Source organism: Onychomys torridus, chromosome 1 (genome assembly GCF_903995425.1).
Source record: "Onychomys torridus chromosome 1, mOncTor1.1, whole genome shotgun sequence".
In the NCBI taxonomy this organism is placed as follows: Eukaryota; Metazoa; Chordata; class Mammalia; order Rodentia; family Cricetidae; genus Onychomys; species Onychomys torridus.
Window position 1 is genome coordinate 101,361,135 of NC_050443.1, and position 144,179 is coordinate 101,505,313.

Here is a 144,179-nt window from a genome sequence, read left to right on the forward strand (position 1 = left end):
TGGCAGGTTGGATAAGGCCTCCTTAAATTGCCCGAGATCCTTGGAACCTGTACACACATCACCTCCTGTGGCAAATAGGCATTTTGCCAATGAGATTAAGATAAGGGTCTCACAACAAGATTGTCAGGGGTCATTGGGGGCCTCTGATACAATCACCAGGGTCCACATAAGCCAGACAAGAAGACACAGCCAGACAGCAGGCAGTGGCAGAGATTGTGGAGAGGTAGGTTTTGAAGATGGTGGAAAGGGCCAAAAGATGAGGAACATAAGCAACTTCTAGAAGCTAAAAAGGCCAAGAGGCTGGAGAGATGACTCAGAGGCCAAGAGCACACACTGTTCTTGCAGAGGACCAAGTGCAGTTCCCAGCACCTATACTGGTCGGCTCATGACTACCTGTCACTCCAACTCCAGGGGGATTTGAAGCCCCTGTTCTCTGTGGGCACCTGCACTCACATGCACATACCCACACATGAGCACACACATACATACATCACTAAAATTAAATCTTTCTAAAATGCTAGGAGTCCCTAGAAAGACACCCCCACACCCACACCCACCTGCGGAAAAGTTGACAGGCTGAAGTTAGGAATTTCTTCTTTCTGACCTCCCAAACCATGAGTGAATCAATGGGTGGTGTTTTCAGGCTCTGTGGGTATGATAAGCCACAGTGGCAGTAATGAGATTAATGCAGTCATTATGCTGCAGATTAGGGCCCCATAATTTAGAAGAAAACTTCAGCCTAATTCTGGAGGTGCATGAGCAGGAATGGTTGTGGGGAAGCTCTGGCATGGTCCTCAGCTGAGGTCACAGCCCCCTGCTCCACTCTTAGGAACCTTGGAACCAGCATTCCCTGGACACTCAGTGGTGCTCCACTTGCAGTGGGCCTGTTATGGGAGTAGATGTGTTGAGACAGCTGGAAAAGAAAGCAAATTGTCCAATGAGAAGGCTTTTCCTTTCTGGTCACCTTTCACTCTCAGGACAGGAAGGTCCCGAGTTTGTAATGGTGTTTCTTATTTTCTTGAATATTCTTAACAGTGTATATGAAACCCTGGGGCCATAGTGGAAAGCTCAGTTTAGTGGAGCAAGTCAGTGATTTAACAAGATAAGGAATGGAATAAACATAAAAGCACATCACCACTGGTAAATGTGGGCACTGTTTTTTGTTAGTTTGTTTTTGCTTTTGTAGCCTGTGGTAGTTTGAAAGAAAATGGATCCCATTAGCTCATAGGGAGTGGCACTATTAGGAGGCGTGGCCTTGCTGGAGTAGATGTAGTTTTGTTGGAGGAAGTGTGTCACTAGGGGGTAGGCTTTGAGGTCTCAGATGCTCAAGCCACGCCCATAGTAACATTCTCTTCCTACTGCCTGAGGATCAGATGTAGAACTCTCAGCTCCTTCTCTAGCACCATGTCTGCCTGCACACTGCCATGCTTCCCTCCGTGATGATAGTGGACTAAACTTCTGCACTGTAGGCCAGCCCCAATTAAATGTTTTCCTTTCTAAGAGTTACTATGGTTATTGTGTCTCTTCACAGCAATACAACCCTAACTAAGACATAGCCTTTTTCATTTTTCAATGTTTTCTTCTAAGTACTTATTTTTTTGAGACAAGCTCTCACTATATATCTCTAGCTGGCCTAGCTTGATATGTAGACCAGGCTGCCCTTGAATTCACAGAGATTTGCCTCCCTCTGTCTCCTATGTGCTGAGATTAAAATTGTGTGCCATCATGTAAGACTGTTTCTTTCTTTCTTTCTTTCTTTTTTTTTTTTTTTGAGACAGTGTTTCTCTGTGTTGTTTTGGTGCCTGTCCTAGAACTCACTCCGTAGACAAGGCTCTGGCCTCAAACTCACAGAGATCCACCTGGCTTTGCCTCCCAAGTGCTGGGATTAAAGGTGTGTGTCACCACCGCCTGCCTGACTTTTTCATTTTTAAAGATGTTTTTAGGATTTTGTATGAGTATGTGTGAAGGTTAGAGGACAAATTAGAAGTTGGTTCTTTTAGAGTGGGTACCAGGGATCAAACGAGTCATCAGGCTTTATACAGCAGGAGCTGTGTCATCCAAGTCACCTCGCCAGCTTGCCTTTCTCATTTCACATGTGCATTTGTGCACTTGGTGAGTTGAAACTGTGTCCTTTTCTCCACTCACTGTAGGTTGGCATCAGTCAGTGATGGATGGGTGAGTCTCATCTCCAGTCTTGGTCCCGTGTCCCACCCAGATAGTACCTAGCTAAAAGTCAGGAGCCTAACATGTTCATTTTATTTCTTCTTTGCCTTTTATTTATGTTTATGGGCCGGCCATCTGTTCAAGGAAAGCAATGCTTCATCACCTTTAATGTCAGTGTTATGAAATGTCCCTCAAAATACCAATATAGAGCGCTTCCCTAGCATACTCAAGGCCCTGGGTTCCATCCTAGCACAAAAAACAAGAAACGATGTTATTTTTAAAACGGAGTTTATTTAGGGGCTGAGGAGATGGCTCAGTGGGTAAAGTACTTGCTGCACGAGCATAAAAACATGGGTTGAGATCCCTCACACCCATGAAAAGCTAGACACATTAACCCCAGCACTGTGGGGTGGGGGGTGGGGATAGAGACAAGGGATCCCCAGGTCTTGCTGGCCAGGGCAAGCCAAAATAGCACTATTTAGTGAAAGGTAGAAAATGATAGAAGATACCCAAAGTCAATCTCTGGACTCCCCCCACACCCCTCAAGTTCTCATGAACATTGAAATGTTATTTGGTCTCCGTAAACCATGGCTAGCCACAGCTCAAGAGAAGCACAACACTTCTCTCTTCCTGCCAGAATTGTAGGGAATGGTCTGAGCTCCAGTGAGACCCATGTTTGCTCATGCTTAGATCTCCCTGCCCAGGGCCCCTTCATGCAAACCACTGACTTAATATAGAAATGAAATTCATGAAGCCAGTTCTGGGACCTCAGGACAAAGCAGTCCAATTTTTATAATGTGGGGAGCTGTATCAAATCAGGAGGAGGATTTTGAGAAAGTGCAGGAATGAGAGCTGCAGAGTATATGTGCCTAAATGTCATCTCTGAAACCCGAGTGTTTTATATGAAATTCCATGGTAAGGAATTTGAATTAAGAACCTTTGGAAGAAATGAGAAGACCAGACTGATGGAGTGGCCAAGATCTAAATAAATGCTTTCAGAGCTAGTCCAGTGGTAAGGAAGCGGGATTACATTCTTCACAGGAAGATGAGAGCGTGTCTCTTAGCAGGACTTCTTCCCAAGTGAGTTGCTCCAAATGTAGGATGGACCAGTCCATATTACCTTAAGTCCCCAGCATCCCCATTCTTCTTGGTGCAAGCTTGAATTCCTTCCCATCCTTTCAAGCCCAAGACCCTAAATGTCACCCCACCTCACTTCCCACATCTCCAATGTCACTCCTCCCCTGACTGCAATACTTTCCTTTCCTGGATCTTCTTCCCTAACCTACCAGGCTTCCTCTAAAGATATGTGCCACCTTTCCCCATCAGCATTACTTCATAAAGCATGATTTAAATATCTCTTCCTCATTGCCCTGTGTAAACTTCCACTCCTATTATGACCTGGCAGTCAGTCTATCCTGTCTGTCACCTTCTTGGCCTTTGCCTGAACGTGTCATTTTTAATGCATCCCACAAGTACTCTTCAAGCACCACTTTTGCTTTGGGTATTGTTCTAATCACAATAGCATATAAAATTGATTGGCTCTTGTATCTGGGACCATTCCATCTACTGAGATCGACAATGAAACCAATGAAGAAATAACAAAATAATCCCAGTGGACAACCTGAGAGTGTGGAAGGTGATATGGCCCTACCTGTAGACTTAAGGCTGTCTGAGAAAAACATGCTTGGGATTCAGTTGTGGAGGACCCAGCTACCCCCAGCAGTGGTCACTGCAGTGAGTTATGGGAAGGATTGTTTGTGTCTGGTTCCTGTTTAATATCACTGAACTTGGAGACCACAAGACCACACAAGAAACAGCAAAGATATGCCAGTGTTATCTGAGGCTCTCCTAATGCTACACCACCAACTCTTGCTTGGCCCCTGGTGGGAAAGGCAGATGGTCAGGAAAGCTACTTTGCCTGGTCTGAAAACAAGATCTTGCTCATTTCTGAAGCAGAGAAGAGATGTCATCAGTTGCCAGTGAGAGCTGGAGGGAATGCAGCTAAGGCCCATCACCTCCAGTGTTTGGCCACCCACGGTTTCTCAACTGGGTGAATTTAGGGCATAAAGGTCTGAAACCTGAGGGTGGGTCATGGCTTCAGAGAGCAGGAGAAAGATGGAGGATGTAGAGATACATGGAGATAGGAGATTCACAGAGCAAGTGAGGGGGCCCTTGAAGATTGGGACTCGAGGAAGGGAACCCTAGAACCCATCTGGTGAAGTACTGTTAGAACTGACATCCAGGCCGTGGGAAAGTACTCCCAAATGGCAGCTTCGACGTCACTGAGGAGGTGGGCTACCTGGTGCTGTGGAATGTGGGATTCATATGAGCCAGTGGAACAAGAAGAAACACTAGCAACCACTGGAATAGTGATTTGCAGTGGGTTTCCCCTTGTCTTGTCACTTTTGTGACCTGGTTGACCACTGTGTGATGAAGACCTATGCCGACGATATGAGGCACAGCTTTACTGTCCCAGATGAGGCCCTCTCTACCTACATCCCAATCCCGGACCATTCGACAGCTGACCACAGATGTACAAGCATACCAGGAAAGAAGAGCCAAGCCATCCTAGACAAGAAGACCCACCAGTGGCCTCCCAGAATTGTGAGCCAGCTCAACGGTGGTTGCTTTAAGCCACAGTATTGGGGGAGAGTTTATTACGCTAAAGACACTCACTGACACATGCAGCTGGGAGGGAGGGTAGAAAGGGAAGTGATTGGCTGGACTTTAGTGCTTATTTGGTGCTGGCTCTGTGCTGAGTATAAAGAGACAACAAAGGACTCGGGAAGGTACCATTTTCGGGTACCATCCTTCCTGCAACAGTATGTACAAATGAACAGGCCCTGCCTGTAAGCACCTTGAGGCAAGCCTAGGAAGAAACTGAAGAAGCTGCAGTGTAAGATGCTGTGTTAGAGTTGGGGATGGGCCAGGTGAGGGTTGACAGGTGAAGGAAGTTTCTAGCAAACTTAATGTTGGAGTAGCCAGGCTAGTCATTTGTGGCTGCAGTGGTGCTTCTCTCATGCATATGTTTAATTTGGAGAGCAGCAAAGGCTTCCCAAGAGAGCCAAGGGTGCCCTGTGAAAGCATGCACACATAGGAGGGCCATTTGGCACTTGAAAGGGCAAAACTGGAGCTAGGCAATCTTCACTCTCCCTCCTCACCTCTGGTTCCAATCCCTCAGTCATAACCCCAGCTTTGTAGCAGACCACCTGCTCTGGCCTCTTCTTCCTCTCTTCCCCATACCCAGGGGTCTAGAAAGACCCTGGCGGCACACCCAACTTTCTTCTTTCCTGTGGACCCTCTCAACACTTGCTTCTAGTCCATCCCCATTCCTTAGTGTCAGGCCCCAATACCTAGAAAGACAGTCTACCTAGGACTCCCAGTGGCCACAGCTGGCAGGATCTCAGAAGCATTTTCTGACAGGCAACCCACAGCCACCCACACTCCTAAGAACCAGAAAGGGTAACAGAAACCAAAGAATGGAACACCCAGCCAGCAAACATGAGACAGGCTATCAGCACCTAGAATCACGATCATCCCAAACCCAGATGACCAGCAGAAAAACACAGTAGCAGCAAGGACAATGTGTCTCCACTGGAGCCCAGCAACCCTACTACAGTAGGCCATAAAAAAAAAAGTACAATACAGCTGAACAACAGACAAGGATTTCCAAATAGCTTTTATGAAAATGCTCAAGAGCCTTAACAAGGATATGAATAATCCCATTAATGAAATCTATGAAAATACAAACAGTGGAATGAAATGAAAAAAAAAAAATGTTTAAGACATGAAAGTGGGAATGGAATCTTGAAGTCCAAACTGAGGGAAATCTGGACATGTAAAATTTAGGAGCTCAAACAGGAACCTTAGAGGCAAGCCTTATCAATAGAAAACAAGAGATGGAAGAGAGAATCTTGGGCATTGAAGATAAGACAGAAGAAATGGATACCTTGGCCAAAGAAAATGTTAAATAAAATCAAGGCAGGTCCACTCACACCACTTGGAAGAACAGGTAAGTGATTGGTTTCCCTGCTGTACTGCCCCAACCTCCAGGCCCTGAGTCCCAGGGCACAGTCCATGCCCCCCACCTCAGCCCCTCTGGAACCCCACTGCTCTGGTGCAGGACCTCAACAGCTGGCCAGCAGGTGAGAGATCCTGGGTAGTTTGCATCACCATTCTGTCACCCACTGGATTCTGTTCCCATAAGACCCACTCCGCCACCCAAACCCACCAACCTCACCATCCTCCCCTTGGCCAACCATCCCCTGCTACATTAGCAGCCCTTATAGGCACAAGCACCACCTACACCTACAGGTGAGTGACTGGTCTCCCAGCTAAACTGCTCCAGTCTCTAGGCCTTAAACTCCAGGGCATATCCCGTGCTCCCCTCCCCCAATCTCAGCCCCAGCAAGGCAGCTGGGCCCTGCCCCCAACTTTGGTGGACCTCCACTTCTCTGGTGCAGTCCCCAGCAGCTGGCCGGCAGGTAAGAAACCTGTGGTCAGGCTGCACCACCACCCCTGCCATCCACTGGACTCTTATCCCACAAGAGCCACTCTGCCTCTCAGCCACACCTACCCCAGCATGCTCCCCAAGAACAGGCCTCTTCAGCAACATTTGCAGACCTTCCCTATAGGCACAAGCACTACTCACACCATTTGGAAGAATAGATGGGTAAATGCCAGTGTAAGAACACATTCAACAATATAAAGGGCAATATGGCACCACCAGAACCCAGTGGTCCTACAACAGCAAGACCTGAACATCCCAACCCAGATGAAGCAGAAGAAAATGACCTTAAAAATAATTTTATGAAGATGATAGAGGCCCTTAAAGAGGAGATGAAAAATCCCCTTAAAGAAATCGAGGAAAAGACAAACAAAAAATTGAAGGAAATCAATAGATCCCTTAAAGAAAGCCAAGAAAAAATAATCAAATGGGTAAAGGAAACAGCTCAAGACTTGAAAATTGAAATAGAGGCAGCTTGGTATTGGCATAAAAACAGACACATGCATCAATGAATCGAATCAAAGACCCTAACATAAATCTACATACTTATGACCACTTGATTTTTGACAAAGAAGCCAAAATTATTCAATGGAAAATAGAAAGCATCTTCAACAAATGGTGCTGGCATAACTGGATGTTGGCATTTAGAAGAATGCAAATAGATCCATATCTATCACCCTGCACAAAACTCATCTAAGTGGATCAAAGACCTCAACATAATCCAGTTACACTGAACCTGATAGAAGAGAAAGTGAGAAGTTGTCTTGAACACATTGGCACAGGAGACCACTTCCTGACTATAACACCAGTAGAACAGACACTGTTGATAAATTAATAAATGGGACCTCCTGAAACTGGGAGGCTTCTGTAAGGACACTGTCAATAAGACAAAATGATAACATACAGAATGGGAAAAGCTCTTCACTAACCCCACATCTGACAGAGAGCTGATCTCCAAAATATATAAAGAATTCAAGAAACTAGACCCAAAATACCAAATAATCCAATGGGATACAGATCTGAACAGAGAATTTTCAACAGAAGAATCTCAAATAGCCAAAATACACTTAAAAGAATGTTCAACATCCTTGGTTGTTAGGGAAATGCATATCAAAACAACTCTGAGATACCATTCAACACCTGTTAGAATCTAAGATTTAACACTAGATTTGAGTAAGATCAAAAACACTGATGACAGCTTATGTTGGAGAGGATGTGGAGTAAGGCGAACATTCCTCCACTGTTGGTGGGAGTACAAACTTGTACAGTCACTTTGGAAATCACTATGGCAGTTTCTCAGAAAAATGAGAATCAATCTATCTTAGGACCCAGCTATACCAATCTTGAGCATATACCCAAAGGATGCTCAATTACACCACAAGGATACTTGCTCAGTTATGTTCATAGCAGTATTATTTGTAATAGACAGAACCTGGAAACAACCTAGATGCCCTTCAACTGAAGAATGGATAAGGAAAATGTGGTACATTTACAAAATGGAGTACTACTCAGCTGTAAAAGAAACAACGACCTCATGAAATTTGCAGGCAAATGGATGGAACTAGAAAAAAATCATTCCAAAGAGGTAACCCAGACTCAGAAAGACAAACATGGTATGTACTCACTCAAAAGCAGGTATTAGGAGTAAAGTACAGGATAACCAACCCACAATCCATAGCCCCAGGGAGGCTAGATACCAAGGAGGGCCCGAAGAGGGGTGCATGGATTTCCCTAGGAAGGGAAATAGAAGAGATCCTGGATAAATTGGGGGCAGGGGCGGAGGAATGGGGAGATGGGAACTTGAGGGAGTGGGTTGGGCAGGCTGGGCATGGGAGGCAAGTTGTGGGAGGGACAGAGAGGGAGAGGAACAAAAGAGATATCTTTGTTGGGGGGACCATTTCAGGGTTGGGGAGAAACCTAGTGCCAGGGAAACTCCCCAGAATCCACAAGGATGACCCCAGCTAAGACTCCTAGTGATAGTTAAGTGCGCGCTCGCGCGCGTGCGCGCGCGCACACACACACACACACACACACACACACACACACACACACACACAAAATATCCATGCACAAAATATCTAGGAAATCTGGACACTATGAAAAGACCAAATAATATGAATAATAGGAGTAGAGGAAGGAGAAGAAACCCAGGCCAAAGGCACAGAAAATATTATTAACAAAATCATGGAAGAAAATTTCCCTAGCCTGAAGAAGGAAGTGCTTATCAAGGTACAAGAAGCATACAGAACACCAAATAGAATGGACTAGAAAAGGAAGTCCCCTTAGCACATAATCAAACATTAAATGTACACAAGAAAGAAAGAATATTAAAAGCTGCAAGGAATAAACACCAAGTGACATATAAAGGCAGACCTATTAGAATAACACCTGACTTCTCAGTGGAGACTCTAAAAGCCAGAAGGGCCTGGAAAGATGTTCTACAAACTCTAAGAGACCATAGATGCCAGCCCAGATGACTCTACCCAGCAAACCTTCCAATCACAATAGATGGAGAAAAAAGACATTTCATGATAAAACCAAATTTAAGCAGTATTGACCCTCAAATTCAGGCCTCCATAAGACATTAGAAGGAAAACTTCAACCTGAAGAGGCAACCACACCCAAGAAAACACAAGGAATAAATAATCCCAGAGCAGCAAATCAAAAGTGGGGGGACCCACATACAGCAATGGGAATCAACAAACACTGCTCATTGATAACTCTCAATGTCAGTAGTCTCTATTCCCAATAAAAAGACCCAGACTAGCAGACAGGATTAAAAAACAAGATCTATCCTTCTTTCCATCCAAGAAGCACACCTTAACATTAAAGATAGACATCACCTCAGGGTGAAAAGATGGAAAAAGATATTCCAAGCAAATGAACCCAAGAAACAAGCTGGTGTAGCTGTTTTAATACTGGGCAAAACCAAAACTAATTAGAAGAGACAAGGAAGGACACTACATACTCATCAAAGGAAGAATTCACCAAGAGGACATTTCAATTCTAATCATCTATACACCAAACACAAGGGCATTCAAATTCATAAAAGAAACGCTGCTAGAGCTAAAAATCACTCGTTGATGTGACCTTTTTCCATTCTGCAGGTTATCATTTGTCTCAGTGACTGCGAAACTCTTAGCACATTGCATCCACTCATTTTCTTCAACTGTGTGACATTTCTTTAGTTTTGTTGTATGTGTATGAATGTTTTGCCTGCATACATGTGAATATACCATGTTCATCCAGTGCCCACAGCAGTCAGAAGAGGGCAGCAGGTCCTCTGGAGTTGAAGTTACAGTTGTGAGCTGCCTGGTCGGTGCTGGGAACTGAATCCAGAGTCTCGGCAAGAACAGCTGGTGCTCTTAATCATTGAGTCATATCTGCAGTCTCCTGTGGTATTTCTTAATGGAGGGGCAGCAGAATGCAGCCAATTGATGAGTTCTAGAACTTCCCTTTTCTTGTTTCACACACAGCACTGCCACAGATATCTCTGAAGCTGTCATGGGGAACTGAGAACTAGGGTCACTGTAATGGGGGGTGTTCTAAAAGATGCTCCCCCAACATTCTTCTAATGAGTATGTGTTTTCCACTAAGGTGGTTTGAAAATATCACCTTGTAAAAATTACATTAAATACCAGGTTTCATAAAGTGAGCATGGTGGTGCATGCCTGCAATCCTAGTCTTGGGAAGCAGGGGCAGAAGAACAGAAGTTCAAGGTCATCTTCAGCTACAAAACAAGGCCAGTTTGGGTTACATGAGTCAAGGGAGGGAGGGATGGAGGGGCGAAGGGCGGAAGAAAGGAATGGAGGAAAGAAGGAAGGGAAAGGGAAGAGGAAGGGGAAGGAAGGAAAGAGAAGAGAGTGCCCAATTGGTTAAAAACCAAACCAAACCAAACCAAACCAAACCAAACCAAACCAAACCAAAACCTTCTCTTGGTGGCTTAGTGGTTAAGAGCACATACTGGTCTTCCAGAGGACCTGAGCTCAGTTCCCAGCACCAATATCAGGTGGCTCACAGCAGCCTGTAACTCCAGCTCCAGGGGATCCAATGCCTCTGGCCTCTCCAGGCACCTGTACTCACATGGACATACCCCCTCCTGGCCCCATACACGCATGTGATTTTTAAAGTAAGTGCTTAATCTTTTTTTTTTTTTTTTTACATTTATTTTGTGTGTGTGTCTTTGGGTTGGCATGCATGTGGAAGTCAGAGGATGACTTTTGAGAATCAGTTCTCTCTTTCCATCATGTGGGTCAAGGGATTGAACTCAGGTTGTCAGGCTTGGCAGCAATCCCCTTTACCATCTCACTGGCCCTAAAATAAATATTTTATCTATCTATCTATCTATCTATCTATCTATCTATCTATCTATCTATCTATCCATTTATTTGTTTGTTTATTTATTTATTTAAATTATATTTGTGTTTTAATTTTACACATCAGCCATGGGTTCCCCTGTCCTCCCCCCTCCCACCCCCGCCCCCACCTTCTCCCCATCCCCTCCCCTCCATTCCCATCTCCTCCAGGGCCAAGACTCCCCTGGGGATTCATTTAAACCTGGTGGATTCAGTACAGGCAGGTCCAGACCCCACCTTCCAGGCTGAGCAAAGTGTCCCTGTGTAAGCCCAAGGTTCCAAACAGCCAGCTCATGCACTAAGGAGAGGTCCCGGTCCCACAGCCTGGATGCCTCCCAAACAATTCAAGCTATTCAATTGTCTCACTTATCCAGAGGCTATCCAACTGGGGGCTCCACAGCCTTTGGTTCATAATTCATGTGTTTCCATTAGTTTGGCTATTTGTCCCTGTGTTTTTCCAATCTTGGTCTCAACAATTCACACTCTTACAGTCCCTCCTCTTTCTCAACAATTGGACTCCTGGAGCTCCACCTGGGGCCTGGCTGAGGATCTCTGCATCCACTTCTATCAGTTATTGGATGAGAGTTCCAGCACGACAGTTAGGGTGTTTGGCCATCTGATCAACAGACTAGGTCAGATCAGGCTTTCTCTCAACCATTGTAGTCTATAGTGGAGGTATCTTTGTGGATTTCTGGGGACCTCTCCAGCACTCTGCCCATTCCTGTTCTTATGTGGTAATCATTCATCATGGTCTGTTATTCCTTATTCTCCCTTTCTGTTCTTGATCCAGCTGGGATCTCCTGCTCCTCTAAGCTCTCTTTCCCTCAAACCTTGCCCTTCATTACTCCCACTGTCATTCAGGTTATTCATGTATTTTTATGTGCATTGATGTTTTGCCATGGGTGTTGGATCCCCTGGAACTGGAGTTATAGACAGTTGGGAGCTGCCATGTGAGTGCAGGACCTCTGGAAGAACAGTCAGTGCTCTTAACCGCTGAGCCATCTCTCCAGCCCATTATTTATTTATTTTTGCTTTTACATCCCAACCACAGTTTCCCCTCCCTCCCTTCTTCCCAATTCCTCCCCTGCCCAGGACGTCCCCTCTAACCATCCCCGTCCACTCCTCCTCCACTGTTTCTCTTCAGGTACAGGCAAGCCTTCTATGGATATCAGCCAGCCATGGCATATTGATTGCAGCGAGACTAGGCTCCTCCTCTTCTATTAGGGCTGGATGAGGCAGTCCTGTAGGAGGAATGGGTCCCCAAAGCAGGCAACAGAGTCAGAGGCAGCCCCTGCTCTCATTGGTAGGGGCTCACAAGAAGACCATGTTACACAACTGTCACATATATGCAGAGGGCCTAGGTCAGTCCCGTGCAGGCTCCCTGGTTGTCAGCTCAGTCTCTGTGAGCCCAGGTTAGTTGATTCTGTGGGTTTTCTTGTGGTGTCCTTGAGCCCTCTGCCTCCTATAATCCTTCCTCCCTCTCTTCTATAAGATTCTCTGAGCTTGCCTCATGTTTGGCTGTGGGTTTCTGTATCTGTTCCCATCAGTTGCTGGGTGAAGCCTCTCTGATGACAGTTGGGCCAGGCACCAATCTATGAGAATACCAGAATATCACTAGGAACCACTTCATGGATTTTTTTTTTTTTTTTTTTTTTTTTTTGCCAGTCCTGTTTGATTCTGTCCTAGGTCTCTGGGGTATCCTGCCGCTGGCCCTCAGGGGTGAGCTCCCTCTCAGGGTATGGTGTCTTCAGCTGGGCCAGTCATTAGTTGGTCATACCCACAATTTCTGTGCCATCTTTACCCCAGCACATCTTGTAGGCAGGCAGGACAAGTTGTCAGTCAGGGGGCTTTGTGGCTGGGTTGGTGTCCCAGTCCCTCCACTGGAAGTCTTGCCTGGTTACAGAAGATGGCCAGTTCAGGCTCTGTATCCCCCCTTGTTCAGAGTCTTAACTAGGGTCACCCTCATAAATTCCTGGGAGTTTCCATTGCTCTAAGTTTCTAGCTCTTCTCAGAGATGCCCCCAGATTCCAGCTGACTCTTCCACTACTCTCCCCCTCCAACCTCCCTGCACCTGATCCTTCCTGTCCCCATCCCCATTGACCCTTCCAGCCCCTCCCCCCATCCACTGCCAATGTCCATTCTATTTCACAGTGAGATGCATGCCTCCCCACTGAGCCTTCCTTGTTGCTTAGCTTCTGAGGGTCTGTGGGGTTGTAGCATGTTTCTCCTTTGCTTTATGGCTAATATCCACTTATGACTGAGTACATACAATGTTTATCTTTCTGGGTCTGGGTTACATCACACAGGGTGATCTTTTCTAGTTCCATCCATTTACCGATACATTTCCTAATGTCATTGTTTTTTTTTACTCAATGCTCCATTGTGTATATGTACCACATTTTCTTCATCCATTCTTCAGATGAGGGACATCTAAGTTGCTTCCAGTTTCTGGCTATTATTAATAAAGCTGCTATGAACACAGTTGTGCAAGTGTCCTTGTATGGTGGAGCATCCTTTGGGTGTATGCCCAAGACTGAGGTTCCATCTTATACCTGTCAGAATGGCTAAGATCAAAAACACCGCCTAAAGTAAATCTCTAAAAATACATTCTTGTGACTTGTGTTCCTGTAGCCAAGAATGAAGCTATGACGTCATGAGTGACACTGTGCAGCTTTTCAGGGTCATTAGTGGCTTACACCTCCTTTTTTGTCTCACCTGATCAAAATCTGGGTTGCCCTTGATATACGGGACTCTTCCAATTACAGAGTCAGTTAGGCCTGCGTCCATTGTGGGCAAATACTTTCCTTCTATTTTGTTTGTCTTTGTGGGCTTTCATCTTATAAGGGTATACGGTGGCGCTTGTAAGGGTTTATGGCTGGCTGAGGCTACGACAGGACCCAGTGATCCCTTTTAGAGCTTTATTAAGAGGAGAGAGAGACAGAGACAGAGAGAACGTGTGGGAGTGCACGTCTGCTTTTAGGCTGGGACGCAGTCCCCTGCTGATGACATACAGAATGCTTACACATCTGTTTTGCATTTTTAATGAAATCTAGGTTATCTTTTCAGGCTTTCAGTTTGAAGTAACTACATATGGCATGCGTTTGTAAGAAATGGTTTAGAGAGAACTTATGTAACCTTTACTAATTTCTCCCAGTGGTAACATCGTTCTGTTCCATTGTTTTGTTGAGGTAAGATCTTTCTATGTAGCCCAGGCTGGCTTCAAACTCACAATCCTCCTGCCTTGGCCTCTGGAGTGTGGGAACTGCAGAGGTATGCCATCCCATGCAGCTCTTAACCAATGTCAATAATACCTTAGGTGGTGTTGTTATTGTTGATTTTAGAACAGGTGTCACTATGTGGCCCTGGCTGGCCTAGCACTTACTATGTAAACAAGACTGATCAAACTGACATAGATCGGTCCATTCTCTACCTCCTGAGTGAGAGTCACCATGTCTTCTGGTGATACGTCAGAAACTGTAGCACAATGCTACAGTCAGGATACAGATGATTTCCATTGTTCAAGGACCCCTCGGGTCTCCTTTATGGCCCCAACCATTCCTTTCCCTTCACAGATCCTCCTTAAACTGTGGCAATCACTAATTTCTCTCGATTGCTACGGTTTTCTGTCTTCATGACTCTTCTGCACATGGCCTCTGGGGACTGGCTTTTCTTGGCATGATTCTCTGGAGAGTCATCTGAATTATTCCAGGGGTCAGTTTCCATCCTCTTGTGCATAAGGTGTGTACTGTCAGCACCTCATGTCATGATTGTTGGTGACCTTGATCACTAAGCTAGAGGTTGTGTTAGTGGGGCTTGTCTTCCATGAGGTCACCCTCCCCTGTACCGTTCTGTTTTAAACAAGATGTCACCATGCAAAGCCCACACTGACACAGAGGAGCTGTGCTCTACCTCTTCTGTCTAGGAAGACCCTTCTCGTGAAGGGTCCAGGAATATAAAAAATATAAGATTATAAGCTTAAGAGATAAAAACTGACAGTCATCAGCTCTAAAGGTTAACTGCTAACAATGGCTGTCTGCTTTATAGCCAGCTCCTCTGTCAACAGCCGGAGGTTAACCTTTAACTCCATTGTCTTTTATAGCCAACAACTGCCTGGACCAAAGTTAGCTTTTAATAGTTGTTTCTACATGACTTAGAGGATGCATCCCATGCCTGATATTTCTACATCACTCCTAGCATGTAACAGGTCCCTGATACTATAAAAAGGGGCCAGTACCCACCTCCATGGCCACAGCCTCAGAATTCTAACATTGGCTGTGGTCTCAGCCAGCTGATAAGCTTTTGTGCCCCTCGGCGTTTTATTTTTTATTTTTTTTTTATTTTTCTGGAATAAAGTTTGCTTCTGGTTTAATAGACTTTGGTGGTCTGTCATCCATTATTTCGAGAGACCGGGGACCCAACATTGGAGCTGAAACCCGGAATCTCTTGCAATACTGGTTCTGAGGGGGGCACCTCAAGTCTCTGGCAAACTTATTCTACTGGTTTTGGTTCTGGTATCTGTGTCTGGACAGACTGGAGCTCAAACCCTCCTCTGGCCGTTGGGTTGCTTATCTGCAGCCCTTCGGGACTGGTGGGGATCCTGAGGTCCCTGTGGAAGATATTCATTCTTCCTTCTGAATGTCCTGTTTATTCTGTTCATCCTGTCACCCGTTGTCAGTCTTTTTGTGATGATTGTCAATAAATTAGTGTTTACTCTGGGCCAAGGGTCCTCGAAGCCTCAGGCCCCTTTCAGGTTTTGTTTTCTCGTTTCCAAGAGTTCAGGAAAGTAAAGGTAGTTTTTGCCACCCTTCCCTGCCCTTCGCCACCTCAGGAGTCCAGGCTCTTCAAGGCAATTGAATTGGCTCCAGTCTGTGAAGCACCCTGTGTTGTGGCCATATTGCTAGACCCCTGAGCAAGACCACCACAGAGCCCATATCCGATGCAAAACACATAGGGGTTTATTGATAACAAGCAAGCCCCGGCTTAGTCAACATCCAGCACTCGACACGCCCTGAGCTCTCAGGGTGAGGGGTTTTTAAAGGGAAAAAACACAAGCAGCGTGGTACAAGTCTTTGCATCATATGACTGGGTGAGGGTGTGTTACCTTCGAATTTGCTGGTTGGGGGTTACAGTTATCATTTTTGGGCAGGCCTGGATAAGTCCCAGGCTTTGTCCTTCAGCTGCCATGGAGGCTGACTGTGGAGGCTGTCTCAGTGGCCCAGGCTCTGTCCTTGAGCTGCCCTGGAGGCTGGCTGGCCTCACACGTTCACATTGACCCATGCACGTAGCTCTAAGTTGGTGAGGGGTCCCAGACAGTGAACAACTGGCTGAATCTTGAGTGGTCAGAGTACGTGCAGAAAGAGAGCTACTGTAAGGACTAGGTCTTTGGTTCACGGCCCTCCCAAAGACTGCTTGCTCAAGTCTCAGGAAACTGAAACTGAGGCCTGATCTCTGAGAGAAGACTGAGCAGCCTGTTATGGCCTCTGCTTGGTCCTTCACCTGCAGCTGGGAAGAGGACCGCCCTTCCCCACTGCAGATACCACAGTCTCTAGAATACCAGGAGGAGCCCAGCAGGGAAAGGCAGAGCGGACTCTGAGGCCAGGCACTGCCAGCTGCTTCTCCTGGATGATGGTTTTTTAGATCCCGACAGAAATGGCACATGCTCCGGAGCTGCATAGGAAACACCAGGGTCACACAGTGAGGGAGCAGCCCCATCTGGAAAGCAGGAACGGCCTGCCGCCCCCTCCACCCCTCCCCAGTCCCCCGCCTAAAAATTCAGCTAAAAAAAGTAAAAAACATTTTGTCTGGTTTGAATGCATGAAGGTGGCCACTAAATGCTTATTTCTAACTGTGTAAGTCAACTATGTTCAATATATACTGGCTGCAGCCCTTATTTACTGCTTAAACTTAAAAGTTACCTCTGGATGCTCTGGTCATTGGGTCTGCTATAATAAAGGTAAATAATAATAATATTTTAAAATTATACTATAAGCTTTTATCTCAGGACTTATAAATAACTCATGAGATATGGTTTAAATATATAATTTGTAACAAAATTTGGCTTTAAGCTTATGACAAAGGGCTTATAATTAAATTTCCATACTTGGGTATATATATATTTCCATATATATATATATGGTTCAACTCCTGTTTAAGATATATATGGCTTAAACTTAACTCTCTCTTTCTCTCTGTCTCTCTATATCTATATATCTACATATATGAGCTGGATTTAATTATGCATATATGCTTATAATTTAGATCCAACTATTATTATTAAAAAAAAACTACTGCTTGTTTCAGATGTTTAATGTTGGTACAATTGTTAATACAAATTTTAGAATTATTCTTGTTATGGTATATGCATGTATTTCTGTCCTTGTTTAAAATACTATAGCCATACAATATATTTAGACTACTGAAGGAAACCACAAGAAAGACTTTGATAATAAAATTCCTGTTTAAAAAAATTATAAAAGGCCAGAGGGAGATATGAACTGTGTTGGTTATGGTTCCAGGAATATAAAAATATAAAATTATAAGCTTAAGAGATGAAAACTGATAGTCATCAGCTCGAAAGATTAACTGCTAACAATGGCTGTCTGCTTTACAGCCAGCTCCTCTGTCAACAGCCAGGGGTTAACTTTTTACTCCCTTGCCCCTTATAGCCAACAACTGCCTGGACCAAAGTTACCTTTTTTTTTTTTGGTTTTTCAAGACAGAGTTTCTCTGTGTAGTTTGGTTGCCTGTCCTGTCCTTGATCTTGCTCTGTGGACCAGGCTGGCCTCGAACTCACAGAGATCTGCCTGGCTCTGCCTCCTGAGTGCTGTGATTAAAGGCATGTGCCACCACCACCTGGCTCAAAGTTAACTTTTAATAGTTGTTTCTATGTGACTTACAGCATGTACCCCATGTCTGATACTATAAAAGGGGGCCAGTACCCACTTCCAGGGCCACAGCCGGTGTGGTCTCAGCCAGCTGATAAGCTTTTGTGCCTCTTGGTGTTTATTTTTTAATTTTTTTGGAATAAAGTTTACTTCTGGTTTAATAACTTTGGTGGTCTGTCCCCCTTATTTTGAGACCCTGGACCCAACACTCTCTGATTTCCCAGCCCCCATGTTGTTGCTTTTTAAAGTCTCGATTATTTTGCTGGGTGTGTGTCTAGCTCATTGTGGATTTCATTTTCATTTTCCTGAAGCCTCGTGACATTACACATCTCTAGTGCTCACTTGTCATCTTCAACAACACTGTGTGTTTTTTAAATACAGTTTGTGTTTGGTGCCTTGTTTCAGAAGGGTCTCCCCTGTTTCAGTAGTTTAAACTAATTTTTTTTTTCAAGATTCTTCTTTTTTTTTTTTTTAAGGATTTATTTATTTATTATGTATACAGTGATTGTTTAGCCTGCAGGTCAGAAGAGGGCACCAGATACCAGATCTCTCATTATGGGTGGTTGTGAGCCACCATGTGGTTGCTGGGAATTGAACTCAGGACCTCTGGAAGAGCAGTCAGTGCTCTTAACCTCTGAGCCATCTCTCCAGTCCCAGTGTAAACAAATTAATATGCACCCTGTTTTTTTTTTTTTGTTTGTTTTGTTTGTGTGTGTGTGTGTGTGTGTGTGTGTGTGTGTGTGTGTGTCTTTACGCTGGGGATTGAATCTTGGGCCTCCTGTGTGAGTATTTGTTACTTTCTGTGGCTGTGAAGAAACACCATGACCAGAGGCCACCTATAAAAGGAAGAGTTTATTTGTGCTTATAGTTCCAGGGCATGAGAGTCCATCATGGCGGAGAAGCATGCCGGACAGCTGCAGCCATGGTGACCTGAGCAGGAACTGAGAACTAACAACCTCAGTGTCGAGTAAGGAGCAGAGAGAGTGAGCAGGAAGTGGGGCAAGACTACACACATCACAGCCTGCTCCCAGTAACACACTTCCTCCAGCAAAGCACCGCTTCCCAAGGTTTGTACAATTTTCCCCAAACAGCACCTCCAAATGGGTAGCTAGAGTCCAAATGTCTGAGCCTATGGGGGACATCCTCACACCATCATATCAGTCATTGAACATATTTTTTTTAAACATTTAAAATATGTTGTACTTAGAATTATTTTCTTCTGCACATAAAAGCAAAAATTTGGCTCTTCTGTTTCCTCAGCCTGTTTCCTCCCTATTCTTTCAAGTTTACTGACTGACAGCTTCATGAACTAAATTCCTGAAAACATTTGGAGAGCCACAGGCACTTGACTGCCTCTGATGCTCTCCAGGGCCTGTGGCTAGGTAGGTTATAAACTCTAGAGGGAGCTCCTACTGCCGCTGTTTTGCTAAGTGGACATGTCCATCTGCTTCCTAAATATTTATCTTTCTAGCTGTAAATTAGTGCCGTTCTCACACGCCTTAGGAAAACTTCCTATTCAGTGGATGGTGATTAATGCAGACACTCATAAGCGGTCAAAATGCCTATCTGCCTGCCACCGTGCTTTCCACCATGATGTTCATGGTGGCCCTCTGAAACTGCCAGCAAACAAATCCCCAGTTAAATGCTTTCTTTTATAAGCTGCCTTGGTCATGGTGTCTCTGCACAGCAATAGAACACTGACTAGTCACCCGTCTTTCTCTGAGGAGCTATTGGTGGTTCATAGGTGCTGGGGATCCTTTTCTTCAGCTGATAGTTCCCATGCTCCAGTAAACAAGTCCCTACGCATATTCCTGCAAGCATCCCTAATTAAACCTAGCAAGTCACACGGATGCACATGAAGACACGAAGGCCGAAGTGGGGCTTTGGGGGAAGAAAAAGGATTCATCAGGAAGGGGTTTTAGAGTCAGTAATGGGGGTTAAATGACTGCAATTCATTATATGCATATGGCAGATGTCAAAGAGCTTTTTAAAAACAGTGTAGGTAGGTAGGTAGGTGTGGCATCTCTGTAATCCCAGCACTCAAGAGACTGAGGCCGGAGGATCACAGTGCAGGCCAATGTGGGCCACCTGGGGAAACTGTCTCAAAGCAAAGCAACAAGCAAAAGAGGAGATGCCAGGAGCTGGAATCTAAATCACAAAACCTTTGATATTAATGTAACTATTGTAATCATAACTAATACACTAAACATTATTTTGCTGTGTTTCCCTGACTCCTGCTGAGTGGTTCTTAGGGTGGGTAAGAGAGCGCTAACTCCATACACTACTGAGCATGATGTCTGTTTAGATTAGCTTCAGTAGAATGTAAAATACATATTTTTTTGTAGCATTTCAAAGATGGTGACCGTTCCCAGGCTGCCATACTGCAGACATCTCTCTGTGTAGGCAGTCCATATTGTGTATGTGTTTAATACCTAGGTGGAGTCAGATGGCACATTCTGTTTTATAAATTGACTATATTGTTCATTTCATTGCTTTTCTTTCTCCTTTCTCTCCCTGTCCCCTTAAGAGAGGCTCTTACGTAACTCAGGTCAGCTTTGAACTTACTATGCAGCTCAAGCAGGTCCTCCTGCCTCTGCTTCTCAAGTGTGGGGATTACAGATATGTTTACACATACCTGGATTTATTTGTTTGTTTTTCAAATAGAGTCTCATTATACAGCTCAGGCTGCTCTGAAATTTCAGGCTGGCTTTGGACTCATGATCCCCCTACATAAGTTCTCCTAAGTTCTTTTTACTCCAAAATTTCTAAAACACTGAGAGATCAAAAACCAAGATTAGTAGTCTTCCCTCTCTCATAAGTCCAGATCATAAACATTTTTTATTTTATGGGACAGGAGGAAGTTACATATCTTAATAAGTATTTAAAATATGAAATCCTTTCAGTTTGTAGTCTGTAAAGTAACAGCCACTATCCACAGTTGGCCCACAGGCCATAGTTTGCCAGCCTCCCCCCCACACAATCAGCTACACACCCCCTATTTAGTAAGCTATTCTGTGTCCTGTGCACAATAGTTCTAATTCATTACTGTAAAAAGTTCGGCAGTGAACATCCCTGTGAAGAAGTCAGAGACGGATCCTAGAAATAGTTATTCAGCCCAAGTGTGTGACGTTCTACTTTGATTTCTGTTTATGCATATTTATATTCTGGTCAAGTACACACCAGAAAGCCCATCTTACCACATCCTGAGTGGCACTGGATATTCATCACCTTTTAATTGCTGCGTCTAGACATCTCCCCAGTGTTTGCCTGATTGTCCTTCATTTGGTTCACAAGGCTTTTTTCCACCTGTGAGTTCACTACTGACCGATTCCTGGATTGTGTCTTGGCTTATTTTCCTCAGACTTTTTTCATAATTTATAAGCTTTTCGCACGCATCAGTTGAGGAGAGTGCACTGCACATGCTAATAGGTGGATGTGGAGGCCAGAGGTCCCACCAGGTGCTCCCCCCATCACCCTCCACCTTTCCTTTGAGACAAGCTCTCTCATGCACTTGAAGCTAACTGACTCAGTCAGACTAGCTGCTGGAAACTCCCAGGATCCTTCTGTCTTCACCTCCTCAGCATTAGGTGAGTGCTACTACACCTGGCTTTTTACATGAGCACTGGGGATCTGAAGTTGGGTCCTCAGGCTGTGGGACAAATACTTGACTATCTCCGTAGCACCCCTAAGAACTTTTTACACAGTACTGCTCAAATTCTCCCAGATGGTTTATATTTCACAAAGCTATTTCCACTAAAATTCTTGTATATCCTACTTTCACCATGACGCTGATTAGATAACTGCTGTCGTGAGGATCCACAGATGACTCATTTCATCGAGACACCGAACCTTCCTGACAACACTTTCCCCCAGTTTTTGGCCTTGTTTCTGGTGATGACTCTTCTGATTTACAAGTTTGGTTTTGTGTCTCACGAGGAACGATGGACTCCTTTACAAGGGTGCCTCACATTCAGGTCATACCTCTCCAGCATCTTTATAGGGATGCTCATCATGTTTTATTGAGTGCTGCTATGGTTCTCCTTACGTGGTGACCTTTGGCTCACTTAGTGTTTATTTTGAGGTAAAGGATAAGATTCAGTTTCAACTTTGATTTTTTTTTTTAACCAGGTGGGCTGGCTTTCCTCACACTATATAGGAACCTTTAGCCATTAACTGCAAACCCAGGAATCTCCATACAGATTCTTGAGTCTAAAAGGACTCAAAACAAACAAACAAACAAAAACAAACAAACAAAACCCACCTCATTTAGTTTTTATTCATCCTGGCTTTAAATCAAGAACACCTTGAAAAGCAATGCATGCCTTATCTTTACCCGGCAGTGTTTGTATGTCAAAGAGCTCTGTTGTTGTTGTTATTTGGGTTGGCAGGATTGTTTGTGGTTTCTCCTAAGCAGTGTAGAATTGAGAACCTTGCCCATACACACGATTGTGGGTCTTTCTTGTTCACTCTCTCTCCACTAGTGTAACTGTGCCGATGGGAGCAAATGGTTTGCAGCACAACTTCTAAACCTGAAGAGATCCAAAGGAAGCAGATTGCAAAATGGCATTTCACCAAGTTAGACACATGAAAAGGATAAGGCACTGGCTTTGGGGGTCACCTGGGTCAATTCCAGCTCTACTGTTCACAGGAGCATGGTCTAACCGCATAGTCTGTCCTTTACCTCTCTGAGCCTTGACTCTGTCCTGTATCAAACAAAAGTAATAATTATAAAACCCACTGCCCACAGAGGACTGGGTACATTAAATGAGGCTATAAGCCATTGTGTCTGGGATTATCCGTTGGCATTCATGTACCCCCACCTCCTGTGTGTGTCTCTGTGTGTGTACACATGTGTGTGCACGTGAATAAGTGTGTGTATAGAGACCAGACATCAATGTTGAGTGTGTCTTTCCTAATCTTTCTTCACCTTATTCTCTTTTAAGATTCATTTATTTTTATTTTATGTGTATGAGTTTTTTGCATCGGTGTATGCATGTGCACCATGAACATGTTGGTGCCCGCAGAGGTTCAGAGGAGGGTTTGGGGTCCCCTGGAACTGAAATTATTTATGGCTGTGATCTGTCATGTGCATGCTGGGAACCAAACCCTCTACAAGAACAAGTACTTTGAACCACTGAGCCATCTCTCTAGCTCCCCGCACCTCTCCCACCCCGCCCCCAACCTTATTTTTTGCAACAGGATCTCTCAGAGAACCTGGAACTTGCTGAGTTAAACTGGCTTGCTGGTGAGCCCCAGAGTTCTTCCTGTCTCTATCTCCCTAGCACTGAGATTAGGGGCTGTGCTCAGCTTTTCTGTGTAGGGCATGGGGGTCAAGCTCTGGCCCTCATGCTGGTACTGCAGGCTCTTCACTGACCGAGCCATTGCCTACTGAGTTGTCTTAGTTGAGCCTTCAATCCCCTTTCACGTTGACACTTCACCTCCTTTCAGCGTCTGGCTCTTACTGAACGAGCCGGCTCCAGACTGACTACACAGTCTACTCAGCCGAACCCTTGACCCTTTGCCCTGTCACTCCTAATTATTGCCTGAGTCCTGCTCCTCGTCACTTCATTTCCAGTATTGTTGGGAAAGCTTTCGCCACCCACCCCTACATCCCCGAGTTGGGCTTCTGGCTGGGACCCTGACACTCTTTCTTCCTTTCTTGGCCTGTGGTACTGAGGCTCCGGATGGACATTTGGATCACTACTGTTTCCTAATTCTACAGGGGACATTTGCATCTCTGAAAGGACCATGGAGAATGACTCCTCCTACTGTCAGCATTCCTGAAAGTGTGACAAAGAAGGATGTGTGGCCTACTGTTGACCCTGGGGTCAGTTCATTGGAGGTGCCACCAAGTCCAGGGCAGTTTCTCTGAATGTGGCTTTTGCTCTCACCTTCTAGTTATGTTGACTGTGCTGCCTATAAACTCCTGAGACAGTGTCTGTTACTCATCTCTCTCCCGGATAGATAGGTGTGCTGAGGATGACTAAACTGTAGCCCTTCCCTTTACTTATGAGCAATATTGGTGGTCCAGGAGACCAGGGATGTGCCTCCCTGCTCTGATGTGCCTGGTTAATGGCTCCTAGAAATTCTGAAATCTGAAAGGCCAATGGTAGCTTTGGAAGAATAATGGAGGTAGCAAGTAGGGTTCTCCCCTTTTCCCCTTTCGGCAAGGGAAATCCCCAACTTGAAGTGACTTAAGGAAGGGATGTGAGCAGAACAGATGGCTAGAGCCAAGGTCCATATGGGCCACCAGTCTTACTGTACACATGGCTCTGCCTTCCTCTGAACACCTCTGTCCTTCTGCTTTTCTGTCACAGAGGTGAACGTGACTTCCAGCACCTCCTGGTTGGTACCCTCTTTCTCATCAAGCCACAGAGAAAGGACACTTTCCACGACCAGAAATCCCTGAGCCCATGAGTGTGGCCTCCAAGATGGAATGTCTGGTGAGCAAGGTCCCATGCCTCAAAGGTTGGGGAAAGCATCGTTTTGGGGAGCTGAGCATTGGTGGAAATGGGCGTCAGTGCTACCCAACTCATGTTAACTGAGATTAGAGGAAGCCTGGCTTCCTCAAGCATAGTCAGGGTGCTATTATCAAAGGAGGGAAGAGTTAAGTCTTAGCAGGTACCCATTGCAGAGATGTAACAGGAGAGAGAGTATAAGAGAAAAAGAGAGACTGCTGAGGATCACAGCCATTTATATTGGAAAAGAGACTAAGACCAGTTAAGGGAAGGCATGGTGGGGCACACCTGCAACCCTGTGGAGGCTTAGGCAGGAGATTTCCAAGACATATATGACTCAATGGACTACTATTGCTCATGAGAAGGAATGCTGAGACCTGCAGCATGGATGAGCCCTGGGGACATCTATGATTCCACTTAGACGAGGCACTTAGAGCAGTTGGGTTTGCACAAACAAAAACAACTGTGGCTTATGGGGGCTCGACAAGGGGGGATGGGGATTGTTTGATGGGTATATGAAATTCGTTGTATGAGTTTGGCTTTCACAGTATGGAATGGTTTTAGAGATGGCTAGTGGTGATGGTTGTACAACAGTAAATGTATTTAATGCCATCAAACACTGCACTTCAAGAAAATGAAAATGTCAGCTGGCTGTGGTGGCCCGTACCTGTAATCACAGCACTCGGGAGGTGAGTGCAGGGGGATCAGAAATTCAAGACTAACTTTGGATATCAAGAAAGTTCAAGTCTAGCTTGGACTACATGAGGCCTCATCTCAAAAAGTACATACACAAGGGCTGGCAAGATGGCTCACTGGGTTAAGGCACTTGTGCCAAGCCTGAAAACGTGTGTCCACACAGTTAAAGGAGAGAACTGAACTGACTCCTGCAGGAGGCCCTCTGACCTCCACGTGTATGCAATGGCACACTCAAGCATGTGCACACACAGTCACACCAACAAACAATTAATTATTGAGTTAGCTAATTAATTAAACACAGAGAAGAAGAAAGATTTTTCACTCCTTTCATCTCAGAAACTGAGAGGTAGAGGCAGGAGGGTCTATGAGTTCCAGGCCAGCCTGAGTTACATAGTAAGACTCTTTCACAAACAAACAAGTTAAGATGATGTATTTTATATTATACAATGATAAAACAGATAAGACATTCTAGCTAGGTCTGGGAAGAAGAGCTACTTTTGTCCTGTGCCTTTAACAATACATTGATCTCGAACTTCCTCGTGATCTACAATCAGAAGAGGTTGATGAGCACTTGATGGATGTGACAGAGGAGCTTAGGTCTCTCGGCCCCATCACATCACAGTTTCTGAGAAAACAGTGAGATCATCATCTGCAAAAGAACAGGTCACTCCCTGGCTGCTGGGATCCGTGTGGGGACACCAGCATTGCTAACAGAGGCTCAATCATTGGCCTGTGGATATCAGAAAGAGGAGCCTTCAGCAGGCAGTAAAGTGTGTGTGTGTGTGTGTGTGTGTGTGTGTGTGTGTGTGTGTGTGTGTGTGTGTGTTCTGGGAACCCAGGTTCTTTTTTATGCTAGGCAAATGCTCTACCATCAAGCTAGATCCACGTTCTTGTGTCTTCCTTCCTCTCCCGCTCCCCACCCCAGGGTTTGTCTGTATAACAGCTCTGCAGCTCTGGCTGTCCTGGAACTCACCATGTAGACCGACCAGGCTGGCCTCAAACTCACAGAGATCCACCTGCCTCTGCCTCTGCCTCTAGAGTGCTGGGATGCTGGGATTAAAGACATGTACCACCACTGCATGGCTTCTTCTTCTTCTTCTTCTTCTTCTTCTTCTTCTTCTTCTTCTTCTTCTTCTTCTTCTTCTTCTTCTCCTCCTCCTCCTCCTCCTCCTCCTCCTCCTCCTCCTCCTCCTCCTCCTCCGACATGCTTTTTTGTCCAGGCAGTGGTGGCACACACCTTTAATCTAGGCACTCAGGAGGCAGAGGCCTGCCAATCTCTGTGAGTTTGAGGCCAGACGGATCTACAGAGCTAGTTCTAGGACAGCCAGGGCTACACAAGAAACCTGGTCTTGAAAAAACAAAACAACAAAAAAGACATGCTTTTTTGTGTGTTTATTTTATTAACTTTTTTTTGAGATATGATCACATTATGTAGTGTTGGCTGTCCTGGAGTCACAATGTAGACTGAACTGGCCTTGAACTGATGGAGATCTGCCTGCCTCAGCCCCTGGAGTTCTGGGACTAAAGGTGTATGCCACCACAGCTGGCTTATCCTCATTCTTTTAAGAGACATTTTTAGCTGTCAAAACTGGGAGATGCTGCTGACATCTTGTTAAAAACACCAGAGAGATATCTAAACATCCTACCATGGACAAGCAGGTCGCCTAGAATGAAGACTTGCCCCTTCCTAAATGTGGATAATACTCACATCCACACACCCATACACACTCACGCCCTCACCTATACCCTCCTAGGTACCTTCCTGGTCTTTGTTAATTTTCAATGAATCACAAGAAGTTTATAGCATAAAGACACACTTCTAAAATTAGCCTGTTGCACAACACCCTTTAACGCTAAGAGCCAGGCAGTCTATGTGTGTGTATTTGGTTCTGGGCTGGGGTTCTTCTCAGGTCATAGGGCAGCAGAGGGAGGAGGGAGGGGCACCCGCGAACCATTTCCTCACCAATGTGCAGATGTGGCTATGACATACACAGCAGACTTTCTGGAGGTTGTAGGGAGCCTTCGGGATAAGGACTGGAAAGCATACAAGGTTAATATGATGATACAGTTTTGTGTTTAAGTAACTGAACGAATACTTGACATTTCTGTGTTTCTGGAAAAGCACCACCATTTGAGGATGCTTCAATTGGACACAGTTGATCAGAAATTGAAATTACCATTCAATCAACCAAGACTTTCTGTCAAAAAAAAAAAAATCAGAAAAATAAAAGCAGCAACAGAAAAGAGTAATTGTTTATTCTCCTCCCTGCTTCTCTCCCCCACCCCTTTGTGTGCGTGCGTGCGTGTATGTGTGTGTGTGTGTGTGTGTGTGTGTGTGTGTGTGTGTGTTTGAGATTCACAATGAGTCAATGAGTTCACAATGGAGACGTGGCTAGCTTCAGACTTCTGATCCTCCTGCATCAGTGCTGGGATGACAGGGGCTTCTCCCAGTTCAGCTCTCCCTGCTGAAGAGTTTTGCCTTAGCCAGCTTCTGTGTGGATGAGTTAAGCTTAATTAAAGTTGTATTGTGTGGGCATGTGCTCTGCATGCATGCATGCACGTAGAGGTCAGAGGATAGCTTGTGGGGATCAGTTCTGTCAATCTACCATGTGGGTCCTAGGGCCAGGCTGTTAAGCTGGTTGGCCAATGCCTTTATCCAATGAGTCCTCCCTCCAGTCCTGCTTTTGGTTTTGTGTTTATTTTCCTACCAGAGTTTTATGTACTCGGGTGAACAATGAAGATTTTATGTAACCAAGGCTGGCATTGAACTCCTAATCTTCCTGCCTCTACCTCCCAAGTGCTGGGATTGTAACTACATGCTATATAGTACATGGCTCAATTTTATTTTATTTTTATTTTTAGAGACAAACAGGGTCTCATTATGTAGTCCTAGAAGGCCTGGAAGTTTATATATATATATATATACCAGGCTAGCCTGGAACTCAAAGAGATCTACCTACCTCTGTCTCCTAAGTGCTAAGATTAAAGGCATGTGCCACCATGCCCAGTTGAATTTTATCTTTTTATTTATTTATTTTGTTGTTGAGACAGGGTCTCATGTAGCCCAGGTTAGCCTTGAACTCACTGTGTAGCTCAGAATGACTTTGAAGTTAAGTTTCTCCTGTTTCTGCCTCCCACGTGCTGGGCTTAATAGGCAGCCACCACTTCACCCAGGTTTTACACCCAACAACGATTCTTTATTTTTGAAACAGGGTTTCTCTGTGTAGCTTTGGAGCCTGTCCTGGAACTCTCTCTGTAGATCAGGTTGGCTTCGAACTCACAAAGATCTGCCTGGCTCTGCCTCCCAAGTGCTGGGATTAAAGGCAACAATTCTTAAATTCACCAAGTAGTTCAGGGAGCTTTTTCACCTTTCAGTTTTAAAACAAGTCTAAGACTGGGGCCAGGGGGAGGGAGATGGTTCTATGGGTAAAGTGCTGGCCAGAGTGCGTATCTCGGGAACCAGCACAGGAAATAAGGAAGGGTGTGGCAACCACCTGTAATCTCAGCAGTGTGGAGACAGAGGCAGGGAATCTCCTAGGCAAGCTGGATAGATAGACTAACCAACCAGCAAGTTCTGGGTTCAGTTGAGAGATCCTAGCTTAATAAATAAAGTGAAGAGCAATGTAGGAAGACAGCCAGTAAACTTGGGGCCTTCTCTCTCTCTCTCTCTCTCTCTCTCTCTCTCTCTCTCTCTCTCTCTCTCTCTCTCTCTCTCTCTCCCTCCCTCCCTCTCTCCCTCCCTCCCTTGTGTATGCACTACTTGTACATACCAGGAGAAAGAAAAAGTCCAGAAAGCTGGTCTTGTTAGCACATGCCTATAATCCCTATACTTGGAAGGTAGAGGCAGAAGGACCAGGAGTTCAAGATCATCCTCTGCTACAAAATGAGTTTGAAGCTAGCCTGACCTACACAAGACCTTATATCAGAAAACAAAACAAACTAGAGCAGCAACAGAATCTTCTACAACATTCCTAAACAGTGTATGTTCAGCCTTTTGACTTGGCGATCCTACGTTGTCATTGACAAAATCCATACTCAGAACTACACAACCAAATTACCCCCCAAAAATTGAAAACAAAACCTCGTAATGCTGTATGCCAGTTTTCAATATTTTGTTGGGCCACATTCATAGCTCCCTGGGGTGCATGTGGTCTATGGTCCACAGGGTAGATATGCCAGGAAGGTTGTCTATGCATTGTTCATGGATTTATAGACCCTGAGTCTATTATTTTTTTAAATAAAAAGCCTTACGACTTAACATTTATTTTTCTATTTGTTATCTTTTTAATCCACTAGCTCACTAGCCAACCTTTTTTTCTATTATTGGGATAAAATTTTAAACTCTGCTTTTGAAGGAAAGTGTATTTTTTTTCTCATTATGTTAGACTGTTTTCTGCAGAGCTTGGAGATTTTAGAGAAGGAAGAGAATAAAATAAATTTAGAAGCTGGCCTAGTGTTCCATTCTTGTAGTCCTAGCGCTCAAGAGACTGAGGCAGGAGGGTCTTGATTTCAAGGCCAGCTGGGGCTGCAGAGTGAGACCCTCTCTGAGTAAAACAAAGCAAGAATGTAGAGGCAGCAAAGCCGCTTGGACATGGAGACTGCATCTGATCTTCAATGAGCTGCAGTCTTTGAACCTTGGCTCCCTGTCTGCCTACTTCACAGGACAGGCCCGAGGAGTAGGTAGGTGGTGTTTGTCAACCACTCAGTGCACGGCCTGGACCAGGACTACTGATCATTAACCGGTATTGCGATGATAACAGTTTGATGACTGCAATAATAAAAGGCATACAATAATAAAAGGCATAGCAAAGGTTTCTGCTTTTCCATTCTCTTTTTGAGAGACATGGAGAGGAAGAGGGAAGGAGAAGGGGGAGAGGGAGGGAGAGAGGGAGGAAGAGAGGGAGGGAGGGGGAGAGAGAGAGAGAGAGAGAGAGAGAGAGAGAGAGAGAGAGAGAAAGGGAGAGGAAGACAATATGGCCAAAGATGAAACTTTTGGTGATTCTCCTGCATTAGCCTTCTGAATTGAAATTACAGGCATGAACCACCACACCTGGCCTAAGATTTCTGACTTTAAAAGATGTTATTTTACAGTGCATTTTTCTATATTTACAGTGATAAAATATTGCCCTCAAAGGCTTTAAGATTGAATTCTGTATTCTCTTCTTTGAGGCTGTAAGTTCACCTCTAGATTCCCTCTTTATGTCCAGAACGACATACCCCAAATAAAAACACAATATATCTAAAATCAGATTGGGTTTATTTTTAGCTGTTGACTGAAGTAGATCACACACAGAAAACCGGCCCCGGCCAGCGTTGTCCGTTATCACAGCAAGCACACCCACAGCAGCTCCCACACCATGACACAGATTGCATGTGCTCTGGCCTGGTGACCTCCCAAAGCCCAGGGCTGCCAGCTTTGCTCACTGCTCAATGCTGCAGCATGCATACGGGATGCATTCTTTTGTGTCTGCCTTCTGTTTCTTCCTTTTGAGATTCATTAACCAATCCACAGGATCCACACCTCCCCTAACGCTTCTCTCATCAAAACATTATCTTGTGTATGTGTGGTATCTCATGTCGGTCTCAACAAAGCTATTAATATTTACTAAGTCTAGTTGAGACTTGGAGAATGAACAGGTATTTGCCAGAATCAGGAAACAATGTAGGTGGAAGAAAGAGTCTGTGTAAAGACTCAAAGGGAGAGTGGAGCTCAGGGGTGTTGAGGACACGGACAGTAGTCAGGCTTTGGGAGTAGATAGCCCATGCTCTGTCTAAACGTTTTCAGAACTGTCACACCCTAGCTGTGCCCTGTATTTTTCTACGAACATAAGAATATATGAATAACATTGTCACCACTGTTCAAGTGAATATCTTCTTACATATGGGGGCTTTTATTACATGTTTAAATGTATGTGTATATATGTGTGTTTGAATGTGTGTGTGTGTGTGTGTGTGTATATACGCGCGCGCGCGCGCGCGCGCGCGCGCACGTATGTGGGGTTGGGGGAGGGCTGCAGAAAGCTGTGTTTGCATGTGGGTGCAGGCAAATGTAGAGGCCCGAGGTTGACACTGGAAGCCTTCCTTGATCACCCTCCCTCCCAAATACTCACTGAGGCAGAGCTGAATGCAGCCGTTTGGCTGGTCAGCTTATTTCAGGGATCGCCCTCTATATTCCGAGCGCTGGATTACAGGTGGACTGCATGGCTATTCAGTGTTATGAGGGTTCTGGAGATCTGAACTGTGGTCCTCACGCTTGTATGGTGAGTGCTTAGCCACTAGCCATCACCCCAGCTCATGGGAATTTTATTTCTACAGCTTTCCAGATCTGAGACTTGTTGATCCTGTACGAGCTCGCGCGTGCGCACGCGCGCGCGCACACACACACACACACACACACACACACACACACACACACACACACAGAGTTACTAAATCTTGCAAGGCTGTGTTTCAATGACTGTCTGTGCCCATTTTTCCCGTTGTATCAGCGTTGCTTGGTGATTGCTTTGAAGTCTACCAATCAAACATTAAAAATGTTATTTATATTGCTTTATTTGATTTTTTCCCATGAAAATATTGCATTTTTGTGTTTATTGACCATTTGGTTTCTCTTTTCCTTTTATTTTCTTTCTCTTCCCTTCTGTGCTGACCATTGAACTTTGCCCAAGCCTTCAACCACTGAGCTATTACCTCAAGCCCTGACCTCTCCCTTTGTATACTTTATCTAATTTGGGTAGCAGGACACAGGAAAAAGGATGAAAAAGGAGAAATGAGAACTTGTGATCACGCACATAATGGAAGAAAAGGTGATGCTTGGGTTAGGCCTTCAGCAAGCGGCTGCCATGTTCACTGCTCTACTGTTGTTGAAAAGATACTGATGATGATGGGAAGATGGTCCATTGTCACCCTGCCTTGGTGACCTGCTGTCTGTTCAGCAGCTTTCTGGCTGTAAGGAGTTCTGAAATAGTCAGCGTGTCTAGTTATCGATGGTTATTGTGACATGGGTCCTGGGGACTCCTATGAGAAAGAGAGTCACTCAGGTTAGAACACATCCTGACATTTGAGGCTGAAAACAAGATTCATTTCCTGCAGTCATGTTGCCCCAGGCTCCAAGCCACCACACTTGCTGAACAACCACAGAGCTATTTCCACAGAGATGCATCCTGGGTTTCGGAACACAGATGTTCACTCTGCGCCTAGCCTCAAGGATTACCTGTTAGCTCTATTCATTAAACAGCTGGTTCCAAAAGTCTTGGTACTTATGTTCTGAGAGCTTACTTAGTCATTGGGGAGGGGATGCATGTATATTAAAAAAACTACATATATTGAAAATTAATACATATAAATTCTACATACAGAAAACATTTCTACTCACATTTTATTTTTATTATATAACTCTGATTAAGAAATTAATTTGAGTTCTGAAATAGCATTCTTTCCAGTGTAGGTATGTGCATGTGTGCATGCACATGGAGGCCAGAGATTGATATTGTGAATCTTCCTCCACCATGCTCCATGTTGTTAAGGCATGATGACTCTCTGGCTGACCGGTGCTCACCTGTAGGACAAGTGTAGCTAGGCAGCTTGCTCAGGGAATCCCCTGTCTCTATTTTCCAAGTGTTGGGATTACAGGCAGGTCGTTGCCATGCCCACCTGGCTTTTATGTGTCCTGGGGATCCAAACTCCAAGAAATGCTTAATCCACAGAACCATCTCCACAGTCCATAACATTCATTCTTTTTTTTTTTTTTTTTGAGGTAGGGTCTCACTATGTACCCATGGCTGTCCCAGAACTCTGTATATAGACTGGGCTGTAGATCAGGCTGGCCTTAAAGTCATAGAGATCCTCCTGCCTCTGCTTCCCAAGTGCTGAGATTAAAGGTGTGTGCCCTTACCACCCAGCTAGTTTCTCAGACTTTGTAATCAGATTGGGCACTGCTATTATCATTTTTCCTTCCATGTTGCTTTTCATGGGAAATTTTTTTAAAAATAAATTTTAATTTTATTGTTTATCCAGACATCTGTATGTATCTTATGAGTGTTTTGCAATGTATATGTGGGGTTGGATGCCAGAAGAGGGCGTGAGATACCCATCCCTCCTGCTGGATTACAGGTAGAAGTGAGATGCCTGACAATGGGTGCTGGGACTCAAACCCAGGTCCTCTGGAAGAGCAACAGCTGCTCTTAACTACTGAGCCATATCTCCAGCTCCAGCCCTTTGCACTTTTATCCTGGTGACTGCTATAAAATCAACTTCTCAAAGATGAAAGATCCATTGCAATTAAAAGGCAAGGTAGGGCAGCCAAGCTGTTGAGCTGGAGTTGTCTCGAGCTGGTCTCAAAGTGGTTTCTGAGAGACACGAAGGAGCATCATTGTGTTTTCCTCTGGAAATTTAAATGTTCGCAGCCTTTCTATGAACTTGCAAGAGCTCCCAGCCATGCCCTGGCACTCAGTCTGGTGACTGCAGGGTAATTTCCTAGGTCTGGAGTAGATAGTCTGGGGTTTGATCTGGTGTCATGGTCATGATGTCATCACAGATCTGCCCACATTCTTGCATGAGCAGAACAGTTCAAATGCCAACTGCCCTTGAACTCCATCTGGACTTGGTGGGGGGCTACAGAGACATCTTAAAGTATTAGCATCCAAATAAAAATAAAACAGAGGCCTTGGTTATATCAACCAGGGGTTGGAAAGCTATGAAGTCATTAGAAAAAATTTATTACCCTAGCCAATTGGGATCTTTGCAGTTTGAGAGAGCACACGTGCATGGGGTCATCCAGACACTTGGAAGTTCTTAGGGCGAAAACATGCTGGTTAGAGACTTGCCAACTTGTTTTGGAGCTGTGGGAGCTAACTAAGCTTGCCCTGAGTGGCAGAGGGGTGTGTTTAGAGGACTAACAGCTAGCTGGCCCAGGCAGGAGTCAGGGAGGATCTAGTTTGAGGTTTGGAGAAGTTGACATGTGTCAGGAGAGTCCATGTAGAACAGCAGGGGCAGGCATGAGAGCATAGGTCTGCTCAACTGTATGGGCCCCTGCGGTGTGAGGTGAATCAGGGCATAGGACGGAAGGCCAAGGGCTGACTTTTGAATGGGAAATGCCTCCGATGCTCTTGTGTTTGAACACTTGGTGCCTGGCATGTGGAGCTGACTTGGAAGGCTGTGGAAACTTTCGAAGGTAGCATCTTGGGACTCAAGCCTCTGGCCCCACTTCCAGCCTGCTCTCTGCTTCCTGATTACAGATGCAATGTGACTTCTCCACCATGAGAGATGGTGCTCCTTCTTAACTGTAACTAAGATAGGCCCTTCTGCCCTGAGTTGCTTCCTTGTTAGAGATACTGTCATTGGACTGACCGTGCAGGGAGCAGCACGTGCTCACACAGTACCTTTCTTTGTCTTCCTGTGCCCATAGCTGGGCTATGGTTCTCAGATTCTTCTGCAGTTAGCTGAAGCCATCTAACCAAGTTCTAGCCCATCAGATATACCTGGAAGAGAGACTTATTTCCAGGCCCAGCCCATAGCAACCTCTCACAGGACATTCTCTTTCTGCTAGAGGACATCCCAGGGCTGTAACATGGAGGACTGAAGGATGGAAATATCCTGGTATCCCAGTGACCACTTAGTGGAAAACTGGGTGGACAGTTCTGTGAGCTAAGAAACCATTATTATTGTGTTAAGGAAGTGAAGTGTTGGGGGTCATGCTTGTAACGACGTTTAACATACTCTCGTAGAAGCCATAATGGCTACTATTTATTGGGGCCTATCTCCTGTGGGAGTGGGCCCCTTCCATATGCTAGAAGAGGAAACTGGAGCCATGCTGGCAGCAGGTGAAGAACAGAATAGTCTGTTCCCCAAATGCAGACTCAAGTACCAAACTGGGCTGTACTGGCTCCCAGTGGGAAAGGAATGGATGAAAACTAGGTAGGCATGGGGACCGGATGAAGAGTTAGTGCAGCACTAGTAGCTGGGAGGCTGGGAGATGGGGAAACAGGATATTGTCCCTGCTGACTGAGGGGGTGTCTGAAGGGCTCGGTGCAGACAGGTCTAATTGTAGGTGTATAGTAAATGCTGGCTCGCTCTATCTATCTATCTATCTATCTATCTATCTATCTATCTATCTATCATCTAGCTAGCTACCCATCCATCTATGTGTACGTGTGTGTGTGTGTGTGTGTGTGTGTGTGTGTGTGTGTGTGTGTGTCACAGCTTACATGTGGACAACCTTGTGTGATATTCCTCATCTTCCACTTTGCTCTTTTCAGACAGGGTTTTTGTTTATTGGATGCTGCATGCACCAGGCTAACCAGCTCACTGGTGTCCGGGAATTCTCTTGCTCTGTCTCCAGCCCTGCCTCTGCCTCTCTGTGCTGTAGGAACTCTGGAATTACAGACTTGCTGGACTACCTCAGGCTTTATGTGAGTTCTGGGGATTCAGACTCAAGTTTCCTGCTGACACGACATGGACTTTACTCACTGAGCCATCTCCACATTCCTAGTTTGAGTTTCTAAAACAAGAAGTGGTGCTGATCTGGGAAGACACAGGAGAGAGTTGTTCTGGAAGCTCCATGGGGAGGATGTGTGGTGACTATCTTATCTTGCTGCTCACAGGGACACAGAAGGAAGGCTGAAGAAGCATCTTGTGCAGTGTGATTTTGAGGTAGGAAGAGGCAGGAAACAGGCTGGAAGATAATCAGCATGAAAGCAAAGTCCAAACCTTTGGCCATGCCAAGATGCTCAGCCGAGGCCTATGTCGGGGCTCTAGCTTTCAAGGCAGTCAACACACCGCTTAGCCTTTGCCTGGGCGTATCCACATCTGTCCTGGAGTGGATACTTGTAATCTGCATCACTGTGTTCAAACTCTTTAGTTTCTTTGTGTCTCCTTTAATCATCAAAAAATAAGGACAATGAGTAACAGGACTTATCTCAGGGCTGTTGTGAAAAGATTCAGTGTGCTTGTGGGACTGGACGTGTAGTGCGCTACCAGCAAGTGGTAGAAGAGATCATTAAACTCCTTAGTCTTTAATATTAGTCTTCTACCTCTATGTGCACAGAAACGCAGATCAGAGCTCTCAGCCCAGCAGAATCTCAAAACTCAATGATTGGAATAGTGATGGACTATTCTAGTAGCTATTGAAATATTTGTGAGACATTCAAAGAAGGAAACACATTCACCTTCTTCTTCCCCTCCCTCCCTCTTCCTCTCCCTTCTTCCCTCCCTCCCTTCTTCCCTTTCTCCCTCAGTCTCTTCTGTCCTTAGTCCATCTGCCGATTTATTGTTCTTGAAAGCTGAGAGTGTATATAGCTGAGCTTATCCTTTCTTTCCAATAGTGTGTGTGACATGAAACGAACCATTCAACTATCCTAAGTGTGCAGTTTGGTGGCATTGAGTGCCCTCCACTGTTTCATCCATCTCTGCCATTCATATCTAGAATATTTTCAACCCCCCAACAAAAACCCAGGTACCATTGAACACTAACCCACTCGACTCCAGGCTCTAGAAACCACTAGCTCTTTTAAAAAACATTTATGGATTTATTTATAGATAGATAGTGTTTGTCCAGAGGTCAGAGGACAACTTACAGGAGTTGGTTCTCTCTCTACTTTGTAGGTCCTGGAGATCAAACTCAGTTATCAAGCTTGGAGAAAAACTACTTTTATTCACTAGGCCGTCATGCTGCCTGCCCCCCCCCAACTTTTTTTTTTTTTTTTTTAAAGACAAGGTCTCATATAGCCAGGGTGGCCTCAGACTTTCTCTGTGGTCAAAAGATGACCTTGCACTCTCCTGTGCCCACCTCCCACTTGCTGGGATTACAGGTGTGTATTGCCATGTCTGGTTCTGTGTGGTGCTAAGGAGAGGGTCCAGCCCAGGGTTTCATGTATGCTAAACAAGTACTCAACCAGCTGAGCCCCATCCTGGCCCATTCTTCTTCTTCTTCTTCTTCTTCTTCTTCTTCTTCTTCTTCTTCTTCTTCTTCTTCTTCTTCTTCTTCTTCTTCTCCTTCTCCTTCTCCTTCTCCTTCTCCTTCTCCTTCTCCTTCTCCTCCTCCTTCTCCTTCTCCTTCTCCTTCTCCTTCTCCTTCTCCTTCTCCTTCTCCTTCTCCTTCTCCTTCTCCTTCTCCTTCTCCTCCTCCTCCTCCTCCTCCTCCTCCTCCTCCTCCTCCTCCTCCTCCTCCTCCTCCTCCTTCTTCTTCTTCTTTTTCCGAGACAGGGTTTCTCTGTGTAGTTTTGGTTCCTGTCCTGGAGCTCTCTCTGTAGACCAGGCTGGCCTTGAATACTGAGATCCACCTGGCTCTGCCTTCCGAGTGCTGGGATTAAAGGCGTGCACCACTGCCCGGCTGGCCCATTCTTCTTTCTGAATTTATAAATTTGACTGTCTGGGTACCTTATATAAGTGGAATTACATTGTCCTTTTGTGACATCTCCCTGTTTTTATAATCATAGGCTAGGTCCTCCTGAAAACACACTTTCTCTTCTGTGGCTGTAAGATAGCACCTATGTCATGGAATATTCAGCAGGTGGATGTGTGTGAGACAGTAGATACAAGGTTGTTAACCAGTTCCTGGCACATAGGAGTATGCAGTGTAACACCCCAGCATGTGTTCTAAAGTTGATGGACGATTACGTATGCACTGTTTTATATGGTTATTGTAGGTGTTAGCGCTCTGAGGAGAAAGGCTTCCACAATGGAAGAGTTACAGTTTTGAGAGAAAAGACTTTCCCAGCGGAAGTATTACAGCTTGGGGGAGGGGGGTATGTTTCTCCAAACTAAGAGTGTGTGTGTGTGTGTGTGTGTGTGTGTGTGTGTGTGTGTGTGTGTGGTGGGGAGGACAGTTCCCCACTGCAAGTATTACAGCTCTGCTTTGGGGGAGGGGAGGAAGGTTTCCCCATTGCAAGTATTACAGCTCTGAGGGGAAAGGTATCCTGGCAGTCAGGAGCCAAGGAATATCACAGACCTCACACAAGAGACTGAGAGAATGGCTGCCTCCACTCAAGTGAGAAGCCGTAGAGACCTGAGCAGAAGACAGGCTTCTTATAGGGTTTCTTGGGGGACAGAGCTTTCCAGGGTGGAGATTTCCAGGGTGGGGATTAGGGAGATTTCAAGTCCTGAGTTTGGACTTTTTACTCTGTAGGGTGGAGCTTGTCTGCCTGTTTCTGGAGGGGCTGGGGCTGGCCATTATGGCTGGTAGAGTTTTCTGTGGATGGAGCCTGGTGGTTGGAGGTCCTCAGGGGTGGGGCTTGGCCACTTGTGCCTTGCAGGGCTTATTGGTATGTTCTGAATTAATGGACTCTGGCATTTGGTAATGTATCTGGAGCTGCCATGAGCCCTTCTCTTATATCCACTCACTGAAACCTTATAAGGATGCCGTGACATGGGTTCAGTCACTGTCCTCTGCAGATAAAACAGTGAAGGTGAAGAGAGTTCCATTGCACTCAGTTCCATGGCTAGCTCCCAGCTTGTTCCTGCTGAGCTGGGGTTCAAATGCCGGCAGTCTGAGTTGGGATGTGTGTGCATCTCATTGGTGGTGCCCTGGCTTCAAGTGTGTGAGGGTGTAGGTCTCACCCATCAGTAGGTTTCTAAAGTCCAGTAGCTTTACCATATGCAAGAGTGCCACCTTGTCTTTACTGCCTCAGGCACCCAGCAACCATCACCTACACACGCACTTGCTGGGCCGGGTTATCAGGATGGGCGTGGAAAAGGTCCTAGGTGGGAAGAAGGCCCTTGAGGCTGGTGGGCTAGTGGTAGAGGGGCTGGCTGCTACTGAGTGTGCAGTTCTTCCCTGGGGGGGGGGGGACTCCTCATGCCTGTGCACACATGCCGGCCACCTTTGGACCCTGGAGAGATGAGGCACTATGGAGGGAGGGAGCCTGGAGTATGCTCTGCACGTGATGCAAGCAGGCCACACCTTTCCTGTTGCTGGCACCGAGCCCAGCAATCATTGATCCCACGTGGCCCTTGCTCTGTTGAGATTAGAAAAAAAATGTTTACTCTTCTGGGCCACCTCCCATCCAGGCTTTATTGCTTTCTGGACACCTTTGGTGAATGTCCCCAGTCCTTTAAAAGAGCAGTCTGTAGCGGACCAGTCTCTGTCCTGGAGATAAGTGGGCACATTCCAGAGCAGCTGTTTGTAGCTCCTGGTAGCTCTTGCTTGGACCTTCTTAACTGATGTCTGGGGAGGTGAGTTTGTTGCCTGGGCAAGGGCACCAAGGATGTGTTCAAGGCTGGGGATGGGGGCTTCTGTTTGGGGGCCGCTGCCACCCGTGTTTCCTCTCTTTTTCTCTACGGCAGGCACCGATGTGTGAGGTGGACCTCGGTGGGGGCAAGGTGCAGGAGAACAGCATGGCTGGCAGATGCCGACAGTCCTGTTACGAGCGATACATACAGCCGTGCATGGTGGAACTTTTGGGCTCTGCCCTCTTCATCTTCATCGGGTGTCTATCGGTCATCGAGAATAGTCCAAACACTGGGCTCCTGCAGCCTGCCTTGGCTCATGGGCTGGCCTTGGGGCTCATCATTGCCATCTTAGGAAACATCAGGTGAGACCAGCTCCCAGCATTTAGCCTAGTGCCAACGTGGGGAGCTCTTGGGCAGCCATTTGGGATCTTACAAATATGGGGGTGGGCTCATCTAGCTCTGCAGGATTCTGTGGGCAGGTCACTCTCCTAGCTTTTTAAATGGAAATAATAGTTACCATACTTTAGTTATTTTCCAAGCCAACACATATCTATTGCTAACTATGCCTCTGCGCTATACGGAGCACTCTGTTGATGTCTTTCTATTCTCATGGAAACTGGTGGAACAGGCCATGTTATTTCCCCTGGTTTCTGCCTTGTCCTCCCCAAAGAGAAAGTCCACATCACTGGTAAGAGGTATGTGCTAGAGGGGGCGGAGCCAGGAGTCAAGTTCAAGCTGTCTGACTGTACCGCCTCAGGAAAGGAGAGTGTGGGGTGCTCCGTCCTCTCTGCTCTTGCTGTTACACTTTGGAAATTGATTAGGAAAAGCAAAGCAGCACAGAGGATCTGGCTGGGGCTTTGTTTACCCGCTGTGGTGCAAGAAGGCTGCAGGGCTCCATCCCCACAAGAGGGGTTTTTGTGGGGCCAGAAAGATGACCCTTCTCTTGCTTGGCTTTTATCTGGGTATGGGCTCAGTGGGATGGCTTGGGAGGAGGTATGCCATTTCCTAGAAAAGCCTACTGTAATGGTGGATATCCTGCTTGGGGCATCTAACTGGGTGAACTGGGATAGGGCTGTTCTCTATTTAATCTCACTCAAAATCAGATCTGAGTGAGGACAATGACATGGTGTTCTCTAGAAAGCAAGAATGAGCACTTTACTATGTCTTTAAATGTCCAAGGGAGACTGTGAGTGGGATGAAAAGCACACGGTCTTCTATCTAGGTAGGCCTGGTGGCTTCCTGGCTGGGTGGCCACGGCAAGCCACTGAGCCTGTGTGCAATTGTGGGATGGAGAAGATGATAACAGCTTGGGTTCAGTGAAGCCAGATGCATGCTTAACTTGCACCAACATCTTGGTTTTGCAATCTGTTGTGTGCTGTGAAAATATGGCACCTGGCCACATTTCTGGTGGTCGGGAACAAGCTCTGAGGAGTCTGGGGGAATTTGTGGATGTTCTACCTATGAGTTTGTCCCCAAGGCCACCTAGAGCCTGCTTTCAGGGACTGTTCCACCCACCCCAAGCTCCGTCCGTGCCTCTCATCCCACCACAAGACTCTTCAGAGAAAATGAGGATTTGCTGCATTTTCTGCTTATGGCAGGGCCTGGGTTGACTCCAGCCTGCAGGCCCAGCTTGGGGGACAGGCTAGAGTACATATTCTCACCCAGTGGTGAGCTTTGGACCATGGCCTCAAGGCTTTCTTCTCTTCTTGGTTGTAGTGGGGGACACTTCAACCCCGCTGTGTCGCTGGCAGTCACACTGATCGGAGGCCTCAATGCCATGCTACTTCTTCCCTATTGGATCTCCCAGCTGGTCGGGGGACTGATTGGGGCTGCCTTAGCTAAGGTTGGTGATCCCTGCTGGGACTGGGCTTGTGGCTTGTCTGTGATGGGATTCCCTTCCCCTCCCCCCTCTCCTTCCATTTGATAATTTATACTTGAAATCTTTCTGTCAATCAAAAAAGCTAATTCTGGGGCTGAGGAGATGGCCCAACAGGTAAGAGCAATAGCTGCTCCTCCAGAGGACCTGGGTTTGATTCCCAACACCCACATGGCAACTCACAACCCTCTGTAACTCCAGTTCCAGGGATCCCACACCCTCTTCTGGCTGTTGTGGTTACTAGGCATGCATGTGGTACACAGACATACATGGACACAAAACACTTATACATGTAAAAATAAATTTTAAAAATACCTTTTAAAAAGCAAGTTCTTCTTAGCTGCAGGTTCCACATCCACCAGCACTGGTGATGGAGCATAAGGCCTTCAGCATGCCAGAGAAATGCCCTACCATAGAAGTTCATCCCCAGGCTGGGGCAAGGATTTTATAGCTCTACACATAATTCTGTGGCCTTCTCCTTTCTCTCTCCATTCTCCCTCCTCCTTTCCATTCTTCCCTTCTCTCCCTCTTCTGACACCCACCAGTGCCTGCTCCCCTAAGGCTGACTCAGTTTCAACCCCTCACTCAGCCTTCTTCAAGGCATGCAGGTCTCGCCATGTCTTGAGCTTGTGAGGCAAGCTAGCTTTGTCCTCTTTTCCTCAAAGAGGGTTAAGTAAGCAGCATAGACTCCAGGACATAACACCCGTTATGTCTCAAATTTCAGGTGAGCAAAGCAAGGTTCAGAGAGGTCTTATAGCTCCCGAAGTCACATGTAAAAGTGGGAGGAACTGGGATATGAATACAGATATGTCCAAGTGCAGATGGGATGGAGCACAGGCCTACATGGTAAGCCCCTGGGTCCGGCTCCTAGCTTCTCTCTGTCCTCGGCTGAGTGGGTTTTCTCCACAGGCAGTGAGTCCGGAGGAGAGGTTCTGGAATGCATCTGGGGCAGCCTTTGCAACAGTCCAGGAGCAGGGGCAGGTGTCGGTAGCCCTAGGGGCAGAGATCATTCTGACGATGCTGTTGGCATTGGCCGTGTGTATGGGCGCGGTCAATGAGAAGACGAAGGGTCCTCTGGCGCCATTCTCCATTGGCTTCTCTGTCGTTGTGGATATATTGGCAGGGTAAGTGTCCCTCAGTAGTGTGATGGCCATGTCCAGATGTGGGCCCACATCAGGGCTGAGGGCTGCAGCGTCAGTTGCCAACAGGGGCCTGGAAAGTGTGGCAAATGGAGATGGTGGACTGGTTTTGGGCAGGCAATGGGCAGTGATAGGTGATTTTTGGCTGTGTGAGAATGTGGTGACCCTTTTACTTCATTCAGGGCTAAGTCAGAGCTCTGGAGTTTTATAAAAACTCCTAATTTCTGTAGTTGAAATAAAACATTCCCTCAGGGTGTTGCCTCAGTCTTACAAAACTTACTTCTTTCTACTCACGGTCTCTTTTATTTTGAGCCTCTTGTTAGTTTTGGGGAAGGCATTAAGGAGACAAAGTTGGGTCAGGAATCATTTCTCCCACTGTACAGGCAGTCAAACTTAGGTTCAGAAAGGTAAGAAATGACTTAGGGTCATTGAGATATAGATAAAGTGACAGGCCTGGGACGGTCACCCACAAGCTGATGAGGTGTGTAAGAGGACACTTCCAAAAGTTCTGTTCCTTCCCTTTGGATACAGAACCAAACCTTTCTCAGGGTGCAGGTCTCTCGGCTACCTTGGGTGTGCTGGGAATGCAGCAGATTAGTAGTAGTGGTGCTTTTCTGCCCCCTAGTGGCAGTTTCTTTACTTACATGTGCGCTCCACCACTTGGCCTGGCTTCTGGGTACAGAACCCATTGAAGGCTGCAGGACTCAGCCCAAATGTATGGGGTCTACAGACAGAACCCAGAGCTGGAGGTGTGCCTTGGAAACAAGCTTGCTTGGGTGAGCCTGGGGTAATGCCCCCTTTGGTGTGCCTGGGAAACAGACCCCTCTGGAGGAGGAGGGCCCAGATTTGTGGCATGAGGATATCAATGGGCTAGCTCTACTATAGTGATCATTAAGACATGCACATTTTGTCATTTATTTCTGGATTCAGCCTATAGGTTGGGCACTTTTGTCTTGGTGGACATGCAGAGAGGTCAGACAAAGGTTTCAGAGTAGAACTGTCTGGGCTGGACTTTGAATGTAGGTCAACTGGACTCCAAAGTGGGTGACGTTCTTTGGACTTTGCTTTATAGACTTTGGAAGGGAACCTGTTCTATTTTTCCCCCCTGTCATGACTAAGCATCTCTTTTTACTGGCTACTGTGTGTGGGGAGTGGCCTAATGATAGCCATGTAGGAACCATCCTTTGTCTGCCTAGTACTAAGTTTCTTTTACAGTCTCTGAGAGGATGTCTGGGTGCAGTGGGCTGCAGGTCTGATTAAGGATGTGGATTTGAGGCAGGACCTTCCGAGATGCTGGTGAGCCATGTACCTGTGTGTCTGCAGGGGTGGGATCTCTGGAGCCTGCATGAACCCTGCTCGTGCTTTTGGACCTGCAGTGATGGCCGGCTACTGGGAATTCCACTGGATCTACTGGTTGGGCCCCCTCCTGGCTGGCCTCCTCGTAGGACTGCTCATTAGGTAGGAGGGTGCCAGAGGAGTCTACATCTCATAGATTGGCACTCACTTGGACATGGAGGAAAAGGGGAATCTTTAGAGGGAACTAAGCCAGCTCTGTCTAGGGCCATTGGCTCCAAGTGACAGAAATCCACTTTACAAGGGGGACTAACTGGCTCTTAGGATTGAGATGTTCCTGAGTGGCCCTGGCTCCAAGTAGTGCTCAAACATGTTTCTGGGGACTTGGGATATCTCCTAGACTTTCCCTTCTGATGGGTGGGCTTCACGTTTAGAGGCACTTTAAGTTTTTTTCACTAAAAGTTTTTGCACAATATATTTAGATCATATTCTTTTCCCCTCGAGGCACCAACTCCTCTCCCAGGTCCCTTCAACTGTGTCTGAGAGAGTTGGATCTTGGCTGGCTATGTAGCCTTCTTGTACCATTGCCTACTGCAGTTCAGGGGTCTCAGGCCATGCCCAGGGTATGGTATAAAACACCACTAATCACCCAGCTGCTGATTTCTGAATGGCCACCATAAAAATCCTTTTGCCTGAGGGGGCTGAGCTCAGGAAGCCACCTGTCTACAGAGTTCTGGGCCTGGAGATTCGTGATGGGAAGCTGGGTCTCTCTTCCAGGGTAATGGAACCTCACGGGACAATTTCTTTTTAGGCTCCTCATTGGAGATGAGAAAACCCGCCTAATTCTAAAGGCAAGGTGAAGAACCGCTGGTGGCGTCCCCACAGCCTGGTGGCCTCAGCTGCCTGTCTTGAGCTGAGGACAGGGCAGTTTGACCATTTCCTGCAGGGCTGAGCTCAGAAGAGCTATGTGGCAGCAGCTGACCTTGGCCTGGCTTCTCAGGCACACAGGATGCTGCTATGTCCTGAGCATGCTCCCAGAACCTGTTCACCTACTGCACCTGGGGAATGTGTGGCCAGCAATGCCTAAAGACGAGTGGAGACCACACAGAAAAAGAGCTTTTCTTGAGTGGGCAGGTCACAGGGGAGATGAACATGTGGAGAATATGGTTGCTAAAGCACATTTCTCATTTCCCCAGCTCCCTCCCTCCGTCCCTCCCTCCCTTCCTCCTTTCTTCTTTTTTTATATGTTGGGTTGGACCCCAAGGTCTCCTGCATACTAGGTGAGCACTCTGTACTGAGCCTCCTGCTCTCCCCACCCCTTTCCTCCTGATTCCGCAGTTACAGAAGGGGTTTCCAGAGCCCAGTGACCTCCTGGCTCCCCCAGCTGCCAATCTGGATCTGTAATAAATGGCTTAGTGTTTCCTTCCAGTTGTCTTGTTGATGTCTCTTTTATTTAGAACATGGACATGGATGGGGAGGAAATAAAAGTCTGCTGGAGCTTTACCTGCACAGAGTCTGGCTAAACTTAGTAGAGGCTGGTTTCCAGAGCTGATGTAGGTACTTATCAGAGCCTGCGTGCACAAGGCTCCGTGATGAAGGTGTTGAAGATGGCACCTTCAACAAACAGTAGCCAAACTGGATGGCCGCATGTAGAAGAACCCACGTCCCTCTGCACAAAACTCAACTCCAGATGGATCAGATACCTCAACATAAAACCAGATACTTCTGACAGGAGAGAGAGCAGGGGATAGGTTTGAACTCACTGGCACAGGAGAAGATTTTCTGAACAGGATACTGATAGCACAGGCATGAAGAACAACAATCAATAGATGGGACCCCATAAAACTGAAGAGCTTTTGTATGTCAAAGGACACCGAGATTTGGACAGAGTGGCAAGCTACAGAATGAGGAGCTTTGCCAATTACATATCTAACACAGGGTTAATATCTAAAGTATATAAAGAACTATAAAAATTGGACATCAAGGAAAAATAAAAATGGGGTATAGGACTAAGCTGAGAGTTCTCAAAAGATGAAACACAAATGGTTGAGAAACACTTTAAGAAATGGTCAATAAGCCAAGAGTGGTGGTGCATGCCTTTAATTTCAGCACTCAGGAGGCAGAGGCAGGTGGACCTCTGTGAGTTCAAGGCCAGCCTGGTATACCAAGTGAGTTCCAGGACAGCCAAGGTGACACAGAGAAACCCTGTCTCAAGAAGAAAGAGGGGCGTGGGGAGAGTTAATATCTTTAGTCATCAGAGAAATGCAGATCAAAACTACTTTGAGATTTCATTTTATACCAGTCAGAAAGGTCAAGATCAATGAAACAAATGATAGCTCATATGGAACAAATGGTAGCTCATGCTGGCAAGGATATGGAGCAGGGGGAATACTCATACATGTTGATGGGAGTGCTAACTCATACAGCCAGGATAGAAATCAGTGTGATGGTTCCTCAGAAAGCTGGGAGTAGATCTGTCTCAAGATTCAGTTAGACCACTCTTGGCCACATACCCAAAGAACCCTACTACATGTTCATTGCTGCTCTATTCATAATAGTCAGAGATTGGAAACAGCCTTGATGTCCATGAATGAATAATGAGAATTACATAATGGAATATTACTCAGCTGTTAAAAATGAAACTATGAAATTTGCAGGTAAATGAATGGAACTAGAAAAAAAATTCATCCCAAGTAAGGTAAACCAGACTCCAAAAGACAAATATTGCATGTTTTCTTTTATATGTGGATGTTAGTTTTTAAGCCTTTGATATGCATGCTACAATCCATATAACCACAGAGGTATAAAGTACAGGACTGGGGGAAGAGGAGGATCTCCCAAGGAGGGTAAATAGAATATATAGTAATGGAGAAACAGGAATGGGACTGGAGTGAGAGGGTTAAAAGGGGAGGAGATGGAAGAGAGGGGTAAAGAACGGGATATGGGGAGGGACAGCTAACACTAAGGGACATTTGAGGGGCATATGGGAACCACTATTGTAGAGGCTTCATATATTATACTATATATGTATGTATATATGTATGCATATATATGCTCATATATACATATATATGTATATATGCTCATACACACACACACACACACACACACACACACACACACACATACACACACACATATATATGAAAGAAGTCTAAATGGAGTCAACAAATAACATGGGAGACAAAGCCCCAACCAGGCATCTTTCACCATCAAGTGAAACAACAAGTTCCAGGAATGGATTACATCTAGTGGAGTCATTGACAAAGGAGGACCCATGGGTGCTCATAAACATCTCCAACTATTGCAAAGGCTATTGGCTACTTTCTGCAAACTGATGGTAAGGCCCTATTTTTGAGGATAATACTTACTGTCTTAGTTAGGGTTTCTGTTGTGTGAAGAGATACCATGACCATGGCAAATCTTATAAAGGAAACATTTAATTGGGGCTGGCTTACAGTTCAGAGGTTAGTCCATTATTGTCACCATGGGAAGCATGGCAACATGGCAGCAGACACAGTGCTAGAGAGGTAGCTGAGAGTTCTAACATCCAGGTCAGCAGGTAGCAGGACAAGAGAATGGCATTGGGCCTGGCTTGGGCTTCTGAAACCCCAAAGGTCCCTGTCACCACCACCAGTGACATACTTCCAACAAGGCTACACTTCCCAATAGTGCTACTTCCTATGAGTCTCTGGCAGCCATTTTCATTTAAACCACCACATTTACATAGCTAACTTAACATAGAGATGTCAAGCTGGTATCTAACTAGAGGCTTCACCCCCACTGGCTGGTGTTCACAGTACTAGAAGGTACCAGAAGAGAGAGGTAGCCATCAACCCAGCTATAAACCCTGTGATGTACAACAGTGGACCTGCCTGTAGGAAATGCTGGTGCATTAGTGGCACAACATTGTAGGAGTAACCAACCACTCTCTGATTGGATTTAAGGTCCGTCCATGAGATGGAACCCATGTCTGATACTGTTCAGGTGGCCAAGAATCCGAGACTGGATAGGCCATTGGCCTAGGTGAAAATCAAATGCGATTGTTTGGCTAAAGGAACATAGCAATAACATGGCTCCTAATGATGTTCTGCTGCACCCATTGATCAGTGCCCTACTCAGCTATCATCAGAGAAGATTCCTCTTGTAGCAGATGGGAACCAACAAAGAGACCCATAATTGGACAATGGGCAAAGAGTAAGAGATTTTGAAACACTGAGTCCTAAATGGGATGTCTTCATCAAATTCCTCACCTCAGGGCACAGGGATCTATGTGGAAGAAGGGTTAGAAACATTTTTAAGAGCCAATGGGGATGGAAGACTCCAAGGAAACAGTGCCCTCCAGACACAACAGGACTGATGTACACATATGAATGCACAGAGACTGTACCTAGTTTCAAGCCAGATGGGGTCCCAGTGCTGAGGTGGGGAAGTGGACATAGGCTCCTCCCATCCCTAAACAAGAAGTTATCTACAACTGATACCAGCTTGCAATGTTAAAATTAGTTTTCTCCAGTGGAATATCACTGGGTATTTTAACCATACTTCAAGGTAGGCCTCATGCCAAGCAGTAGATGGCCAACACAAAACTCAGTGGTAAATTTTGTAGACATTTTGTTTCATATTGTTTTCTTTGGGTATTTGTTTGTCTTACTGGTCTTTTGCTCACATATTATGGTTTCTGATTTAGTGTTTTTGTGTTTTTTTTTTTTTTTCCTGTGTAGGAGTTTTTTGTTTGTTCTCTAAAGAAAGAGAAAAAGAAAGGGTTTGGAGTTGGTTGGGTGTGGATGATCCAAGAGAGCTGAGGCAGAGGAAAAGCATGATTAGAATATACTGAAAATTTTTTTAATAAAAAAGAGAAAAAAATTTAAAACTCATGGGTCACTTATGAAAGAAAATAATTTTGATACCATGAAGTAGCTATAGGAAAGGCCATTTTCAAATACAATAAAAATACACCCATTTCTATAGGCTAAGCGAAGTACCCAGGGTAAAAGTGAAGAATGCTCTTTATTGGAGAAAAGGCTCTGTGACAATGATGAACACAATGTCTATGCATATGCACATAAATCTCCATATCTATCTATCTCTCTTTATATCTTTAAATCTCCAAAAATTCTGAATGGCCACCATCAGCATCTTCAGGAAAAGGGCTGGAAATTAACAGGGCTGCTGAGGCTGGCAGGGTCCTGTCTACCTGCAACCTCATACTGTGATCTTATTTGGAAATAGTCTTTTTGTAGATTCAAGCAAGGGAACTATCAAGATGAGACTAAATTGACATTAGGTACTAAATAAATCAGAGAGCTCTTGTAAGAGAAAGTGACACAGGACACATGGAATGCAGTTATTGAGTACACAGGAAAATGGGGAGACTGTTACAAGTCAGCAACATGTGGAGCCAGCAGAAGTGGGAGGAGGCAGGAAGTCTTTTCTTTGGAGCCTTTGGAGGCGACACATCCTTGCAGATACCTCAATTTTATGTCTCTTGGCTTCTAGAACTGTGGAAGAATAAACCCGTCATTTTAAGTTACAATGTTTGTGGAAATTTATTATAGTATCCCCAGGAAACAAATGCAGGCAGACACTCATATTCTCATCTTCCAGCAGCATTAAGGGACTTTGGAGCTACTCAAGGTCACGCTAGCACAAAACAGTAAGTTATAAAATCCATGTGAGCTTAGTGGTGGTGTTAGTGCAGGCCTTTAATTCCATCACTTGGGAAGCAGAGGCAGGTGGATCTCTGAGTCTGAGGCCAGCCTGGTCTACAGAGGAAGTTCCAGGACAGCCAGGGATACACAGAGAAACCCTGTCTCAGAAAAAACAAACAAACAAACAAACAAAACCCAAAAACAACCAAAAAACCCCCATGTGATAAGAATGGTAGAAACCCTTCATCTGGAATCCACTGAGCCATCTTACCGTTCTTCCTATGGTTTCTGAGTGTGTAACTGAGAACACACCCCCCCAAGGCAGCTGACCTTCTATATTGATATATTGATTCGAAGGCCAATGATCACGACTGTTACGGTGAGAAAAGCTACATGGAAACCATAGAACTTTTCCTTTCTGTCAAAGCACTGGCCAAGAGCAACACTGCCAGAGACTTGGTAGTGTACACCTGTAGTTCCAACACTGGGCTGAGGTGGGAGAACTAAGTTTCAGGCAAACCTGGGCTAGACAGACCTTAATCTGCAATACTGTAAGGATGACGGAATTTGCCACCTCCTTTTTTTTTTTTTTTTTTTTTTTTTTAACATATTTTGGGCTAAAAGCACTTGGAAAATAGCTAGTTCAAGAGGGGTTGTTCTGACAAGTCTTCCAGAAGCAGGAGGTACCTATGTGAAAGATGTTTCCCTCACCAAGAAGAAATGTTCTCATGAGAGACAGGGAATTGGGGCTGAAAGAGTTCTATACAGACCTTGTTAAAACCACGTCTCCCTTCGGTCTCCCAGCCTAGTGATGCTGCACAATCATTTCTCTGTTTCTTCAAAGCATTCAGGCTTTGCTACTTTTGGGGCCTCTATCTGGAAGACCCTCCCACACACAGATAAAGCTGTTTGCTCTTCCCTGCCACCTGCTTATGTTAATCTACTCCTCAGGCCCAGCAGGAGACACTAAGAGAATAAAGTCTTCATTTCCTACAACTTTAGGGCAACAGCTGGGATTTCCTCCAGTTAGGCTGCCATGCAAGTCTTGTCAGAAGCACATGTAGTATGTCTGTCTGTCCAACATCAATTTTACCTTGGAAGTACAGCAAACCATTGCTTGGGCTAATGGCACTGGCGGTCGGAGGACTGCTGTACAAGAACTGCTGTGGATTCACATCATGCCCCTTTCTGCTGGCTATGGAGGGCAGCTGTGAACTGGCGTGAATTCAAGTTCTTCTTACTAGTTATAAGGATTGGCCTTGGACTTCTCAAATAAAGACATCTTTCAAATTATAGCAAACCAAAGGTAGCCATTTATTGTAGACATTTCACATACAAGCTTTCAAGAAGACACCTAAGTGAACAGTAACACAAAATGAAGACAGATGTCCATTTACACTTGGCCCTAGAATGCATTCAGGTGGAGGCGGAGGCTTTGGACCACACAAATCACTTAGCTGCTCCTTCCACTGGGGTTTTCCTAACCCAGGAATCTTGTCTGTCACTGAGCACCAGAACTCAACATATATTCTTTACTCTACCTACCACTTTTGGCTCTCAGGGCGATAGGGAGAGGGCAGGGCTTTCCTGTTACTGAACACAGTGGCTTCTCCTTTTTCCTTACTAAACCAGCTGGGTTGGCATTGCTGCCATCCTCTTAACACATGAGATAAACTCAGTGAGGCCCAGAGGTGGCATACAGTGGGCAGCCAAGGTGGGAGTCTGACGTTTCTATTTTCTCATTTCTACCATGCTCCATAGCCTCAGGAACACGAGAACTCCTGCAGTTCTGGCAATAAGTTAACTACTCTGAAAGAGAGAAGTTGTGATTTCTCCAATCAAATTCAGGAAGTGGTAACGATACTAAACTTTCCTTTTGGCTTCTGGTCTAATACACATTCCTTGGTAGCAGGAGCCCTGATGTGTGAGTTTTCTTCTTTACAAAAATGTGTGTTTCTTTCCAGATGAATGAAGTAGGTTGAATATGTAACGAAATCATCAGTAAGAATTAGCAAGGTATTTATGGAAATGAATGAAAGCCTAGGCAGGAAATACAAACACAGTTTCTAAAATGTCTTCGATAGAATGCCAGGAAATAAAGAATCTGTTTATACATATACCATTGTTCAAAAATAGAACTTGAGACAATCTCCAAAGAAATTAGATGGAGTAAAATAAATAGGTATAGGTAGTTGGCTGAGGTGAACTGTCTGTTGAGCTTTTCAGCATCCAGAGAATGAAGAAGAAGCAGCAAGTTATAAAAATCACAGTGTTTCAAATATTTTAAAAAACCTGTTTTCCTCCTTGAAGTTCTTGGTATTGAGATCTCTGAATCATTACAGAGATGTGATAAGGATGTATTACTCAGAATGTGATCACTCATTCTAACTTTCACACAGCTGACAAAAGGGAAACACATAAGCACCTTGGTCTAAGATGGTAGGAAGATCTGTTTCTTAAGAACTGAGAAAAGGTCCACTAGATTAACATGCATCCTAATAGATTGTTTATGATTAGGATAGTAGATAGAGGAACCCAAATCTACCTAGCTGTATCTTAGACACAGGAGACAATCACTTTGTTGTGGTGGAGACAGGACAGGCCCTGGATCTTTCCTTATGCTGGGAAAATGTGTCAAAAAGTGGTGCTCAAACTGGTTTTCTATTTGCAATTTATAGAAGGTCTTCAGGATGTGACTGTGGTTGGTTCCTCCAGATGGGGTGACTGACCTTCCACATCACTATGGGCTTAACCAGATTATCTTTTGCTGTAACACTTCCTTGCTGGAGTACAGCCACCCTGCCCCCATTATTTTTGTATCCCTCTCTGTGGTGACAACATGGTCTTCTACATAACAGTACATAAGTATTGGTGAACAAGTCATCTACTTTCTGAATCATGCTTCCATATAAGTATCAATCCTGTGTACATGTCACTAACTGGCAATTTATACTAATGTGCATCTTTTCTAGAGCTGGAATTCCAGAACATCTACATAATTATAAGCACAAGCCCACTGGCACCACACAATCTTACTGTTCTAGGCACAGTACCAACATGAAGCTGCATGTACCATTCATTAGAAGTCTCTTAATTCAGACAATACACAGGAAATAAGCTACGGAGGTGTCGTCAATTATATTTCCAACAAACACACATCACAAACAGTTATCAGCATTTACCTGAGTCACTTGCCTTCCAACAGGCTACATCCTATGCTGGAACGATAAAGCGCTTTTCTTTCTAGTGTCTACCCTCTTTGATACTTTGCTGAATGAGTATCAAAAGATTCAAATATACTCACATAAAAATATCATCTCTTGATGTTTTCAAACGAGAGCATCGGACAGGAGAACAACCTAGTAAGAGCCCTGACTACAGTTCTCCTTCCACTATACTTGGGACTTCCTCCTCCCCAAAGCAAAGCTACACTGAATTACCTTTGTATTAAAGGTATGAATGCCATAGGCCTCATCTTCAAGTAACTGGTTTGGGAAGATCAAATTCCTGAATTTCATCTGTAATTCTATATGAGTTAACTATTTCCCCACCAGAAACTTTCTGACAATATTTACCTGGTTAATACTAAGGGGTTATCAAAGATGTTTCCCTTTAGATGAACAGGGAAATGGGAACATAAGGTGGTGCTCTAAAGTGGAAGTTTATAAGTAGTTCTACGTTCACTGAGTGCACTATAGAGCCGTGTAATTATTTAGGGCTCTACAGTCAGGTCTATGATCCTATGAACAGGACCCAGAAGCTTTGGAAGCAGAGGCTAGTATGTGTAACAGTCAACTCTGGAAACGTAGTCTTAACTGAGGTAGCTCTTTGATTGAAAGCAGGGTCCATGAAATATTTCAGGTCTCATGTCCTTCTTCCTTACAACCTTAAACTTTTAGAAATACTATTATAGTACACTGAAATGTAGAGCTAGGCAGTTTGAAACATGCCACCCTATCAGTAGGTCTTGTTACAGGTTGAGAGTCAGAGAAGTGATGGGTAGAACTAGACTTTGGAATCTGATTTTTTTCTTAATGAGACAACACTAACATGCATCCTCTCCCATCTGAGTGGGTCAAGGTAGTCTAGAGAAGTCAGACTAGAGCACCTAGAACAATTAAGAGTAAGTACAGACATGATGAACAGTAAGGGAGAGGCAGCAGCCACTGGAGTTAAGTCTTCAGGAACAGATGGGGAAATGAGGGTGAGTAAGTGCTTCTCTTGTGGAGGACAATATATTAGCAACATGACTTCAGTAGCAACACCGGGAATCAGGATCAACTTTTTGATACAGACTTCTGAAAAAAAGCTGTAAAACTTCCGCTCTCATTTTATACCCTCAAAACAAAGATGGCTCTGAGAGAGTTCAGATCAAACTCCTAAAGGTTCTACCCAGATATAAAAATCCACTGTCAAGTTGCTGCCAAGATCTCATATGAGTGATAACACTATAAACTTTTCACCATTCATATACTTGAAGAGAACACTCACCCACGTGCAAGAGTATTGCAAGCTAGCTGCTGGACAACATAGCACTAACCTCAACATTCTAATGAGGATTTTATTCTGAACTCAAAAAAAACTTACTTTACTGAGAGTCAATCCTCATAGGAGAGAGGCAGGCTGACCATGTTAGAACATGAGAACAGATGAAAAAAACAAAACCAAAAACCAAAAAAAAAAAAAACCTAGCTTTTTAATATTCTCAGGCCTGTCTTGGGAACTGCAATTTATAGCTAAGAAAAGATTGCTTCCAAGAGTGGGGTAAGATGGCTATTGGGGCATGTGGAAAAAGAAGCTCATAGTCAAAAGGTCTTCCTGAACTCATCACTCTTCCCCCTCAGTAGGCTCTCTGGGGAGTACCCAGAGGGAGAGTATGGCAGCAGCTTTTCTCTCATGTGGACTTCCCGGTGTTTGGTGAGGAAAGCGCTTTTACTGAAATGTTTGCCACACTGGGCACATGCATAGGGCTTCTCTGCAGTGTGGGTTCGCCGGTGCTCTCGAAATCGGGTGCAGTTGCTGAAGCTCTTCTGACAGTCCCCGCATTTGTAGGGATTTTCTCCAGTATGAACTCTGCGGTGGGCACTGAAATGAGAACTGTTGGTGAAGCTTTCCCCACACTCTCCACACTGATAGGGCTTCTCACCGGTGTGGGTTCTCTGATGGATGATAAGACTTGAGCTCTGACTGAAGCATTTCCCACACTCCCCGCATCTGTACGGCTTCTCTCCAGTGTGGATTCTCTGGTGGGCTCCAAAATTTGAGGAGTCATTAAAGCTTTTCCCACAGTCAAGACATTTGAAAGGCTTTTCCCCTGTGTGGATTCTTTGGTGTCTGATTAGGCTCCTGCTTCTACCAAAGCACTTCCCACAGACACCACACTTATAAGGATTCTCCTTCTGGTGAGTCATCCTGCACATAAGACGGGCACTCCTTCCAAAGTTTTCTCCATATCTGAGAAGTCTGTATGGTCTCCTCCCCACGAAAGGCCTCTGATGCACTGTAGCCTTCCCTAGATCTCTAGGTTGAGACATCAATTTTCCTTGTCTAATTCCTTGAAGATTTTCCCATTGTCTTCCTGAGATGCACTCCCTTTTATAATATTTACTGGGGTTGGTATTCTGAGAAACAAATCTTTTAGACTTTTCTATTAATGCTCCATGGGACTCTTTGTCCTTAAATATTACCTGTGTTGGGTCCTCCTTAATACTACTTCCAATTTCAAAATCTGGAAAAGGAAAAGACAGTAAACTTTCACAAAACTCCAGTATGAAAATAATTAATCATGCTTACAATGGTTATGATCCTCTATTGTTTATGGCTACACACTGTGACTTGACTGACTCACCATGCTTTAACCTCTTTCAGTTCTATAAAGAGGCCAATGACATTTGCTGTCATGGTGGTATCAGTATTGTTTTGAACTCAATTGCTGTCCAAGCTACCATTCCCCATCTATATCCTCACTAACTTAGCAACAACTGGCTTATCTCCTTGAAGTTTTAATTCATTCTACTTTTCTCCATTCACATCTATATTAAAATATTGCAAAAATTAAAATATTGAATAGTCTCTAATGGACAACTCCAAATTCCTTAAGATACTTCTAAATCCTTCAATAGCTAGTCAGGTTCTAGTCTACAGTACCATTTTCCCCATATGATCTTGTAGCTTGTTTTTCTGGTTATCTCATGGACCACATTAATACAAATATTCCTCTTTACTGCTTTCAAAGCTAGAGTTTCATTACACCCCCATTCACTATAAAGTACACCTTGGATTCCACTTCTCTGTGGAGTTTTATGGGAAGCATGACATAGTAAAAAGCCAGAAGCTTTGGAATGACATAGTTTGGTTCTAGCAATATCCTGGTCACTTGTGTTTTTGTTATTAACCTTTAATTATTGGAACTTTACACACACAGAAGAATGAACAGTGTGTGTTCCAATTTCATGTATGTATAAAGAACTCCCATGAACTATTTATTTACCTTTAACAATGATCTATTTATGGCTAATCCAGTTTCGTTTCTATTCCCATACACTCCCTGCTCTCTACCCAGATTACTTGGATGCAAATTCTCAAAGATGTATTATTGCCATACATAAATATTGCACAAGCTGAGTATCTTGGGCTAAATCTAGGTTAATTCCCAAACCCTTGCGTTTAAGCATGTGCTACATCATCTTGTTCCTACTTGTAGGTGTCAATATGACCTCCCTTCTACACATTCAAGCGAAACTGCTGGTTAGTGGCCTAGCTAGGGGATGGTGGGGAAGAGGAGGACAGTCAACAGTCAGTTCATTAACTTATATAAAAAGCCATAGTAATGTTATTTTCAATTAGTACTCCTTTTGAGATTTTATTATTGCAGTCAACATTGTTCTGGGATTTAGAGGAAGTCATAGCCGATATTAGCTGACTCAGATAGTAACTGATAATTTAATTACATTCTGGAGGTCATCTGAAAATAATATTCACAGGGACTCTTTTTACAGTTATTAAAAAGGAAGTTGGGACTGGAGACATGACTCAGCAGTTAAGGACTTGGGTTGCTTTTCCAGAGGATTAGGGTTTACAGCTCACAACTGTCTGTAACTCTAGATCCAGGGATCTGACACCATCTGCTGGCCTCTGTGGGCACCAGGCATGTACACAGTACACAGACATCTGTGAAGGCAAAACACCTCCACACAGAAAAAAAAAAAAAAATGAATAAATAACATTTAAAGAAAGAAGTTATATTGGGCTTACTCTTTTCTTTTCTTTTTTTTCCGAGATAGGGTTTTTCTGTGTAGCCCTGGCTATTCAGGAACTTGCTCTGTAGACCAGGCTGGTCTCAAACACAAGAGATATGCCTGCCTCTGCCTCCCAAGTGCTAGGATTAAATGTGTTTGCCACCACGCTTGGCTGGACTTACTCTTTATGATTTCTCATACAAATATCACTAGGCAGCATATGTATGAAGTCCTTGCTCCGTGGAATCTGGACATTAACTCCTCTTAATGGGTTTCTAGAACTAATTCAGGCAAAGCAGAAAGACTGGTTTCAGGAAATCAGTGGGAAATGTTGACATATCATATTCTGACATAGCCTGTGGCTACAGAAAGAGGGCTCCCATCCCTTCAGGAGCTTACTGCTGACTGGAGGTTTGTTTTAGGGTATAAAAGTGTTTCGTACAGTGGTGGGGGAGGGATCATGAACTATATTTAGATATGACAGAGCTTAAGAAGTGTGTAGAACACAGCAAATAGTTTCATTTCAAGTAAGCATAGAAAAAGAAAATACTAGCACATATGCCTTGAATGACAAGATGAGCTCAGATTAAAGATGGCTCAATCAAAACAAGGGTGCTCTTCCAGAGGACCAGTGTTCAATTTTCAGCACCCACATAGCAGCTAACAACTGTCTGTAACTCCAAGTTCTGACACCCTGAAACAGACATACATGTAGGCAAAACACTAACGTACATAAAATAAAAATAAATACATTCCCCCCCCCAAAAAAAAAAATTAATGAAAAGCTGGGTAGGATGGCGAATGCCTGCAATCCCAGAATTCAAGAAGTGGAGGCAGGAGGGTCAGGAGTTCCAGACTAGCCTGGGCTATAGTTGGGACCTTTCTTTCTCTCAGGATACTTCATCCACCACCCTAAAAAAATATGGCTAAAAATTTTTGGTTTTGATACTTTTATAGTCTAGGCAAGAAACAGAAAGACAGAACTAGAATAATGGCTATCTATGGAATGAAAGCAGGGACAGGCAGAAATGACAGTCTACTTAGCAAGCCATATCATCTGCCTGGACGTAAATGCTGAGTGAGGAGCCATTAAAATGATCTTTAAAGGACGGTGTGGGGTTTGGTTACATTTAATGCTTGAGTTTGCAGTTAGATGCCAGTGAGGACAGCCATGGGCAAGAGAAGCAGGCTGCTGAGCTTAGGACTAGGACAAAGCCTGTCACCTTGTCCCTGCCTATCCTTTTCCTCATACACACTACACACAACAGTGAGAGGCTTCTGATTGGAGCTTACTGACCTTCTTCCTCCTTCAAGTTTAAGGTAGAATCTCACATTCTTCTCTATAGTATTTCCAGAAACAAAACACTGTCTGACCACCCAGACAGAAGCCAAGCTAAAGTCCCAAAGTCTGAGCCAACAGAATGTGAGCAGCTTAGCACCCCCTTGTAAGGGAAGGACCACAAGAACAGGACTCATTTTACTCAGTTCTATTTCCCTGTTCCTCTAACAGCAAAGAGCATCTGGATATCTTTGGAGTGAGCAAATATACATGAGCCACGTGTACTGATTTTTCAAGAAGTCACATTTTCTCCTTACTTCGACCAAAAGCCCCAATGATCCTTACCAGTTGGGCTTTGTGGTAGGCCTGTAGGTCCTTGGAATTCTGGCTCTTCTATAATTTCCTCCTCACTCATTCTCTCACTACTAGAATCTTCTAACACTGCCTCCTGTGAGGTCTCTTCAGGTTCCCAGAGTGTAGGCTCTTGGGGTTCAACCTCAATATGTCCTCTTTCTTGCCTTGAGAGTGATGGCATTTCTTCTGAGGTGTTGGTGGAAAGGGCAGATGTACGGCAGTTAACTAGGGCATCCATCTCCTTGTAAAATGCACAGGACTCCAGTACATGGCCATTCTTCACCTTTCTGTAACTCTTCTGAAGGCTTTTGAACTTGGTTCGGCATTGTTCTGGTGTTCGGAGAAAGCCACACTCTCGAAGTTGTTCAGCCACAACTCCATACAATTTGCTCTTTCGATGACAGGCTTGAAGTGCTTCATAAAACCGAGTCTCACGAAGGATATCAAGAAAAGTCTTTGTTTCTTCATAGCCCCAATGCACACCTGCCATTCAAGGATAAAGTTTAAAGATATAAAAGGAATCTGGAGCTTCTCTATTACACAGACTGTAAAATGTGATGCTATGAAAGGCCTATTTAGGAAGAAATGATGTGAAACATCATCTTCTGGACGTGATAGATTAGTTTACTCACAGACTAAAGCAGGTATGGCTACAGAAGACCTACACAGCCAGCTGGAATTCTAGCATAGGGTGTGTGTGTGTGTGTGTGTGTGTGTGTGTGTGTGTGTGTGACCTGACAACTTCTGGAAGAAGGAGAATTATTCTGAGAGTGTTCCCATTGGTAGGTTATCCATGCTTCAGGGGATGGCCAAACACCCAGGCACATATGGGCAACACTATTGGATTCAGTGTGTTAGTAAGTACACACACACACACACACACACACACACACACACACACACACACACATGATAGATAAGAAATACATGAAGTTGGGATGTGGACTTGGGGGGAGTTGTAAGAAAACTGGTGGATATGATCATATTTCATTGTATACATGTATGAACTTCTCAAGGGCAAAGAAAATTATAATTAAAGTCCTATTCATGATAGCAACAGGAAACATGGAATATCCAGAAACAAGCTTTGTAAAAAGTAGTAAACTCTATGTTAAAAAAATCTGTAATTCTTTATTCAAAGATATTAAAATAACTAGAAAAAGTGAGATGCCATTTTTCTGGATACAAAGACTCAAGTTGCACAGGTATCAATTTTCAAATGAATAGGCAAAATTCCAAAAGAACCAGAGTTCACCTGGAAGAGTAAGTGTAGTCTCCCACACTGCCATTTCTACGGAGACTACTGAAGGACTTAGCCACCTACAAGTGTCTTTTCCAAGTAGTTCATAACAATGGATTACAAACCCCTCAAAAATAGCCTGAAATCTATTACTTCTTTGACTAGTTTTCCTTGAAAATCAGATCTATGTCCCAGTAGTTCTGAGTCTGATAACTCATCCAAACTTCTGATTTGAGAGAGAGTATAATCTGTATGGCACAGACAGCAGAATATAACTTTTCTTAGTAGTTTGTTGAATATGCTTTTTGTTTTGGAAAAAGTAGTAGCTAGCCTCAATATTTACTAGATACTCCCAGTCCCATCATTGGACTTCTACACTTGAGACCACCCCAAGAGCCGTACCCTCATGTTTTTGGATTTTCAGATTGGTAAATACCTGTATATGCATGACAACCCTCCCATTTGTCAGCAGATCTGCTTATTTTAGGCACATGTCCTAATGAACGCACTTATAGCTTTCCTAGCCTGATTTATTTTCCCATTCTATTGATGGGTTTATCATTTTTATTATAATGGACTAGGAAAGACATCAGTAACTGATGCATTTTAGCCTAATAAGAGTACCTTCACCTGTTATGTCTTGCTGAACACCAGTAATAACCCTGTGAGTTCTTAGTCATATATTCCATAGGAGAAAATTGAAGTCCAGTATTGTTACATGATACAGCTACTATGAAATAGTTATTAACTGGCTCTTTAATTCTGTGTGTCTTGGTCCCAAAATATTCAACAGTAGATTTGCATGGTGTATCTTTTTATCCCCCCCCACCCCCCCAAGATCTTGCTGTGTAGCTCAACCTGGTTACAAATTTACAATCCTCCTGTCAGGTCCTGAGTGCTGGGATTACAGGTTTGCAACACCAGGCCTAGTCTCCTTTTAACGCCTGTCTTCTATATAGGGTGCCTCTCCTATGATGAGTGGTCTTTTTTTTAATGTGTTAATTGTGGTTCTGTAAATTTGTAATTAGGGATACATTTAGATTTATTGCTACCAGAATGAGAATGGCCCCAAAGGGCTCCTACAGTGAAGGCCTAGATTCCAGTTGGTGGAACTAAGCCAGATTAGTACCAGGAACAGGGTACTGATGTGATAGGTCTGACCATGCTTGTTTTTTGTAGAAATGTGGAAGACTTTGGGCTAGGGAAGTGGCTGAATGCTGTAAGTGGGCTTTAATGGGCTGTCCTAGTAGGAACATGGAAGACAGTAGTGTGGTGAGAGCTATGTATACTGCGGAGGCTTGGCTCATGAGGTTTCAGAGGAGAACAATTGTTAGCTAGAAAACATTCTTATGATATTTTGGCAAAGAATGTGGCTGCTTTTTGCCCTTGTCCTAAGAACCTGTGTAAAGCTAACTGAAGAGGTTTGCACTATTCATTGGCAGAGATTTCAGGACAGCCTAATACTTAATGTATCATGGTTTTTTTTTTTCAAAGCAGGGTTTCTCTGTGTAGCTTTTGGAGCCTGTCCTGGAACTCACTCTGTAGCCCAGCCTGGCCTTGAACTCACAGAGATCCGCCTGCCTCTGCCTCTCGAGTGTTGGGATTAAAGGTGTGTGCCACCACCGCCAGGCCTGTGATCACTCTTATGAGGGTCCAGGATAAAAAGGAGCAAGCAGGACAAAATGAAATACAAAGTATACAATTTGAGGAGAAAAAAAGCAACAGGAAATTTCATGCTGGAGCCAAGTCTTGTGTTCAAAGAGATGAAAACTTTAGAGACAGGCCGGATGCGAAATGGAACAAAAAGTAGTGTCCTTAGGACAACACCCCACGCAGTTAAGCTTCCAATTTGTGAAAAGGAAATGTTAAGGAATTTCCTGCTTCTATAACAAAGGAAAGCTTACTTATGCAAATGTAATGGAAGGAGAGGGCTGGAGTCCACCCCACCTTGCAGCAGTACTTGGACAGAGTAGTAAGGCTGTGGACTCTTCCTCCTCAGTTAAGGAAAGCCATTAGGGACAGGCATGTGCAGGGGAGTCCTTGTATGGAGGTTCAGAAGGGGTTTTGTTGTATGGTCCAGGCCGGCCTCAAACTCTTGATGTTTCTGCTTCTCAAGTTCTGGGATTTCAGCTGTGTCACCAGACCTGGCTCTTACTATTGCTTTCATGTGACTCAGTGTTTTGTGTTCTGTTACTCTCCTTTCTTGTCTTTTAAATTGGGCAGAAATAAGTTTATATTTCATTTTCTCTACTCCTTTACACTGTTTTGTTGTTGGCTATACTGTATGGACTAATAAGGCATCCTTCATTTGTTATAATCTAATACAACTGATCATACTAATCCTCAAATAATATTAGACACACCCCTTTAGCTCGACTTACCTTCCTTCCGTAGGAAGGAATATAATAAATATGATTTATTATATGTGTATATATTAAAGTCTGCATCTGTGTGCCTGGTGCCCAGAGGCCAGAAGAGGGTGTTGGATTCACTGGAACTAGAGTTACAGATGGTTATGAGCTGCCATGTGGATGTTGGGAACTGAACACAGATCCTTTGCAAGAGCAGCCTGTGCTCTTATCCACTGAGTCATCTTTCTACTCTACCAAATATTTAAAAACCGTGCTTAGCTCTAACTTCAATAAGAGCCTGCAGGCTCCTCAGAGCTGTTACTCAGGCTGAGCTGGGAACAGCAACAAATACCCAATTGCCCTTTTAGTTGTGAGGTAACGTCACAGTGAAAAAGCAGCATGGAGTATGATAACCCTCCCCAGGATTAGTCTAATCTACTACTTTCTCCACAGGGCTACACTTCTATCTTTACACCAAGGAAAAAAAAACAGCACAATTCTTACCACTTAGGTTTTGAAACAAGACAGGGGCAGCACGGATTTCAGACTTGCGTATAAACTCAATGCCTACTTCATCACCATCGGAGTCTTCAGCAGCTTCTTCCTCCTCCTCCACTAAATTGACCTGTTCTTCAGCACCAATACCAATTCTCTTTAGTCTGGGGAGAGAGAGCATGGCCTTTGGCTTATCAGTAGATGAAGAATGGGCTGTAGGGTTTAACAAGGCATCCATGTCTTCAAAGAAGGCACAGGGTTCCAACATGTGGCCATTTCTCACTTTTCGATAACTTTTCTGAAGACTTTTGAACTTGGTCCGGCACTGCTCTGGTGTTCGGAGGAAGCCACATTCTCGCAACCACTCAGCCACAGCACCATACACCTGGCTATTTCGGGGACAAGCCTGGAGTGTTTCATAAAAGCGAGATTCCTTGAGAATTGCAAGGAAAGTCTTGGTTTCCTCATAGCTCCAGTGCACACCTGCAATTTTTTCATCTTCTAAACCCCACTGTTGCTGCTCTCGCCACACTTTCCCTGAATTCCTTGCTGGGGTCTGAACAGCACGTACTGATTTCTCTTTGATATAGTTGCTTCTCAGGACACTATTCCTCTTGTTTGAGGAATGTAGACCTACAGTCCACGGTTCTTTTCTTTGTTCCAACTGGGCTATCTTGTTAGTAGACACAGTACCTCCTACAGTAAGAGAAACATATTTCACAGTAGGCACAGATGCCATTACTTCACACCCCAGTCTCCTATTGAAACATGCTCTCCTGGACTACTTGTTTACACCACAGCCTTCCTTAGCCAGGACCATGTACACTGTAGTTATTTACATGACTTCTTAGGCACAGAAACCTAGAAATGATATCTTACTCTCATGTATATACTATTTCCATCTAGGCAATTCTTTCAGTAATGCCCTCACAGGTAAAAAAATATTTCATTCGTTTTGACTTTTTCTTTTGGATGATGCTATATCACACTGTAGACCAGGCTAGACTAGAACTCATTGATGGCTTTAAATTTGTAACAATCCTTCTGCCTCAGTCTCCCAAGTGCTAGGATGTAGTCTGAGCCACCACAGCTGGCTTAGTATTCGCTTCCTTTACTTACATGTGTGCCCCAACATCCTTTCTTGGTCTCAATGTACAAGGAAAGCATGTTCAATGAACGATGCTAGGAAAACTGAGTATCTACATGCACAATAGTAAGACCGGACTACTACCTTATACTACTTGCAAAAATAAACTTTAAATATATTAAATACCTACATTTGGGGCTGGGGAGGATGTTCAGTTGGTAAAGTATTTGCTATATAAGCATAAGGACCTCAGTTTGACCCCCAACATCCATGAAAAGGGAGGCTTGGTGACATATGCTTGTAATCCCAGCAGAAGGATTCCAGGATATAAGCTCTCAGCTACTGCTCCAGCACCATAGACACCAACCCAAAAGGTCAGCATCCATGACCATCATGGTAGGGAACATGGCAGCAGGCAAGTGAGACACCATGACTCAAAAAATATGGTGGAAAATAATTGAGGAAGACACCAGACATTGACCAGTGGCCTTTATATGCACATAAACACCCCGTTCCCTCCACCCCACATGCATGTATATATATGAGTCCTAGAAGAAAGCATAGGGTAAAAAGGTAATTGACCCCAGTCTTGGGAATTTTTTTTTTTTTTTTTTTTGCTATAACAATGAAAGCAGAGACAATAAAGGCTCCAGAACAGCAAGGAAAACAATCAACAAAGTAAAGAAATAGCCTGTAGCACAGGGGAAAATACTTACAACCATATATATTGTAAGAGGTAAAAAAAATCTAAAATGTACAAGGAATCATAATTCATAGAAAAACATATGATAAAAATGGGCAAAGAATCTGATGTTCAAATAGCCAACAGGTTCACAAAAAGGTACTCAACATCATCGATTAACAAGGAAAAGCAAATCAAAATCATAATGAGTAATTACTTCACATCTGTTAGAATAATAGGATCAAGAAGATAAAAAACAAGTATTGGTGAGGATGTATAGAAAATTAGCCCTATGCACTGATGGTGCATAGGGATGTAAACTCATTCAGCCACTATGAGAAACAGTACAGATGTGACTTGAAAAAGGAACTTGAAAAATGAGCTGGGACAACTGTCATGTGTCCCCAGCTCTCTCACTTCTGGATATATTTGTAAAGGAAACCAAATTACAGCTGAGGCACCAGCACTCTGACATTCACTAGAACATAATTTATAATACCTAAGGTATAGAAAAACCCCAAAATATTTATCAATGGATCAATAAAAAATATTTGAAAATGGCTCAGTGGTTATGAGCACTGGCTGTTTTTCCAGAGGAACTGAGTTTGATTCCTAGCACCTACATGGTGGCTCACAACTGCCCATAATAACAGTTCCAGGGTATCTGATGCCCTCTTCTGGCTCCTTGAGCACTAGGCAAACAGGTGATGCACAGGCATACATGTACGCAAAATACTCATGCACATAAAATAAAATAAAAATGAAAATAAAGGATATGTGAAAAACCTATAAAATGGAGCATAGACAAGAAAACTATAGAAAGAATGAAATCCTCCTTTCTCATCTAAATTTTTTTAGATATACTGGGCTAATAAGCCAGATAGATAGTGAAAGACAAATATCATACTATCTCAACTTTAAGTGGAATCTTAAAAAATACTCTCAATGTATAGAGGAACAGAACAGCATTTGGATTAAAGGTGTGCACCACTACTGCCAGGTGGGAGGGCAACCTTCTTAACTCCACTCTATCCTGAAGAATAACACCATCTATTCAAAGTTTAATGCACAGTTTTCTGCACAGTAGCCAATATGTATGCAATGGACTTTAGTTTTCTTCTCCACATAACACACACAAGACGTTTGCAGGATTTTCCTAGAGAAGCACATCAAATCACACCCTTCCTGAGGAGTGCTGGGGATGGAGACTTGCTCTTTACTTCTTACATGAGAGATGTAGGAAAGGAGGCATGCAGACTCAAATACTCAGAAGTTCCAGGCAGGTGAGGTGGCAGGGAGCAAGACCCATGACAGTTGAGCCTTGATTTAGTTCTGGCCAAGTACTGCCACACAGGAAGGTGGGCTGACAGTTCCTAAAGTCTCATTTCTATGTAAAATTGGAAATTCACATTTCCACACTAACTTTAAATATCATGCAGACCAAAATACCTGCAGGCCATATTTAGTCTGTAACCCATTAATCTACAGTTTACAATAAAAGATTGGGGCAGGTATCTCTGGGCCTGGAGCTTCCCATATGAAATTGTACATAAAAGAGATAGGTTGAATTTGAATTCTTGAAGTATAGTCCCTCCTCACTAATGGCATATTTCATGAGTGACTCAAGGCAGTTGGATAGGATGATTGATAATTTTTGAAGAGTGCCTTGTTAGGTTTTTTTGAGACAGGGTTTCTCTGTGTAGCTGACTGTCCTGGAACTCACTCTGTAGACTGGGCTGACCTCAAATTCACAGAGATGTGCTTGTTTCTGCCTCCTGAGTACTGGAGTTAAAGGCCTGTGCCATCATCACCTGGGAGTGTTGTGGTTTTTATACTGGTCATGTTTTTTATTTTTATCTGGAAGAGCAGCCAGTGCCTTTAACCAGTAAGCCATTTCTCTAGCCCCAAATTGAAAATTTAAATGTATGTACGGCTAGCAGTTACTCACCAGACAGTACAGGATTATAGTGTCTATAATGTATGCTTTATATCCATTGGTTATAAATTGATATCAGTGCACATTTGCACCAACAACTTGTGTGTATATATGTGTGTACGCCTGAGTGTTGTTCCTCAGGTACAGTCCAACCTTGAATATGTGTGTACAGGTGCACTTGTATGCATATATGTGTAGAGGTCAGAGGCCAATCTCGGGTAGCATTCCTTAAGCACTGTCCTTTTCTTTTCTTTTTGAGACAGGGTCTCACTGTGCAGCCCTGGCTGGCCTGGAACTTAACTCAGAAATCTGGATGCTTCTGCTTCTGGGTACTGGGTTTTAGTGACTGTGCCATATCACCTGGCTTTTTATTTTATATTTTTAGAGAAGTTCTCTCACTGACCTGTAACTCATCCAGTAGGCTAGGCTGGCTTGCCAATGAGCCCTAGGGACCCACTTGTCTCTACCCTACTCCCAGGACCAGAAGAATGTACCACTACGTCTAATTCATTCATTCGTGTTCTCTCTCTCTCTCTCTCTCTCTCTCTCTCTCTCTCTCTCGGGTATTGAGGATTGAATTCAGGTTCTTATGCAAGAACTTTACCAATTGAGCAATCTCTCCAGCCTGTTTACTTTTTTCGTATTTTGGGGGATCAAGTATACCACTGTCGGGTAGGCTACACTGACTGGTTAGGCTACACACCTGGATCTGCCTGTCTCTGCCTTCCCATCATGGGTTTACACGTACCCGCCACCACCCCTGGCTTTTAAAAGTGTGGACTTTAAGGGCCAAATTCATGTCTTCATGCTTGCAAGCTTCATTGACGAAGCTCCCTCCCCAGTCCTGGCTATGATACTACTCATTAGTCTTTGACTTCTGAATCAAAACTCACACACGAATGACTACTACTCCTGTTAAAGCAGATGGAGTCAGTCCTCTGAAAACTTGCCTGCAGAGTGACACTACAGCGCTCATGTGTGCCTACGCACTTGTCGACTTAAATAATTCACAGTATGCTACCAAGGTTACTGCATTCAAATTACTTTTTATTCAATATTTAATATTTCCAACCATCTAGCAAATATTTAACAGGCTCTCATCCACCCATTAGGCAGGTCTACGGTAGGTGTTGAGGTCATTGTTATTAAATGAAAACAAACTGTAGAAAGACCTGGTTGGTGACTTTACAGACCTTTAAGCTGGTGGATGTAAGTTTGTATTTCCTGTACTATAAATATGGTATTCACACATAACTCCTGTTCAATATTCTAATTACTATTATAATTTTTTTTTTCTGGAAAGAGTACATGAATAAGGAAAGGGAACAGATAAATAACTACATTAGAGATCCTTTAAGCCAGTGGTTCTCAGCCTTCCTAATGCTGTGACCCTTTAATACAGTTTCTCATGTTGTGGTTACCCCCAATCATAAAATTATTTTCATTGCCATTTCATAACTGTAATTTTGCTACTGTTATGAACCATAATGTAAGAAATTTGCTAAAGTGGTCATGACCCACAGGTTGAGAACCACTTCTTCTTTTTTTTTTTTTTTTTCCCTGAGACAGGGTTTCTCTGTGTAGCTTTGCACTTTCCTGGAACTTGCTTTGGAGACCAGGCTGGCCTCGAACTCACAGAGATCTGCCTGCCTCTGCCTCCCGAGTGCTGGGATTAAAGGTGTGCGCCACCACCTCCCAGCCTGAGAACCACTTCTTTAAGCACTAACATTCACAACTATTTATCACCAGTAGGAATTAAGATATAAGAAATCTTCCAGTTTATTATTTGTAAATGCTTACCCAGGGAAACCGTGCTCCCTGCACTCTCCTTCCTGATTTCATGGTAGAGATCTGTGTGAGCAGGAATCTGATGCACACTCTTTTTGTAGGAAAAGCTTCTTACTGTGTGGACATCTTTCACTGGTTCCTGTAACAACACTAACACCAGTGACTACCAAGACAACTGCAAAGGTCTTCAAAGGACAAACAGCCATGGGTGAAGCAGAGAAGAGCCCTGAAGAAGAACTGAGTTAAAGAAACATGTGTGGATCATGTGTCCAGTTCAGTGGAAGGAATGGTAAAGACTAAGGATGAGGTGACGTAAGAGAGCTGACCCAGCAAGGAGTCCCATCACTGAGAAGGCTGAGTCCACCCTCCTCTGGAAGAGGACTGAAGGGGACTCTTTGGAAGAAGCATAGACAATGCAGTAAAGGCATGGGGTAACTGAGTGGACTCCTTAGAAGGCAGGCCAGGGAGAACAATCACAACAAGTGACCTGGGAGTAAATTACCTGGGTTGTCACTTCCTGATCTACAGTGTTCCACTCCTCACTAGGGACAGGAACCCAGAGAGAAGAGCGAGCTGGAGAAAGAGAAGAAACAGTTAGGTATATAATTGTATATGTGGTATTCTGAGTTTCGGCCCTTTAAGTCCTGCTGCTTCTCCTTTTAAGAAAGGAGAGCATATTAAAATCCACAGACAGGAATGGACGATTTTCTTCAGTGAGTTCAGAGCAATGCCCAAGCCCACCTTATCCTAATGCTGGGCTCACAACTCAAATGCTTCAGGAACAAGCAGGTAAAGTGCATGAGGAGGGAGCTGGGACTGGGGAACTAGAGAGAACATGTTCTGCTGAGGGGACCAGCCTATGGTTGGCTCTAGATGATGCTTCAGGGTGAGATTGTGCCACTTGAAGAATCATCATTTCTGACATTTCCAAGAGAAGCCAGATGTGCTGGCTAGTTTTTATATAAACTTGACATAAGCTAGTCATTTGGAAGAGGGAACCTGTATTGAGAAAATGCTTCCCCACCATGGGCAAGCCTGTGGGGTATTTTCTTGATTGATGACTGATCTGGAGGGTCCAGGCTATTGTGGATAGTGTTACCCCTGGGCAGGTGGGGCATAGATGATATAAGAAAGCAGGCAGACCAAGCCATGATGAGCAAGCCAATATGCAGCACTCCTTCATGGCCTCTGCATCAGCTCCTGCCTCCAGGTTCCTGTCTTGTTTGAGTTCCTGTTCTGACTTCCTTTGAGGTGGAAATGGAAGAGAAATAAATCCTTTCTTCCCTGAGTTGCTTCTGGCCATGGAATTCATCATAGCAACAGAAACCCTAAGTAAGATACCAGGAACCTGGGACTTTTGTGAGATCTCAAATCTTAAGAACAAAGAGCAAAAACAAAAACTGAAACAAAATTCTGTGTAGGTAAAATACACAAATCCCATTTGATGCACAAGTTATCAGTTTGTCATCCCTAGTATAAATGAACAGTTTAAGAACTGAGGACCTAGTTCTCAGTTGAGTCTTGCTCACACAGCAAACAGTACAGCAATGGGCAAAACAAGCACTTTTCTCAGGGCAGCAGAAAAGAGACCTTTTATACAGCATTCTCAATGGTCTACCTCCTCCTTCAAGCTCACAGGGAAACCTTCAAGTGTAATTAACACATCCCAGAAGCTTCAACTACCACACTGTGCCTTATAGAAGTGAACAACATCATTAAAAAATTATGTGTATTCGTGTGTGTGTGTGTGTGTGTGTGTGTGTGTGTGTGTGAGAGAGAGAGAGAGAGAGAGAGAGAGAGAGAGACAGAGACAGAGACAGAGACATGGTCTCTGTGTGGAGGTTGGAGGACAGCTTTCAGACCTGGTTCTCTCCACCATGTGGGTCCTAGGGATTAAATCTAGGCCATCAAGCTTGGCAGGAAGTGTTTTTATCTGCTGAGCCATCTTTCCAGCCTCCAAATAATTTTCTTGGAAACATCATAGTTCTCTGAAAAGCATATGGCTGAAATCACATTCTTTCAGAGTTAGTTATCTTTCTATCTAGCCCTCAAATTTCTGTTCTCCACTCCTCAGTCTTCAACAGATTTTTTTTTAACTTTTGAAATTATCTTCATAGATGGCAATGTCAAGACACATTATAAACAGGTATTTGTTGCCACACACATGATGAAGAGAGCTTTGATGCTAAGGAATATACTGCATAATTCAGAATCCACTAATATTTGCAATACATCCCTTTATATAAGGGCTGGATACAGCAGATAACCACTGTGAATCTTTCCTCTCAATGAAAGCTTTTTTGAGTCAATGTTGAAGTTTAAAAATAATTTTGCCATTATGGGAGAAAATAAATTAGCATTTATTGAACACTATTATATATGCACTTGCTATTTTTCATGGCTGCATTAAGTCTACACTAACAACCTTGCTATTTTCTTTTACAGATGAGAAGATTGGAAGTTTGAGAAATAACCTAAGGCCACAAAAATAAAAAAAATGGGAGAGCTGGGTTAGGAGCTCAGGTCTGCTTGCCTCCTCCAGCCCAAGGGTGGGGGCAGACAATAAATACATCAAGTCTTTAACCGGATCCTCCCCACCTCCATCTCCACTGGTCTGGGGTGAAGCCACACTTCGGGAGATGGAAGAGAAACTGCACTGGGGGAGACACAGCTCTTCTATCACAGGGAGGGCAGCTAGATGCTGCCGTGTGTGGACACCAGCTAGATGGTGGTCTCCTGCTGAGGAGTCTTACCATTTGTCCCTTTCACTCACCATTCTGGGATGCCTTGTCTTGTGAGTCAAGTTTTGGAATGAAAATATCTTGTTTCCATTTCTCAACAGCTTTTCAAGATGTTTGTTGTCAACTGAGAACGCGCATGCGCGCACGCACACACAGCATGACTAAAGACACAGACTGAATGTTGAATGGAGATTTTAAAATAACTGACCAAGATTCAAAGCTGCCCTGGACAATCTAAGTTTCCCTAATTTCCATCTTCATGACCTATTTTATTTTGGTAAACACATACTCCCGACTCTTGAAACAGATGAAAATTTTCTTTACAAGTATTTGATTTATTTTCCAAATGGCTATCAAAGGGACCTATACTGAGCAAGCCTCAGTGTTAGGGATGCAGTGTAAATGTACGTGGTCTCTAATCTGGCTGTACTTTGAATCCTTCTTACCATTCTTAGGTAATGGCCTACTCTCTCTCTTTCGGTTCAGCCGTTCCTGGTATCCTGAGTGGAGGCTTCCAGTGTCCCCATGAGGAACAAGCCTGTGCTGCCTCTCCAGTTGCTCTGGCTCAAAGTCAGCTACTTCCCACACAGTTCCCGGTGGGGTTTGCTTCTCTGAGTGTAGGGGACTACTGACCTGCAAAATATGGAGGAAAAGATTTGCAAATCAGGGTGAAACGCCCCCCAAAAGGACGTTAAAAGACAAAAGAACTGACAAGGAATGAAGTCTCTGTGGACTGAAATAAGCTCGCAGTAGTTTGGGAATAAGGGAACAGGAGAGCACTTGTTATTTGTATTTTTTTTTTGGCGGGGGAGTCATTACTACAAAGACCTTGGTATCTATCAGGTCCACAGAGAACTAATCAGAACACTAGTTAACTGAAAACTTAGAAAACCAACTCCTGAACACAGGCTGTGCAAGTTGAAACTACAAACCTGGTCAGCACTGCAGGATTTCATTTAGTTTCATTTCACTGAAGGTTAACAAAAGGGTGTTGAAAATAACTATGACAGCATGCAAGGACACCGAAAAATGACGATCTGGCAGTCAAACTGGATGAGTGCCAAGGACCATGGTACTTAGAGAACTTCATAAGACAATGACTGGAATAGTAAAGGATTAGAGAGGATTCTGGGTATTCAATGACATCTCCCCCTCCCACCAAAGAAAAAAATCCCTTGAGGTATTAACTGTTTAATACTGTCTATACAGTTTTAGTAGAAACATCATACCAAGGATTAGAACAAACAAGGCATAATTTTAGTTTAACGTGCAAGATAATAGTTCAACCAAAATTCTCCCCTCTATTTAATGTGAAATAAAATCTGCTTTTAGGGAGATTCAGCTTATAGATCTTTTTCAGTCCCATTTATTTCTATAATGAGCTCTTCTGCCAGCAATGTAGCCCCGCCCACCTGCCCTTCCCAACCCCTTCATTCAAAATCCTCTCTCACCTGCTTTTTCAGTCTTCTGGTCTCTTTCTCCAAATGCACTACGAGGGCCACCGCCTCCTCTCCACTTTCTGGACACTGCTTCTGTGCCCAGGCCTGAATCTTTTCCGGAAGAATAGTGAGAAACTGTTCAATGACGAGCTGCTCGAGGATTTGCTCCTTGGAACGCGTTTCTGGCTTCAACCACCGGCAGCAGAGTTCCCAGAGTTTACTGAAAGCTTCGTGGGGTCCCGTCACATCCTCGTAACAGAGCTGCCGGAAGCATTTACGAAAGGACTCACATTCAGTGCTGCCCGATCTTTCCAGAATGGGCTCTGATGCCCACCCGGAGTCCTTTTCCACCTTCATTATGAGGCACTCCTCAACTTCCACGTCGACCTGAGGGTCCAGGACTGTAGCCATGATCCAAGCAGGGCCAACAGGTCTAGCTCCAAGTAAGGGACCAGAGAAGCATCCGAGAGTGCCGCCTACTTAAATGTCCTTGGAAATATGGGACGGGAGGGAAATAAAAGACAGCACGTCAGCCGGGAACAAGGAACTCCAGGCTGATTAATCAAATTTTTATTAGGCTCTTGAAAAGGTGAATGTGCACCCACCCCTAAAGTCTGCAAACCCGCCCTCTTCTCCAATCAAGATAGGGGGCAAGGTCGGAAAGAGAATCAGGCGCTGGGCTAGGAGGGAACTCGGTACGGAGGACGGGATGGGCGGAGGCGCCGACCGGGAGGGGGTGTGTCCGCCAGGCTCCGGGAGGCGCGCCCGGCCCAGGGGGCTTGGCCCGGGTCTAGGCCGCGGCAGGTGTCCAGCCGGGGCAGGAGTGCAGGAGTTGTCCCAGGCCAGGGCCGGGCTCTTCCGGGCTCCCAGCAGCGCCCGCGCCACTCCGGACTCCTCCGCGCGAGCCTCGGCCAGGGCTGGGGGTTGGGGAGAAGAAGCAGCAGCGGGATGAGGCGAGGCCTCTCGGGGCGAAGAGCTGGCGCGCAGCCTCGTCCGCTCGCCCAGCGGAGAGCGCGGGGGGCGCTGGGAGCCGCGGGGCCACGCATGCGCCGCTCGCGACCGGAGGTGGGGTGGGGGGCGGAGGGTGGGGGGGCCCGCACGCGGCTTCCTCGCAGGCAAGGGCGAAGGCTGAGTGGAGGAATCTCGCGAGAGCGCGGGGCACCGTGACTTGCCGCCGAGAGACTTCAGGAATGAGGGTCCGTGGGAGGGTCTGGGGGTAGAGGGACACGTGGAGGTCGGACCCCACTTCTCCAGAGACCGTGAAGCACGGCATACAACGGCAGTGAGCGTCCTGCCCCAGGCCCTGGAGACGCCCGGTGGAGGCATTTCCTTAGCGAAAGGGGATGCGAGTGTGTGCGTCGGGGTGGGGTGGGGTGGGGTGGGGTGGGGGACTCCTTTGTTTGGCGGAAGGATTACAGGCAGGGTTAGGCCATGCGTAGAGTGCTTGCTCTCTGGGATCCTTAGTGGGAGCCAGCCAGCACTCCTTCTTAGGAAGGACTTGTGCCAGGCTCTCTTCAAACGTGTGGTCAGGAGACGTCTCGTTTTCCTTTTGGGGGAATCACTTAATTGTGCAAGGCTCTGGGAAGATCTGAGTGGCCAAGCATGATCAAAAGGGCTACCTGGGACCTAGTAGGAGTAGGCCTAGATTTCTCTACTGCTGCAAAACTTCACAGCTAGATGTCCCAGAACCTGCCGGTTCGTGAATACCTATCCTGTATTCATGGAGTGCCTGCGTTGTGACGGTATTTTAGGCTCTTGGCATTCACTAGTGGGCAAAACAAATCTCATTCTCAGAGTTAGTGGCTTGTTCGAAAATAGGTTAATGACTTCTCAAAAGTTTTTTCCCCCCTAATTTGACTAATTCTCGCACCCCAGAGGCATAGAGCACCATGTGTATACAAGGCATAAATTGAAGGAAGGCCAGGGGTAATCCGTGGGTGCACCTAGTATCTGCCTGGGGATAGATTGGGGCCAGCACACAGCTTGTCTTAACTGCATTTAAAAAATAGTATATATTGAGTATTGGTTTCCTACCAGATATGGCAAAGGGGGTGAATAAAAACAGAATTCTCTTACCATTTTTGAGTTTTCAATCTGCTGGGCATGGAAAGCATCAACAAGCCACAAAATGTTCTTTGTAACTGGTGGATCCTTCCAAAAAAAGAAACACATTCGAGATTCAGTCTAGGTAAGAGGTCTGGGTCAATTTCTTGGAAGAAGTGTTACTAGGGATGAGATCCAAAGGACAGGCTAAGTACGGATGGAGCAATCCTTGTCTTTACAAAAATACCACAAAGAGGATGGGGTTGCCTCCATTTTAGAATTGAGGGCTCTGAGACCTCAGCAGGGTGATGCAAGTGTTAAAGGTGACAGGGGATCACATGGAAACCCAGGTTCAAGATTCGGCAAGAATGGGGTCTTTTTATTTTCATGGCCCATTTGTTGGTATTAAGCCAGGTGCGTATCTGAGCATCTCAAAACCACAAACTTGAAGGTTTGCTGCACTTAGGGAGGTTGTAACTTGAAGTGAGTAGAGTATAAGACAAAAGGGAGCTGGGTGTGGTGGTCCATGCTTGGAATCCCAGAACGTGGGAGGTGGTGGAGGCAGCAGGATCAAGACTTAGTGACTGTTCTTCACAACAAAGCAAGTTTGAGGCCAGCCTGGGCTACATGAGGCCCTGTCTTATAAACTGTGTGGGGGACATTGGGGAATGTAGGGACTGGATAGAGGGTTATATTTTCCCTCCTTGAGTAGCCATTAGATCTAACCTTTTGCTGCTAGATTGGAAAATGGGTCAGGACTTGCTAGGCCAGGTTAATTAAGAGTTGGCTAGCTGTGGGATAATCGCACTTTTGAGTGGCTGGGAAACACATCCATTGTTCCCACTAGGATGCTAGCTTAATGAAATATGAAATAGGATGAAAGGGACATACATATACAGTTTTCATTTTTTTTTTTTTTTTTTGGTTAAGAAATTGCTCTCTCAAGGTCTTGCTTTGGAAGAAAACAATCCTCCTTAGACAACTAAACCTCTTAACTCTGTCACCTAGGCTTCAGTAAGACAAAATTTCAAGTCTGCCTTGGGAAGTTGCAGCCTGTTTTCTTTAGTTCTACCTTGAGCAGAAGACATTTGGACCCACCTTCATTATCTTGTAGGTGTGGGGACTATTATACTTTGTGGGCTTTCAGAAGTACATACCCACATCTCAGTGGGAAATTTCAAAGGTCTACAAAAATAGAATTAGCTCGTGTTCTTGCTTTCCAACTGTAACCGTTAGCAACTCATGGCTAGTCTGTTTACTCTATACCTCAACCCAGTCTCCTGACCCAGCGTGTTTTGAAGCAAATTCTGAGCAGTCTGTGTATTCTGTGCAGGCGTCAGAATGTATTGCTGAAAGTCAGGGGCTCTGGTTTGAAACAACTTCAGTAACATGGTAAGCCCACTCCAAGTGCATCAACAGTTCTTTTGAATGGAGGCTTTTAAAAGACAACAAATGTCCCCATATTTTGCTAATTAAGTATTTTTTTTACTTCAGCATGAGTGTTTGCGTCTTGAGAGCAGAAGAGCACACTTGTCAACAGAGAAGTGAATCCACATGCAGGTCAATAAATGCAAGTTGGAGACAATGGGAAGTGGTTATTTTCCTAAGATCTCAGTCCCCAGAATAGATCAGAGACTCCTTCTCTGTGATCCCCCAAAGAGCAGTTCACCCAGTTGCTTCTTTGGTAGACTATCTCACCACTGCTGTCATTTTACAAGCCTTCCTAGCTGGTTCCAGCACGGCTCCCTGTCCATGGTGCTGACCCAGCAGCCCTTTGGCCGGCAGTCTGAAAAACTGTAACTTAGTTTGGTTAATATGATTTAATGTAGGATTACTATAAAAGTGGTCATTAAATATGCATTAAATAGCTGTAAGAAATGCTGTCTACATGTGTGCCAAGTAAAAACTAACCGCACATTCCAAGCTGGAAAGCGTCCCAGTAATACTAGTTAGCTGTTATTTCTTTTATGCCCTCATAAGAAAAATAGCCAGACTTAGACCAACACAACATGTGTATTTGTGTGTCTGTTTCAGAAATGTATTTTAAAGTATTTTTTAGCCAAAGGTAATTAATTGTTCATTTCACAAATTAAAAATTGCCTTCTTACTGGCTAATAATAGTAGTTGTCAGAACAGTGTAAAATATCCTAGTTCTTAGACTGTTGAGCAATACAGTAGTCAGGAATCTTCAACCATTTCCCCTCCACACGACAGAGACAGGCAGAGACAGCCAGGGCATTGAAATTTGTGTGCCAGTCTACTTTTCTACCACTGTGTTAGACTCTCAGCCCTCAGCTCTTTCTTCATATGTTCATGTCGTTCTCAAATTATTATTATTTTTTAATGTGGGCTGGAGCGAGAGCTATGTGGTTAAGAACGATAGTTTCTCTTCCAAGTTCGTTCCCAGCATCCATCCAGTGTCTTATAGCCATCTTTAATTCCAGTTCCAGGGGATCTGTCACCCTCTTCTGACCTTCTTGGACACTAGGCATGCATGTGGTACACAGGCATACATGCGGGCAAAGCACTCATGCACATAAATGCAAATTTAACAAAACTTACTGCGTATGCTTTTTTATGCAGCATCATGCTAGGCACTGTTAGGACAGATAGATCGTGACTAACATCTTTTACTCAGCATACTCACAGAATTAATACTAAAATGGAGAAAGTTAGAATTAACATTTATTAGAGTGAATATGGTTGAGGTATGTTTGGAGGCCATATTACAGAGCAACAGCCTGTGTAGGTGTCTCAGGTGTGCCTCCTCTGTGTGTGCATGGGTGCAGAAGTGTGTGTGGAGCCTTGAGGTCAACCTTGGATGTTATTCCTTAAGAGATGTTCATCTTGGTTTTGGGGGCCCAGAGCTCACTGGTGTGGCTAGCCTAGCTGGACAGCAGCCCCCAGGCATCTTTCTGTTTCTGTCTTCCTGTTGCTGGGATTACAAGTGTGTGTCATCATGCCCAGGTTTTTTTTAAAGAGATTAAATATTTTTAAATTTATTTTCATTTTTCTTTATTAAGAAATTTTCTACTCCTCCACATACTATGCAGAGATCCCCCCTCCTCCCTCCTTCCATCCCCCAGCCCTCTTTCCCAAGCTACCCTGCATCCCCACATCCCCCAAATCGAGGTCTGCCATGGGGAGCCAGCAGAGCCCAGCACACTGAGTCTAGGCAGGTCCAAGCCCCTTCCCACTGCACCAAGGTTGTGCAAGGCGTCACACCACACATGCCCAGTTTTTAAATCTCTTTTATTTATTTCTCATTTTACACACCAACCATAGTTCCCCTTTCACCTGCTCCTGCTCCCTCCTACTTACCCCACCTTCCATCCACTCCTAGAGAGGGTACGGCCTCCCTTGGGGAGTCAACAAATTATGGCATAGAATTTCATACATGTATGTAATGTGTTTTGATCAAATCCATCCCACTTCTTCTTTCCAATTCTGCCCCGCCTCCTCTTCCAATTTCATGTGTTCTCACTTTTAATTTTTAGATTTTATTTAATTTTAATTTTATGTATATGAGTGTTTTGTCTGAATGTATGAAGGTGCAGCACAGTGTGCTTGGTACCTGAGGAGGTCAGATACCCTGGAACTGGAATTATGGAGAGTTATGAGCTTCCACGTAGGTGCTGGGAACTGGACCTGGGTCCTCTGAAAGAGAAACAGTGTTTTTTACTGCTGAGACAACTCTCCAGCCCCTACTCTTCCTTAATAAAAAGACCCTGTAGCAGGGATCTTAAGGAGTCTTATTAATAAGAACAAACCTGGGGCCAGGTATTGGGTTAAAGCTGGAAGATCAGAGAAGCAGAACAAGCCACAGCCACCTTACCTTGCCAGTTCCTCAGCTGATCCTGTTTCCTCAGAGTTCTTATCCAAATGTATCTTACCTGAACTGCTTCTCGAAAGCCTGAAAGCTTACCCATCTCTAGTTCCTTGTCCTCACGCCTTAAATACCTTTCTGCTTTCTGCTATCACTTCTTGGGATTAAAGGCTCACTTCATGGGAGTAAAGGTGTGAGTCACCATGCCTGGCTGTTTCCAGTGTGGCTTTAAACTCACAGAGATCCTCATGGATCTCTGCCTCCCAAGTGATCGTATTAAAGGCTTGTATGCCACCATTTTCTGGCCTCTATATCTAGTGGCTGTTCTGTTCTCTGACCCCAGATAAGTTTATTGGGGTGCACACTATGTTGGGGAACATAATACCACCACAAGACCCCACTGAGTGCCGCCTTGTATGCAAATATTTAGGGCCATCTATTGGAGAATGGAGCTGTATCCCTGAAGAGAACTGACTCTTTCTCCCTCAGGAGCCTTCAGGTGCCAGTAGCTCCTGAACTAGGGAGAAACTTCATGAGTCCCTCCCCTGTTCACGTTAGGACATTGGCTACCTTGATCTTGTGGGGGTCTTGTCCATGCAGACCCATGTGTGCAATGGCCCTGCCATGTTCAGCAAATATTTTGCTGCAGACATCCACTATTTCTGACTCTTAAGATTGTTATGTTTCAGACCCTGGGACCAATGGCTGAGGTGCCTATTTAACATATCAAAGCAGATGCAGGCTTCCAGGTTGTCCCTGCATCCTTCAGTCCCTTCCTGTTACAGGGCCCTTCTGGCTTGCACACCCGACCCCCTATCCTAAATTTCTCCATCCCAGGGCAGGGCTGCCCTTCCCTCTGAAGCCCTTCCCTATATCATCCAACCATTTTGGTTACCTGGTCTTTTTCATGTACTTTCTTTTGGACCTCCTGACTCATGTGCCTGGTTCCCCTCTTCCCCTCTCCCTTCTTCCCACTCTCCGCACACAGATGGGGGTGGGTCATGTCCTCTCTGGACTCTGCCAGATGTCCCTGCCTCTGGCTATGCTCTCCCTTTTATCTATAATAAACCTTTCCTTCTACCATATCTAGGAGCAGTCATGTCCATTCCTTTTTATTTCTTTCTTTTTTTTTTTTCATTCATCTGGTGCCAAAACCTGGGACCAGCCATGTCCTTCCCTTTTTATTTATTTACTTTTTTCCATTCAAAAAATTTCTGTCCCCTCTTCCATGACAATATCTGAGCTTTGGAGGGGTGATATAGAAAAGCTTCAGAGAAACCTAGTAAAGTGCTCTTGAGCAGTACTGTTTAGGGTTCTCCGGTTCTACTGAATCTGGAATTTTGACTCAGTTCCTTAGCACTGGCCACTAGTGGGTTGTGATAGGCAACCCACATCAAATGCTCAGCTTTTTATGTGGATTCTGGGGCTGGAACTTAGGTCCTCATGCCTTCACAACAAGCACTTTGCTGACAGAACCATCTCCACAACCACATAAATGTTTTCTTAGAGGGAATATTGAAGGATGCTAAGCAAAAGAATTGAAGGAAAGGGGTACAAAAGAGATAACTGGATATGAGTGGTGTTTAAATTCAAGAAACTGAATACTGTGAGAACTTAGTAGAGTCAAAGGAAGAGATGAAAGATGAAATTATACACATAGTTTTGGGGAATCTGAATTTTATTCTAGGTTGTCTGGACCCTAATGAAACATGGAAAGTAAGCCCTTGTTTACGATATTTCCTGTAGAGTCTGCTGGGTGAGAGTTGCTATGGAGATAGCACACCGAGAGAGTGCTTGAAATATAGAGGGTTTTGAGTAAGATACTTTCTAGACCCTATTAATTTTCTTAGCCACCAATTCATTATCCACGCAGAAGCTAATTATGCATCAGGCAAAATATGGAATACAGGAGACACAGTGGTGAGAGAGAGTGCATGCTTGCCCTTGAGGAATGGACATTTCTGGAGGAAACTGGGAGGGAACAATAGTTAAGCCAACACATGAGCAGGAAAATTTCAAGTTGTCATAAATGCTAAGGATGAAATAAACAATGGGACATACAGGGATGGACAGGGTGATGGTTGATACTCTGGTCAGGCTTTTCTCAAGTTTGGCACTTGATCTAGAGTCAGAAGGATGATAGGAAACCCAGGGATGCAGACTTTGTGGAAGAACATTCTTGGAAATAAAACAAATGTACATAAAATGCTTGACACGGGAAACACAGGGAACTCTTGCACAAAAATCAAAGAACATAATGGCTGGGGAAGAAGGAACAAGAAGAGCGTGGAACTAGAGCACATTATGTGACATGCAATAGACAGGCCACATGGGAGACCCTGCAAGCCATGCTAATGGGTGTGTAATTGATGCTACAAGTGAGTTTCATTTTGCATTTTCACACATATTATTTTTGTTCTAATTCATTCGCTCCCTGAATGCACATCTGCCCTTTCCCTGGGGGAGATGTGAACAAATATCTACTCACTCCAGGTAAGACACCCATGATAGATCAAAGAAATGATTCTGGTATGGCAAACTGAGTTTATTGGGTTACCTACATGGATAACACTTAGATAGCTGTGTCACCCAAGAGCCCATAGACGCATGGGTGAGGACTCATGAAAGCTGCATCTCTGGACCTCCCTGCCCAACTTGTAGGAGCTCCACTGCAGAGTCCCCTCCCCAGCAGACACTTGCTGCTTATGTAACCTCGGTATATCTTATGAGTCTTGTAGTTTTCTCAGTTTCTAGAATCTAATACTTTTCTGAGCTTTCTGAGTTTTATGAGCTTCTTTCCATCCACTGGGAGGGAATGTTTCAAGTCAAAGAAAATAGCTATACAATATTCATCCCTTTCAATCCCCTCTTGCTTACTGAGACAACATCTCACTGTGTAGCACAGGATGGCCTGGATCTTATTGTGTAGCCCAGGCTGGACCAGAAACTCTTGCCTCAGCTTTCCAGTGCTAAGATTACAGGGTGTATCACCACACCTGATCTTCAGAAACAGAAAATGGCAAATGATTATCTTGGCAAGATACTCTTGAGACTGAGGCTGTGGGACTTTTCACCACTAGCCCAGGATTGACATAACCATGGGTAGGGCTAACCAGGAGGCCTCTTTTTCTTCAGTCACTTGGCACATTGGTTCATATGGGGGATTGATGATCCAATCTAGATTAAGATCCCAATGTTGGAATCCCCAAGCTTCCGTCTTATGGAAAGTTAGGCAGAGCCAGTCTTGTTTAGCTTGGGGGTCAGAGATCCAGCTTTGTTTGTGGAGGAATTCATGCATACACCTGGAGTTTGGGTAGGTCTCCATGAGAATGGGCTAGGGGTGTTTCCCAAAGAGTGATTCACACCAGTTCAGTGTGGTTGCTGAAACAGTGAACTCACTGTTGAAGCCTCCTGGCTTGTCAGATAATGAGGCAACATAGAGCACAGCAGAGTCATTGGAGCCTCTTGACCCATCTGTATCTGAAACTAGAACCCTCATCTTTTCGTTTTGTTTTGGAGGCAGAAAGTCCCCTTGTTTGGCTTAAGTCACTTTGGAGAAGTTCTGCCACTTGCCACCCACCCTGCTCTGACAAATACACTAAGCAAACCTTTCAGATCATCTTCAGTGACTTAGGAACACCTGTGATCAGGGGACTATAGATCACAGGTTAGTCTATGATCCTCACAGGTAGGCAAGGAAAGAGTTAGGACCGGGCATGAAGTTTCAATGGAAAGCAAAAGATGAACATACTTTCCTAACAGTTCCAGAAATAGCTGCAGTTTGATTTCCAAGAAATACCAGCACCTGTGTTTCAAGGCCTCCAGGAGATGCTGTTCAGTGACAGAATTAGTTAGTGAACTGTCAGGCGGACTTGAGCTGTTTATAGTCTGTGAACTTGCAGTTTATGGGATTTTATAGTTTTGTTTTCCTTGCCATTTGGCTAATGTGGTTTTGTGAGCAAACACTGCCTATAATTTAAATCTTCCACAGTCATATCACTCACACACACACACACACACACACACACACACACACACACACACACATGCACGCACTCCTCAAAACACTCCACAGTTCTCTGCTTCTCTGATTAACCACGTGTAAAGCATTGTGTTCACAGGAACCCACAGGTGGCAATTATCATCTTGGAGACCTGCTGGGAAACAACTGGAGCTGCCGCTTAGGTTGTGAATATGTGGAAGAACCAGCAAAGTGACAAACCCTCATGGAGATGGATGTGACGAGGGGCTGCTGGGCACACAGCAGTTGGTGGGGGCTGCTTGGTATGGATCGCAGATGACTTGTGGGTCTCCTTTTCCTCACAACACTCAAGAAGCAGTCTATGGCGGAAACGTGAGATTGTGGCTTGACTTTGTTAGAGCAAGCTTTAAAAGTACTCAGATTTTCACCTGGACACAGGTAAGCATTGGGAGCAGTGCACCAGTCCTTAAACTTCTGAATGATTTCCATACCAGCTGCAAAACAGGATGTTAAAGCATCCTGAGGGTCACACTATGGCCATCCTGACTGGCATCCCTTCCTTTGCAGGATCTAGTGACTCAATTGTCACAGCCTCAGCTTTGCTCTTATGTGAATTTCAGGATCTATGCTGATTGGCTGAATGCTTTTGCTGTCTGATTAATCCGTATGTTAAGTATCAGCAATAGCATCCTCAGAGCAGTCTCTGCAGAAAGCAGGGACACAAAGATGGGGCACTACCCAAGTAGGAAGGAGCTCCATGCATGGCTTATTTTATACTTGATGTATTCTTCCTCATGTTTGAAAAACTTATCAGTACATAGTAGGTATGTACATGTTTACACTTCTATCCATGCCTGTATTTAAGTCTATATTGGTATGGTTAGAGTGTACCTCAAATGTTTGTGTGTTCAAAACTTAAATTCTAAATCTATGTGTTAATGTGTTTGGAGGAGGGGCCTTTGGGAGTTTAGTATTTCCTGGGCTCCTGAGATTGGGCCCTCCTGATGGCATCAAGTGGTTTTGTACAAAAGAAAGACAGAGCTGTCTCACTTTCTCTGCCTCTGTGGTGGTTTGGATGAAATGTCCCCAACAGTCTCAGGTGTTTGAACTCCTGGCTCACGATTGGAAGCTCTGTTTGGAAGCACAGAGGTGTGGCCTTGTTGGAAGAAGGGTGTCTGTGGAGTCAGGCTTTGAGGGTTTAAAGACTTGTGCTGACATCTGCTTAGAAGGACATTGGGAGGGAAAGCTAAGGCAGGCTCACGGAGAGGGAGGCCTCCTGTTCTCAGAAGAATCTGTGAGCAGAAATGGCAGGAAGACACAGGGGTGGGTGTCTAGACGGGATCAGTAGGGAAAGAGGAGGAGCTAGGGGACCTATAACATACCCAAGCCAGTGCATGTTTAACGGACTTCCAGTCTTAGGCTCCTCACATCCTGAATGTATAAAGTTGTTACTTTTCTTTTCTCTGAGACTTTGTCTTCAGTCTTTCCTGGCCCTTCAATTCCTTATTTATGTCAGAGAATGAACTTGGCAATCCCCTCCACAACTGCTGTTACCCCCACCACACTGCCATTTCTAGCTCACTTCTTTGCTTTGTGTTTGCTGTTTAAGATGTGTGTTCCCAGCTGCTGCTCCAGCCACCATGCCTGCCACTTGCTGCCTCTGCTCACCATTGTATACACTAACCCTCTGGAGCAGCAAGCCCAAATAAACTCCTTCTTCTGTATGTCTTGGTCATGGTGTCTTAGCACAGGATTGAAAAGTAACTAACACGGTCTCACCATGTAATCCTTCCTCCATGCTGTGATGTAGCTCAAGGCCGTGGCCAGATGCTGAACAGCTGTCTGTGTTGTGCTCCACAGCTTCCAAGTCCCCAGAGCCACATTAAGTAAACTCCTGTATTTCATAATTGACCAGATAGTTTGTTATTGCAACTGAGGAGCCACATATAAATTTACATATTACTCCATTTCCTCTTTTCTTCTGTGTATGAAGTGGCAGCATGGACCTGAATTCCAGCCCCTGATCTGCCAGCATTTACTATCAATGTGGCCTCATAGGAAGAACCATTGATTCTCAGCCATGGCTACATATTACATACACACAAGATATTTTACAAATACATATAGTTGGAAAACACCCTCAGAGGTTCTGATCCCAGAGATTTTGGGGAAGCTCGAATTATCAGATTTTATTTTTAACATAGCTTATTTTCTAAGCTTCAGTTCCCAGTTTTTGGGTGCCTATCTCCTGGGACACAGTGAAATGATGCACATAAGGCTTTTCACGGAGCATGGGCAAGGCAAACACACAGTTTGACTTTCTCTTAATTACAGAGGTAACAAGTAAATTCATCCTAGTGATTAACAGTTCAGGCGGCACAGACATCAAGTAAAAAGCAATGACAACAATGTCCAGCTCTTGGGCTCAGAGGTAAACACTGCTAAGCTTCCATGTGAGTCCCTCCAGAAATACCTTTGCCTGCATTCACATCTTAAGTATCTAATAATATGAGTAGGATAATTTACATTGTTCTGTGATCTCCCCCTGCATTTGGCCTAACAGTAGCTGTTCTTCACATCAGTAAGCACACGTCTGCCTTGTGGTCTGAATAACTGCATCTGTTTCATGAACAACGGGGCCAGCCAGTGTTTAGAAAGTTTCCAAGTGATCAGTCTCAAGCAAGTCTGCAATGAATGGTTTTGTGTGTCCATCCCTATGGACATAGGTGAGTTTTTCTTTAGGTTATTCCTAAGATTTGTATCTCTGGACCAGACATCATTGCATGTAAAAGAATAAATTCTGGGGGTTGGGGATTTAGCTCAGTGGTAGAGTGGGTTCGATCCTCAGCTCAAAAAAAAAAAAAAAAAAATTCTTACTACATTGATTTTTCAGGAAAAAAAAGGTCTGTGCTCATTTTCACTTTTAAACAATAATGAATGAAACTGCTTGTTTTTCCAGCTTTAAAAATTTTTTTCTTACATTTTCTGGGCATAGTTTTTGTTTTAGGTATGTATTTATAGCCCATACAAACAAGGAGTTTGGGGAGATGGCTCAGTGGCTGAGTTCTGATCTCCGATACCTATGTGAAAGCTAGCCATGACATCACATATATGTCATTCCAGCTGTAGTGGGGGCAGAGACAGGCAGATTCTGAGGGCTCCCTAGACAGCTGCTCTAGCCGAAGCTAAATGTGGGGTATTTGTTTGCACTGACACTCCGAGACTGCTATTGATGTTTACCTTGAAATCAAGGGAGGAGTCATTGATTAGCTGACTGGAATTAGCCATAGAGATTTTGGAGGACCCAGATAGGGGGGCCCAGGAAGAGCTAGGTAGGTACTTAGAGAGATTGGTGGTCTTTTTGATTTGGGAAGCATGGAGAGCTAGGGTCAGCTGATCGTTCCTCTACCACTCTCTTTTTTAAAAAAATATATTTATTTATTAAAATTTCTTTCATTTTACATACCAACCCCAGTTCCCCCTCCCTTCCCTTCTTCTGCCTCCTCACCTCCCTCCCACTCTATCCCCATCCACTCCTCAGAGTGGGTAAGGCCTCCCATGGTAGTCAACAAAGTCTGGCATACCAAGTTGAAGGAGAGCCTAGCCCCTCCCCATTGTATCAAGACTGAGCAAGGTATCCCACCACAGGGAATGGGCTCCAATAAGCCAGTTCATGCACCTGGGATAAGTCCTGGTCCTACTGCCAGGGACCCCACAAACAGATCAAGCCACACAACGGTCACCCACATTCAGTGGGTATAGTTTGGTCACATGTAGGTTCCCGGGCTGTCAGTCCAGAGTCAGTGAGCTCCAACTAGCACCCGTCAGCTGTCTCTGTGGGTTTCCCCATCATGATCTTGAACCCCCTTCTCCTCTTCCCCCTCCTCCTCTTCTTCTTTTTCTTTTTTGAATGCTGAATGCTGTTTATTGAAGGAGGGAGGTCTTAAATACAGGCTTACAGCACAATGGGAGAACCCTGGTGGGCAGAAGTTCGCTTCTGTTTTTTTTTTTTTTTAGCTGAGGATCAAACCCTGAGCCTTGTGCTTGCTAGGCAAGTGCTCTACCACTGAGCTAAATCCCCAGCCCTGCTTCTGATGTTTTACAATCTTGCATCTAAGCTGTTAACGTCCAATATGCTGGATACACAGACAAGGAGCTTCCCTTAAGCATTCAGGAGGGTAGAATCTCACAGGGAATTAGCAAGCAATGCAACAGTTAACCAAAATGGGGCCAGGACCCTACAGGTCCCCTCCTATTACTAAAAAATGAGCTTCTGACTTAGGTTGCATGGGACGTCAGTAGGTCACCTTACCCGTCATGGAGACACCTGTGCAGGCCACACAGGCGTTCTGTCTTAGGTTGGTGAGTGCCCCCCATCCTCTGCTGCTCTTTGAATCTATCAGGCCCTCCCCCAATAGCTGACTCCTGAATTTTTATTGATATTACAATAACTTAGATAAACACATCAACTAAGTGCAGTTTCAAGAGAAACCCTGTTTCAAAAACAATGTGGAAAGACACTTTGGTCACAGGACATTATCGATGGGGAGAACATCACAAGGTCTCCATAGCTCCATAGCTACAGGCAATTATGACTTATTAGAAGGCTTGGGAGAATCAGTCTTCTCCAGAGATGAGTCTCTTGACAGGTTATCCAGCTCCAAGTGGTCAGCCCTACACAAGTATACATACAAGCAGCACCAAGTGGTCAGCCCTACATATGTATCCATACGAGCAGCACCAAGTGGTCAGCCCTACACATGTATACATACAAACAACACTAAGTAGACCCAGCAGGCTATATTTATACATACATACATACATACATGTGCATATGTATGTAACAATAATAAGGAAGAAGAGGTCATAAATTTGAGGAGTGAGGGGCAGGGGAAGAGTTGGAGTGGGGAGAGGAGGGGGTAAAAATGATGTAAACATAGCATTTATGTACGAAATTCTGAAAATAATAAAAAACATGGCTTGGCGCCTTTTGTTTTTTGGTCTATGACTCATAAGTTGTTTTCTGGGTATGTGTTAAGATAGAGGTAAAGGTCCTTTCTTTTCTTTTTTTCAGTCTTGCTGTGTAGCTCAGGCTGACCTTGAAGTCATGAACTTCCTGCCTCAGTTTTCCAAGTACTGGGTTGCTGGGCAGTGGTGGCACATGCCTTTAATCCCAGCACTTGGGAGGCAGAGCCAGGTGTATCTCTGTGAGTTCAAGGCCAGCCTGGTCTACAGAGTGAAGTCCAAGAAAGGCACAAAACTACACAGAGAAACCCTGTCTTGAAAAACCAAAAACCAAAACCAAAACCAAAAAACCCCCAAAAACCCACCAAAACCCCCCAAAAAACAACAAACAAAAAAAAACCCAAACAAAACAAAACAACCCACCAAAACCAAAACCAAACCAAACCAAACAAACAAAAAACCAAATACTAGGTCTGTGGCATATGCAGCCAGCCATGTTTGGTGAGGTAGAGATTCTTTTAAGATTTTTTTTTCTATAGGATATTGAATAGTTCCAGAATCATTTGTTAAAATGTCTTCTTTCTGCACTGCACTGACTTGACACCTTTGTTGAAAACAGATGAATCACAAAGTGTGCAGGATTGAATTCTATCCCTGTTCTGTTCTCCTGATCTATTTGCCCATCCTTGGAGTCTGTCATTCAGGTGGAGATTATCAATATCCTTTGTTGACTCTTTCTATATATCCCATTTTCCTTAAACAGGAGCAATCTTTTTCAGCAGCAGCAAGGGAAGAGGAAAGCAAACAAGGCGGCAGTGAGCTGTCTGACAGCCAGCAAGACAATTCCCAAGGCATTAGGAGAATCTGCCCTGCTTGTGAATGCTGCTCTTCCCTTGCACTGATCCCAGGCCACAGTTAGATAACAAAGCAACAGCCATTTAATTACCACTTCCACCCAAATTCACTGTCCATTGTTTAAAGATCTCATTACTCCAGCCATGCCGAGGAAGATCTGGTGAGGGCACACACTTCTGGGGAAGATGGGGTGAGATCACATACTGCCAGGGTAGGTCTGGTGAGATCACCCATTGCCAGCACAGATATGGTGAGATCACACATTGCCAGGGTAGATTTGGTGAGATCACACACTGCCAGGGTAGATCTGGTGAGACCATACACTTTCTTTATCAAGACCTTCTGTACTAGTCTTCCAGGGCTACTGTAAGAGATGGCTGGCTTACACAGAAGGAGGCTTAAGTCCAAGATGGGAGGTTAGAAGCCCAAGACCAGGGTGTTTGCAGGCTTGGCTTCCACCAAGGCTGCTCTTGTTGACATGCCGGTGGCTGTAAGCTCCTTGCATGGCCTAATCATAGGTTAGGCTTTTAGTATTCCCAAAGGTCCACAGGCTGAAATTTTGGTTGGCAAACTACAGTGGTATTAGGAGAGGGTGAAGGCTTAGCAAAGTGTTGCCGAGTGAGCAGAAGTTAGGTAATTAGTGGCATGCTCTTGAAGGAGATACTAGTATCCTGGCTCCCTATCCCTCTCTGCTTTTCTCACCATATGGTGATGGGTAGCTTTGATGCAGAGACTCCAGTCCATGATTTCTGCCCCCCTCACTATAGTTCTGCAGCAAAGATGCCAACTGACCATGAAACTGTCCATAAACACTCTTCTTCTAAGGTGGATGTCTCAGGCATTTCCTCACAACAACAGAGAGCTCTCTAACATGTCTTCTTTCCATAAACACCTCTGTCCAAATTTTGCATTCTTAGGAGATCAGTCATACTGGTGGGGGGTCAACCCTGATGACCCCATTTTAATTTACCTCTTCAAAGACCTTATCTTCAAACACAGGCACATTCTGATGTGCCAGGGCTTAGAACATTAATGAGAATTTTAAGGGGACAGTTAAGCCTGCAGGATCTTCTAATGGAATGGTCACAGCTGGATTCTCTATGGTAACCAGCCAGATGTCTGCTATGTCTTTGGCTCATCGTACCCTGACATCCTAGAATATTCAGCCCTCTTTCTTCTGATGTCTTTTTATTCTAAAGCCCTCCCTAAATTCACAATTTTATTCCTGTTACCATGAACATACACAATATATCTAAACCCTTTACCAAATCCTTTGTAAATCTGTTTCTTAATCTATTTCTTGTCCTCAGTGTATTAGGCTGAATTCCCAGTCAGTTTGACTTCTAAGAGTTTTGTCTGTTTATTTTCTGCTATCATAGCATTTGCTTTCCCTTACTTTCCGCATGCTCTTGTTTCAGTCTGCCCCTTCCTCCTCCTCCTCCTGCATATTGTTGCGTTGATTGCATTTCTTTGGTGCATTTTTTTCTATATTGGGTTTTGGAAGTTATAGATCCTATTCTATTCTTCAGTGGTTGCTCTAATATTTTAACACATTGAAAAATCATTACTAAATTAGAACACAAATATGAAAAAGCAAAGTCGTAGAGAAAGGCTGGGGCCTCCTTTTCCTGCTTCATTCTCCAGAACGACTACGTTTTAACCATTTCTCTTGTGCATGGTTCTGGCTATTACTTCCACAACTTAAGTAAACAGTATTTCTAAACCTTGGTAGTCACCTCTCCTATGCACCCCATCTTGGCCGATGTTGGATTTGGAAGGTACAGAATGGTCTTATTTGAAATCCCTTCCGCAGACTTAGCTGACCACTCTGCCATTTGTAGTTCTTCATCATGACTCTCACTCATTAACTAGGACTTTAAATAGGTATTTCTTGTGCTGTGATCTATGGGCCAAAATCTCTTGGTATGATATTTTCTTCTTCCTTCCTTCCTTTTCTTCCTTCCTTCCTTCCTTCCTTCCTTCCTTCCTTCCTTCCTTCCTTTTCTTTCTTTCTCTTCCTTCTTGTTCTTGTTCTTGTTCTTCTTGTTCTTCTTGTTCTTCTTGTTCTTCTTGTTCTTCTTGTTCTTCTTGTTCTTCTTCTTCTCCTCCTCCTCCTCCTCCTCCTCCTCCTCCTCCTCCTCCTCCTCCTCCTCCTTCTTTTTTGAGACAGGGTTTCTCTGTGTAGTTTTGTTGCCTGTCCTGGATCTTGCTTTGTGGACTAGGCTGGCCTCGAATTCACAGAGATCCGCTTGGCTCTGCCTCCTGAGTGCTGGGATTAAAAGCATGTGCTACCACCACCCAGTGGTATGATATTTTCAAATGTGGAATTTTGGAAATTAGTATTCCTACATTTTTTCCTTCATGTTCCTGTTTTATCTTGGCTCCTGACCTACACATACTGCAAGGTTTATAACATTTACATTTTGTTAATAGGCTTAAAATAGAAATTGAATATGAGCACACACTACATAAAATATTATGTTAATACAAATGTCTTTCATTGCATAGTTAAGTAATATAATTATGTCTGTAGAAAATTAAATTTAATCTATGTTGATAACCCTCATGCCTGATGGTAAATGTTTCAGGGAATCAATTTGAAGAGGATTTCTTCCCCCAGAATTCATCAGTTGCTCGAAACCATCCATGCTGTGGCTGGTTATGTGCTTGCTTGGAGCCTGGATTTCTTGTAGAAGTTTTTTCTGTCTGGTTCTGGAATTTCATATTACCTTTCTTTTCTTCTTAGCACTGGAAGCATGTCTCCATGATTAATTTACTTAAGGTTAGCCCTATGTATGTTTTCTTTAGTTTTTAATTAATGTGCATTGATTATACATATTAGTGGAATGTGGGGCAATATTTTCACACCCACAGGATGTGCTGGTAATTGCCAGCTCTCTCTGCTATAAGAAGACATAGGCTAGGTTTTTCTGACTGTTCACCCCAATGTGCTGTGGAATAACAGGACTTATTCCTTCCAACAGTGTTTTGTCCAATCTCCCCTCTTGACTTTTGCCCCCTTTTCTAACTTTTAGTAATCAGCATTCTGCATTCAGGTTGATATTTTTGTATTTGTGTCTTGCTTATTTTATGTGACACAGTGTCCTCTATCTCCATCCATTTTACTGTAAATCTCACAACTCCACTCTTCTCTGTGGGTGGATAGTATTCAGTTTGTAGGATGCATTTCCCTTTTCTGGTTATCCAGATGATTCCCTATCTTAGATATTATGAATAGTACCACAATAAACATGAAAGTGCCATGAGTTCTAACTAGTCTTCACTGAGTGGGGATATTTTTGTATTTAAAGATGCTTGACTCAAACCCTTGATTTCCTGCTTAGATATACACTAACTGCCCCCTGGACACATTGCATAGGTATCCCTGGGTCTCCCTTCCTCATATCTTCAGTGACCGTTATCATATTTCATGCCTTTTCTTTTCCTCTTTTTTGTCATTAAAAATGATTGAATGAGACATCTGTTTCCGGGTCCTTGTAAGTCTATTTTATCATAGTTTGATATTTATAAGCTTATATTTGTTTATATTGGGTCAACCCTTCCTCCATGGTTTCCTTCATTGCTTTGCCCCATGTGTGACTTCTGTTCCTTTTTTTCTGGAGCTCCTAATAGGTGTACGGCTAATACCCTTAATATTGATCTATTGTCCATCTTAACTTCATCTCAGTTGTTCCATCCATTTTTGTTGTTGGCTTTGCTTTTGGTTTTCTGCAGTGCTGGCTCTTGAACTCAGGGCGTTTGTGCATGCTGGGCCTTGGGGTGAGAGCATTTCCCAGAGAGACAGCACCACCGTAGACAGGGCACCCATGGCAGAACAAAGCACAAGTCCATTAGAGATTAACTGGAGAAATTAATAAGTTTATTGGTCTTACTTACAGACCAGTGGGGAGGAGTTACTTACAGGAGCATGGGTGACCCCAAAGCAGCCATAGCACTATAGAGTCTCACCCCAGCATGGATGATGACCTTACACAGTTGCAGAGAGTACCCCTTCAGCTAACTTCTCTATATACTTTCAAACCCCTTAGGACCCCAAGGGCATGTAAATTAGGGCAAAGAGGAACATCTCAGGTGATGGTTTGGTGATCCTTCCCACTCCTCTTTCTGTAAGGGACATCAACAGTTAACAGACCCAAACCTGAGGGTCTCTTGCAAGCACTCACAGACACTCTGATGAGGATGAGTGGGACTTGGGGATAGCACTCGATAACATCAGGCAAGCCCTCTACCACTGAGCTGCCTAGACTAGTACTCGATAACATCAGGCAAGCCCTCTACCACTGAGCTACCTAGACTAGCACTCTATAGCACTGGACACACAATTTACTAGACATACCATGTTTTTGCCCCCCATCCTTTTTGACTCATTCTGGAAATCTCTTACCTTAATCTTTCAGATCATAAATTCAAACTTTAGCTCCATCTGGTGTGTGGTCCACACATTGAGATGCTATGATGTCACAGTGACTGTGTCTATAAGGTACTTATTTCCCATAACTCAAGCTCTATATGTGCATCTTATGGAAGATCTGAAAACACAGCATACTTAATTATGACATTTTCTCCTGTCTTCTCACTAACTATAACTTTTAGAGACTGACTTTTTTATTTTATAATTTAATTTAATTTTATATATCAGTCATGGATTCCCCTGTCCTTCCTGCTCCCGAGACTGACTTTCTCAGTGCTCTTCCTTCATGGTTTTCTTCATAGGACAATGAGAGCTGTAAGTCCAGATCTCATACAGCTCCCTTCAGGTCTGCATCAACACTATTTCTCCATCTTCTGGTGTACAGTGCTGCTAAGAAGTCTCATGAGGGCCAGGAGCAATGGTTCAGTAGTTAAGAACAGTGGCTGCTCTTGCAGAGGACCCAGGTTTGGTTCTCAGCACTCATACGAGGCATCTTACAACGGGCCACAACTGCAGTTCCTGGAGTTCTCTGTGGGCACTGCATGCAAGTGATGTACATACAGATAAGCAGGCAAACACATTCATAAAAATGTCTTGTTTTGTGCTTTTTTCCCCCTATGGATGACTGCATTTTCAATTTTTATTTCTTAAACATTTTAGTTATTTTTTTTGTCTGTGTGCTGTGTGAACATGCATGTGTATTATCATGACTATCCTTTTTTTTTTCTACATTGATTCTGGGGATTGAACTCAGGTCCTTGTGCTTTCCCACTTCCTTACTTCCCCAGCCTTAGGTTTTCTTTCTGTTAGCTTTTTGTTTTTTTTCCTATAATTTATTTATTTTTATTTTATTCATTGATGTTTTGTCTGCATGTATGTCTCTGTGAGGGTGTCAGATCTTGGAGTTACAGACAGTTGTTAGCTGGGAATGTATGTCTGTGTGGGGTGCTGGGAATTGAACTCGGGTCCCCAGGAAGAGCAGTCCATGCTCTTAACCACTGAGCCATCTCTCCCACCCCCAGGCTTTTTTTTTTTTTTTTTTTAATAAGCATCATCAAATATTTGGGAAATGTGTGGGAGGATAGCTCTCGCCTTTTCCAGGGTTCCTATGAGGAGGAGAGAGGGATAAGAAAATATTAGATATAAAGATAGTGTAGGGGAGAAAGTCAGAAACACAGGATAGCTTTGGGAGGACCTGGATCAAAACCCAACAGGCTCCTTCTGCCTCTTCAAAAGGGCTTTTTATAACAATGCCAAGGGGTGAGGCAAAATACCTCCCCCCTTGCTAGATCAAAGTACCCTGCACAGCCAAATGTAGATCCTTCCAAACACCTGGTAACCATGCCCGTGATCAAATCATCCCCTTATGCAGCCCTGCTGGGTAAAGCAAGCTCAGATTCTCAGATCCTGAGTAAGTTCTCACTAGGAAACCTCTGTGGGTCTCTACAGAAATGACATTATTAAGATGTAGATAATAGAGTATACCCAAATCATAAGAAAATAGAAAATACAGAAAAATACTTTAACGTAAGTGTACCTTTTCTCTTGGGAGTCCCTGGAGGGGTGTGGCTATTCCTCAGTAAGAGAACACTTGATTGGCATGCACTAGCACTGACTTGTACCCCCAACATTAAAAATACAAATAATCCTGGAAGAGCATTCATAAAACATTTCATAGGCTGCAGTAAGAAGAACACTGGCTACCCTAATGAGTCTGTGGGAGTATTTCCAGAAAGGATCCATCGAGGTGGGGTTGGGGTATGTCCTGAATTTGGATGGCAACACTCCATGATCCAAGAGCCTGAATGGAGTAAAGAGAGAAAGCCAACAGAGTGCTGATTTTTCCTTCCTCTGTTTTCTGACTTCCCATGATGTGAACTTGTCTACTACATCCCCCTGCTGTGATGGACAGCCCAAGAAACTGAGCAAGGTAACCTGAGTTTCCTACTCCAGTCCTTTCTGTTGGGTACTTTGCTACAGCAACATGAAAAGTCATGAAGCATTCCCATAACAATGAGCATACCCTGTATTTCTTGGTGTCTATTATCTCCTAATGAAAGGAGCCAGGGTCTCCTGGGGGAAATGGCTGACTTCAAGGCGAGGTTGGGGAAAGGTAGTATGAGTCTGAAGTGTCCTGTCCTTGGAAGAAAGGACTCAAATGATGGGGATAGGTCAGAATGAGTCAGGAGTCAAATCTGGGACAAATATAGGACTAAATAAATGATAGTATTGGTTAATCATCTAGAGACTAAAGTAATCCATAAATTCATATAGATGTAAGTAAATACATGGATAAAATAAACAAATGGGAGAAAGGAAACATTTTGCTAACAGTAGAATCTCAATTAGTAAATCCAGAAACCACCAAGGAATTAGAAAATCAACACTTGGTAGTCACCATAGTAACAATTGTTTCAGGCAAGAATCTTAAATGCATGTTAAAGTCAGTAAGTAAATATATAACAAACAGAACATTTACATGATCTCAGAGCATCTCCTAGGAGGAAACACAGAAGCTTTACATTGGAAAGCTGGCCGGCATCATGTCAGCCTGCAACCATGAATGCCTCTGCCTTTTTGTGCTCTGAGTTGTGCAAGCACAGAGATGCATGTTTTATTCACTGTGTCAGTGATTTGAACAGCCATCTTGAAGAACACCAGGTACACAGTAGGTGCTCCACACATGCTTTTGGACTGGCCTCATGTTCGTAATCTTAGCTTTGTTAGATGTGTTATTTATACACTTTGCTTCCTTATGTTTATCAACATGATTTTTCATGGCTGAGAAAATTAAACAGCTGTTTTCTGCCCTGGAATGCAGTCTAATGTTTCTTTCTACCTCGTCAGCATTTTGAGGATACACAGTTTGGTATGTACACATTTGTGGTGGTCAGATCTTCATGGAGGTTGGTCTTGACATCATGATCAGAAGCACCTCTTTTCTTAGTATAGTTCTTCTTCCTCTCTCTTTTTTTTTCCACGCCAGAAATTGGACTCAGAACCTCATTCATGCCAGATAAGCACTTTACCAATAATCTATAGCTCAAGTATTTTCTTCCTTTGGTTAACCTCATCTCACAATAACATGCTTGTGCTGTATTTTTTGTATACACACACATACACATGTACACACACACACACACACACACACACACACACACACACACACACACTTCTTTTGTTCATTGCTTTTATTTTCTTACTTCAGCCAACATGTTTCTCTAGAACTCACTGTGCCCTCCTCTGTGCTGTGGCTCACAGCATTCATGACTATTTGGGGATGGTTTCTGATAGGCACAAGGGGAAGAGTTTGTCTTTTCTTCTCTACTTTCTAAATGACCATTTCATCTTGTGAAATGCCTCTCAAACTTTCAAGTAAAGTTAGTCTCTCCACCCACCACGTTCCTGCAATCGGTTATTGTGTTTGCCATTCACGTGTTGACAGACACTTAGGTCCCTATCCTGGCTATTGTGAACAGTGCTAGTGCAATAAATACAGGCCTGTGGGGGCTCTTTGTCCTGACCTTTTCATTTCCTTGGGTGAGGATGTAGTGGGGGACTTTGGGTTCATATGTCACTTCTCGTTTCATTTTTGAGGTATCTCCATAGAGTTTTCTGTAACATTTATATTGACTTGCCTATGGACTCCACAGAAAGCTTCGGTTAATGGCTTGTCCTCAATCTGAGCTCCTATAAGAGGCAGGGCTTAATGGCGGGAAGTGGGTCACAGTGAGCAAATGTTTGGTCTCTTCTTTCCCTCCTCTGCTTCTCAGCCCCCACAAGGCCAACAGGCTTCTTCTGCTATGAGTTCCCACTAGATGTTCCATCTCGCTGATGCCCAAAAGATACAGGCCAAGTGGCTGTGGACTAAAACCATAAGCCAAACTAAGCCTCCTGGTGGATTTCCTCGGGTATTTTGTCTCAGTGATGGGAAGTGGATTTTGACAAAGAAAGATGGGGTTTTATACTACTCCACCGTGGCTCCACCTTCCAAAGTCATCTTCAAGGTGCCTCCTTTGCTTCCAGTGTGCTGGGCTCCAGCCACCTCCCCTCCCCCATCTCCCCAATGATGTCTTCTTTCCCTGTCTCAGATTTCTGGCTTTTAGTTACGAATTGTGAACATTTAATATTGTTTTCAGATTCACTAGAAACCAGCTTATTAAGGAGAAAGGCAGTTTACTGCTGGGCTTAGTGACATTGGCTTGTAGTCTCCTGCACTTGGGAGGTGGAGGCAGAAAACCTGCCACAAGTTCAAGGCCAGCCTGAGCATATCAAGTAAAAAGTCCTTCAGTTGCACCTTCTTCAGAGTAGGGGTGGGGCTGCAAGTACAGAGGAGTCCATCTGTCTCTTTGGTGGCTTCTTACAGTGTAAATTTATAAGAGAGGCTGTGGTCCAGTTTATGGATCTTGGCAAAACCCATAGAGGTTTCATTTGTCTTAAAGGAGGTGAAGGAATTTGTCTTAAGCCATTTCCACATTTTGTGAAACACACTACTAGAACCCCATTTTCAACCTGCTTGTTGAGTTACTCATACTTTTCACAATTCCTAATAAGCATTGTGCATGTTTCATCTACTTTTGGTTTACCAAACTGACCAGGAGTTCTGTTTTTCATGTTGCTCTTCTACATGACAGCCAGGGGCCAGAGGGGCAGGCGGGCATCATAGCAGGTGGATCCTTAAGGGTGAGAGTTGACGCTTACCATACTGTTCATCGGAGTCCACGCCTTCTTTTCTCAGTCCAGAGGGGCTCTACTGTCTCCAAAGATAGGAGGGCATAGTGCATCACCGGTGTGAGTCACCGTCAAGTGGTTATATAGGTTTTATGGTCTGCCCAAGGCAGATGTTCAAGTCCATCAAGGCCTGCCCTGTTACTGTGCCATACCTAGCCTGTGCTGGCTCAGGAGCTTTCTCTCAAGTGATTCTCTTTGAGTTTCAGGGAGTGTGTTTCCCGCTAAAAAGAGGTGTCCTGCATTTCTGCTCTAACAATTCCATCCTAAGCCATGGATGTAGAACATTTCTGGTGTCTGAAAAATGCAGAGGATGGAAGAAGAGCAGGAGACACCCAGGAGGGAAGTGTGAATCAAAATTAAGACTATTACCCAGGGTGACATCTGCCTACCATCTAGAATCCTTGTACTTCTCCACCCCATGGCCAAAGGCTGTGAAACTTTCAAATTCCAAACCAAAGACTGGGCTGCATGGAGACTCAGGGCAGCAGGAAGAACTATGAGGATCCTCTGATGGACTCATGCTAAGTCATGGCTTTTAAGGACTTGCCATTTTAAATTTGTGGAGCAAGCCATCTATTCTCCTTGTGTTTTGTTTGCACTTGAGAAAAGGTTAAAGATTCCGACTCCTACTTTTTCTTTCTATGCATTGGTCAAGGAGGCAAAGTGCATGCTTTGTAGTATTCCTCAGGCTCAGGTTTTATTTCTTCAAAATGGGTCTGTGATACCAACACAGCCCTGCCTGCAGGTACTTGTGGAGAAGCCGATGAGCAAGTGGGTGGATATTTGAGTTTTCTTTCTTTTTTTTTTCTTTTTTCTGAGACTCAGTCTTTCTGTAGCAAGCAGCATGCTATGTTTTGCCCTTTCTGGAATGTCATTTAGCTGGAACAACACACAGTATATGTAATTTCTTCTCAAATTCCAGGCACAACTATGGAGTGGTGCGCGCACGTGCGCGTGTCCCTCTCTCTCTCTCTGTGTGTGTGTGTGTGTGCAAGTGCTCAGGTATGAGCATGCTTGTGCAGGTCAGAGATTGGTGGTGTTGTAGTGATTTGAATAAGTAGAATACTTGAACCTTTGGTTGTTAGAGATGTTTAGGAGGTGTGGCTCTGGTGAAGGAAGTGGGGGCAGGATTTAAGAGATTAATGTCTAGTCCCTTCCAGTTTGTTCTTTTGTTTCAAGCTGTGGTTCCAGATGTGAGCTCTCAGCTCCCACTCCCTGCAGATGTGCCTGCAGCGTGTTGTACACACTTCTACTCCAGTGTCCATCAGCTGCAAGGATCAGAGATGACCTGTGCAGAGAGACACAGATTTCACTCAGCAAATCCAGAGGACTCAAACCCTCTGGAACTGTAAGCCAAGATGAACGTCCTTCAGTAAGTTGCCTTTGGACAGTGTTTTTCTCACAGCAACAGAAAAATAACCAGTACAGTGTCTTCCAAGTCACTTTCCACTTTCCTTTTGCTGTTTTTGAAGCAAGGCCACTACTAGCCAAAGCCGGCCTCAGATTCCTTAGGTAGCTGGAGCTGGCCTTGATCCTCTTGTCTCCATCCCCCAAGTGCCAGGATTATGGGAATGTACCCACCAGGCCTAGCTTATTTTTGAGAGAGGTGTTTCATTGAACTTGGAGTTCACTGATAGGAAAGTCTACCTGGCCAGCAAGCTCCAGGAGTCCTCCTGTGTCCACCTCCCCTGCGTTGGGATCGCAGGCACACACCATGTTTGTTGTCTTGTTTATTTTTTTACAAGAGTGCTAGTGATCTGAAATCAGGCTTCTGTAGCAAGCACTTCTGACTGAGCTATTTCCTCATCTGTGGGGAGTTGTGAAAAAAAAAGATGTTGAGCAAAGATTGGGAGGTACAGGTATGCAGGAATAAACAGGTGGAAAGTAGAGGGTTTTTATGGGAGTGGAGCTACTCTGTATGGTACTGACTAGGTGACTCCAACACTCCACATTTGTCTAAGCTTACAGAATGTACAGCAGCAAGAATGAACCTGTACAGAAACTGTAGACTCCGAGTGCTAACAGCAAGTCAGTGTGAGCTCATCAGTGTGAGCTCATCAGTGTGAGTTTATCAGGTATCACAACTGCACTGCTGGGTGGGGGAGGGGGGGAAGGGGAGGTATGGGTAATGCCCAAGGCTATGAATGTGTGGGGACAGGGAACAGGTTACTTACTGTTTTAGTTGCTATAATAAATGTCTGACAAAGCCACTCTCAGAGGGGTTAGTTTTAGTTCACAGCTTGAGGGTTCAGTATGTCATGGTGGGGAGGCAGGGAGGTGGGAGTGTGAGGTGGGGAGGGATGGAGGTGTGAGTGTGAGGTGGGGAGGGATGGAGGTGTGAGTGTGAGGTGGGGAGGGATGGAGGTGGGAGTGTGAGGGGGGAGGCAGGGAGGTGGACGTGTGAGGTTAGTTTCATTGCCTCTGTTGTCAGGAGGCAGTGAGACAAATGGTGGTACTCTGCTTCCTCCTGATCCCCCCTTTTCTTTTAGCCTGTGATTCCTGCCCACCACATCTAGAGTGGGCCTTTTTTTCTCCAGCTAAACCTCAGACTTGCCCAGAGGTGTGTCTGCTATATGACTCTAAATACAGACACGATGACAATGAAGATTATCGCGGGGCAGGAGGGGGGGGACATTAAGAAAAAGAATTCTCTGTAACTTCTCAATTTTATTGGGAGACCTTAAAAATACAAAGCCTTAGGGCTGGGGATACAGTTCAGAGGTAGAGCACTTGGTTAGTATGCAGAAGGCCCTGGGTTCAACCCCAGTGCCACAAAAAGTCTTTACAAATTTAAAAGGGTAACATACAGATGGCAATGAATCTGTGACAGTTTGGAACATGCTTTCTTCCCAGTGTTTGTGTTCCTGGGGCTTCTCCAGACACTGATGTGATAACTGATCACTGGGACAGGGACCGTGGGTGCTAATCCAAAAATTAACAGCAGAGGGCAGCCTATGCTCAAAAATGGCAGCACCCCCCCCCCCCCCCGCCCAGGCTCCACCACAGCTGCTGCTGCCTGTGACGTTTGCGATGAACAGAAAGAATTAGCGCGAGCAGCTCAGGACCACCGCTGACTTGGGGGCCGTGGATTTAAAATTACCTTCTTGAAAGATTATACAGCAACAGAGTCAGAAAATTAGAACTTACCCGAACCTATAAAACTCCGCGTGGGGTTCTAGGTCCTCACACAATTTGCTTCCCTTTCGCCTCTCTGACTGAAGAAAGTATTCTCCACTGGTGCCAGCCTATCTCTGACAGCCTTGCTTTGAGGTTTTCTCACACTGGAAGGCTATTCCCTTAGATATCACGAGGCTTATTCCCTTACGTGTGTGAGATCTTAAGTCACGGACCTTAAGTCTGAACTTTACTCCCCCCTCCCCCAACAATTAACCCTTTTCAGTCCTCTGCATCTTCATTTGAAAGGAAGGGATTATAATATACATTACTGTTTCTTTTCTCCCTCCTTACCATTCTTGCTTACACAAGTGATTGCACTTTATGACTGGAAAGAGAAGCTGCTAAGCCAGGATGTAAACTTCCTAAAGTCAGAGCCATTCCCAGCACATTTCTCCTTCTGCCTGCTCTCCAAACGCCTAGAAGCCTCCTGGTGAGTAGTGAGGGCTTTAAGAATTATTTGTTGAATGAAGCCACATCACAGCTCTACTTATGAAAGACATTGACCCTGTGTGGTGGTATTGTGTTCCCCAAAATATTGTGCACGCTAATAAACTTATCTGGGGTCAGAGACAGAACAGCCACAATATTAAACGTAGAGGATAGGCAGTGAAGCACATGTTTTTAATCCTAGCATTCCAGAGGCAGAAATCCATCTGTTCAAGGATACAGCCAAGCATGGTGACTTACGCCTTTAATCCCAGGGAGTGATAGTAGAAAGCAGAAAGGTATATAAGGTGTGAGAACCAGAAACTAGCAGCATTTGGCTGGTTAAGCATTTGGCTGGTTAAGCTTTTAGGCTTTTGAGCACAGTTCAGCTGATATCCATTCTGAATGAGGATTTATAGGCTTCCAATCTGAGGAAACAGGATCAGGTGAGAAACTGGTGAGGTGAGGTAGCTGTGTGGCTTGTTCTGCTTCTCTGATCTTCCAGCATTCACCCCAATACCTGGCTCAGGTTTGATTTTATTAATAAGAACTTTTTAAGATTCCTGCTACAACCCTGTAAGGAATAATATGGTGGAATAGACTGGTATTTCTAATGAGTTCTTGATTCTGGGATTTGGAAGTTTGGTCTGGCATTTCTGATGTAGACCAGGATCTACCGGTCTCAACTGGATTTGCTTATCCCTCTACAGTTAGCCACCAGGCCTGCTGAGACACCTTAGTTTTCCTCCATGGGGCTTTTGTCTTCTGGTAGTCTGGCTGGGAATTGTTTACATAGTGGCCCCAGGATTCCAAACATGGCAGGAGAGGCCATTCCTGGTAGCAGAGAGCTGCTCAAGAGGCTCTTGTCTGTGTTGGCTCATATCCCTGGGGCCTCAGCTGGTCCCCTGGCTAACATGGAGTCCTGGAGGGGAGGAGCTACTAAGTCACGTGGGAAGCAGGTGCATACAGGAGGAGATTTTCTGGTCCTTTTATTTGCAACATGTCACAGCAAATAAGATTCAACTGCTTCTAAGAATGTAACAGAAATCTTTCCATTAGCACATTAAGATGCTCTATTAGTCAGTTTGTGTTATTACAGAAAAAGAAAAAGGTCTATTTAGCAGTTTAGAATCCAAGGTAGGGCAGGTCTTGGTTTTTGCTTCAGACTCTAGTAAGGGGCTTGATGTGCATGAGGGGCTCACTGTGGTTGCATAACCCCATGACCAAAACATATGAAGGAGAAATGTCACATTATGAGATGGGAAGTTCAGGAAAGAAAGAGAGGCCAGGGTTGACCCCTCTATATCAACCTGCTCATGAGAATTTAGGGCAGGCACCTCATTGACCAAAGGACCTCCTACTAAGTGTCAGCTCTATTATTATTATTATTATTATTATTATTATTATTATTATTAATGCAGGACCTTACTGGTAGCCACAGCTAGCCTGGAACTCCCAGTCCTCCTGCCTCAGCCTTCCTGGTCCTGGAATTAAGGTACATGTACCACTATACCTGACCTGAGTCCCACCTCTTAAAAATCCCATTGTATCCTCTAATTCTAATTCTAATTCTTCCAACCTGGTAATCAAACTCCCAACTCATGGGCCCTTGGGGGCCACCCAAACCATGACCAAATCACAAAAGATGGTCATTTCTTCACTATAGCAACAGCTGTGTTTTACCACATTTAAAATGCACTAACCAATCCAATAACAAAAGCTATCTTTTATTCAAAAGACATCCTTAAGGTTGCATAATTGGTAATGGGCAGAAGCTGACCTCAGTGTGGGCTCTTACACAGATTGTTATGCCCTCCTGCTGTGGGAAGGACATTAACCCCTGCCCTCGACTTGGGGCTGGCCCTGCAACTTGCTTTGGCTGAGGTGCATTAGCAGGCAAAATGCATGCAGGGGCTTAAAATTTGCTTGCTGGTGCTGGCTCTCTCAGGGACCTAGGCCACTGCCATAAGAATGTATCCACCCTAGTGTGCTAGTGGATGGACACTTGGAGCTGGGCAGAAGCAGGTTAGCTATCCATCAGAGGCCAGTCCAGATGTGCAGAAGCTAACCGATACCTAGGCATGTGGCAAGCATTGCCCAGAATCAGCAGAGCTGCCTGCCTGACCCTTGGCTGACCCCAGCTTCTGTGCACTGATTGCTCTCATCTCACTTCTCTCCACAGAGGATCTGTAACCTCCCTAGAGGATTTAAGGGGTCCCACAAGTCTAGATCACAGACCTAGCTCTTGAGGAACCACTATAACAGTGGCTAGACTCAAGTGAGCCTGGGCACTCTGTTGGGCCATCCTTCACAGAACTGGTGATCTCTGGTGACATCACTTCTGCTGGTGCAGAGGCTCTTTGGCTTCTTTAGGAAATCTGATTCTTGTCGATAAGCTGGCCCCATCCAGATCCTGGCATCTGATAGAGAGGGTCATGAACAGCAGAAAAGGAAGCTGGCTGCTGCTGCCCAGAGCCTGCCTGAGGTGATGGATGGGAGGGCTGGCGGCAGGAGAAGAATGGTGATGTTTATGTTTCCTAAGGCAGGGCATTTCCTCCCAGGGCACAGGGTGAATGGAAACAGGGTCAGAGCAAATCACTTTACATTTTCTCCCCCTTTATGTGTTCTTTATAAGAAATAACTCGATTCTTGAGACATGATAGGTCCAGGAAACTCTATCAAGGTTACATTCTCTGACAATTTTCCTTTTAATTTTAATTTTCTTTAATGGAACACTGAACTCTCAGAGAAACTCAGAGATGAAAAACATTGACCCATTCCCCATAAGAATGCTCATAAATATGGGATTTTACTTAAAATGTCAGGGGATTTATCATGTCTGTGAAACTCACTTAGGGATCTAGGTTGGTTCTAGGAGAGTGAGGGAGCTGAAGAGGAAAGGAAGGAGAGGGAGAGAGGATGGGGGTGGTGAACATGTGGAGGTCAGAGGTCAACTCTATAGAGTTGGTTCTCTCCACATACCTTGCATGGGGGAGGGGCTCTGGGGGTTGACTTCAAGGTCACCAGGCTTGTTTGGCAAGCACCTTTACCCACTGAGTCACCCTGCAGGCCTTTGATTTTGACTTCTTTAAATTCATTCATAGGTACCCTTCCTTATATTAAAAAATGTTGATCAGTGTGGACGAACTGGCTCTGGATGTAAATAACTCACTCTACAAGAGCAGCTATAATCTCTTCCAATAGTGACATCCCCAAGGCCCAACCACCTCCCACTAGGCTCCACCTCTTAGGGTTTCTTTAATGCCATATTGGGGATCAAGCCTTCAGCACACACTGCCCTCTTGGAGGACATACTCAAACCACACCAAACAAACACCTTCAACCTTCAAAACCCCTCCCTCAACTCCTACCCCCTCTCCCTCCCTCCTTCTTTAACTGTCTCACTCTTTTAGAACCAATCACTCTGATGGTAATGGGGGGAGCATTTGGACAAGTTACTTAGCCCCATCAAGCCTCAGCTTCCTCAATTGGATACTGTGAGAACCATCTCTACTCTCAGAGTCAAAGAGATGCTTAAATGTACTGGTGTCTATGTGTAGTCAGCAAACAATGGATGAGTTGAAGATCCCATGTGAGGTCTCTATGTCTAGATGCCTCAAATGCATCTCTAAACCCACCCATGCCTCAGTCTTCACTGATGGAATTAAAATCTCACTGGGAGGAAGAACAAGGAAGTCTTGCCACTCACAAAGGACCCTAGTGCTGGCCTAGGTTCTGGAAGTTTTAAGTCTGCTTTAAAGACACCTTTCCTCCTTCTCTGGCTTTCTCCAGATACTCCATGGAACATCAATAATCTCCCTAGAACACTGGTTCTAGAATGCCAGACTGACATTCATATCTCTTAATGCCCATTGCTGAGGGCAAACTATTCAGAACTAACAATAATAATAAACAGCAGCCAAGTTTTCTTGAATGCTAACTGAATAAGTAGCTGACCTGGCCCAGCAGGACACTCTTCAGTGACAGGGTCCTAAGGGGAGGGCCAGGGGATTAGAAGATAAAGAATATAGGAAATCTGGAGTCAGGAGGTCTCTCCCAGGTCTTATGCCAAACATAGTTTGTTAAGAAGTATAGCATCCTATCACATCATTTTTAGGGGAAAAAATTGGAACAGAGCCAGAAGAAAGCTATCATACAATGAGACAAAATCAAAAAGAAGCTAATCAAGCAATGTTGTACAAAGGGAACACAGGGTATCTCTAGTGTGTTATTGACCACGCACAAGGAGCCTTGGGTGGGAAGAGTTTTGAGGATCTGAAGCTGCAGCTCCCCTAAGGCCCTGGGCTCCAGGCCATTATTGGCCCTTCCAATTATGCACCTGATTTTAGACAAAGAATTAAGTTCCTTCTCTGTACATCAGGGCCTGAGGGAAAGTCCAGGACAACCCTAGCTGGTAATGATGGTTATGATGATGGTGGTGTTGGTGATGATAGTGATGATGATGGTGATGAAATAATGAGTCTCTAGGCACTCAGCTAAGAATAGTGGGCATTAATTTGTTTAATCTTCAGAAATATAAAGATTTTTGCCTAACTCTTGTTAAGTGTGAGAAATTCTGGGTAAGTGTCTTCTTTAGGTCCTTTCTTTAGTGGGCACAGGTAAGAGATGTTATCCTAGGATGGGAATGATAGTTTTCATTTAGATGATGATGTTACTTCATCTAGTGTTTGCCTATCAGTCAATGCCTCACTAAGTGTTGTCATACCAAGGCATCCATGCATCCATTTATCCCAATATACCTGCAGAGATATTATTTTTATTTTTAAATAAAGCCTCCTTCCTAGGTTTCAAGTATCATGTCTGGTTCCTAATGGTCTCTGAGTGCTCCTTAGAAGGTCTGATGCTGGTTTTTCCACTTCCATAGTCAGGAGAACTTGAGTAGCAATACTTTAAAGAAATTCCTTAGTGCTAGATATGGTGATGCATGCCTTTAATGTCAGCACCAGGGAGGCAGAAGCAGGCCAGTCTCTGTGAGTTTGAGGCCAGCTTGGGAGACATAGTGAGTTCCAGGCCAGCAAGAGGTACAGAGTTAGACACTGTCCAAAAAAAAAAAAATTCCCTAGGTAACTTATTGAGTAGTCAGACACAAGAGCAAAGATCTATGTTCTAGTAACTATCTTTTTTTTAAAAAATTTATTTTGTATTTATTTTTATTTTTTACTTTTGTGGGGGTTCTCTTAATTAACAATGTGGACTGTGGGGTGCCTGGGAGCAAGAGTGTGTTTCCATGGACAAGGTCTCCATCTCTCTCTACATTATAATACGATGCCATCACTAGGTAGGAAGTAGGGCATATGTAGAGGAAGCAGATCATCATATGCATGTCTTTGAAGGGGTCCTAGTCTGTTCCTCTTGCTCTTTGCTTTCCAGTTACCATGATGTGAACAGTTGACCTCTGTCACATGCTCCTACTGCCATAATACCATGTTCTTCCCAAGCTCGTGAGGCAAACTTCATGGACTGAACCCTCTGAAACTGTGACTGCAAGCAAACCTTTCTCCATTTAAGTCAGTTTGGTTACAGTGATATGAAAACTCGATGATATAGTCAGAATGTTTCTCAGGTCCCACCAAGCCCCCTCAGTCCTGTGGCCGGCTTATAAAATAATTACTCAGAAGCTTATATTAATTATAACTGCTTGGCCATTAGTTCAGGCTTATTACTGACTAGCTGTTACACTTAAATTAACCCATGATTCTTATCTATGTTTAGCCACATGGCTTGGTACCTTTTCTCAGTACAACATTCTCATCTTGCTTCCTCTGCATCTGGCTGGAGACTCCTGATTCAGCCCTTCCTCCTCCTGTCTCTCTCCTGGATTTCCTGCCTGGCTATAACCTGACTTGCCATAGGCCAGAGCAGCTTCTTTATTAACCAATCAGCACCACAAATTCACAGTGTACAGAAAGACATCCCACAGCATGATCATACAGCCTTTATCATGATGTGAAAACTGGATGATACAGCCTCTATTGTGATGTGAAAACTGGATGATACAGCCTCTATTGTGATGTGAAAACTGGATGATACAGCCTCTATCGTGATGTGAAAACTGGATGATACAGCCTCTATCATGATGTGAAAACTAGATGATACAGCCTCTATCGTGATGTGAAAACTGGATGATACAGCCTCTATCGTGATGTGAAAACTGGATGATACAGCCTCTATCGTGATGTGAAAACTGGATGATACAGCCTCTATCGTGATGTGAAAACTGGATGATACAGCCTCTATCCCAGACCTCTTTTCTGGGTGTCAAAGAATCTACCAGACATTTTTTCTTGCTTGTCTCTGGGAATTTCTATCTCAATAGGTCCAGCACCGAGACACTGATTGCCCAACTCTTCTCTGCCAAGTGATTTCTCTTAAAATTTCCATGTTACCCATTAGCATTGCCCTTCTTCCAACTTCTCAGGTCAAATACCTTGGAGCTGTCTCTGACTCTTCTCTTCCCCTCCTCTTGTCCCCCGCCTCTCTCTTTTAAGATTTATTTTTACTTTATTTGTAATGACTATTTGCATACGGTATGTGCACCATGTGCATGCAGTGCCCACAGAGGCAGGAAGAGGGCATCACATCCCTTGGAACTGAAGTTACAGATAATTGTGATGTAATTCCATCTAGGTGCTGGGAATTGAACCTGGGTCCTAAGTGCTCTTAACTGCTGAGTCATCTCTCCAGCCCCTCCTGTTTCTATCACTAGGTCTTGCTCACCTGCGTCCAGAGTCATCTGTGCTTTTCCTGTTTCTTGCTACAGCTTCAGTTACAACTTGTCTTCATCATCCCCTCTTCCGGATTATTTACTACAGTGACCTCTCACAAACTTTCCTTGGCTTAATCTTTGCTCTCGTTCAAAGCATTTTGTTAGTGATTTAAAAAAAAAAAAAAGCACTGAGATAATTTAATTTTCATTTTGTTGTTTCCTAGTGCAAAATACTTTACTATGTCTCCAAGGGATTTTTGGTTTATTCTTTCTCTCTAAGTCCTCGCTGTCCATTCCTTTATCTTACCTATGTAGCTTCAAATGTCCTGACCTTATTTTCAAACCACTGCTTTAGGAAAGCCCTTGCTGTTCTTTTGCCTCTGGTCACACTCACTCTGGGTTTGATAAGCCTCTTGCTCTGGGTTTCAGCACGTCGAAGACCATCTTCCTGGAGTCTCTTGTCTAAAGCCATTTATTTCTTCATTGTCTCCACTAGGACATGCTATTCTCATTTTGTCTCTTGGCTTTCTGGAATCATTCTATTCCTGTTCAACCAACCAGATTATAAATTGTTGAGACTGAGAATGTCAGATGTAGCAAAATAAGTAACACCAAACCAGGAATAGCAACAACAACAAAATCCAAGAGTTCAGTCAGATTTGAGTTTCAGATAAATAGTGGATAAAAATTTGGTCTAAGTATGTTTCAAGACTGGCATAGGACATACTTTTACAAATTATTGTATATGTGAAGTTCAAATTTATCTTAGCATTCTTTATTTTATCTTGCAACCTCACCTCTAGCAACCATTCAACGACCTGACTCATGGGGTTTAAGAAGCATTAGTCCAATATGGAGAAGTGAATTCAGGGGGAGCAATGGTCCAGGAAAGGAACCTTGCCCCTTATACTTTTTTAGTCATGCTCAAACATCCACCTCCACTATCCTTAACTCATAGCAGCCACGGGTATTCTTGCCATTTCTGAAATTTTATGTTTTTGAGAATGTTACTAAAGTGGAATTATAAAACATGCATCCTTTTGAGAGTAGCTCTTTCTTTTGTCCAGTGTAATGCCCTTGAGAGCTGTTTAAATTGTATCAATAGTTTATTGATTTTCATTGTGGAGTGGTATTGTTGAGGGCATGCATGTAGCACTGTTTGTTGAAGTTTCACACACTGAGGGGCATTCTGATTGTTTCTGATTTGGAGCTGCCATCATAAAAGTTGTTAAGAATAATTGTGGAGAGGTTTTCAAGTGGGGATAAATTTTAATTTTTTAAAAATAAACTCCCAGGAGTACAATTACAGGGTCATTCAGGAGGTACATATTTTATTTTAAAAGTTGAATTTATTTTTCTTTCTTATTTACTGCGTGTAGGTGCAGGTGTGTGTGTGTGTGTGTGTGTGTGTGTGTGTGTGTGTGTGTGTGTATGTGAATATGGAGGTTAGAGACCACCCTTTGGTGTCATCCCCCAGGAGTGTCTTATTTTTTGAGACACAGTCTCTTTCGGAAACCTGGGCTTCCTGATACAGTTAAGCTGGCCAGCCAGTGACCCCCAGGAATCCTGTTCTTTGCCTTTCCAAGGTTGCTATGTCACCCAGCTTTTGATGTGGGTTCTGGGTCCTTATGATTGTACAGCATGAAGTTCACTGACTGGACTATCTCATCAGTCCCCTGTATTTTATTTTTCAGGAAAGCGTAATTTACTATTTACAGAGTGATTACACTACAAAACATTTAAGAAACTGGCCCTGCCATGTGCTTGCCAGCATTTGGTATTGTCACACTTCCTTATTTTGCTGCTTTGATCAGTATGTGGTGGTACCTCACTCTATCTTAACTTCCAGTTTCCAGATGGACAGATGCCATTTTTCCCCATTGTTCTCATGATCGATCTCTTTGCTCTTGTTCACATACAGGATTACTGTAGTATATATAACCAACCACCAACCATCATAGGTGCCATGATTCCCTAGTTTATCTAATTCAAAATTATTTTAGTGACTTTAGCTCCTTTGCTGTCCCATTCACATTTGGGGATAATTTTGATTTTATAAAAATCTTGCTGAGATTTTTAATAAAATTATATTAAACATGCATATAAATTTTAGTAGAATCAAGATCTTTACCATAATGAGGGGGTCTACTCAGGGAACCTGCCCCCACATTTTTTGTTTATTTTAATTTTTGGCTTAATAGTTTTCAAGATAACACAGGTACATATTTAGGTTTATAGCTTGGTGCTTCATTTTTTGAGCAATTATAAATTATAGTGTGTTTTAAATTTCAATTTCCATGTGATCATATTTAACAGGTAGATAATTAGCTTTTGTGTGTGTAGACATACAGGCCTATGACTGATGTTTTTGTGTCTCCTAAATCCATTCATTAGTTCACTTGCTTTTGGGAGGTTCCTTGGGCTTTCTGGTAGACCATCATGTCATCTGCAAATGTGGACTGCTTTGCTTCTTCCTTTTTGATTAATAAGCCTTTTATTTCCTTTTCTTATCTTATTGCAATGGCCAGAGCTCCTAACATACTGTGATGAGTATTATATGGATGGATGTTTTCTTCTTGTTTCCAATCACTGCATGTTTTTAAATGCAGATTGCATGGTGTAAAAGAGACACCAAACTCGGTGTCAAAAACAAATTTAACCTATGGTCAAACTAGATTTCATAGTACTCTGTCTCTGAGATCTTACAAAAGTGGTTTTGATCTTTACTCTTTGCATGTCTCTTCATCCCCGAGGCTGATAAATATCTAAGCCTTGACCTTGTGAGCAAGCACAACATAGTACAGAGGTTAGGAGCACAGACTTCAGAATCTGGCTGCCTAAGCTCAGGTCCTACTCATGTACATGCTTTGGAACAAGTTGTTCATCTCTTGTGCCCCAGTTTCCTAACCTACTAACTGGGAAAAGTAAGACTAGCTACTTTATAGGTTTGTTATAAAGATGAATGCGTTAGAACAGTATCTAGTATTAGAGAAGTGCTTTTATTGTTGTGATAGTTAAGTTAAACCAGATGTACTTAACACATTTTAGACACTTAGTAAAACTTTGATTCTTAGTCTCATGGTAACTAAAAGAAATTAAAAGCATTAACTGGAGTACGAGAAAAGCTTCAATCGGCCGGGCGGTGGTGGTGCATGCCTTTAATCCCAGCACTCGGGAGGCAGAGCCAGGCGGATCTCTGTGAGTTTGAGGCCAGCCTGGGCTACCAAGTGAGTTCCAGAAAAGGCGCAAAGCTACACAGAGAACCCTGTCTCAAAAAACAAACAAACAAAAAACAAACAAACAAAAAAAAAAAAGAAAGGAAAGAAAGAAAAGCTTCAATCTTCTCTACCTTCCTTTTCTGGTCTTTGGAGGCAACCATTTTTAACTTGCTGAGTTCTGGTATGATGGTCTGAATGAGAATGGCCCCCACAGGCTCATGTTTGAGTACTTGGTTCCCAGATGATGAAACTGTTTGGGCGGTATTAGGAGGTGTGTCATGGGGGAGCAGGCTTCGAGGTTTCCAAAGCCCACACCATTTTCCACCCCACCCTCTGCTTGTCTTCTTCTCGTGGCTAAAGATGTAAGCTCTCAGCTACTGCTCCAGTGCCACACCTGCTTGCCTGTTGCCATACTGGTCATGGACTCATCCTCTGAAACTGTAAGCCCCCTAGAAACTATTTCTTCTGTAAGTTGCTTTGTTCATGGTGCTTTGTCACAGCATTTGAAAAGTAACTAAGACCAGTACTTTTTTAAAAAAGCATGCAATCATCTCCCTCATTTATTTATTTGTTTTTGCATGTGGTATAAAGAGAAGCAGCTGGAAGAATTTTACAACATGAACAGATACTGAAATTGAACATACAGCATTTTTAATCCTTAATATTCATAGTGAATTAAGTTATTATAGCCTAACACTACTAAATATTTCAAGGCATTATAAAGTCTATTATATATACAAATAGTGAAAAGATATGGATATTTGTTTTTTATAACAACCACTATTACTACTAGTAAGCTTATTTTCAGTAATATAGAGTCAAATATTCTTGATTTGCTGTTTTTAATGCTTGATTTTTTTCTAATAAAAACCAGTTTAAAAACAGAGAAGAAAATACAAGCTATTGTTTTTAGATCCCAGCTCCCAATAACTCCCCCTTTCCCTCCTCAAAAGTACATTGCCCACGTTCCTTCCCACAGGGCTACATACTCTTGTATCTCTCTATTTTTACATTAACAACAGAGGTTATCTGTGTGTTATGAAATTACTTTCTTCCTTTGCCAGCCCTGAACATCTATGGACATAGATAGTACATGGTGATGTAATGTGCTCCTGATGTACTGGCTTCAGGTATTATCTATTTACATCCTAAAATAGTGGTGGAGGGCTCCACTCTTCAATACTACTTACCTTCTATTCTCTAATATGATGAGATGATCTTTATGTCATCAGCAACTGTGGAGACAGAAACAAACCAAAGATGTGATATGACTATGTTTTTTTTTTTTTCCCTGAAAAATTTACTTCTTCCCATTGTGCAGAATTTATAATTGTCTTGTTTTATTTTCTTGTATTTGTACTGCTTGACTTTCTCCTAGACACAAAGCATTTACAAGCTTCATCACGCCCTTCACTCTAAACAGCAACCCCCAACATCCGGTCTTATGTTGTTTTCTGTTACATCACTGCCAAGACAGTAAGAAGGCAATCCATCCATTTCTAGTTCTTATCCAGCCCAGTGCCACTCCTATTGGCAATCACCACCTGCCTGTGCTTTCTCCCCTTCCCTTTTTTCTTTTTCTTCTTTCAATGATTTTGGTCACTTTATGTTCCTTTCCTAGCCATGCTCTTTCTTGGTCACCTCATTCGGGCTCCTCAACAGTCCATTCAAAGTAGTATTGCTATTACCCTGTCAACTTTTGGCTCATTACAAATGAGCATTTTGAAGTGTTCTCATTAACATAGGGCACCCCAAAGATAACTTGATCCTGACCAAAAGGGTACTTGTTGTAATGCGTATATGATTGAGGCAAAGCTCTTGCAGGGACTAGCAAGCTAAGGGCAGCTGATTATAATGAAAGGCTTAAAAAAGGCACAAATGCTTCAGGCATGACAAGAAACATAGATTGAGAGAATAGATGGTTGACGCCAGAAGAAAAAAACTATCCTCGAGCAGAAAAACCTTTCCTACAGCTATGCAGGTCAAAGGATGGGCTTTAGAAAAGCTGGTTCTGTGTTTTAAGAGGCAGTAGCCCACTCTGTTGACAAGTCATAAGTCAAGAAACAGGCTTAATAAAGAATGCATTGAAAAGCATCATTTTGACACAAGGCTATAAAGTAGGCACCAAAAGAATGGGGCCTAGGGAGGTTTTTGAACATATTATTGGTTGATATCAGATGTTGAACTTGGAAGTCTACATATTTCAGATTTATGAATCAATGTGTAAGCCTTGGCTCTACTCTAAAGTTCCATGTATTATCTAAATGAATCCACTTGGATCAATTGTGTGCCCCTTGGCTTTTATTGTGCATTCTCTTCTCATTAATTCCTGTTGAGCATGAGCTTTACCTCATCAGATTGACTAGCACCCTTTCCACTCCTGGGTTTAGCAGTAATAGTAAAACAGTTGGGTTGGGGATATGGGGTCCCAGGTTACTTTGTGTAGTGGGTGTGGTTTTTCTATTTGGCATTTCTTGGGATCTAGTCAAGACTTTCTGGCTTTACCTGTGACATTTCCATCTTGGGCCCTTTCTGGGATCCATGCAGCTTTTTTGTTTGTTTGTTTTTGTTTTCTAGACAGGCTTTTTTTTTTTTTTTTTGTAGCTTTGGAGCCTATCCTGGATCTCGCTCTGTAACTCAGGCTGACCTTGAACTCCCAGAGATCTGCCTGCCTCTGCCTCCTGACTGCTGGCATTAAAGGCATGCACCGCCACCGCCTGGCTGATCCATGCAGCTTTAGTGGGAATTCTTGCCTTATTCTTGCTTTGCAAAAATGGCTGGCTGCTTGGCTATTGGCTGATCTGGGCCCAACCCTAGTACATATTTCCCTCAACTCATCTTCTTTTCTGCCATATGAAGTGATTCAGCAGGTCCTCTCATTCATTCTTTACATGTGTAGTCTAATCCTTTCTTTCCTCTTAACAATGGAACCTAAGGGTGGAGGAATCTTGTCATGAGACTCTACAGTGAGGACCAGAAAAGACTTTTGATAGACATACCTTCAAGATTCAGAAGTGTGATTTCTTTCCGTATGACCCTGCTTTAGTCTTCCCATGTACCTATCACAAAGTTTTGTCGACTAAGCAATTTATAAAGACTAGAAATTGTGGAAGATGGAAAGTCCTAACTCAAGACTCCTAGGTCAATATATCAGTTTGTGTTGAGGACAATTCTCTGCTTCCTTCCTGAGCCCATGGATGCTGTCCTCACACAGTTAAGGTAGAAGGGCAACAAAGACTAGCTGCCTATCTCAGGACAAATCCATCCGTGAGTGTGGCACTCTCATGCTCTGTTTTCCACCTCCCCCTCCCCGCAATGCTGATGCCTTGGGAATTAAGTTTTGGAGGCTACAGCACACCTCAGTCTTGAGAATTGCCGAACTCAAGTTTTCCTTTGTTCTTTTTCAGCCATTCTGCGGAGCAGAGTAACAGCAGAGACCAAAATGACAGCAAGGAGCGGGGGAGGCTGCGTATCAGACCAGCGTGTTCAGCACTGTGGCTAGAGAGAATGGGTGGGGCTGAGAGGTCTGAGCTCCATAAATTCATAGGTGGGAACTTGTCTCCAGCCAACATCCGTCCTCTCTGCACTTCCAGTGTAGTCTTCTTGGATTCTTTGAGCACCACAGACTCATAGCTCCATACATAACTCCAACAGGCCCTTTGTTGAGACAGGAACCACAAAATGTAACCAGCTCCCCATAATGTCACAAATTCAAAATTTCTTTCTCTTATAAGAGATGTCAGCCACCCTTCTCTCTAATGAAAGCCTGAAAAGCAGACAGTGTGTTCTGTTTCTTGGAACCTAGTGGAAATGGGAATAATCTCTCTAGCTTCACTTGGTTTTAGTTGCTTGCTTTCTTCACTGATTTTAGAAGTGGCTTAGCTGAACAATCACATGATAGATCCCTGCTAGTTTTAACTTTACTGTGGGTAACATTTGTGATGTATGATCACCTTGGTAACATTTTAAAAATGGGTTTGAAGACAGCCTTGTCTAGCTCAAATCAGTTGAAGCTACTAACCATGTTACTTGGGCTGCACAGGTAGGTGTGTGACATCAAAACTCCTTCCACAGATCATGCTCAGATGATACCATCTTCTGAACATGTATCCCATGGTGAGCCATATGCTTAATTATGCATGTGCAGACCACAGATCATGTCACCTTTCCTTACCTCCAATCACCTTTCCCATGCTTCAGCCTGTACTGATCCTGCTGCAAACATTCCTGTTCTCAGGGAGGCAGATGTGTGGCTTGTCTACTGTTTGTGGTTGGCATTCCACAAAGAAGCCCTCTTTTGTAAAAGTCACTGCTTCACTGGGTAGCCTATCATATGGAGAGAAAAATGAGCCTGGTTTAGTAGCGCCAGGGAAGGATTTCTCCAACCAGATTCCTGTGAGACATCTGCTATTCTTGCTGGTTGAACATCTGTTTTTCATTTTAATAGCATAATCCTTATCTTCCTGGGGGAATCATTCCTTTCTTCCACAATAAAACCGGTTATTATTTTTCAGGTAGTTGTGTGATCTCAATGTGGCTACTAGGGATTCCATTCCCTCTGCCTGAAGGCAGTGTTAATTTAGGATGACATTGAACCTACTTCTCCAACTAGACCTTGTTATTTCTGTGATTGAGATGACTGGAAAACAGGCATGTTTTGTTATTGAGTGGTCCTTCATGTGCAATAAAACTGAGACTGTTGGAAACCAGGTTTCTTCTGTGAAGGGTCTTCTTGCTTGGTAAAGCATTGAGAAAGCAAAGCCAAGAGATCAAGATGTTGAGACCAGCCCCTATCACATGAGTCTTGGACTTCATTGTGCCTGAATCTGGAGTAGGTACTACTTACTGTAGAGATATGAGACCATGACATTGTCCTTTTAAAATTAAGTTTGAGTTTTGCCAGAACCCAAAGTACCCCAAGTCTTGTGGTCAATTATTTCATTTAAATCCCCCTATGAATTCTAGACTGTACATATTCACCAAGCTCTGTAGCACATTGCCAGGCATTTGTTGAAATTCTTTTCCCTATTCTTCCCTCCAAGGATCTTTCTACCTTAGCATCTCAACAATGTTATGCTTATGACCCATGCTCTCAGCATTGACAATGCATTTGGGAATAAGAAACACACTCTACTCATGTTTCTGAAACAGTTGGTCTTTCATGTGTAGGAATTCACAATACATGGCTGGAATTCTGAAAACATGGGCTGATATGGAGGTTTATTATCCTACAACACCAGCAGTTCTCAGCTTATGATGGATTTATATATTTTACCAAGGAAACAATATTATATGAAAAGTGATTAGGTTCCTAGGTAAGCCCCCAAGACTAAAATAACCCACAAAATAGGTAAATAACAGTGCTAAGCTTGCTCTTCTTCAGGTCAGTCACTCTATTGGATTTCTAAGGTGTCTTAGCTAATTTTCTATTGCTATGACAAAACATCATGACCAAGACAAATTATAAAATACAACATTTAATTTGGGGCTCATGGTTGCAGAGGTTAGAATCCATGACCATCATGGCAGGGAGCATGGCAGCAGGCAGGCATGATGCCAGAGCAATAGCCAGAATTTACATCCTGAAACACAGCTATGAAGCGCAGAGAGAGCTATCTGGGAATGGTATGAATCTTTTGAAACCTCAAAGCCCACCCTCATGACATACCTCTTCTAATAAAGCTACACTTCCTAATCCTTCCCAAGTAGTTCCACCAACTAGGGACCAAACATTCAGATATATGAATCTATGGAGGCTGTTTACATTCAGACCACCACATAGGCTAACCTGTTCTAAGTTCTACCTGAATGTAGAAGGAGGGGAAGAGGAAGAGGGAGAAGCAGAAGGAGAGAGTGAGGAAGGAGAACAGGGAGAGGGTTAAAATGTTTCCCATCTACAAACCTATCAATCAGAGTATGTCTTCTGCCTTCCACATTTGATTCCAAGATGCCACAGCAAGCTCTGCATTAAAACTTGAGGACTTAGGGGCTGAGGAGATGGCTTAGCCAGTGAAGTGCTTCCTGCACACGCATGAAGACCTAAATCCAATCCCAAGCACCCTCATAAAAAGGCTAGGCATGACGGCACAAACCTTTAACCCTAGCACTTGGAGAGAAGAGACCCTTGTGGCTTGCTGAATAGCCAGTCTAGCAAAAGCAGTGAGAGACCCTGCCTCAAAAAAAATGGAATATACTTTAGTTGGAGGACATAGAGAGGTCAAGCTGGAATTAAGCTGAAAGCTGCCTTCCTTTTGGTGAGCTTTCATGACCCTGGAAGGTATTATATAGGCTGACAGTGTAGAAAAATTATCAATGGTGGCACACAGATGTGGACATGGAAAGTTACAATATTGACTTGCTAGGCCTTCCAGTGCCCTCTGATACAATAGTGGCATGGTTCAAGGAAAACCAATCATTTGTTGGTTCAATTTAAAGCCCACTTCACAATAGATAACTCCAACTAGTCAATACTCCATGGGTAGGAATACATCCTAGGTAAAACTATCTATTTTGCTGTTCTGCTGTGTTGGCAAACTGCCTTTTAAGTATTTATGTTCATACTCACAAATTAGTGCTATTCTCAGCTGTGGCCAGAGAAAATTTTGCTTTTTTATTTTTAGACAGGGTCTCTCTATGTTACTTGGCTGGTCTGGAACCAGATATGTAGATCAGGTTGGTCTTTAACTCACAGAGATCCACCTGCTTCTGATTCCTGAGTGCTGAGATTAAAGGCACTCACTATGTTTGACTGAGAAACTTCTTTTCTGCAATGGGAAGTAATTAATGCAGAGAGTCATAACTGGGCAACCTGCATAAGTTTGCAACCATCACATATTTCAGGACCTACAATTTTAGCACTTTCTTTTGCTACAATGATACCATTAACAGGTTCTCCACTGAACATCAAACATATCTGTCCACATCTATACAGATATAAGAAAATCAACATTTAAAAATATATTTATGCCCCACTCCCTCATCTGCCATTCTCTATCTGACAGAACATTGACCCATTTGTTCAGGACAGAAACCAAAGAACCAGTGAAGGCATCTGCATCCACTTTAGACATTTGCTTATGCCAGCCAGTAACCATGTCCCATAGATTTTCACTTTAGATGTCAGGCACACTCATTTTTGCCCTCCAAATTCCATGATTACAATTTTCTTTAAGCCTTTCATAGCATCTCATCAGGGTCTCAGCCTTCAACTGTGAAGTAGATATTTTGCTCTTCTGAGCTCTCTTCAACTTCAATTAGAAGTTCTATATATATCCTCTTCATACTTCAGCTAGACAGATCACCCCAGAGCATGAAATATGATCAAACCATGTTCTGACCAGATCTTTGTGGCTCTTCTCAGATTTACGCTCAGGTCCCATCACCGTATCCTAACATGCACAACTTCTTGCATTCTCTCTCTCTCTCTCTCTCTCTCTCTCTCTCTCTCTCTCTCTCTCCAACTTCTCTTTTGCTTTAAACATATCATGAGTAAATTCTCCCATTTAGCATTTATCAAGTGGGAGGTACTATTCTTTCTTGTCACCAGGAGTGTAATAGTAAAAGAAGCAAAAGTTCTGAACCCCATGGGCCTTCATTGTACCTGGGGAGACAGTCTGAATCAGAAGGCAATACATACAATGTATTGAAATAAGTTCAGAAAGGAGTGAGGAGTGAGAGGAGAGGGTGATGCAATCGAAAAGATGTATATTGGATATTTCATTAAGCCTCCTTATTTGAACCCAGAATGCCAGAGGCGATGGAACAAGCCATGTGGATAGAGGAAGAGGAAGTAGATGCAAGGGCCCTAAGATTATATCAAAGGGTATAAGGCTAGAGTGGCTGGAGAAGAGTCAGGAGGAAAAAGAAAATGGGTCAAGGAAAAATACGTGGGGATTTTGCAGACAGTGCGGTGACTGGTTTCTGCTCTCAAAAAGATGGAAAACCATTGGATTATTCTGAGCATAAGTTATGTACTTTGACTTGACTTTAAAAATGAGCTACCCATCCCCTAGATTGTGTTGTATATAACTCCTTCTGCATTCTTCCCTTAATCCACATCAGTCTTCTCTCTGTGGACACACCCCTCCTTACCTCATTTCTTCAAGGACCATGTGCACCCTCTCTAACCTCTGTGTTTTAGTAGTGCTGTCACTGTGGTGTTTGCAGGGTAAGTGAAGGTGATGGAGGCCCCTCTGTCAGAAGGCAGGGAAGCGTTTCCCCTTCCCCTTAATAACTCATGGGTTTCAAGTGTACATTGTCTGCCAGGCATTTCATTATGTGCTTCTGGTGGGTTACGTTGTTCAGTCTTTATGGTCACACTGTGATGCTGAATCTATATAAATTTATTTTACAGGGGAGGAGACTGATCACAGAGAGGTGCAGGGAGTATCTAAGATTACATAGCCAGGGTGGAGGCAGGACTTGAACCAGGCAAGCAGAGTCTAGGGGCTTGAACCTAGATGTGAGGGAACAACTAATTTCCCATGTGTCAGGGGACTTGAGTTATAATTGCAGTTCTATTTATTTGCCAGTCTCAGAGCTTGGGAAAGTAACTAAGTGTTCTCTATTCAGTTTCTCATTTGCAGAATGAGATTATGATCATGTGTAAAGATTAAATGTTATTTGGTCCAGCTCTTAAGTCTCACAGTGAGACAGCTATCAGATCCTAGCCATCTCACCTCTGTATTTTGAAATAGATACAGGAGCATCAAATCCTTCCTTCCCTCCCTCCGTGTCGCTCTGTTTGTATGTTCACATGTGTGTAGAGGCCGGAGGTAAACAGCGTTATCTTCATCAATTTTCTCCACCTTAGTCTTTGAGACAGGTTCTCCCACTGAACCTGAAGCTCATGGATTTGGTTAGACTGTGCCATGGTTGGCACTTTTCAACATTAGAGTTATCTGGGAAGAAGAACAATCGAGAAAATACCTCCATCAGACTGCCTGTAGAAAGTTTGTAGGGAATTTTCTTGATTAACGATTGATGTGTGAGGGTCCAGACAGCTGTGAGCAGTACTACCCCCAGACAGGTGGTTCTGGGGCATGTAAGGAAGCAGGGTGAACAGCCATAGAGAGCAAGCCAGTGAGCAGAATTCCCCCAGAGCATCTGCTTCAGGTTCTGCCTTGAGTCCTTTCCCTGACTTCACTTCCCAATGAACTGTAAGCTGTGAAATAAGACCTTTCCTTCCCAAGTTCCATTAGTCATGGTATTTATCACAACAATAGGAACCCTAACTGAGATGGAGTAGTTGGTCTTTGAACCCAAGGAATCCTCCTGTCTCTGTCTTCCCAGTACTGGAATTATAGGTGTGTGCCTCTGTGCCTTTTTAAAAAACAAATTATGGAAACTAAATTGAGGTCCTCATGCTTTTGTGGCAAGCCTGTTACCAACCAATCTAGCTCCTCAGCCCCTAGTGGGTTTTTTTTTTCTTTCGTCTTTACAGAATCTCACCATCTCACTATGTAGTTCCTAGCTCCTGTACTGGCAGGTTTTGTGTGTCAACTTGACATAAGCTCATCAGAGGAAGGAGCCTCAGCTGAGGAAATGCCTCAGTGAGATCCAGCTGTAAGGCACTTTCTCATTTAATGATCAATGAGGGAGGGCCCAGCCAATTGTGTGTGGTACAATCCCTGGATTGGTGGTCCTGGGTTTTATAAGAAAGCAGGCTATATGCACCAGGGGAAGCAAGCTAATAAACAGCACTCCTCCATGGCCTCTGCATCAGCTCCTGCCTCCAGGATCCTGCCCTGCTTGAGTTCCTTCCTGACTTCCTTCAGTGATAAACAGCGATGCTGAAGTGTAAGCCAAGTAAACCCTTTCCTCACCAACTTGCTTTATGGCCATGGTGTTTCACCACAGCAATAGAAACCCTAGCTCCCAAAACTTGGGGATGACAGACCTGTGCCACCATACTTGGTTTCTGGATGTTTCTAAGTCTGCTTATGTTTGAGAACTCAAGATAGGAGGAACTGTCACCTTAGCAGAAAGAAACCTAGATATCTTGAGGGGCTCCATAGTATCTCACAAAAACCTAGAAATGTGGTCCTAGATAAACACAACCCTAGAAGAGGAAACTGTATCACATCAGGGTTATGGAACATGCTCAAACTCAAATGTCTGAATCAAGGCAGATTAAATCTGGAATTCAAGAAGTTACTTGAGCACAGAACATGGCTCTGCCTTATACTGATCAGGTAAAGGAGGCTGGTGTCTTGTGCTCTCCTGGTCGGTCCTTTGAGTGAGGATTTCTCTAGGGATGAAAACTCAGCTTCCTTTGGTGACAGGTAAAAGAAACCCGTGTTCCATTAGTGCAAACCAATGAAGCCAAGAAAGATCTCCTAGAAAGGATACTGGGACTTTTCACATAAGACAAGAAAAGTCAAAACTAGAACTCAAGACCGCCAGAAGCAGAGTCTGCCAAGCCTCTGGGCTCCCGATGTAACCCAGGACTCCCAGGTTGTTTCTAGGCCCCACCCTCCTGTACTTCACAGCTCTGTCCTGACTATCACAACTCAAAGTTCCCCAGAGAGGAGGTGGTACACCAGTCACGGTCCCAATTAATGGGAAGGTTGTATTGGAGGGTCACATTGGCTGAAATCCAACCCTGGGAGAAAGAGACCTAGAGATGGAGATGGTCAGGGACTCTTAGAATGTTGGGATTCTACTGCAAACCCTAGTCAGTTATGCAGACAAAAATAAATCTTAAATATAATAATTAATAGTTAACTGACCATGGCTATAAACACTGATAAAAAATCCTCAAGCCAAATTCCTTGATATAGTTGAGCATATCAAGAATTTATAGAGTTTGGGTTGGTGGTTAGCATTTAATTAGCTCCTAATTGTGCTTCTAGGACTTGGGAGAATATTGATTCTCACAATATTCAGGAAGTTATGTCCAATGGAGTGCATTTGAACTTCAAAACATCTCTAAGTTAAGTCCTCACTGGAGAGTGTCTTCAAGTTCCACAAGAAGTTTCAGTGACTTGCTTTCATATATCAGTGAAAAGGGATTGCTTTACTTCTTGTACTAGTTAGGGTTTCTATTGCGGTGATGAAACACCATGACCATAAAGCAAGTTGGGGAGGAAAGAGTTTATTAGCATTGAACTTCAGCATTGCTGTTCATCACTGAAGGAAGTCAGGATAGGAACTCAAACAGGGCAGGATCCAGGAGGCAGGAGCTGATGCAGAGGCCATGGAGAGGTGCTATTTACTGGCTTGCTCATGATGCTTTCTTATAGAATCCATGACCACCAGCCCAGGAATGGCACCATCCACCATGAGCTGGGGCCTCCCCCATCGATCACTAAATGAGAAAATGCCTTACAGCTGGATCTCATTGAGGCATTTCCTCAATTGGGGCTCCTTCCTTTGATGAGTCTAGCTTGTGTCAAGTTGACACACAAATCCAGCCAGTACAACTGACCCCTTGTCAACTTGACACACAAACACATCACTATTAACCCACAACCCTTCCTTTCTTATTTATCCCCCAAGATATTAAATAACTTTATAAGTCCTACAGTCTTTACAAATTCAAATATATTAAAATTTCAGTCCTTTAAAATAGCCAATCTCTTTAAAAATCCAATGTCTTTTAAAATTTAAAGTCTTTCAACTATGGGCTTCCAGTAAAGTATTTCCTTACTTAAAGAGGGAAAAATCAGGGCAGAGTCACAATCAAATTAAAGCAAAACAAGATTCTAACCATCCAGTGTCTGGGATCAACTCATGATCTTCTGGATTCCTCCAAAGGGCTTGGGTAATTTCTCCAGCTCTGCCCTCTGCAGCACACACAGCTTGTCCTTCCCCTTCCCTTCCCTTCCCTTCCCTTCCTCCTTCCTTCTGTCTCTTCCTTCCTCTTCCATTCTTTCACTACTTTTCTCCCTCCTTCTCTACTTTCCTTCCTTTCTCCTTTGTTCACTCCTCTTCTTCCTCCCTCTGTTCTTTCCTCCATCCCTCTATTTCTTCTTTTCTCCTCCCCCTATCCCTCTCATAAGACCCCCTTCCAATAACTTCCAATAACTGAGCTCACCCAGCAACTACATATTTGTGGGCCATACTAGGGCATTATAGTTGGGCAGACCTTGGAGGCAACTGAGTTACTACCATACTGCTGTGATAATAGATGTTCTTAAAAACATACTCACATCTTCTCAGACTTTCTAAAGAACACATTTAAAATACTCAGCAAGTTGATACAGATGCTCCTTGACTTACAATGTGTTATTTTCCTGTAAATGTACTATATGTTGAAAATAGTATGTCACCTACTCATTTAGTCCTCTTAATCTACCACACACCATAGCCTGTCAACACAGTACATCACACAGTTGGAATCCTTGTGATTTTATGGCTGATTGGGAAAAGACCAAAACTGATTGGAAATACAGTTGCTACTGACTGTATAGTGACTATGCTTAATCCTAAGGTTGAAAAATTCTAAGTTGAAAGACAGTAAATCAAGGGCTCTCTGCACAGTGACTTCCCCAAGAGTGGTACCTGCAAAGTTCAAAATGAATTGAAAAACCTCTGTAGGCCCCTCAAGCTTTTTAAAAAATCATATACCAAAACTTATTCTTACACTTTTCAAGTGTGTTTTTGCTACCTACATTGTTGTACATCATGTGAAGAGACAGAGTATTTGGTCCACTCTTACCGATAACTTGGACTGTCTACTCTATACCCTGTCATCACTTCCTGTCCAGACCCAGACATCTGGGACAGTTCTGGTGGAAGACATGCTGAAGTCAGAGTGACATCAGCTTCTCATGTGCTGAAGCAGCAGGGCAGCCTTCTGCTCACATTTATATCTTGTCTAGAAGAAATTCTTCAGGAGTTTCCTTACTCTCCCTGTTCAAAGGGGAAGGTTGTTGAAGAAGTTGGCTTCTTGCCAAGTCCTCTGAAAAATGTCTATTTGCTGAGCTTCATGAAGAGATGTCAATGACTGACTAATGATGCTTCAGTTCTTGACTCCAGTCTGTAGGGGATGCCTCTTTCATTTGCCACCTGAAAAGCTGCAATTACCAAAATTGCTTATAATGCTTCTCCTTTAGGAGTTCACATTAGGGATCCCTTCAGGAGAATTCATTGATGCATTCATCCATGCATACATTCATTCATTTCTCTCCCCATGCCCCTTTAAGTAAGCACTCTTCAAACCATGCACCAGGAGCCTGTCTACTAAAAAAGACAACTAATAGATTTTGATGTTCAAGATCATCTGGGATGGACTCAGTGGTGTTTTGGGAAATATTTGACAATTAACTTACTGGAAAAAATAAAAACCCTCTTACTGTAGTGTTTGCCACTTTCTCTGGTATAAATACTCGCAACGTGTCCACCTTGAAGCTAACAGTATTGTGCCACCAAAGGTATGCGTAGCGGGTCTTATTAGTCATAGGAGCTAGTTCTAACACACCAAAATCTCTACCCTCGTGTTGTGTTTTGCTTCAGTCACAGTTTCACCCTCTGCAGCTCACAGAAGAGGAAATGATGGGTAGAGTTAAGATTACATTAATAAGTAAGAAGCAGCCTAGAAATTATGAAGTGCATGGACTCTGGTCTGTGTGAAGAGCACACCTATGTTTGAACTCCAACACTTCCCCCATCCTATTGCATCACCCTGAATATGTCCAAGATCTTGCAGCTCCTGTTCTCTCACCTTTAGGATGGAAATCCTCACCAGGTTAGCTTCTGCTTAAATAGACTTGTATTTGTGGAGTTCTTAGAATACTGTCAATCACACAGTTACATGCTGTGCAAATGTTTGTTGAATAAAGAAGACTGATTCTACAAATATTTACTAAGTAGCTAGCTTGGGCCAAGCACATATATCAGACACTGTGGGCATGACAGAGACAAACTGAATCTCCTCTTAGGAATTCACAGTGTAGATGGGTCATGGTGACATACACAGAGGCAGGAGGATCATGAGTCCAAGGCCAGCTTAGGCAGTACAGTGAGTTTGAGGCTGGCCTGAGGCTGTACAGCAAGACTGTCTTAAAAATAGAGATGGAAGGTAATACAGCATATAGACTGCCTGATAGAAAGAAACATAACTTCCCTTTCTAGTGTCTTAAAGTTTCATTGTACAAGCCTTTTGCTTCATTAATTAGATATATTCAAATATATATTAATTAAATTATTTTATTATTTAAAACTATTAAATTATTAATTAAATTAATCAAATATATATTAATTAAAAATTATTTAAGCACTGGTGACACATGCCTTTAATCCTAGCACTCAGGAAAAGAGGCAGGTAGATCTCTGTGAGTATGAGGCCAGCCTAGTTTACGGAGTGAGAGTTCCAGGACAGCCAGGGCTACATAGAGAAATACTGTCTTAAAAAAAAAACAAACAGCCAACCAACCAACCAACCAACCAACCAACCAGAACAACAACAACAAAATACTTGGGGGTTGAAGAGATGGCTCTGGGTTAAGAGCACTGGCTTCAATTCCCAGCACCCACATGGCAACTCACAACTCTCTGTAACTCCAGTTTTAGGAATCTGACACCCTCACACAGACATACATGCAGGCAAAACACCAATGCACTTAAAATAAAAATAAATACATTATTAAAAATTATTTATTTTATTTCATATGTTATATTGCCCGCATGTATGTCTGTGTGCTACATTTATTCTTGGTGCCTGTAGAGGTCAGAAGAGGGCATCTCTTTGAATTGGACTTGTGGATAGTTGTAAAACACCATATGGATGCTAACAATGGAACACAGGTCCTCTGCAAGAGCAACAACTGCTCCTAATCCCTGAATAATATCTCTAGACTCACTATACTTTGTTTTTAAGGCTATTATGAATGGTATTGTTTCTCTGATCTCTTGGTTATGTTTGTTGTTGGTTTATAGGAAATCTATTGATTTTTGTGTGTTAATTTTGTATTCCAATACTGTACTGAATGTGTTATCAGCTGTAGGAGTTTCCTGGTGGATTGGGATCTTTTATGTATAGAATCAGCCTATCATCTGCAAATAAGGATACCTTGACAGTTTTCTTTCCTATTTATATCCTCTTTCTCTTAATTTCTTTTCCTGTGGCTAAGACTTCAATCACTATAAACAAGGATCCTCTCCTGCTCGTCTGTTCTCAAATACCTGGCAGCTGCTTCCCAAATTACCACACAGAGGCTTATATTAATTACACATGCTTGGCTGATGGTCCAGGCTTATTATTAACTAGCTCTTACATTTAAATTAATCCATTTCTATTAATCTATTTATTGCCACGTGGTATGTGGCTTACTGGTCCTCCAGCATCCTGCTTCTTGGGTGATTTGTGGGATCTCCCCTGACTCTGCCCCTCTTCCTCTAAGTCCTTAGTTTGATTCTTCTGCCAAACCTTATCCTGCCTTGCCATAGGCCAAGACAGCTTTATTATCAAGCAATGAGAGCAATACATATTCACAGCATACAGAAGGACCATCCCACAGCAAAGCACTATGTTGAACAGGAATGGAGAGACTGGATATCCTTGTCTTGTTCCTGATTTTAATGGAAATTACTTGAGTTTTTCTACGTTTAGTATATTGCCTTTATTATATTGGGGTTATGTTCCCTGGATTGCTAGATTCTCTAGGACTCTTACCATGAATCAATGTTGGAGTTTGTCAAAGGCCTTCCTTGCATCTAATTAAGTGATCATGTGGTTTCTGTCATTGAGTTTATTTATGTGGTGGTTAAATTTATTGAATCCAAACATACACACACACACATATGTATATATATTTCATACATCCATGCATTTCTGGGATGAAGCCAACTTGATCATGACTCATATTTTTGATGCATTCTTGAATTCAGTTTGCAAGCATTTAATTTAGAATTTTTGTGTCTGTATATTAGTCTGTAATTTTCTTTTTTGTTAGGTCTTTGTCTGGTTTTGATATTAAGTTAATATTGGCTTCAAAAAGAAGTTTGTAAATGTTCCTTTATTTTCTATTTTATGGGCTAATTTGAGTAGGATTGGTGCTAATTATTTGAAGATCTGGTAGAATTCTACATTGATTCCATCTGACCCTGGGGAATTTTCAGTTGAGAGATTTTTAAATTACTGCCTCTATCTGGATGTTATGGGTTCATTTGAATTATTTATTTCAACTTTATTTAGCTTTGGTAGATCAAATATTTCTAGAAATTCACCTATATTGTTTAAATTGTCCAGTTTTTAGATATGAAACCTTAGACTCACAAATATAGGACAGATAGAATATTTTCTTTAATTTTGCCAAATACAAATAGACTAGATATTATAACTGTAATTTTTTCCAGTTTTGGGGGAATATAGACCTTTTTAAAGTATAATCTTATGATTATTTGAATTTCCTTAGTGTCTATTATAGTGTCTCCACTTTCATCTCTAATTTTCTTAGATTAGGTCCTCCCCCAACTTTTGGTAATTTAGCTAAAGGTTTGTCAATCTTGTTAACCAACCAACTCCCTAATTCACTGATTCTTTGTGTTGCTTGTTTGTTTCTATTTCAAGGTTACCAGAAGCTTCAGTGCTCTTGACAAGCTTTCATAGTACTGGAAGATGCTATGCATACTACCACAGGAGGAGAAATAATCATCAGTCTTTCTCATCTACTAACCCTGCAAGCTACAACAATATCCAGCATGGCAAGATGTGCCTGACACTGCAACATTGGCATGAATGTCATGGGCATAACCAACTATTTTCTGGTTGGACTTAAGTCCCAATAAATGAGACAAACCCATATCTGGAACCATTATTAGGACCAAGAGTCTATGGCTAGACAGCTCATAAGCCCTAGGTGAGAACCTACTAGTATTATTCTGCTAAATGAACATAGTATTAAACCAACCCCTAATGACTTACTGTCATACCCATAAAATAATGCATCTTTCAACCTTTATCAGAGAAACTTTTAATTGAAGGAGATGTCAGTTAACACAGAGAACCACAACTGGTCAAGGTGCAGAGAATGACATACTGTAGAATGATCAGCCCCAAATGGGTCATCTGCATCACATGCCCTCCTACCAAGGCTCAGAGATCATTATAAGACAGGGTAGACAGATTGTAAGAGCCAGAGGCAGTGCATACCTACAAGAAAACAGTGTTTTCTGCATAGAACAGGACAGTTACACATATGAACTCATAGTGATTGTGACAGCATGGACAAGAACTGCACAAGGCCAAGCCAGACAGCATCTCAGACTCAGGGGAGGAATGTAGGCACAAAATTCCATCACTAGCTGAGGAGCTACTACTGATAACTGAACACTGTTGGGAGAGGCAGAGTCTGTTTTCTTTAAGAGTGTGGCTCCTGTTAAGGTTGACTGCATGCCAGTGGATAGCCGCACAGCCAGGAGTACATGGGCAGCACAAATTAGACTTTGTTTTTGTTTTTGAAAGAGGACACAGAGTTGGGTAGATAAGGAAGAGGGTTGGATCTGGTAGGAGTTGATACTGTCAAAACATTGTAAAAACTTCTCTTAGAACTAATAAAGAATTAAAGATAATGGTAAGAGCTAGCTGAGAAGTATATGGCAGAGAAAGGACGATCTTTTATATGTATTACTTAATCTAACCTGTTTTCACTTCAAAGACACCCTTATTGTAAAATTCACATTAAATTTATTAATGAAATCAAACATTAAAAATATTTGGCAATTTCTATTTCTTTTACAAGATAAATAGTATCTTTTTGTTTGTTTGTTTTTAGAGTCAGGGTTTCTCTGTGTAGCTTTTGCGCCTTTCCTGGATCTCGCTCTGGAGACCAGGCTGGCCTTGAACTCGCAAAGATCCGCCTGCCTCTGCCTCCCGGGTGCTGGGATTAAAGGCGTGCACCACCACCGCCCGGTGATTTATACATAGTATCTTTTACTTCCTGTTTTTGGATGGTGCATTCTTATTTTAATTAAATTTTCTAGGCTTTGTAATATGGAGGTTTTTAATATACCCAGAGACAGTGGTATAATGTTCCCTTATATACCCACCACCCACGGTCACCAATTGTCAACCTATGGCCGCCTTTAATTAATTCACGTACCTGCTGATTTTACCCAACTGGATTGTTGAAAAGGTTCTAGACATCATGAAATTCCATCTATACTATAGAGAAGCAAAACGAGTCTTGGAGAGTTTATATTAGTTGGTTAAAAAGTCACACAGAGAATAAATGAGAAAACTGAGACCTGGGCTCTGGGCTATTTTATTCCAAAATCCACGTTTTTCACCAGAAAGCTAAATTTTAAGGCTCATTTAAGGTGTCCTAAATAAATACAGAAACTCATAAGAGACTGTAGGAGAGCTATGCAAAATAAATGAAATTGTAAGACTATCTAAGTCAGCTTTGTGTTATGATAATAGAACAGTGGAGGCAATCAGTGTAGAAAGAGAAAGGGTTTATTAGAGCATAGTTCTGGAGGTTCCAGTAAACACCATGTGTCCACATTGCTGAGAGCATTGAGTGGCATCAATGGGAAGTGTGTGGCAGGGAAAATGGAGAATCTCGAGCCAGGAAGCAAAAATTGAGAAAGAATAGGTTATGGTTAAATCCCTTTCACAACTTATCTCCTTCAATCTAAAGCCCTCTGATTTAAAGGTGCCACCATCAACCAATAGCAACTCCCAGGGTCCAAGTCTTCAACACATGGCCCTCTGGGGGACACTGAGCACCCAGACTGTAGTGTGAAGGTGGAGGCTGTCTGAGCAGTGTGAAGCTTGCAGTGAGACACAGAGATCACTGAGGAGTTAGGAGACAACACTCTCTGGAGAGAGGATTGCTTACAATGCTAATCTCTGGGGTTGGATGTTGTAGACTATTATTTTAAGGTGTGTTACTTTTGTTTATGTTACAAAAGTAACACACCTTAAAATAATAGTCTACAACAGGTCTATTTTTAAGAACCTCTCTGTGAGTCTCTGCTATATTGTCCTGTATAGTCTGAGAACCCAGGCGAGCTGTTAGCTGCAGTCAGCTGGACTCCAGGGACAATCATTCAGCAGTTTTATTTTCATACCACAGTGTATGTTCAAATTGGTTCTGAATGAAATCCCCAGGGAGTCCTGGGATTTTCCAGGTCATTATTGGTCACTCAGTTTTTCAGTCACCTCAAACCATAGAGAAAGTCTCATTTCAGTAAATACATATAAACTTCAAATTTCAGTTACAGGTCTTTGGAAGGGAGGTGAGAAGCCCTCTTCCCGTGTGAGGGTGTGCTTTGGGCTGGCAGCTCCCTGTGGGAAGTGAACTTATATTTTTTACTTTCTGTTGTTGCGGTAAACACCACAACCAAAAGCATCTTGGGAAGGAGAGGGTTTATTTAGCTTACACATCCTGATCACTGTCCATCATTGACAGAAGCCAAGGCTGTAACTCAAGCAGTCAGGAACCTGGAGGTAGGAACTGAAACAGAGACCATGAAATAATACGGCTTACTGGCTTGCTCCCATTGCTTGTTCAGATTTATTTATTTTTCATTTCTTTATTTTTTTAAGCTTTCTTTTTATTTATTCTTTGTCTTTCACAGAATGCTTCTTGGTCCCACTCATCTTCCCCCAACCTCAATAAAACAAAGTAAAATGTAAGAGAAAAATAAAGGGAAAAAAAAAGAAGAGGAGAATCTCGTCATGGAAGCTGCAGTGTCTCACAGTGAGTCACATAGCAAACCCCTTTACCCATATGTTTTTACATGCAGGCGTTCATTGCAAAGTATCATCGGTCTGATTCGAGGCTCCTGGTCTCTGCTGCACCATCGAGGCTGGGCCCTCACTGGGACTCTTCCTGGACATCCTGTTGCTGCCCTGTGCCGTGGAGATCTTGAAGCCCTGGGTCCACAGGACTGTGCACCCTGCCCCAATCTGAGCTCCAGCAGATCACAGATAGGCTGGATGTTGGGGTGGGCCAAGATATAACCCTGGTTCTGGGTCTGGATAGTTTCAGGGTTGGTCAGCCTGCCAGCTCTCCCCTGTTTTTGCCACCAGGGTGAACTCTCCAGCATTGCCCTGCTAGTTCACCTCTTGCAATAACAAGCAAGTTCTCTGGCTTTCAGGTCCTCAGGGTTGGTTCTCCCACATGTACACCTTCAGGGTCAGCTCTACTCTGTTGCCCAGGTGAGGTGTAGGGGACACTCTCCCAAGTGCTGCAGCTGATGAGGGCAGGGAAAGCTCTCCTGCTCTTATGACCTCAGGGTCAGCTCTTCTACCTGCCTCAGGCATTGATGGATGGGGGCATCTCTCCCCCATTCCTGCTGCCACATGACAGATAAGTAATGGAAACAGTTCTCCCATGGTTCACAACATTCTGGTTGAGTCACCCACACGCACCTGCACCAACAGGGTCAGCTCTATTGTGCTGTCTAGGAGAGGTGCAGGGCCCAGATTTATTTCTTATATAACCCAGGCCCACCTATCCAAGGGTGGTGCCACTTGTAATGAGTTGGTTCCTAACACATCCATCATTAATAAAGAAAATAGACCTAAGGCTTGGCCAGAGGCCAATGTGATGGAGGCATCTTCTCAACTGGGATTCCCTCTTCCCAGATGACTATAGCTTGTGACACACACACACACACACACACACACACACACACACACACACACACACACTGCTAAGCAGGACAGAGGCTTGGCACCAACTTTTCACTTTCTTCATTCAGGCTTCTCTCTTACCTCACTCATCAGCCGCCTCTGGACTTTCCAGAGCTTCCCCTGAGGACAGGAGAGGATGGAGAAGTAGGAGACTCTGGAGAGTTACTAGTCAGTTGTCCAGTATCTACAGTGGTCGAATGTATTTGTCCCATTGCTTAACTTTTTATAGTGTATTTAACTATAGGAAAGATTTCTTTCAATTTACAAGATCTCAGGTTCTTTCTACTGTCAGCTTCATTTTAATTTCAGAATATATATCTACTCACCATCCCTTAGTGTGTGAACCTTACACAATCCAGATTCTGGAATTAGTTCTGTGTTGTTTGGTGCCAGCTCCTCTGTTTGTTCAACCTCCCACCTCTCCTTCATGCTGTTTGCCTCAACGATTTGATTGTCTAGATTAATCAGTGTGGTTCCCTTAGCACAAGCACTGTGCTCCAGCCGTGAGTGCAGACTTTGATTACAAGGGACTTAGTGTGGGGAACATTTGAGATAGCTAAGTTTCCTGTAAGAATATAGAAAGTGCTTAGCTTTTGGAAATTTGGACAAAGATGTTGCTCTAACTAATGCTGTGTAAATGAACAATTGCAAAACCCAGTTGTTAAACAATAATCAGTTTTTGTTCTGTGAAAGAATGAATGGGTTATTTGGCGTCAGTACCCCTTAGCTTCAGGTGTGTTTAGGTGTGTTCTACAGTTACTCAGCCTGGGCTACCCACTAACGAGAGTGAGTGTGTCTGCCATATGGCATCAATTCAGGAGGCTAAGCTGAAATATGGAAGTACACATAGAGCCTCTGTTTCACTCATGCTTGTTTATATTCCATTGGTCAAAGCTAGTCACAGGATGTTTCCAACATGGATGAGACAAGGCATGTAGTTCTTTTACATGGAGAAAGCGGAGGTTAATCAATGATCTTATCAACCACAGCTGGTCATCTGAATTGAGCCCAGTGACTTGGATGTCATGATTGAGAAGGGAAGTGGTGGAGTAGAAGGCTGAAGGGAAGAGAAGGGCTGTATCAGTCTGTAGAGCCTTCTTGGTCTAGCTAAAGATGCTGGGTTCTAACCAAGTGTCATGCAAAGCAATTGGAAGCAGTTAAGCATGGGCATTTAAGTATCAGTTTACTTAAAGAAGATGCTGTCATGTAAAGATGAGTGGAAGGAAAACAAGACATGGAGCAGTTAAATGGTCCAATAAGTTTGGACAGGAGCAGAACAGGAGAGACGTCCACTGGTTCAAGGTGTGTTTTCAGTATGGTTTTGTTTGTTCAAGAGGTGAAGTGAGGCTGAGAAGGCTTGAGGATGATTTTGGACCCTGACATCTGTGGCAGGTGAATTGTGATTGAAGGATCTGGCAAAGGGACCTATTTGAAGAAGTGGATTAAAAGTTTGGTTTTGGTATTTTGAACTCCACATGTGTATAAGACAATACTCATAAAATATCTCCAGATAAGCCTAATAGGCAACATACAGAGTCTATATGAATGAAACTATAAACCTCTATTGAGGGCCATAAAAGGAGATTTGAATCAATGGGGTATCAAACTTTGCACTTGGGTAAGAAGACTCTAGGCTGTAAAGACATCAGCTCTCACTAAATAAATCTATATATTCAATTGCAGTTTCAACTCAAACCTCAATACTATTTTGTCCTAAAGACTTGGAGCAATTACCAGGAATGTTCTCTGAAATAAGAATAATGAGAACTAACCTGCATCATATATTACGATGTGTTATAAAACAATGAAATTTATAGCAGCTGCATCTGGAAAGATAGACTGATAGATCAATGGCATGGAACCACATGTAAAGTCCACCCAAGGATGGATGAGGATTTAGTACATTACAAAGAGAGTGCAGGCATATGGGAAAAGAGGCAGATTATTCGGTAAGTGGTTAAGGACCATTAGGAGGAACATTTGTACATCATTTGTGGGGTGTGGCCTCTTCCTTTATGTCAGCTATATACTGCTCTGTAGTTTTATTCTAGAATAGTTCAATAAGTTATATTCATATTAATGGGCCAGTAAGTTGGCTCAGTGGATAAAAGTGCTTGCTGCCAAGCCTGATAACCTGACTTCGATCCCTAGAACCCACATGACAGAAAAAGAACTGACTTCTGTGAATTCTATTATGGCCTCTATAAACATGCTTGTACACATGTTCACATGCATATGCATATACATAGAAGTAAACAGATTTTTAAATGTTATATTCACATTGATGTATTTTTAGGGTTTTCTGCTTTTGTTAGCAAACATAGTTTTAGAAGAAGATGTTTAGGTGCTGAAGAGATGGCTCAGTGGTTAAGATCAGCTCTTCCAGAGGACTTGTGTTTGATTCTCAGCACCTACATGGAGGCTCATAGCCATCTGCAACTTTGGTTCCAGAGGATGTGACACCCTCTGCTAGCCTCTGTGGCCATTGCACACACATGGTGCACAGACATACATGCAGGTGAGATATCCATACACATACAATGATAATAAAAATTAAAAAGAAAATGTTCGGTAATGTGTGAATTCTTCTCTAGGGTAGATTCTGAAGAATGGGTTTGCTCAGAAAGTATATACTTACCAAATGCTTCTAAATGTCCCTCTGAAATTCTAAACCACACCACAGCTTCAAGATAGAAAGTTAATAAAAATAGAAGCAGAAATAAACAAAATATAGGAAGCTTGAGATCAATAAAAGCCAGAGTTGGATTTTTGATAGAATGTCAAAACACACAATTAGTTTGTTAGGATGGTCATTGCAAGGGCAGACTCGTCTGGGATACAGAGGCATTTTCAAAGAACTGGGGACTGCTTTGCACAGCATCTCAGCTGAAGTCAGCAGGTAAGACACATGCTGCCTGTGATGGGAATGTCCATGGGATGTCTTTGGAGGCATGTATGTGCTGAGGGTGGAGGAGGTGCTCTAGAGACCCTGGCTTCTGGTCACCTTTGACTCTCCTCACCACTTTCTAAATTAGACTAGCTTATGTGAGAAATGCCTTTAAACTACACATTCACCCTTGAGGTGGTGAGAGCCTCGGCCTGTTCATGTTGCTCTGTTGAGGCGCAGTTTCTCTAATTGGAATATCAGGAGGGATGGCCCACATGCTTTAAAATGCTAGTCTCCCTCTCTTCCTTAAAAAAATACATAAAACATTTAATGGAGCATGTATAGTTGAAAATCCACTTATAATAAATGTATGGATGATGTGATTCAACTATATAACTTTATACCAATCCATTTGAAAACCTCAGATGAAATGGACAAAAATGTCAAGGAAAATATAAATTTCCAAAATTGGCCCAAGAAAAACCAATAGAAAACACTCATAAAAAATAGAGATGGCAGTTAAAGGACCATCTACCAATTTGCCCTTTCTTTCTGTCGTCCAGAGCACAAGCCCTTGGTAGTTATAGGCAGGTTCTCTCTGATCCCAGGAAAGAGCCTGACTCATCTTATATTTTAGAGCAGAGAAAAATGTACAGACTACCTCTCTTATTTTATAAGGCCAGTTTATTCCTGATACGAAGACAAGAAAATAAAATTACAGGCTAATACAGGAGGAAACAATTTGATAAGATACTGAGTAATTGAATCTAGTGGCACATTAAAATCATAATACGTCTCGATCAAGTAGGATTTATGTGAGTAACTCAAGCTTGGGAATCAGTATGAACTATCTGTGAACATCACCTGATTTACAGACTGAAGGGAGGCAAACACTGTCTGTGATGCTACAGGACTCAAAAGAGAAAAAAATAAAAAAGTATCCACCCTAAAAATATACAACCAAGGTCACACAATACATGAGGCATATTAGGAACATTGTTTTAAGTAACGAGCATTATTTAGTCACCTGCTTTGATGACCCGTGGTTGCCATTCCAGCAGCTGCCTAGTCAATGCCATGACATATAAGGAAAAATACCAGGCAGTATAGACCTTCCAAATAGTGTAAGCAGGAACAGTGTTCTCTGTGTTTGCCTTGATGTCTTCACACTTCTTTCAAGCACAGAAGGAGCCCACTCTAGTTTCTCGTTTGTAACTCAGTCATAAACATGAAGTCACTTCCCATAGCTACACATGTTATGTGAGTCCAGTAGCTGGTTTTAATCAGGTCTCCCATGGTGAACCTTGGGTTTTGTCTATTTCTTAGCTGCATGCAAAGCTTCTTTGCCCATGTCACTGTGTTCTAAGATGCATTTCTGGATATTGAACTGTTAGATTTAAAAGAGCTCAGTTTTCCTTCAAACAGGTGAACAGTTAAGCAGATTATGGTTTGATTTGAACTCCAAGCCACAGAATACAACTTGGCATTGGAAAGTGATTGCTATCCATACACGTACAACTGGGATGTGTCTAGAGAGTTATACTCAATGAAAAAAAAATAACACGAAGAAGTCCTGAATGGTATGATTCCATTTATGTAACATTTAAATTGTACTTTTTGTTTTCATCTTTCCCAGATTTTTTTGGAGTATAATTGATAAATAACACACACACACACACACACACACACACACACACACACACACACACACACACTCTTGAGGTATACAGTGTGATGTCTTAATATGTATATATTATGAGATGATTATGGATTATGGCCTATTAATTTGTTGATCAGTTTGCACAGGGACCTTCTATCGGGGGTGAATATTCAAGACTCACTTCTCTTAGTAAATCTGTAGTCTAGTTGCATGTATACTAACTGCACATTAGATCAGAAGAATGCGTAACTGAAACTTTTTCATTAAGATCTCCCTATTCCACCATCCTAGGCCTTGTCAGCAGTTACTATGCTCATGTCTATGAACTCAACCTGCTTAGATATCACACAGCATTTCTTTCAGTTTCTGGCTTATTTAGCTTAGTATAATGTTTCAAGTTTATTTGTACTGTACATTACAAAATACTTGTCTTTTAAATATGATAGATATTAATATCTATACACATGAATATCTCAGTCTGTCCATTACATTTTTTATCATCCATCCATCCATCCATCCATCCATCCATCCATCCATCCATCCATCCATCCAACCTCTATTCCTGGACCATTAGATGATTCCTCATCTTGGCGATTCTGAAAAATGCTGCAGTGAACTCTGTAGTGTAGCACTCTTTGAGATGATAATTTCAAATCCTTTGGACATGGACTCAGAAACAGTGTTCTGGTTTACATGGTAATTTTCTCTGAACTTTTGAGGTGCCCCTCTCCCATGTTGCATAGAGGCTTTATAAATTTATGTTCCCAGTAGAAGTGAGTGACAGTTTGTCTTCATATCCCCACCAACATTTGTTGTTGCTTGACTTTTTCTGGGTTTTAACCAGGATGCAGAGGTTACCTTGGGGTTGTGTGTAGTTGGCATCTCCTTCAGCAGCTTTGACCAGTCATCTCACCCAGATATTCTGGGCAGAGGGCCAGTAAAGTCTGCAGGTAGGCTTGTTTCGTACCTGTGCGTGTAGAGATGGGCATGAACCCCAGGTCCACCAAGGCAGACCTTCTGCTTGGATCTTAGCAGATAACCTGGTGGAACCTGGACCTACAGAGGTTGGTCTCAGGTTCTGGGTCTGTGGGAGCTGGCCTGGAGTTTGCATCTACTGGGGCATAACTGGAGTCTGGAATGCTACCTTCTCACACACTAAGTGAATCCTCTCATGAATTTAATAAATAATTCATCATTATTTTTGCATTTCTAAAAAAAATCTACTCATGACTTATTCTTTTATGTTTCATTGAACTTGACTTACTAATATTTTATTCAGGAATTTTGCATCTATTTTAAACCATGAAAATGGCCACTGCTTTTACTTTATTTTGTTTCAGTTTTAGGGCTTTGCATAGCAGAAAAGATTTGAGATCTCTGGATAAAGCTGAAGGACACTTCTTTAAAGTATGTGCATGGGCGTATACATCTAAGTGTGCACTTGTGTATATGAAAATATGTATGAGAATGTATGCATGGGAGGTGTCCATTTGTATGTACTATGAGGAAGCACTCCAAGTTGCCAGTGGGTATAGAGAAATGGATAACAGTCAAGAAGCAGGGAAATAGTCAGGCGGTGGTGGCACACGCCTGTAATCCCAGCACTTGGGAGGCAGAGGCAGGTGGATCTCTGTGAGTTTGAGGCCAGCCTAGTCTACAGAGCTAGTCCAGGACAAGCTCCAAAAAAGCTACAGAGAAACCCTGTCATGAAAAACAAACAAACAAACAAACAAACAAACAAACAAAAAAACAAAAGAAGTAGGGAATCTATGCTCAGGAGGCACATGGGGCATTAGTGATTAAAAAATCAGCAGTTTAAGACAATGCATATTTATTCTCCAAGTTTCTGTGGTTACAAGCCTTGCCATAGCTTAGGCATGTCTTTTGTTTAGAGTCTCACAAAGCTGCAGTAGAGATGTCTACAAGGATTTGGTGTGTGTGTGTGTGTGTGTGTGTGTGTGTGTGTGTGTGTGTGTGTACATGCATGTGAAGAACCTGGCCATAGGAGGACATAGAGTGTCTTGCTTTATTGATCTCTGACTTATTCCCTTAGGACAGGATTTCTCACTCGCCAGGTAAATAGAAATCCAGTCTACCACCAAATATTTGCCCACAAACTTGTTATTTTTATAAAATACAAGAAAACCCTCTCAAATGTGCTAGTTTGCTTTCTCTTGCTGTGATAAAACACTGATCAAAGCCAACATAGAGAAGAAAGGGTTTATTTTCTCTTATAGGTTACAGTACAGTCATCAAGGGAAGTCAGAGCAGGAACCTGTATGCAGTTAACTCAAGCAGAGACCATGGAAGAATTCTGGTTACTGGTTTGCTCTCCCTCTCTTGCTCAGCTACTTTTCTTATACATCCCATGCCCACCTGCCCATGGATCACAGTAGGCTGGGCCCTTCTCTATTTACAATTAATAAAATACCCCCACAGACATGCCTATAGACCAATCTGATGGAGGTAAATTCTCTACAAAAGTTCCTCCTCTCCAGGTAAATTAAATTGACAACCACAATTAACCATCATACCAAACTCTTGCAAAAAAGCCCAAATCTGAAGAGAAATGCCCAAGTCACAAAGTGCAAAAATTACCAACTGAAAATTGAGTTCAAGAGGGAAGGAAGAGATTATCAGTACTCAGAGGTATTCAGAGATCAAAGATGCTATCAGAACTCTAAAAACATGCTAAGCAAAATAGAACCTGAGGCCTAGGATGTTGGAGTATCATCACAGGACATGAGTCACCAGTAAGAGGCATTGAAAACCATGTTAGAAACCTTGGCACAAAGAGCTCTTCCAGAGTGCAGAATGAAAAGATAGAGAAACGTCAAATATAAGTCATGGGCTAGAATGTGGGAGGATGGACTTTTTGTTATGTTATAAAATCAGTCTAATGACAGTTGAGGAGTTGAGAAGAGACCAGAGGGAACAATGACAGAAATGATGGGAGGCTTTCAGAGCCTGAGACAGACGCCCAGAATGCAGGGCAGTGCCCACAAATCTCATGCTGATAGATTAGGTTAAACCCTAAGAATAAGGAAAGCATCCTGAATTTTTCAGGGGGAAGAAACAGGGTCTCGTGACTATAAAGAGAACTGAATTGGCACCAGACTTCTTAGCAGCAATACTGAGAACAAGGAGAAAATATAATTCAGAATTCTAAGAAAAAAATTGTTTTGTTCTCATGTGGTCATCATTTATCATGGTCTGTTATTCCTTGTTCTCCCTTTCTGTTCTTGATCCAGCTGGGATCTCCTGCTCCCCTAAGCTCTCTTTCCCTCAAACCTTGCCCTTCATTACTCCCACTGTTGTCCAGGTTGTTCATGTAGATCTCATCCATTTCTCTGTCATTGGGTGATCCCTGGGTCTTTCCTAGGGTCCTGTTTTCTAGGTAGCTTTCCATGAAGTTGTGTAGCAGTCTAGTCATCTTTGTTTTACATCTAGCATCGTACTATGAGTGAGTACATACCATGTTTGTCCTTCTGAGTCTGGGTTAACTCACTCAGAATGATTTTTTCTAGATCCATCCATTTGCCTGCAAACCTCATGATGTCATTGTTTTTCTCTGCTGAGTAGTACTCCATTGTATATATGTACCATATTTTCTTTATCCATTCTTCAGTTGAAGGGCATCTAGGTTGTTTCTAAGTTCTGGCTATTACAAACAATGCTGATATGAACATGAACATAGCTGAGCAAATGCCCTTGTGGTATGATTGAGCATTCCTTGGGTATATGCCCAACAGTGCTACAGCTGGGTCTTGGGGGAGATGGATTCCCAATTTTCTAAGGAAGCGCCATATTGATTTCCAAAGTGGCTGTACAAGCTTGCATTCCCACCAGCAGTGGAGGAGAGTTTCCCTTGCTCCACATCCTCTCCAGCATAAGCTGTCTTCTGTGCTTTTGATCATAGCCATTCTGACAGGTGTAAGGTGGTATCTCAGAGTTGTTTTGATTTGCATTTCCCAGATAATTAGGGATGTTAAGCAATTCCTTGAATGTCTCTCAGCCATTTGAACTTCCTCTGTTGAGAATTCTCTGTTTAGTTCTATAGCCCATTTCTTAATTGGACTGTTGGGCATTTTGATGTCTAATTTCTTGAGTTCTTTATATATTCTGGATATCAGCCCTCTGCCAGATGTAGGGTTGGAGAAGACCTTTTCCCATTCTGTAGGCTGTCACTTTGTCTTGTTGACCATGTCCTTTGCTCTACAAAAGCTTCTCAGTTTCAACAGGTCCCATTGATTGATTGTTTATCTCAGTGTCTGTGCTACTGGTGTTATATTTAGAAAGTGAACACCGGTGACAATGCGTTCAAGACTACTTCCTACTTTCTCTTCTATCAGGTTCAGAGTAACTGGATTTATGTTGAGGTCTTTGATTCACTTGGACTTAAGTGACTTAAGTGTGCATGGTGACAGATATGGATCTATTTGCAGCCTTCTACACATTGATATCCAGTTATGCCAGCACCATTTGTTGAAGATACTCTCTTTTTTCCATTGTACGCTTTTGGCTTCTTTGTCAAAAATTATATGTTCACAGGTGTGCGGGTTAATATCAGGGTCTTCAATTCGATTCCATTGGTCCACATGTCGGTTTTTATACCAGTACCAAGCTGTTTTTATTACAGTAGCTCTATAGTAGAGCTTGAGGTCGGGGATTGTGATGCCTCCAGAGGTTGTTTTATTGTACAGGATTCTTTTGGCTATCCTGGGTTTTTTGTTTTTCCATATGAAGTTGAGTATTATTCTTTCCAGATCTGTGAAGAATTGTGTTGGTAATTTGATGGGGATTGCGTTGAATCTGTAGATTGCTTTTGGTAAGATCGCCATTTTTACTATGTTAATCCTGGCTATCCATGAGCATGGGAGATCTTTCTATTTTCTGACATCTTCTTCAATTTCTTTTTTCAGGGACTTAAAGTTCTTGTCATATAGGTCCTTCACATGCTTAGTTAGAGTAACCCCAAGGTATTTTATATCATTTGTGGCTATTGCAAAGGGTGATGTATCTCTGATTTCCTTCTCAGCCTGTTTGTCTATTGTATATAGGAGGGCTACTGATTCTCTTGAGTTGATCTTGTATCCTGCTATGTTGCTGAAGGTGTTTATAAGCTGTATCAGTTCCTTGGTTGAATATTTGGGGTCACTCATGTATACTATCATGTCATCTGCAAATAGGGAAAGCTTGACTTCTTCCTTTCCAATTTGTATCCCCTTAATGATGGAAGTGGATGCAGAGATCCTCAGCCAGGCCCCAGGTGGAGCTCCAAGGGTCCAATTGTCGAGAAAGGGGAGGGACTGTAAGAGCGTGAATTGTTGAGACCAAGATTGGAAAAACACAGGGACAAATAGCCAAACGAATGGAAGCACATGAATTATGAACCAAAGGCTGTGGTGCCCCCAGCTGGATCAGTGAGACAATTGAATAGCTTGAACTGTTTGGGAGGCACCCAGGCAGTGGGGCCCGGACCTGTCCTTAGTGCATGAGCTGGCTGTTTGGAACCTTGGGCTCCTTAGTGCATGAGCTGGCTGTTTGGAACCTTGGGCTTACACGGGGACACTTTGCTCAGCCTGGAGGGAGGGGACTGGACCTGTCTGTACTGAATCCACCAGGTTTAAATGAATCCCCAGGGGAGTCTTTGCCCTGGAGGAGATGGTAATGGAGGGGAGGGGATGGGGGGAAGGTGGGGACGGGGGCGGGACTGGGGAGGACAGGGGAACCCATGGCTGATATGTAAAATTAAAGCACAATTATAATAATAAAAAATTTGTTTTGTACTTGAAATTCTCTGTCAGTTAAACCATTAATCACGTGTGGCGAATGTAAAGAAGTTTTCATATACATAAGTGTTTAAGAATTTTATTTTCAGGACTCTTCTCTGCAAGCATTAATTAAGGACGTATTCCCACAAAATGGAAATAAATTAAAGAAAAAAATCTGAGACACTACAAACAAAAACAAAACCCAGTGTTGGCTCTACAAACCAGTACATCCAACACATCTGGGAACAATTTGGAATGAAAGCCCAGCTGTTTCCAGTAAGGAAGTATGAGTTTACACTATGAGGCAAGAGGAAATACACATGGTTTACTAAGGTCTAGATGCCGATTAACTACCACCAAGGAGAGAAGAATATATAATTTGGGGTCAACTTAAGGATAACACTAGAAGAAGGAAAATGTGTGTGTGTGTGTGTGTGTATCTCCAGAACAACTAGACAAAGAAAATACCATCAAAGGGGAGGTATTCAAGGGACTGATAGACTCTGGGAGTTGGGTGTCAGGGGTCACTTGTGTGCCTGTTAGTGAGCTCACTAGTCTTCAATGGACAGAGGCAAACCTGTGGTCACACAGATGGCCCTGGTTAAACTCAATGGGTCACAAAACCAACAACCAACAACATGAATATGGGAAAAGACCTGTGGGGAGGAGGGGATGAGAGGGATGATCAGAATGTAGTATAAGTATATTAAATCATCAAAGAACAACTTAATTAAAAGAAAATACCGTCAATCTCACAGAAATTAGAAAAAGAATATAAAAGGTCAAGGAAGTGTAATGATACCAAATATGAATCTTGGTGGCAATTAAATGAAATATTAGTATTTAGAGTAAATATGAGTTAAACTCTTGCTTAAAAAAGTGGACAACATAGCCACAATTTACCGAGTATTTGTCATGATCTAAACACTGTACTAGCCACTTTCAATGGATAATTTAATTCAGAGCCAACAATTTTTGTTGTTGTTGTTTTTGGTTTTTTGTTTGTTTGTTTTTTCAAGACAGGGTTTCTCTGTGTAGCTTTGGAGCCTGTCCTGGAACTCATGCTGTAGACCAGGCTGGCCTCAGACTCACAGAGATCTGCTTGCCTCTGCCTCCCAGGTGAACAATAAACTCTGAAGGTTCCTCTTTTCAGTTTTGTAGGAAGGACGTGAAACTGAAGGCTGGGAGGGATTGAGCCTTGTGCTCAACGTGCAGAAGTCAGGCCCAAACTAGGCTTTTCAGGGCTCTGGGCCTTGCTCTTAATCACTCGATTAAACTGTCACTGAACTTGGTTGGACAAAAATTTGCATGTTATGTGTAAGATGTAACAGCGAAGCAATGTAAAAGCCTGAAAATAAACCACTGGAAAAAAGACCCACTAGATGAATGATAAAAACTGGGAGGCAAGGCAGTCGTTAATACCTGCGTCCTGGAATGTGACCCTGTTACGGTGTAATTCTGTCTGTCTTAAGCATGTGAGTGAGTATGCCCATGGTGGCAAGAATGGACTGTGTATGCAGATTATTGAAGTTGCTGTTTAATGCTGTTCTAGTCATACAATCTAAACAGATAAGTTAAGGCATGAACGCCATCCCTGGTCTATAGAAAGTGATCAGTGCTCTGGAGTCTAATGCAAATCAAGAGAGGGAAGGGGGATGCTACTGTACACTATGCCAGGTGAATGCAGAACCAAACCCTAAGAGTGGAACTAAAATGGGGAATGCTTTTCAACAGAGGTGTCACCAAGCACCTTCTCTCATCTCACTTTGACAATTCCCCTCTCTGTGGGAGTGAGGAGGGTGGGGGACCAGGAGGCACTGTTCAAGACTGACAGTGTTAGTCACATGCCTCCCGTTCAAAGCGGTGAGTTGTTTTCAACCAGAAAGGGAAAGAAAAAAAAAAAAAGAGCCCTCAACTTTTCTTATTTCATCTGAGCTGGGTTGTCTGTCCCTTTGCAGTTGCCATGACAACAGCAGCTCTCCTCCTTCTTCATTTGGCTCTATTTCCAAACGGAGAACAATGAATGCAAAAGATCAGAAAATGGGAAAGGCAAGTAGGCATTAAAGGCATTAGAATTATTTACCCTGGAGAGGAGAATGCTAAGAGGTGGCAATTATATTGTTCTGGCCTATTAAAGGTTACTACTACAGAAGTAGTTCCCTTCTTGGGCCCAAGATATAATCAGATTTATGATAACTGTAGGAAAATAGCTTTAGGGAGAAAAAGTCCCTTATGCAAGGTTCGGTGGGTCTTTTTTGCCTCAGTTGGGGTAACAGGATGGGGGGCATCTGAAATTAAGTATTTTGCCTAAGTTATTTCCCCCGAAAGTTCTTAGCCAGTGGGACAGTAGCAACACAAACAAACAAATAATCACACACATAGACACACACATAGATACAGACACACATAGACACACACACAAGGTTTCTCTTTGTCAAATATCTAAGTAGTTTTGCATGTGTGTTCTTTTTATGTGCATGTGTGTACGCATGTGTACATATGTGTGTGCAGGGCAGAGAACCAGGCGGCCTCCTGTCTCTCTCTTCCCAGTTCTCTTCTCTGCTGCTGGGGATCAAATTCAGGTTCTTCTGCTTGCGACACAATCACTTTGTCTGCGGAGCTGTGTCCACAGCACTCAGGTGGATTATGATCTCAATCTCTGCAGAGACCCTATAAGGGGGACATTACCATTATCCCCATTTTACGGATGAGGGCACTGAGGGTCAGAGTGCTTAATTACTTGTCCAAGGTCACATAGCCAGTGAAAGGCAGAACTTGGACTTGAGCTCAGCAAGCCTGCATTTCTAACTAATCGCAGCTTCTCTCTTGGTTCCTATTATTATTACATGGGGGAATAGAGAGGCATCCTGGGTAAGGCTGTGGCCAACATGAGCTCTAATCCTATGCATTCACCAAGCCATCATTTAACATTTATTTATTTATTCACTCATTTATTGACTTTACTGAGCATCAACTCAATCTAAGCAGAGTGGCTATGCTTTCAGAGAACTCTGACCGAGGGAAGAGGGCAAAAACAACGTAACTAATCAATTGAGGTTTTGGCTAGACCA

At 43.4% G+C, this 144,179-nt stretch overlaps 2 protein-coding genes across 3 annotated transcripts; one reads left to right on the plus strand and one right to left on the minus strand.

Moving 5' to 3' along the window:
- Positions 1–24,210: 24,210 nt before the first annotated feature.
- Positions 24,211–44,867, plus strand: Aqp8 (aquaporin 8). Of its 2 annotated transcripts, none has more exons than XM_036175028.1 (6): positions 24,211–24,352; positions 39,344–39,591; positions 40,946–41,072; positions 42,015–42,229; positions 43,568–43,702; positions 44,349–44,867. In XM_036175028.1, the coding sequence occupies exons 1-6, from the start codon at positions 24,323–24,325 to the stop codon at positions 44,395–44,397; spliced, it is 804 nt and encodes a 267-aa protein (XP_036030921.1). In that variant the 5' UTR covers positions 24,211–24,322; the 3' UTR covers positions 44,398–44,867. The 2 variants fall into 2 exon arrangements, with proteins under 2 accessions (XP_036030921.1, XP_036030929.1); XM_036175036.1 differs by lacking the exon at positions 24,211–24,352 and adding an exon at positions 39,221–39,232 and having other exon boundaries at positions 40,946–41,076; positions 42,019–42,229.
- A 5,636-nt stretch (positions 44,868–50,503) lies between these two features.
- Positions 50,504–72,857, minus strand: Zkscan2 (zinc finger with KRAB and SCAN domains 2). The gene is made up of 8 exons (XM_036206145.1): positions 72,424–72,857; positions 71,831–72,307; positions 70,826–71,012; positions 68,141–68,211; positions 67,651–67,777; positions 62,155–62,841; positions 58,051–58,542; positions 50,504–54,916 (listed from the first exon to the last, which is right to left on the minus strand). The coding sequence occupies exons 2-8, from the start codon at positions 72,227–72,229 to the stop codon at positions 53,994–53,996; spliced, it is 2,886 nt and encodes a 961-aa protein (XP_036062038.1). The 5' UTR covers positions 72,230–72,307; positions 72,424–72,857; the 3' UTR covers positions 50,504–53,993.
- Positions 72,858–144,179: the final 71,322 nt, after the last annotated feature.

Bases quoted from the DNA above. Each gene is read 5' to 3' on its own strand.
- Aqp8 (XM_036175028.1), top strand. From the start codon at position 24,323: ATGAGTGTGGCCTCCAAGATGGAATGTCTG. The intron at 41,073-42,014 runs GTTGGTGATCCC...TTTTCTCCACAG, and splicing joins TTGGGGCTGCCTTAGCTAAG to GCAGTGAGTCCGGAGGAGAG. The intron at 43,703-44,348 runs GTAGGAGGGTGC...ATTTCTTTTTAG, and splicing joins CTCGTAGGACTGCTCATTAG to GCTCCTCATTGGAGATGAGA.
- Zkscan2 (XM_036206145.1), bottom strand. From the start codon at position 72,229: ATGGCTACAGTCCTGGACCCTCAGGTCGACGTGGAAGTTGAGGAGTGC. The intron at 68,212-70,825 runs GTAAGAAGGATT...CTCTTTCTCCAG, and splicing joins TAGGCCATTACCTAAGAATG to CTCGCTCTTCTCTCTGGGTT. The intron at 62,842-67,650 runs GTAAGCATTTAC...CTCTTACTGTAG, and splicing joins AGGGAGCACGGTTTCCCTGG to GAGGTACTGTGTCTACTAAC.